Source organism: Coenobita brevimanus, chromosome 92 (genome assembly GCF_032717465.1).
Source record: "Coenobita brevimanus isolate Jiangsu-jjx chromosome 92, ASM3271746v2, whole genome shotgun sequence".
Lineage (NCBI taxonomy): Eukaryota > Metazoa > Arthropoda > Malacostraca > Decapoda > Coenobitidae > Coenobita > Coenobita brevimanus.
In genome coordinates, this window is record NC_137045.1 from 10,706,714 (window position 1) to 10,850,892 (window position 144,179).

The 144,179-nt window shown below is 41.6% G+C and overlaps 4 protein-coding genes across 6 annotated transcripts; 2 read left to right on the top strand and 2 right to left on the bottom strand.

The window, feature by feature from the left end:
• Positions 1–2,757: 2,757 nt before the first annotated feature.
• Positions 2,758–15,221, bottom strand: LOC145412233 (CBP80/20-dependent translation initiation factor-like). Its single transcript, XM_080282167.1, has 7 exons — positions 15,203–15,221; positions 13,635–13,751; positions 7,526–7,712; positions 6,714–6,865; positions 4,495–4,601; positions 3,496–3,603; positions 2,758–2,985 (listed from the first exon to the last, which is right to left on the bottom strand). The coding sequence occupies exons 2-7, from the start codon at positions 13,705–13,707 to the stop codon at positions 2,758–2,760; spliced, it is 855 nt and encodes a 284-aa protein (XP_080138293.1). The 5' UTR covers positions 13,708–13,751; positions 15,203–15,221.
• A 4,534-nt stretch (positions 15,222–19,755) lies between these two features.
• LOC145412144 (SEC14-like protein 2) lies at positions 19,756–76,036 on the top strand. Of its 2 annotated transcripts, XM_080282076.1 has the most exons (10): positions 19,756–20,071; positions 59,458–59,530; positions 61,091–61,134; positions 64,504–64,621; positions 65,651–65,860; positions 66,385–66,465; positions 67,366–67,559; positions 68,369–68,532; positions 72,589–72,740; positions 74,711–76,036. In XM_080282076.1, the coding sequence occupies exons 1-10, from the start codon at positions 19,916–19,918 to the stop codon at positions 74,806–74,808; spliced, it is 1,290 nt and encodes a 429-aa protein (XP_080138202.1). In that variant the 5' UTR covers positions 19,756–19,915; the 3' UTR covers positions 74,809–76,036. The 2 variants fall into 2 exon arrangements, with proteins under 2 accessions (XP_080138202.1, XP_080138203.1); XM_080282077.1 differs by lacking the exon at positions 66,385–66,465.
• LOC145412142 (polycomb protein EED-like) lies at positions 65,735–109,540 on the bottom strand. Of its 2 annotated transcripts, none has more exons than XM_080282075.1 (9): positions 109,416–109,540; positions 106,884–107,020; positions 101,212–101,386; positions 99,447–99,582; positions 98,606–98,769; positions 91,892–92,131; positions 83,549–83,701; positions 81,254–81,459; positions 65,735–65,857 (listed from the first exon to the last, which is right to left on the bottom strand). In XM_080282075.1, exons 1-9 carry the CDS (start codon positions 109,470–109,472, stop codon positions 65,821–65,823), a joined length of 1,305 nt encoding a protein of 434 aa, XP_080138201.1. In that variant the 5' UTR covers positions 109,473–109,540; the 3' UTR covers positions 65,735–65,820. The 2 variants fall into 2 exon arrangements, 1 of the variants encoding a protein (XP_080138201.1); XR_013899537.1 differs by having other exon boundaries at positions 65,756–65,857; positions 81,165–81,459.
• Positions 109,541–130,133: 20,593 nt separating this feature from the next.
• LOC145412209 (uncharacterized) lies at positions 130,134–130,442 on the top strand. The gene has a single exon (XM_080282136.1). It carries the CDS (start codon positions 130,156–130,158, stop codon positions 130,348–130,350), a length of 195 nt encoding a protein of 64 aa, XP_080138262.1. The 5' UTR covers positions 130,134–130,155; the 3' UTR covers positions 130,351–130,442.
• Positions 130,443–144,179: the final 13,737 nt, after the last annotated feature.

Consider the following 144,179-nt stretch of genomic DNA (forward strand, 5'->3'; position numbering starts at 1 on the left):
AGCTCACAATACTTCATGTCTGAAAATCAAATGAGGCCATCAGTTCTACATTACAATAATATGCATTTAATATTTATTTGTATGTAAAACAAATATTATTTTATAATAAACAGTAATGATCAACATAATGATGCTCTGCCAGTGGAAGACTTATAACACTGTATGAAGAGTTTCAAATAGATCAGAAAGCTGGGTTATTCTAATTACAGACTATCAAAATATCTTCTTACACCAAATGATACTCCTTTTCCAAAGCAACGGGAGGGCAAAAAAAATACAGTAAAAAGAATGTATGCAGAAAATATACAGTATTTCACTATGGACAATATAAAGCTCTATAAACAAACAAATTTTTGATGTCAAAGATCAGCTGCAATCCATAAAACTGGATAACCATATAAAAATAAGAATTGTATCTAACAGGTACAGTACAACAGAAACTTCTCAATAAAAAATCCAATACAAAGGTACATATGCCTAATTTTGACTTAAGTATAACTCAGAAGCTACTGTTTCTATCTTACTGTCATAATGCTGTTGCTAATAGTATCTCCTATGCTTAATTATCAGTTTGAAGAATCTACACAGACTACTAAGGTGAAAGGGTCAGGGAACATCCCAAAAAAGGCCAAAAAGAGAAAAGTTGTTGACGGGAAAGTGAGAGATTAATTCTGTCACAGCAGCCAAATTGCTCTTATCTTTTCATAAATGGACAGCTGTACTATACTATATTTTAAGGTTTCTGTTGAACTAATCTGTCAAGTTAAGGGACATCACCCTGTCACTAAACAAGTGACCTGTTCCACCCGATTTACTGCATGAGCATTGGCTGAGGAGAGCTTCTGGGAGTGCTGGGTGAGAAGTGCATGTAAAAATAAATAAATAAATAAAATAAATAATAATAATAATAATAAAGTTACAGTTTTCCCATGACTGTGCAAAGATAAGAAGTAAGAATTACGGTATGGAAGTCATACTTGAGTTTTCCCCACCATGGGTCAGTTCTACATCCAGGGAGTGATTAGGGTTACTGCTCATGTTACGCCACCCAGGCATGAGCAACAGGTCACTCACCTTCAGTGTCTGGGTTAATGGCCTAAATCCAGGCCCCTATGCTCCTACGGGGGCAATAAAGAACTGGATGAATGATGGATGGAAAGTCTAGTTAATTAAGGCACTCCAACTGGATGTATCTCACAGGAGTCTTCTTCCAAGGGATGGTTGATTTTTTTTTTGCTCATGTGGTGCCACTCGGGGAAAGCACCTATCACTTTCATAATGAATGCTTTAACAGAGTAGTTTAGCCTCCGGCCCCTGTACTCCAGATGGGGAAATAATGGACTGGACAAATATGCTAAAATATTCACTCATATGTCTGTCCTGGTTAGGATTAGATCCACAAGGCTGAAGCCCTCAACACAACACAGCCAAGACTCTTCAGAGACTAGTTAAAGAGAGTTGCAAGTCCTAACAACTGTGGAAAGCATATTGGTCCTACACCAGGGCAAGATGGAGCTACGTACACAAAAATGAGGTACGGTATTACAAAGCAAGTAAAATAAGAGTCAGGGGATAAAACAGGATGCAGAGATCCCCTTTCACTAGGCAAGCCTGGCATACTGGCATAGAGTATAGATGTTTCCAACCAAGTACAATATTTTGGACATTTTATCATCTAAACTACAATTAAAGCTCAATGATATTGTGAATCATCAGCTATGCACGAAAATATACAGTCGAGTCTCTTAAAGGTGAAGTTAGTGACCATAAAGAGGAATCTTTTAACATGTAAAAGAAAAAATTCACCATGAAAGAGCACTGTCATAAGTATCAGGAGCACTGCTTAGAAAATTTTTACAATGCTCATGTTGTTGGTAATGCATTTATGCAAATGAGGCAAGACACGACAAAACTTTGAGGCTTTCTGTGCTGCAGCATTTACAGGGATTTCTTAGCAACCTGTGAGCAGTGACATCATCATTTAGTTCTACAATAACAGTCTCTACTGTATAATAAACTGTGCACTACCTCTTTCTAATGCTGTACAAATGAATGAAATTACCAAGAAGAACAGAAAAATTAAGTGAAATTTATGCTTAGATACATTAAAAATACACTTTTTATAGCATACACTCACAGGATCCAGTGCATAAGATAGGTTACTGTATATATTCAGCAATCTGAATGCTTCTAGCCGCAATGGTAGTTAATTGTGTTGACAGCTTCTCTTAACAAAGCATATAGCCCATCATGTTTGTGTTTTATATAATGTCATAAAAAGAAATGTAATACCAGTAAAAATGAATTTACAGTATGGGTATTTACAATAGCTACCATTTATAATATCTTCTTGTTAACAATACTGCAAAAGAAATATCTTCTAATGTGCTTCCCATGATATACATACTACAGTAATAATAGGTCATGGTAAAAATTTGAGCCATCAACAGAGTATTGTAAGCAACTGCAGTATTCCATTTTCCCATTTTTTTTTTTTTTTATTCCAGAAAGTCATATGTCTAATTAATCTTTTTATTTTTCTTTCATCCAAGCTAAATATAAATTCCTATAAAATAAACCAATGACTAACTTGGAATATCAATTACTCTCAAAGCATTCAACATCAACACTGCCCTTGCATCCAACATCTTATCACTTATGAACACAGCCCATCACTGAGAATGGAAGCTACTGGACACATCTGGACAAAACAGATGAAGTACCTACACTTTGAGAGAGTCTAGGGAAAGTTGCCTGCTAGACATTGAGGCAAACTCCAAGCTTGGCTGCAAGTGAGGCATGCTGAATACGCACATTGACATTTGCACTTGTAAGGCAGGGCCACAGATCACCGAGGGCAGCCATAAGATTGAGGCGTGTGCCAACTTGCAGCTCCCGGCAGCACAGCACTTCAGTCACATCCAGCAACAGCTTCTGAATGGCACCTGCCTGAGTTTCATGTAATGCCACACCATTCTGTAACAACTGAAATATATATAAAATTATTTAGCGGTAGAGTAAGTCCTTGTTTTGAGTTATTTCACCTAATGTTGTTTCATCACTCAACAGCTGATGAATTAACACCTACTGTATTCTTCACTGAAAATTGCTCATAATTTACCATCAAGCTCTTCTGAACTCACTGATTTTCTCTTTGTTTTTTACCTTTCAGTCAAGAATTAGAATTATTTCAATTAAAACAGTATCTTCCCTGCACACACCCTTGACATTACTGGGTGCATGGGCCACATTCTAGTGCATGATTCAAAAATTAATAAATAAAAAATAAATAAATATGTGAAAATGGAAGATTCATTACTCAAAGCCACCACATTTGAATGCAAGAAACCTGTGCAGCATAATGAGGATGATGTCAAAATTTTACAAGTTTGTCAACAACACCAGCATAAATCCAAGCCTCCCAAGTACATACAGGCAGAGAGCTGACTGCTTGTGACAAGCCACAGTCATGTGCAACTTGCATTTGTGGCTTACCAATTTGGCAACTACCAACATCTCCTCATCCCGTTCCTTCATCTGTGCGTTCTTTATGTGAGGCTGGATGATCATATCCAGGTATGTTAGGGATGGGTCTGCCAACACCTATGAGAAAGACAAATATACCCAGTACAGTACATCTTCTACTTGAACATGTTGAAAAAAATAACAAACTACAATCAACACCAATTTATCAGCACCTCTAATGCAGATCTCTACAATTCACTGTTCTATATAAGAAAGACAAATATACCCAGTACAGTAAATTATCTACTTGAACATGTTGATAAAAGTAAGAAAATACAATCAAAATCAATATATCAATACCTCTAAAGCAGATCTCTACAATTTATTGTTCAGTATACTACTACACTGGATGACCTCATTCTAATTTACATCTGTAATGGTGATATGGATAATATTCCTAAACAGAATAGTCATGGATTTCAAACAACAGATCCACCAACATGACAAGTATGCTGCAGTTATACAAGCATAATTTGCAGCAATTAACTGAGACCAATAAATTTCCATCATATTCATTCCCATAAATTTACTATTGAATATGGCCACAAAGGGCAAACAGCTTGCTGATATTTCTTTTTACCATTGCCTGGTCATGGCAATATTGCACCACCATGAAAATCAAAAGGAAGATGTACACAAACTCTTATACCAACTGAAGTACAGACTGTCTTTATACAGCATAAATGTAATGGCAAATTAAAGAACAAACTGACAACTAAAGCAAAGCATGCCAGCTGGCTTGGTGTACCTGCTGTTACATATGCTTTCTACACTAAATATTAGTGCTTCATTAGACACAACCACTGGTTGATGTAAGATGTGAAACCATAAAAACTTTAATGGATTCAGACAGCTTCTGTCATCACACACAAAGAAAGTGGATACATCAAACAACTTAAAAATATATTCAAAGATTCATTTACATATCCATTCTTGTTCTTTGCATCTACAAACCTAAGACATACTTACATTATAGTGGAAGTCTTTCTCAGTCTTGACATAGTGGTATGCTTCACCTAGGAACTGCGCTGATGTCACAAACTTTTGTCGATCAGCCGCCAGCAGGTCATCTTTTTCTAGCAAGGGGAAGGAAGCAATGACAGAAAGCCTGAAGAAACACACAATTTGGATTAGAAAGGAAAAAACAAACGAAAATAATTAATGGTTGTGTGTATCACTGCCTACACTCCTTTACTTTGGTATGTGGGGGTGTCCATCATCCACTTACTTGATGTGGTGCTGCCTTTTTTCTTCATGTCTATCATTCTCGCTGAAGAAGAACAAGGGAGATTTAGGAAGAGAAAAGGGTGTGTAGATCAGATATTTGTCTAAAATGTTTAGTGGAGAAGTATTTACAGAAGGTAATGAAAGTGTATGCTGCCTTCACGGACTAGGAGAAAGCTTATGACAGAAGAGAAAGGCAAGGTATGTGGAAGGTATTAAGAAGGTATTAAGAGTGGAGGGGAAATTGCCGAGTGCTGTGAAGAACATGTATGAAGGAGTTAGGGCTATGGTGTGAGTGGATGGTGAGCTGAGTGAGTTCTTTGATCTAAATGTGGGACTGAAACAGGGATGTGTGATGTCTCCATGGCTGTTTGATATATACATGGATGGGGTTGTAAAGGAGGTGCAAGGTAGGGCAGTGGATGTGGAGGTGGCTCTTGTGAATGAGGGTGAGATGTGGAAGATTCCAGTGTTGCTGTTTGCTGATAATACAGTATTGTTGAGTGAAGATGAATGGGAGTTGCAAGGTTTGGTAAATGAATCTGGGACAGTGTGTGGGAAGAGGAATCTGAAAGTTAATTTAAACAAGAGTAAAGTTATGGTGTTTTAGAGGAATGAAGTCACAGAATGCACAGTGAGGTCAGATGGTGAGGATATGGAGAATGTGAGTGCATTCAAGTACTTGGGTAGTGTGATGAGTAAGGATGGAACTTTTGAGGATGAAGTGCTTGAAATGGTACAACAGTGAAGGAAGGTTGTTGGTTCACTGATAGCAGTGATGAGATATAGGGAGGTGAGTATGGAAGTTAAGAAGGCACTGCATGACAGGCTTGTGATCCCTACCCTGACGTATGGAAGCAAGGCATGGACCTTGCTAGAGGGGAACAAGTCAAGAGTGAGAGCAGTGGAAATGTGTTACTTGAAAGAAGCATGTGGAGTGACATGGAGGGACAGGTTGATGAATGAAGAAGTGAAGGAACATTGTGGGGTGGATGTGGAAGTGGCTGAGAAAATTAGGAGAAATACACTGAGGTGGCTGGACATGTGGAGAGAATGGAAAATGAAAGACCAGCTATGAGGGTGTATGTAAGTGAAGTGGAGGGAGGAAGAGGGAGGGGAAGACTAACGATGAGGTGGAGGGATGGAGTTGAGAGGTATATGAGGGAGGGGGGAGTGAGTTGGGGGGAGGGTAGTCAAATGGTGGGTGACAGAGCACCTCGGAGGCATTTTGTCTGCAGCCACCCTTTGCAGGATTAGGGCGTCGCGCTATACACAGATTGATAGACTCATTCTTTTTCTGTGTCTACATTCCTCCCTTCCTATTTCTCCCATCCTTCCTGTAACTATTTAATATACTCCTTTTCACTTCTGGTGGTACTAAAATGAGTGACAAGCCTAATGGTTTCCTATAACTCAGTAAAACATTTACAATGCCGAGTGGTAATCATATAACCAAAAAACAGGGTGACTTGGAGCCTAAAGTGGTGTCCCTGTTAACTGGGTGGAGAGAAGCATATGCAGCATCCAACTAGGAACCAAAGCTTCACATTAATCCCCACACCTCAATGTGGCAAGGTGCTGTCAGCTGCATGGGAACATCAGTTCACTGCACAGGGTGTCCCTGCTGGGGCAAATGATTGCCTGCAGTTGATTAGTCTGCCTGGTCAGACAGAATGGGGGCTGCAAAACAAAAACAACTTTGATCAGATGAGACTGGAGTTCATGGTTTATTACTACTTACTACTGAAAATATAGAAAGCAAAATATTAAAATGAAATTTGAAAGAAAACATTAGTCAAAATTTTGCAACTGTGATTAGGAGAGGATAGAGGAGGGAAGAATGATATTTTTCCCATGGATATAAGCGTGTGGCTGTACCCTGTGGTGGAACTCAATGAAATAAACATTTCTTCTGCCACAAAGGGGTTTCCTCTCACATAACTGGCTTATGGTACTCTACTCACTGTCAAATTCGGCTTGGAGTCGTGTCATGAGGAGGCGGAGGACTTTGGCTTGCCCTGCTTGATGGTGTGCTATAAGACCAAGCAATTTAGCCGCCACAGAGGTGAATTTACGTTCTGACAGTGCATTGTCACATATACTGCCCACCATCCACCTGGGGGTTAGAAACTATATGTCAATATTTCAAGAGGCAAGGAGAGAGAGGAAGACCATCAGTTTAAAAGACATTAAGGAAGGACTTGGAGGGTTACAGATAAGGAAAGTCAAGGAGGGTAAAAGGCTGGAGCTATAACTGGAGATTCAAATGCTATCAAGTATGAGTATACAAAATTAGTATTAGACACAATGTGACTGCATCATTATCATTACACTAATCCTCCTCCTCCTCCTACTTATTAAATGACAAGGTGAGTAGCATCCAGATATAGGAGCAGAAATGGGCAAAATTGGGATTTATTACCATAGTACCTGCAGAAATGTATATAACATAAACAATCACAAACATTTTGTAAATGAAATCACTGTCATGTATCATTCATAAAAGTTCCGACATATTTGCACGCATCGACCACATCTACTTTTATACACAACACACTAATTAATAGCCACTTTACAAAATCATACCATACAGTACCATCATATACCTATACATAAATGGGAACACAAACTCACGGCTCCTGCACATAAGTGATACTGATTGAGGTGGTTATTCTTTTTTACTATAAAAGAAGTGTCAAACATCACTCTGTGACATGAGAGTATGGTAAATAAATGGGAAAAAGTTTTAAGATTACTGAAAACTACTTCAACTAACTCTAAGTAATCCTGTGTGGTGACAGTGGCTCTGATCTCATTGGCAACATCCTGCACCTCAAGATCATCAGGTGAACTGATAGCCAATATGCGTGCCAACAGCTCTCGCCGATGCCGCTCCTCCTCTGTTTCTTCTCGGCCTCCCCCATCTTCTTCTCCACCACTGCCACCATGCTCCTCCCCTTTCCCTGATAATTGAAACACAGATATGAAATCTTGTACAGTAACACATATCCTTCAATAATACATGATAAACAAACATCAGACACTACGCAGATGGAACTATCTTTTAACAGCCAACACCTCTCATACTACATGAAAAGCATGAAAGTTTATCAATGACACATTACAGAAATCATGCTTTTTGAATGATAACACTGGGTATTGTAATGCTGTTTATGCAACTAGGACCCGTACTCGACAAGTACAAGAGAATATGAAATACCAGCACCTAAACTATATTTTCCATATTAACACAGTATTTGACAAATATTAAGACTGGCAACATTCTGATCTTCTTATCATTACAATTTCATGGGAGTCTACTGGACAGCATATGCAGTATATCATTATGTACCATATTAAAATGAAATGTGGCAAATTACCACAACAGTCTGCATAGTACAGTATCAGTTGTATAAAAAAAATAAATACTATCGTAACACTCTCTCCAAAGCTTACATTTGCCATATCTGACAGACAACTCTGTAAATACACTACAAATTATGTGCAACTTTTAAATGTAAATTATCACAAATGCATGTTACGTATAGGCTAACAGCACCATCATGTAATGCTTCCTTACTTTCATACTTATTTCCTGTTAATCATTCTCAAGGAGCCTGACACTTTATTTTTTACATCTATTCCATAAGTTCATCCTTTTTGTTCAAAGCACTGCCTAAACACTTGCATAACCTTATATTTCCCATTTCTGTACCACTAATTCTTACATTACAATCAGTCTCTGTGTCTCTCTCAAACATCACTACTGTACTGTACCACACTCTTAACCCAACTACTGTAGCTTTAAATTTCATAATTCACAGAGATTACCAAAATTACATGTAAATACATCACTGCATCAGTGGCAAGCAGAAATGCAGATACTCTCCACTCAGTATTTTCTTTCCTCAGAATAAAGCATCTCACCAAGGTTCTCACTTTCACATCAAGCAATACTCAGTTCATAACCCTATTAGCTTTACTCATCGTACCAAGCACTCTTGCAGTTGTTTTCACTCAATCATACATTCTCAGCATGGCCCAGAGGAAACCACTTCCCACCAGGGCCCAAGTGAGGGGGGGTGGTTGCTGATACCAAAACAGAAGAGCATGGGCTCAAAAGGGGGCCCACAAAGCTGGATGGGCACTTCCTATTAAGTACAGTACTGTACTTAATATTTTTCAATAATTTATTTATTTAAAACCAAATGCCTTACACATACTGTAGAGGGGGGCAGTCACAAACAAACTATACCTTTATATCATCCTGTCCTCCGTTGTTAGGCTGTCCTCCCTTCAATTCACTTCCGTTCTTCATACAACTCTCCATCTCATCCACGGTCTCCCTCTTTCCCCTCTCCTCTTCCTCTTCACTCACATGAACTCATCTAATCAATCTCACATGTACTCTTCAAATCAATCTCTCATTCTCCATTATCACCACATGTCCAAACCATCACAAGATGCAGTACTTCCAACACATTCTGGCACAGCCACATCAACATCACAAGACTCAGTAACTTCCTAATTGGTATGTCAATTTCTCCATCTAACTCCACATGTTCCCCTCAAGTAATCTTCATTCCCGTCATTCTAGATTTGTGCCCATCAAACACTCCAAACTTCAATTCCCTGTCAGAGTGGGGTCCAATGACTTCTTTACTTTCGTGCTCACTTTGCTGATCTTCATCACTATTCTCAATGTAACTGCAATCTTCTTTTCCTTATGTACCTGTCCTTGGATTTTTATCAATCCGTTTACAGTAGAAGTCCTGTAACCTGAATCGCAGGGGACTGAGGGTCTTTTTGACTAGTGCTTTTTTTGGACTATTGAGAGGGACCTTTGAAAACATTAGAAATATGTACATGATCATTAAATAAACACTAAAAATGATATGGGTTATTGTTTTATTCACTGGAAATGCATAGAAGTTTAACTGAATAGTTGCATGTAGGTAAATCCAAGTCCAAGAGTAGGTCCAAGCAAGATAAATCCTTAGATAAAGCCCAGAAAAATTCGAAAAAAGTCCAGAACAATTAGAAAAATTTCGCTTTGAATAATTCGGATTATTGGTGGTAGGATAGGAGGACTTTTACTGTATCCATCAGTTTGGATTATTGGTGGTAGGACTGGAGGACTTTTACTGTATCTATCTATAGCCAGACACCACAATCCCGTCAAGGGTGATTGTTCGTCTTTGAGTTAGTTGTTTTACAGGGACAGGCACTAAACCTCCCCCAACCCACTTGCTGACAAGTAGGGAACATGTACAAGGTATGGGTTGATTATATGGTTACCACCCAGCTATGTACATGGTTTCCTGGCCTACGGTAACTGCAACCTTCCTGTCGTGATGTGCCCGTCTTTGCATTTTGTTCTCTAAACTCCAGTCCTTGTTCATCACATTAACAATTTTATTTGAAGGCAATCACACTCTCCACTTCCTGACTTTTCAGCCTGACTCACTAATACTATACAGTGAAGTATAATATTGTTGTTCATTCGCCTCTCCTGAATCTCTATCACTGTTATATTCATAGATGCTTCACTGTAGCAGAGGACAGAGGTGCTTACCATCATCCATCTGTTAGTGATAATATGCATCTATATCCACTATATCTTTAATGACTCCAGCAATGTAAGAGGCAGACAAGGTCACCGAAATTTTGTAGCTGATATACTGTACATAACCTAGACTAGTATTACTGTGCCTTCTTCTTGCTTAATGAATAGCTTATCATTCATCAGGCTATGACTAGTAAAGAATATGATGTTTTTTGGGGGGGAGAGGGAGGGGGTAGTGATGTTACTGTAGGCAAAGGATCAAAGGCCTGTAACATTCCTTAGCACTAAGGCCCCATGATATTTCTTGTAGTCCCTGCTTTCCACTCCGTATACTAATCATTACCTCCACAATGCATGCTGATTTAGTCTATCATATGCTTTCTCCAGAAGAGTAAATGCTATATAAAACCTCCTGTCACATCCACTTCCAAAATTTCTTTCCCCAATATACACCATATGAAAAAATATCTGGACTAAAATGTGTCTGTCCTGTAGCGACCTAGTTCTTCAAACTCTCCAGTATCTTCAATTCTTCACACACTGATTCTTCAGTATCATATGTTCTTTACAAACTAAATCTTCAGTATCCTCTGTTCTTCACACACATACTCTCTTCAGTATTCTGCACTCAATGTTCTTCAAACACTTATACTTCACTATCCTATGCTCTTCACATATTAACTCTTGAATATCCCTGCTCTTCACAGTTTTCATTAGAACAGGGGATCTCCCTTTACCCTCTCAGTCAGTTACTTCAAAACAAATAAGCCTTTCCTGATACACTCAATAAACAATTACTTTTGACATTCTCACCTTCCTCCTAATCATATCTTCTCTCTTACATTCATGCTGTCTATACAGCTCCCATGTTCAGTCTACTGCAATACTTTCCCTGCTCTACAAGACAAAATTCCATATATAGCAGCCACCCTGGTTCCTTTCCTATCATGAGTTTTTCCATTACTAAGCCCTAAAGTTAATTTCCATCTGCTTAAGACATATTAACTTTCATATCAACAACCTATTCCCATGTCCCACCAGCATGTCACATTGGATTATGCAAAAAATTAAAAAAGGAATCAACATTACAACAAAGATTCAGAACAAAGTTAGAAATGGAACTTTAATAAGTAAGTTTCCTGTAATTTAAAGTTGACCTAAAAAAAAAAAAAAAAAAAAAAGTGACTCAGGAGTGGACACACTAATGTATCTCACTTCAACAAGCCCACAGCTAACCCAATGTATTCTTACACAATTTACTTAGAAAAAGTGTATTCAGCTGAACTAGGAAACTTTGAATGCAGAGTACCTAAGAGAAAATGCTGATTTAAACTAATGACATTCTTTAGAGCTGTTATCCCTATTCTACCCACATTAATGTAATAAACTGGCCCCAACTCAGAGCACAAAAACTAATCAAATTTAAAACATCTAATCGTGAATACCAAATATGACTTACCTAACTTTTGCTTGTGATGGACATGGTATTTACTGCTACTTAAATCACCCCAGAACTTTCTGTCTGTCCATCCAAGCTGTGACTTTTTTCTGATTTCTTCAGTGTTACCTTGGATGAGAAGCCCTGTTTCATTGGGCAGGTGAGAATTAAAGTTATAAAAACCTCTAGCTACAGATTTTGGTCTTACTGATTCACAAGTTTTGGGAGGGAACTATTAATGTTACATTACTGAACTTTCCAAGTGTGCCTTATTATACAAAGAGATTTTTATGAACAGTATTTTTCTTCAGCTATCTCTCATGGGATATTAGATTAATAACAGCTGTTAAGGAAATGCAGTGAGTTGGTGGTGAGCCAATAAAAATAAGTAGACAACACAACACTGACCCCTTCAATCAGATGACTGATGTTTATTTTATTCTTGCCGTCTCCCCTTACGGTATATCAGATGATGTATTTCACATTTTATTCTTGCTACCTCCAGACAATTTACTAAGCTATAAGATAGACTTATGAACTGGTGATGTTACATTTAGCCTCCATCAATCTCTTCAATGCCACAGGGCTCTCACACTGTCTGCTATGAAAATCATCTGGTGGCAACAAGAATAAGTAAACATGTCCTTGTGTTCAAGGGATTAAATAAACTGTCTCACTAACCCTTCCCCCTCCATTACACTCACCCATATGACTGGCCATGATATGTCACCAAAGTCCAATGACATTTCCATCATCAATGCCATGCTCTCTCCTGGGAACCTCTCAAGAACAAGAGAGAATAACCTTAACATAAATGCCTCCTGGCAAGCTTATCCTCACTTGCTCTCTCACTCTTAAATACACCTCTTCCTTCTCTTTCATAAGTATATTGCTTGACTCTCTTGTTCCACATATGTCACATGAGCTATGCCTCTACCAACACTACCCTCAATCTCACCATCACAAATTTTCTTTGACACCACATCTACGTGCATTCTCTGAATGTGTCCATAACATTTTAACATATTCCTTTAATCCACTCTGTAAATCCACATCTCATTTCTTTTACCCACTCCGTAAATCCACATCTCATTCTAGCAGCTCTTTCTTCCATTCCATAATACCATTAATTTCACTATTACCTACACATTCCATCCTCTGCATACCTGCAGCTGTTTCGAGAAAAGGCATTTCTACAACTAACCCAAACAGTTCTCTGTCATTTACTGCCCAGGTGTCACTCACGGGAGTGTTGGCAACAAAATACTTTCATGTAGGGCTCTCTTAACCTCCCAGCTAACCCTCCTATCCTTCAAAATACAAGAGCCCTCCAAGCCAACCCTCTGATCCTTCAAAATACAAGAGCCCTCCAATTATTCTTCTCCCTTGAAGTTATTTCTCTTTAACCTCACCCTCCATTTTTGCCATCTTTACACCACACAGCTCCATCATCATCATCGTCATACAGCTCCAACATATTTGAAAATATCAACTTCCTCTGCCTTAACTTCTCTGCAGTTACGAATATAATAAATATGATGTCCTCTGATTGAAGGGGTTAAAAAATGTCTTTCATTCTCACAACCGCTCTTCTTCCCACGCAAGCCTCTTCAACTGTTCCTACAAAGAAACAGCTATATTGTACCCTTTTATTACACCCCTAGCTGAACCCATGGTCAATTAAAAAAATAAAATAAAAGAAATAAAAAATAAATAGCCCATCCCATTTTTCCCCATTTGAGGACATCCTATTTCCTCCCACTTTTATACAGCATTCACTTCCAACACTGTATTATAACCAAATTTAACAGTAACATAACAAATTTAGAAAACAATGTACGGTACAGAGAAGTGCTGAAGTGGAGGAAGTGCAAGTCTAACCTAGAACAGGTCGGCGTAGGGTCTCTCCAGAATCATTTCCGCTCGCTGGCACTCCCCGTCCTCTCCCAGGCATCACGCCAGTTGCTGTAAATCTCAGTCAAACAATCGTCACAGGGTCTATTTTTGAAAGAGAAATAAATTAACAATTACTGGTACTGTTCTGTCATATTTTTTCCACATAGGAAAACTATCTATCTATCTATCTATATTGCCAGACGCCACAATCCCGTAAGTGGTGGCCATTTGACTTTGAGTTATTAGTTTTATGGGGAGGGACACTAACCCTCCACCAACGCACTTGCTGACATGCAGGATGCACGCATGGTTTGGTTATATGGTTACCACCCAGCGTTGTAAATGGTTTCTTGGCTTACAGGAAACCATTTGGCTTGTCACTCAATGTAACATTACCTGAAAACAGCTACTGTAACTCTTGTTACAGTATATCAGAAAAGTGGGGGACAATGCAGGCTAATATGGTACTGTATAAGCATATTTATGTGTACCAAACTTTCACTAATTCAGGCATCAATATCCCATCTCAAAATACATTTGTTTAAAGTTTATTATGAGATGGTGACAGGAGGTCTAAGCATTATTTCAAGTACAGTATGTAGTACTGCCATTCCAACTCTACACAAACATTTCCAGTCCTTCATAAGCTTATTTATTATTAGCACAGACATAACTGGTGCCTAGTGACCTACTCAAATATCAGATAAAATGGAAGTTCATCAGCACTTGCACCCCAAAACTGTGTAAATACCAAAAAATTTCTGCTAAGGAATGCACAGCCTGTGATTGGTTTATGAAACACAACAGACGGGGTTTACCTCTCCTCTAAAAAGTAAAGAATAGCAGTTCCATATATTCGCATCTTCAGGGGAAACAAATCAATAGCCTAGTGGACAATATTTTGTTAGATTTTAGAAAATCATACCTGAGGCTCATCCTTCACATCAGTTTCCCTGATACCCTGAAGTTTTCCCAGCATTGGAAGTCATTAAAATTAGAAATCGGGATTTACTTGAAGCACCTGCAAAATAAACAAATACCACCACCATCAGGCATCAACAAATTCTAACTTCAAATTCCACAAGGCACCTTCTGTGAAGTTCCCGGTGAATTAATAGCTGTAATTTACCACAAGAATCACGATGACTAACAAAAGACTTAGAACAAATTAACTTCACTGTTAACTACGAGATTCATTACGGTAAAGAATTCCACTGCGAATATGAGCATAATACATGTCATTTGGTAAAACCACCGCAATCAGGAACAAGATTTCCGTATCATGCGAGTGTATTAATTATGAAGTTTTTCTAAGGTTAAACACGTCATAAGGAAAGGACATACTAACTAGAATACATCTTTTATTAACATCTCTGGACCATGCCTACCGTAGTCTAACAACTGCACCACCCTGAGCCGAGATTTGGTCAAGTATTCCTTGATTACTGAAACAGGACAGCCAAATTCATGTTAATATTCTTACCTGACTTAAAGATTATGCCTGAATGTAATAGTAAAGCAGTGGGAGAAGAAAAAGGAAACGTCATATTTACGTTACAAATCGCAGGTCAGCTTCCACAACCCTGCTTCTTCTTCTACGTCTGGAGCTTTCGGCGAGTCACATGTACGGTTACTCGTTCGGCTTGGTAATTTGTTGTACCGCTATGTTTGGCGGATAACACGAACACTCCAGTTAGTACCATTTTTGAACAATATTAGCCGTATATTGTTCTCATAACAAGTTCTGCTAAGTAAACTAAGGTAAAATTGGGTAAAGTAAATGCTAATGACGGACATCCGATAATTCTTAAGTTTTATTCTATTAAAATGATAGGATTCATCATGGGCTGAAGGGTCAAGGTCACAGGACCAGGTTAAACTTTGAAATGAAAATCAACTTAATATTGCTTTAATATATAATAAACCTGGGGGAAGGTCTGGAAGTAAGAAAAGAAGTGATTTAGTCTTGGGAACATACAGCAGTACAGGAATATGTTAGCGTCTCCTCAGTTGGCCATGGTGGGTTTAGTCAAGTCAAGGACCTTCAAGCTCACAGTCTCGCTATCTTCTCCCCCAACCCCTCCTTTCCATCCATCCATCCTCAGTCCCTCCGCTCCCCCATTAAATGGGACAAAAAAAAAATGTTTACAGGGGAAAGGACAGAGGAGCCAAATGTGCCATCTTTAAGCCCAGGAGTTACATCTATGCCAACTCCCTGTGTACTCATCCTCTAAGCACTTTCTCCATTTGCCACCTTCCATAACTCCTTCGTGCTGGTAACTTATTCCGTCCTTTATATTCTTGCTACCTCCAGACGATTATATTCAGCTTTGGACAGGCTTCTCGCAGTGAAGAGGTGAAGGGTATGTTTCTCCAGTTTGAAACATCTATCCTAAACTAAATACAATTGTCTGGGGATGATTTTTTTTTTCTTTTAGAAGACGAACCTCCCCTCCTTCCTCCCACTCCAAAATTTCTGAAGAATTGTAGTCCCTATGAACTTATAAATCTTTCTACTCAAAACTCTGCTTCTCAAAAAAAAAAAAAAAAAAAAAGCTGCATGGGAGTATGCGGTATATACTCATCATCATCAGCATCATCATCAGCAACATCCTTATCATCACCATTCTCCTCCTCATCATCATCATTATCACCATAGTCATCACCATCATCATCATATAGACCTCACTTCTAAATCAATTGTCTCTCGTCCCTGGCATTGGTGACTACAAAGCTGCTGGCCCGTTAGCACCAAGGTTCAAATTGACTCAGGTGTCCATCCAACCCTGCATCCACCCTTTGTAGGTTGGTAGGTAAAATGAGTACCTAGGGTAACACCTAGGGAAGGTAACTGTGATGACCTGAATGATGCAGTGGCCTTGTATCCCAGGTTATTGGATGAATAACCCACTACAGGCTCAAAGACCTATGTTACAGAGATGAGCACCGTGGCTAAGCGCCTCATGACGTATGCTTCCACTTTTTTTTTTCCTCACCCCCTTCTTTCACCCCGTCTGGCAAACCACAATAGCCTCCCCCGAACATGTATACAAAACAGATGCAACCTTTGGAGCTCTTGATCGTTAATACCACCTCTTATAATCATCACGCCATCTCACTGTTGCTCTCCTTTTCAGCCGCAAGCCGGCTGCAACAGTGCATTCACTCGAGCTTCATTATCAATGTACCAGTCGTTTTTTTTTTTTTTTTTCCATGACTTTTCTGTTCCTATCTTTCGTTTTTTCATTTTTGTCTTTTTATTTATTTTTTTCTCTTTTGTGTTAATAACTTTCCGCAAGCCCTTTTAGTCGCCTCCAGGACACGCAGAGAACGCGTGGGTATTGTTTTTACCTGTCACAGGAAATAATTATACTGCAGTCGTGTAGTAGAGCGAGTACGTGTAATGTGGAGTAGTCTCACCGTGGACTTTTGTAAACCTGGTTGAGTGCCGCGCCTGTGGGTGCTGCCGCTGTTGTGTAAGGCCAGACGTGAGAGAGAGAGAGAGAGAGATGAACGAAAGCCATCAATAGTATACCCTGTCCCGCCACGACGTATGAACTAAAAAAAGCGCAACTCAACTGAAACCCCATAACAAGGACATGCCATCATAATCCATGGTTTAAAGCTGGAATCTAAAATTTTTATTTTAACAGGTTTCTCTCCTTCAATGTTTCACGTTAAACGTTACCCCTCCCTATCCGAATATCAGAAGCAAACAAAATGGCTACAATTTGAGAAATAAACCTGGAAATACTGCGGTTATTTGGAGTCAGGGGAGCAGCTTCACACGAACTATACTCATTTTTTTTTTCCATCGAGGCGAAGATGCACTTGACAGGTTGGTAATGATTGGCTGAATGCAACATTACTTCATAATCTCTTTACTCGTTAGCGTTATTAATTGGCAACAAATATCTGAGGGTAAAATTTGTGTTAGTAAATGTTATTCGGACGTTGCATTCAGCCAATCATCACCAACCTGACAAGTGCACCTTCGCCTCAGTAATATATATATATATATATATATATATATATATATATATATATATATATATATATATATATATATATATATATATATTGTGGCTTGGTTGTGCAAGCCATGAAATATGGTAACAGTTGACTTAACCACATAAGAGACAGCAGTCTCCTAATTTTGAAGAAATTCTCAAATGATTGTTTCACTTTCGCATTTGCTATTCTACTTAAAAATATCTCCCCTCTCCCCTCACAAGAATGAACATATTTCCCTTTGAATAAATACGCCAAAGTACAAAATGTGGTAGGTGGTGGCGACCATCATCCACTCACTTGATGTAGTGCAGCCTACCTCTTCCTTAGCCTTTATCATTCTTTTTCTGTGCCTGCCCTCCTCTCTTCCTATTTCTCCTATCTTTCCTGTCACTTCTTATTCCTTTTCTTTCCGTTACAGGTGGCTTTATATTGAGTGACAAGCCAAATGGTTTCCTGTGAGCCTAGAAACCATTTACAACGCTGGGTGGTAATCATATAACCAAACAACACGTGCTCCCTACGTGTCAAGTGGGTTGGTGGAGGGTTAGTGCCCCTCCCTGAGTCAAATGGCCACCCCGTAAGGGATTATGGCGTCTGGCAATAGATAGACAAAACTTCTCCGTTTAGGAATGTTCAGCATTCACTGATATTTATATATTCAATACAATTCAGTTACATTTTAAACAACATGGCAATTAACTGACAGCGAAATGCTATTTCACTGAGCAATGAATTAACTGTACATTACGTATAGGAACGTACTGGGGAGGGAGAAAGATAACCACGCCTCTGCACTGGTAGTATGGAGGTCCTTTGATCAATATAAAGCTCTACAGGAAGCCCCTTATGTCCCTATGCCCCACGAATAGAGTCTCCCTAGGCCACTGTTAGACATAAGGTCACTAGAACACTGATGAAGGTCCCTTTGGGTCACTATACGACACTAACGTAGGCCCCTTAGTTCGCTCTAAGACTAATGGAGGCACCTTAAGCCAAGGTTAGACTATTAAAGACACCGTAAGTCACTACGAGACGCTACCGGAGGCCTCTTACATCACTATTAGACTAATGGAGGCCTCATAGGTCATTACAGGTCACTCACTGGGGTCCCTTTAGGACTCTTCTACTGATCGAGACCCCTTAGGTCACTATAATACCAATGGAAGTCACTTAAATTACTATAAACCACTAATGGAAGCCCATAAACCACTACACGAGTTTCTGTATGTCACTAAGCGACGCGAATGGAGGTCCCCCTTGGTCACTGCAATACACTAATAGAGGTCCCTTAGGTCACTACTTAATTAATGGTAGCTCCTCAGGTCAATATAAAACTAAAGGAGGGCTACTAAGCACATATGTTTTGCTCATGGAATCAGCCTCTCCAAATCAGGGATACGAGCTTATATAGATATACGAGTAATTCAGAATGAAAAGTTGCTCCGAATGAATAATGTATTGGAACATATAATCATTATATCAACAAAACATACCACCCTGATCATAGCCAACTGGTAACAGCATTATAACAGCATATTCATACGATTTTTGATGCACATGATTCAGGTGACATTGACTTCCGGAAAAAGTATCGTACTACTACATTAGTAACGAATCCCTTTTTGCTACCAAATAAAACTTTTCTTTATAGGTTATTTGCTTTCGGACTATATTAATATATCATATTCTGTTGACATGTTACTGAAGTAATTTCTTAATGTCATTGGCTGAAGCCCAACACGTCTGGCAGTGTTGACTTTGATGTTTCCACATGTTATCAGTATTGGTAGATGGGTGGCTTTAATCAGACCACATTATGTCAGGCAATTTATCAGTAATGTGAGATAATTATATGTTATCTTAATCCTTTAAGTAAGATATGAAAGTGTAGGTATAATGCTGTAACAATAATGGCGGGAATAAATGCGTAGTGGCAATACTAGTGTCGCGGCGAGTGTGGAGGTGTCATTTATGTTTACCACCAAACCGTGTTTGTCTGTCAGTGGAAGTAGTCATACAAGCGCCCTCCTAAGATACCCCTGCAGCATCGGAACCTGTAAAGCTTCTCGCACAAGACTAACGTGAGGTATCGGACAAGAATACAATACCTGTTATTTTGTCGACGCCTGTTAAAGGGACTCTGGCTTGATAACTGTCTTGAGGAAGCCCAAGATATCAGTTCTAACCATCTTCATTGGCAAGTGGAAGATTAAGTGCCTTCCCACATTATCAGTCCGTTATCAGTGACCAGTATGAGGCTTTTCGGGTGGGAGTCGTGGAGGGGGTCATTCCGAGGAGCCTCTACCACCGAGCAGGACTCTTGTACCGCTGCTGACTCCTCCCAGGACCCCCACCAGTACCCCAGCGGCATGGAACTAACTCCAGAGAGGAAAGAAATTCTCTCACAGGTTAGTTGGTTTCAGAGTAACCCATGATGAAGCTGGCTGGGATGAAAATCACTAAATCAGTATGTGAAACGGTAGGGTTGGTACGACCTTCATTACTGTCTTTCCAGGGCTTAATCCCGTGATCGCCACATGACAGACAATAGCAGTGTTGGAATGTCTGGATCAACAGTTAGCCTAAACCAAATTTTCACATCATGTGTTATTAAGCTCGTTGCACAAGAATTGTAACTTACATAAATTAACATTTGCGTATTAAGTAGAACAGGTTATTATCTACTTCCTTAACAGGGAAAAAGGTCATAAAGGATACGCTATTGCTTTGTGTAACTTTTTTTTTTTTTTTACATTAGATTACCAGCATATCGTATTCATTACAGTATTTTTTTTTTTTTTTTTAAGTATTGTTGACTAGGTGTATTGTTGACTGCGTATTGTAAAATTTCGGTGGGGTAATATCAGTAGGTAATGATTTATAAGGTAGTTTTTGGTGTTGTCCGATAATGTATACCGGTATCGTAGTTGTCAGTGTTGGCAGTGTAGAAGCATATGGTTCCAATATCGGGATAACTACTGTACTGGCGGGCGGAGGCGCAACCTGGTGCACAGGATGGCCACTTCTGTATTGATCGCATGCAACCTACAACTCGTCCCAGTTTCCGCGCGTTTTAAAATTCATTGGCTGAAATATATGGTAGGTGGTCTGTACTAACAATAATAATGTGAAAAATTACTTATATACCCAGTATAAATAAACGCATTTCCTGATCTAAAAGTAGAGTACAGGTAGTAGAGCGTAACCTTGAACTAGCGCAACAGCAACACGCGTATAGCCTGAAATAAATTTGCCAGTTCAGTCTCACTCCCCGGACTGTACGGCTTAGCGTAAACATGATGAGAGTCTGCCAAGGTAGATGTTAATCTCAACGTAATTTAATGATGCTGGGTGTTTTGAACTGACACAGAGTCAGTCGAGGCTTAAGCGACACGGAGTCAGTCGAGGTAGGCAATGACTCAGTCGAGGTTTCAGTGACAGTCAGTTGAGAGTTATGTATTTAAATCCATGGTAATTTTGAAAGGTATTAGTTTGGGAAAAGTGCTATGACAGAGCTAAGGCAGCGAATCACTAAAATTGCCAGATTTCTGGGGACAGTGCCAAGTGGAGTAGGAGGGTTGGCTCAAGCAAGCACACACACACTGTCTGTGAACTTGGCTTCTTTATGATATGATGTAGAATATTGGGAATGTGTTTTATAGTTGACTGCTTTAGCATGAGCCGCCTTGTGATGTATGGTAGCATATCTAAGTTGTACAGACTATAGGCCTACAACTTATTTCAGATTACGGCATGAAAATACTAATTGTTGTCGACGGTCAGCGTATTTAGAATAGGCCTACGCTGATCGAGTGGCCAAAAGCTGTTCAACTGCTTGTAGATTTTCCGATTTAGTGAGTATTTCGTTGTAAGAGAATGCTAGGCCAAATATTTCCGCAGACCATTGAAGTATAAGCACAGCAGTACTTTTAACATTACAGCCATTCAAATTTCTTTCCCAGCACCTTTGAAAGTCTCCTCGCCTTAGACACTAGTGTTGGGTGAGGGATTTGGATTCCCTTACCCCCTTCTTGTTTTCAGTGGAAGTAAACGATCATGAATTACCCGGTATAGCTTTTATGACCTTCACCTAAATAAAGTCGTCTGGAGGTAACCATGTTGAAACTGTAAAGATGGACATAGGGCGCAGTTAAGTATAATGAGTTAGGGTCAGACACTGAGTAGGCCGATATACAAGTCCACTCGTAAAATAATAAGAATAAGAAAGTCTTCGGGGCCCAAAAATTCCCCGCAAAATATGTCTTTAGCACCCCCTTCCTTGGGGCTACGGATGCTATGGTGAAAACCCTCATGCAAAAGTAGGAGTATCTTGTATGATATTAAGGCAGACTGTGTTGATATTAAAGAGCTATAAATAACAAGTGAATTGTGGTTTCATATGGAATATAAATCACAGGGGAAGAGGTGTTACGAAGTCCAGTATCCAAATAATAATAATAATAATAATAATAGAGCTCACAAACTTAAGACCAAATCCGCATCATAATTCATATAGGCCTATATTTATGAGGGAAAAATATTATAGACTACACTCTTGTCCATAAAAAATAAATACATAAACCAAGTAACTTACGACAGTTCCTGCCACGTTCGGTACGGTGCGTATGCTTTAAGTAGCAGGATGATCAAGATATAGGGAATATGCACAGTTATTGTCTTTCCTGGGAGAACAGATTAAGTCATAGTTTATTCACGTCTAACATGAGGATTTTCGTCCATTTGCATCCCATCCCCGCCTCTCTCTCTCCCTCTCTCTTTCTGGCAGCTTGAAGGTCAAGGGGAGCGTGCCGTGCGTAGTATTCTTTCGCATTAGTTTCGAGAAATGTTGGCTGATCCGTCACGAGGCTGGCCAGAGGAGAGTTGGAGGTGGTATGCTGTTGATTCCCCTCACCCCCATCTCTCTCTCTCTCTCTCTCTCTCTCTCTCTCTCTCTCTCTCTCTGAGTTTAATGCTACCGGTAATAAATAAACCCCCCTCTCGCTGTCCATTGAAGGTGCTGCACACCTGAACGTACCCTTTACTGTCTGTAATTCTGTCTGTCTGTCTGTTACGCCTGTCATTTTTAAGATGCAAACAGACGAGTATAATGAGGGATTTTTTTTTTCTTTAATGAAACTAGTAGATACTGGAGGAGTTGATTGAAGGTAAATCCGACTTGAAAAGTTTCTCCAGAACTGAGTTAATCGTCTGGTGATGGCAGGCACAAAAAGTCTATATCAGTATCGCCAGACTTATGGTGACGCTAAAATAGGAGTAATAAGTAGATAAATAAATGTTATGTGCTATTTTCATCTGATGTTTTCTTTTTCTTGCGTTATTTCATGATTCTCTTCAGTTTATAAGCATTTGAGCGCCACGTAGCCTATGAGGAGAGCAATCCATAATCATCATCAGTTCGATGACATTTTTTAAAGAGTATGTTTGCTGTCTCCAGATACGAATTCATCTTAACGAGAGACTTTTTCAATGAGACCCTTTGATTTGAGATATTTTTGCCAATCTGAATAACATTGCATGGATGTAGCACACAAAAACGTACGTCATTGTAGTGACGGGATTTAGTCACAGTTTTGGCGGTTATAAGTCCGAAGTTTCCTAACACCTCTTCCTAAGCAATGTTGTTTCTTCTTACACCTTCTTATCGTCTTGTGTTGTTCAGATCGTTCTAGCATCACAATGCTCTTCATGAGTAATGTACGGATTTGTATTAACCGGTCGTCTCCGAAAATAAATCGCTAAGGAATAGGTGCTAGGGAGCCTCCTTGGCTGACGAGAAGCCTACCCGAGACTTGCGGCCGTCGTGGACGCTAGCTGGCAAAAATAAGTAAATAGCGTAAATAAAAATAAACAATACCGTAAATATATAAAAAATAATAAATACCGCTATTAAATAACTAAATAATAGAAAAAATAACTGCCGTAAATAGATAAATATATAAATAAAAATAAATAAATATCGCAAATAAGTAAATGTTTAAATATATACCGGTAAATGACGTAGAAGTTTGACTAATCGACCCATTTACCACCATGACATTGTTTTTCTTGCTACCATCAGACGATTTTACTCAGCTTTGCAAGGCCCTCTGTAGTGGTGATGATGACGGCTATATCTAACCTTTCAAGGTCGTAAAAATATTTAGCTGAATAAATTCGTTTGGAGCGAGCAAGAATGAAAAAAAAAAAAAAAACTACCTCACGTGATTGAAGTTAGAGAGAGAGAGAGAGAGAGAGAGAGAGAGAGAGAGAGTTTTGTAACACCCAGTACTGGGGTTACAGAGTGTGATGAGTACGATACTTATTTTTATAGGAGAGAGAGAGAGAGAGAGAGAGAGAGAGAGAGAGAGAGAGAGAGAGAGAGAGAGAGAGGTCAGTTTTGTAATATCGTGGTTACATAGTGCGATGAATCTGTTTTTCTTCATGGTTCCAAGGCAGACTTTGCAATATCGGTTTGTCAGCTAACATTGCAGAAAAATCCAATACCGTCATGTATAATCTGCCGACTGTGTGCTTTTGTAATAGTGCCAAGGTGAATTTTGTAATGCGGGTTAAGTTTTGTAACACGAGTTTCTGGGTCACGGTAGACGATATTGAAGTTTGAGTAATTGGCACTCACGGTCAGTAATTCCTCCCTACTCATTAACGACTGACTCAAGCGTCGAGGTTAGTCAATATTTCGGTCTTTGCCTGCTCAGCGCGGAACTGAAACTATATACAATATTTTCATTCAAGGTTTGTTTGGCTACTGACGTATACTTCCTTTTTTTTTTTTTTTTTTTTAATGCAAGGAAGAAAGAACCAAAGGCTAGAATCTCGCAAGATTGTTTCCCCAAAGAAAAAGAAAAAAGATAACAGAACTAAATTCGAGATCCGTTCACTTAAGATGCCTGGACACACTGCGTTTACAAGACTGGAGGTCATAGACAGTAGGAAATACAGAGGGAGACAGTTCCAGAGTTGACCTGCACTTCGGTTAATAACTTATTTATTTCCTTGTCTGTATAAATCTCATAATGTCATACAATAGCAGGACATTAGTAATGGATAGTGGGTGGGAACTTTTGGCTCTGATTGTACCTTTGGTTATTTTTTTACGCTAATTAGCATGAGAGAATGAGACGATTTTTTTCATTCTCTGAGATGAATAAAAGAGCAAAATTTACTCCTTAAACAACGAAATAATGAAACAGAAAGCATGATACTACTACTATTACTACTACTACTACTACTATTAATAATAATAATAATAATAATAATAATAAATGCACAACACGCAATTATCTCAGAACCTTACATAGTGCACAGCGAAACAAAAACCGAAAAAAAAGTAATGGACAAGAGTCAACTTTTCCTTCCCGGACATTTAAAGAAAAAAGGTGAAAAATTACCCGATGAAGAGGGGAAAAAACTGCCATAAAAATACATTCGCAGGTAACTTCCGTTGTTGCTTACCGTATATAAGAGCATACCTGTTTACGCTAATGCTCAAGTCTCACCTGTGTGGTAGCGGTTCATTGTTGGCATAACATAGGCTCATTTTATGCTGTCACGGTCCACGCACTTTTTGCTTCTGACTGTTGTTACAGTCCTTGGATTTCGTTTATATGGGTTTATATTTTTGCCTCTGACTGTTGGTGTATCCTTGGATTTGTTTGTTCAGGCATTTTGTGTATTTCTCCCTTCCTTCCTCTCTCTCTCTCTCTCTCTCTCTCTCTCTCTCTCTCTCACACACACACACACACACACACACACACACACACACACACATTTCCTCACTTTTTCCCTCCCTCCCCCACTCCCTTATTTCATCATTTTCTCCATCTCCTATTTCCCCATTCTCTCTTCCTAATCCCCTCCCCCTCCCTTCTCCCTTTCCTCTCCCTTTTCCCTTCCCTCTCCCTTCCATCCTTCTTTGCTTCCTTCCTTCCTTGGATATATATATTTTTTTAAACATTGAGACAAAGCCACTCATAATTTTGAACATATTGTAAATCGTTGGTTGTGGTAGGTGGTGGCGACCATCATCCACTCACTTGATGTAGTGCTGCCTACTTCCTTAGGTTTTATCATTCTTTTTCTGGGCCTGCCCTCCTCTCTTCCTATTTCTCCTATCTTTCCTGTCACTTCTTATTCCTTTTCTTTGCTTGACAGGTGGCTTTACATTGAGTGACTAGTCAAATGGTTTCCTGTAAGCCAAGAAACCATTTACAGCGCTGGGTGGTAACCATATAACCAAACCATACGTGCTCCCTACGTGTCAACAAATGGGTTGGTGGAGGGTTGGTGCCCCTCCCTGTAAAACAACTAACTCAGTGTCAAATGGCCACCCTTTACGGGATTATGGTGTCTGGCAATAGATAGATAGATAGATAGTAAATCGTTGGCTCCAGCAGTCATGAAGTTTTACTTTTTTTTTTTTTTTTTTATATATACTGCTTGAAAGGGGTGTGGTGGGAGGCTATTGACCACTTTTTCGTGGCAAAAATTTTTCAGGAAGAAGAGACATGGTGAGTTTGTACCGCCTGCTGCTTTGTCCTTCCTGCAATAAATGAATAAATAAATAAATAAATAATCATGATAATTCTCGCAACCAAGATTTGTATCCTTGTCCGTCCTACAATAATAAATAAATAAATACCGCTAAATAAATAAAGAACCATAGCTAATAATTCTCCTCGTGACCAAGAATTTTTATTTTTGCGCTGGGAACAAAGGACACATGAAAATCGCACTTCCTCTGTCCTTCCTGCATAGGCAAGTCTTGAGTCACGACAGGGTATCGACCACGCGTTTGTCTGCGTAGCGTATCTCGGTCCAGGAAGCCATTGCCAAGGTGATCATAATGTAACTGCCGGTAACAACAATAAAAATAAAATAAAATAAAATATATACCGATAGTTGGGGTGTTAAAATTCGCAAAAGGATTAAATGGCTCCTCAGTTAGTTTATTTAAATAAACCCGCTTGACTTGTTCACTACTAGAGGTCCGTCTTAAGCTTAATAAAATCGTCTGAAGATAGCAAGGATAGAATAAGAAAATCATTAGGTCGAAGGATGTGAGTGGATGTATTAAGAAGCAGAATAAAATCGTCTGGAGATTGTAAGAATGTAATTTAAATACAGATTGGGACTGAATGAGTATGTATTAATAAGTTGAATAAAATCGTCTGGAGAGAGCAAGAATAGATTAATAAAAGACATGTAACTGGATTAAGGGGATTATATATGTGTAGGCTGTGAATTAAAGACCGCGAGACATCTGTCATGATGATGATGATGATGATGATGATAATGATGATGATGATGATGATGACGACGATGATGAAGTCAGACAAACGTGGACAGGGGCGCACTGAACGGATTAATACCGTGACATCGATTACGTTTATTTATTTTTTTATTCTTGTTACCCCCAGACTTTTTTATGTATTTATTCAGTTTTTATTCTGGAGAAATTAATTTTGTACCAACGTGGTTAGAAACAGTCTTCATTAACTCTTTTCAAACCTTATTTCTTTCCCTAAACTGAATAAAATGGTCTGAAAACACAAACTCTCTCTCTCTCTCTCTCTCTCTCTCTCTCTCTCTCTCTCTCACACACACACACACACACACACACACACACACACACACACACACACACACACACACACACACACAATACGTCACCATATTCAAGAGCATAATATTGTAATGAATAAAACTTCTGAGGCACCTTAGTTACGACAGTGGGGGGAGGGAGGGAGGGGGATGAGGCACTACTGGAGAACAGTGTGAAATTAATGTTGTGGATAATGTCTTCGGTGATGCTTAGGGCTTTGAAAGGTAATGAGGTACACTATCGAAGAACCCAGAGGAATACGTGTCGGAGATTATGGCAGTGACTCATCGTTGTAAGTTTGGATGACGGACAAGTTACGCATCAGTTTTTTTTGAGACGTGAAAGGTTGATGACATGAATTACCAAAGACCTGAATATATGTTGGAGATTATAGCAGCAGTGACTAAGCCAAGGTGAAAGACAGTTTATATAGGCTATAAGTTTTTGAAAAAAAAAAAAAATCTATATGGCGAGGTGGATTATCGAAGAGCGCAAATGAATATATATGCTGGAGATTAAAGCATCAGTGACGTCAGTTTTTAAGCTTAAGTAAAGGTTCAGTGGGAAAAGGTTATAAGTTTTTATGGGTGATTTCAGTTGCATGCAGGAAGATAAAAACGCAGGAAGAACTCAGAGGAAAATATTGCCACAGCGGTTTTTAGAACCAGTGACGTTAGTTTTTAAGAGTTGTTGAAGGACATACAGGACATATTATTAGTTTTTGGTAACTTAGATTTGTAAATTGTTTGGCAGAAGATACTCTGCATGAGAACAGAGAGGAGTTTATAGCATGGATTGTAGCACTAGTGGTGTCGGTTTTTAAGCAGAGTTGAAAGACAGGTTGCACAAGAGCACGGGAAGAAACGATGGGGCATAAAACATTATTACCTGGCTGCATGTCGGTAACCCATGCCTTTTTTGTGGTGTTTCTTTCCTTATTTTTCTTGTTCCGGGTGGGTTGTGAGGCCGGTATGAGGGAGGGAGGAGATGTATGTGAGGGAGGGGGAATTTATGTGAGGGAAGGCGGGGTGTATAAGTGTGAGCAAGGACGGATTGTATACAGTACATGGGGGAGGGGATGACATGAGATAGCTTGGAAGATGGTACCAGAGTCTGTGGTCCATATTCCAGGTGGCATAGAAAGCATCGTAGCACCTCATCCTCTTTGAACCATTATACCGGTACATAGTACTCGTCATCCTCCTTAGACTTTGGATAGCAATGTTAGTGGTATCGGCTAGCTAACCTCTTCAGTACGGGGGAGCCCAAACAAATAAATTTGTGGCAGCAGTAAGTGCAGAAATGAACTAAAAAAAAAAAAAAAGGCCCTGGAATGAGACCCAGTGTGGCTGCGTCTGGAATTTTGCTGAAAAGGTACTTAGTGTACCGTACTTCTCCTGCCGACTTAGTTGCGAAACTCGTAAGTTCAGTCTTTTAGATTCCCCACTTGGTGAGCTTTTGAAATTGGACAATTTGTTCTCAGTTGAGGACGATGGGCTCTTGTTTTCTTGCCTTACCTTTGCCTGAAGCAAATTTTTGCTTTTAAGAAGGCTCTTAAACAGTTAACTATTTTCACAGATCGTTTTGTTGTCATACTTTTTCACTGTAGCTACTATTAGCATTAATCTGATGATGAAGTGCTTGATGGCAGTACGAGGGAAGACAAACATTTACAGCAGCTTAAGCCTCGGAGCGTTAATAACTACCGCACACTCGCACCTCATGTCTCTCGTCTGACCCCTGTGAGTCCCCCTCCACCCCCTCCCTACTCCTCCCCTCTTGAGGAATGCAGCGGGTTTCTTAGGTTGTGGTTAGAATGATAAGCCTAAAGTAGAAAAGAAAGTGGGGAATGTTTTATATTTTCTTTCTTTTTTTGTATTGCATTGCTTTTGTAATGCCTCCCTCTCCCCCATCCCTTCGTACCTCTCTCCCTTCCGCCTCCCTAACCCTCTTCCTATTTACTCCTTTCCCTACCTTCCTGCCCCCCTCCTTCCCCTTCCTTAGTACTCCCTCTCCCTTTGTCTTCCTCTTGCCCTCATCCTTTCTCAATCCCATCCAGTCTCCCACCTCCTCCTCCATCTACAATTCCTTTTGTTTGTCGCCTTTCCCCTCACCCCCGGTCAACCTCCCTCCCTCCATCTTACCTGCCCTTTTCGAGTCCTCCCCATGTCCCTGCCTTCTTCCCTTCCTCCTTCCTCATCTTACCTGTCCTCGAGTCCTCCGGCCCGTATCTTCCTTCCTCCCTCCTTTGCCATCTTACCTGCGTCCTTTCCCCCATCCCTACCTCTCTCCCACGCCCCATCCTCTCTACTTCTCACCCCTTCCCAGGAATGCAGCCGATCGAGTGGGTCTCTTTACCCCTGAGCCGAAGGTTATACGCTATTTTTAACCCTTTAGGGCCTGTGACGCATTTTTCGTTTCAGTTCAGCAAAGACTGGACGATTTTTTTTTTTTATATATATTGAACTTGACCTCTTCCATCACGTGTCTTGTGTTTTATTCCTAGGGTGGGATAATAAGTCTGGATGATAATGATGATTGTGATGATAATGGTGGTGGTGTTGATGATGATGATGATGATGATGATGATGATGATGATAATGATTGCCAGATGACTACCATTGATAGGTGGGTAGATTGACAGGTAGGTAGACTCTTGGTTGTTATGAGTACCGGTAGCTGGGCTGCTGCGACTTCTCATATTATGGAAGCCAGTTTAGTGATGAATTCTTGCTACCTCAACGATTTCATTCAGTATAAGAGAGACAACAGATTAGATAGGTGAGATATTAATAGTCCTCATTAACCTCATCACTACAAGTCATTCCTGAGCTGAATAAAATCGTCTTGAGATATCAACACACACACACACACACACACACACACACACACACACACACACACACACACACACACACACACACACACACACACACACACACACACACACACACACACACACACACACACACACACACACACACACACACACACACACACACACACACACACACACACACACACACACACACACACACACACACACACACACACACACACACACACACACACACACACACACACACACACACACACACACACACACACACACACACACACACACACACACACACACACACACACACACACACACACACACACACACACACACACACACACACACACACACACACACACACACACACACACACACACACACACACACACACACACACACACACACACACACACACACACACACACACACACACACACACACACACACACACACACACACACACACACACACACACACACACACACACACACACACACACACACACACACACACACACACACACACACACACACACACACACACACACACACACACACACACACACACACACACACACACACACACACACACACACACACACACACACACACACACACACACACACACACTAGGGTTTAGCGTAGGATATACAATTTATGTGGACAATTTTATTCAGCTTAATCCTTCATTCTACAGTTTTCGTATACTCTCCACAACCGGTCGGTTCCCCAAACTGAAGAAACCATCAGTACTGACTGAGTTAGACTCCATTAGTTAACCCCTTCTTAGCCGACTTCCTTCCCTGAGCTGAAGAAAATCGTCTGAAGATATCACGAAAAAAAAATCATGGGATTGGAGGGGTTAAGAAATTCCTTAATCCTTTCACGACGATGACGTCTTACTGTTTACTTCAGCCACAAGACGATTTTATATGGACGATTTTATTCAGCCTGAGAAACATAATGAGGTGAAAATAATGTAGCTTGCAATTTTGCAGATTTCAAAATTTAATTGCCTTTAATTACCCGCCATAATTGCATGTAACTGTCTGATACATTGTTTGCAAGCTGCAATCTTGAAGTGAACGAAACTAAATTACCAAATGTTAGGTGATGTTGATGACTTAATGTCTTAGGTGATGTAGATAACCAAAACGTGTAGCGGTTGAACTGTGTGGGGTAATAAAAGCTCCTTCACGTGCTGTACTCCTTCAGGCGCTGACCCTGACGGGGGGCGTAGCGGCGAAACCACAATAGTGACCAAAACACAAAGAAGATATTGGGTTTTAATGTGCAGATTAAATCGCTAAGGAACATGTGTTAACGAAATCTGCGAATTAGTGAGATTTGGTAGGCTGGGACCGTCGATTTGATCGGCATTTTATGCGAGTCACAACATTCTCAGAGGACATCAGTCTGGACCCCAGTCGTTCCGTTAAAAGTCATCGTCAGAGTTCTGAGTTTTGATATGTGCATACATACATACATATATTACATACATACATACATATGTTATACATACATACATACATACGTAGACTACATACATACATATGTAGGCTACATACATATATACATACTTACATACGTAGGCAATAGACAGACAGACATCGGTACACACTCATCGTCAACAGAATTTACCGATATGATTGTAAGTTTCGCCACATTAGCACATTTATGTTTGTTCACAACAGTTCAGGGGTGACAGTAGTCTACAGCGAACGTTATTTATCAGCACACGTATTTGTTATGTGCTGGTAGGCGTAAGTGTAGGAAAGAAAACTGAGGCGGAATGGCGAAGGTAGGACGGTAGTTAGAGAAGTTCGAAGAGGAACTGCAGTAGCCTATACCGGTACCACATTTGTTCCAAGTTGGCCTAAAACACCCCTTTCCATCGTGAATTCTCAGTTGTAACAGTGGAGTAGCATTAGAATATGATGCTAGTCACGAAGAAGTGCTATGGAAAAGACGTAGAACAGTAGTATTGCCTTATTCTGCTATCGAACTGTGTGAAATTGGCTGCAAAAGAACGAAAATCCGAACCAGCCTGAAAAAAAATTGCGAGGGTAGCTTAGTTGTGAAAATCGTGTTGGAACTGCGTAAGGTACAAACAGTTCAGGTATTTTTGAAGGGTTTCAGACATCGTGATGATCATATTTGTAGTACCATTTGTCGAAAGTTACAAGAGATGCTGGTGGTGGTGTTTGCAGTAGTGGTGAAGTTGTGCAGAGGGAGAATGTGAAGTTTGGTGTTGGTAGTGTTGTAGAAGTGGGAATCGTGGGAGATAGAAATAGTACTGGTATCCTGACTAGCTTATGTGGTGATGCTGGTGGTACTGATGTTAGCTATCAACACAAATATTGATGATAATGATGGTGATGATGGTGGTGAGGATTATATTTTTGGTACCCTACTGATGAAAGTGATGCTTTTAACGAGTAGAGCCAATCGCTTCCCATTCCTAACCTAACCTACTGTAATCTAACCTAAAAACCTAACCTAACTTAATCTAACAACGTGACTTAATATAAACTGCCCTAATTGCTCACATATCAGTCGGGTGTTTGCGGCTGACCACCCTCCTTAAATACCAGGATTAAGTAACCTAACCCAGAACACCTACGCTCTTGGTGGTTCAGTAAAGGAAAGAGAGGAACCAGAGCTTGATCATTACATGCCTTAAACATTGAGAGGCATGATGGAGGCTCTTGACCTACACTGATAATTGTTGTGATAGTGGTAGCTGTATTGGGCAGAGGGATGGTAGTACCGGGAGTGATGATAATGGTAATGCTGCTGGAAGTACAGGTAGAGAGAGATGATGGTAGTGGTAGGCTGGGTAATGGACCAGGAGGAAAGAGAGAGAGAGAGAGAGAGAGAGAGAGAGAGAGAGCTGATAGAAGAAATGATGCTAGGTTAACAGTGGTATATATAGATAGAGATATGATAGAAGAGACACTGTTGGACTATTAAAAAAAAAAATAGTGTACGCGCAGACACAGATGAAGATACACGAAAATGTGGTAGGCCAGATTACAGGCAGAGATAATGATGGTAGAAGAGACGATGGTAAGGTATATAATAGCAGGTAGCGAACTGGCTGTGGGGTGTAAGGTAGGTAGCGGTAAAGAGGAGGAGGAGGGGGAGGAGGAGGAGGAGGCAAACGTGTCGTGGGTTGGGTACGGTTGTTGCCCGTTGACCCTGCCGCACCTCCACCACCAAAACATCCCGCTGCTTCCCGCCACGCAATGCCATAACCTCCTTGGCGTAGGTAGGCGGCTTCGTTGCAACTCTTCCTCGTTTTTTTTTTCACAACAACGCATCGGTACCCTTGGGTACGCATTCTCAGTACGGTACACCATTGTAAATTTACACGGACTCACGTCGCGTCAAGCACTATACGCAATGGCATCAACTTTTATTTTTATTTTCTACTGACTCAATTTTTATGCACCGGTTGGGTACCCCTTACCCAGTTCATGTCTTGAGGTAGGACTCTTGAGGCTACTGTGAGGACTTACTGAGGCTGCTGCTGCTGCTGCTGCTGATGATGATGATCATGATGTACTGTATTTGACTAAGGCATGTATATCTTTAACCCAGTGAATCTGGTGGTGTATTGTTATTAACGAACTTGGAGGTTATATTTACCCGTGTTTGTTTGTTTGTTTCTTTTGTGTGTCTGTGCACAAGATGTCTAAAAAGGTTGTTATCGGATTTCAGTGAAAGCTAGTGGATAAGTGGGCAGTGGGTTAAGGAAGAGTTTAACAGATTTTGAGGTGGATCCAGATCTGAATGCAGGAATAAATCATAAATTCTGTTACCGTCGGCGGAGGTACACCCTCTCTGAGATTGTGTAACAGGACAGAGTAAGACCATAGAATTAATTACATCCGCAAACAACGTTGAACTGAGCATGGTTTATAAATCATAAATTATGTTGGTGTTGGTGGAGATATGCACTTTCTTAGTGCTTTCTAGTTTTTCTTGCTACCGCCAGCCGATTTTCTTAAGTTCCAGGGAAGTTCGTTCGTAAGTGACGGGGTTAGGAACAGTTTTCTTGATGGTGAAATAGCTGGTGGTTTACGCAGGCAGAACATCAACAGGGATACATAAACGCATTTACGATCAGATCTCCGTCGGAACTCAGGTTGCGATTTGCAGGAAGGACTGGGAAGTTGTCGAATCTTCCTCTGCTTCCTGTTCCAACTTCATAATTAAATTTTAGTTACGGTGCAAAAATTACTGCAGGTTATGACTGTTTTGAGCAGGGAAGGTTAAGAGTACAAAATCTTCCCTTCTCTAGTTCTTTCTGTAGAAAAATGTATAAATTACGACAGGGGAATGGTCCTAAATGTATTGAGAATTCTGCCCAGGCCTATATATGGCTAACCTTGAACACGCTTGTGGCTGGTGATATGCATCCTGTAGGCAGACTTGTACTGGGGGGGTAGGGTCGCGTTACAAGCTTCATCACACTTCCTCCTTACTTCCTACTTGAGCTATCTTTACTCCCTCTGTACTTACCCTTTATTTCCTCTTCCTTTATCGTCTGAACTGGGTTTGGGTGGATGGGTGGGTGGATGTGTGTGTGTGTGTGTGTGTGTGTGTGTGTGTGTGTGTGTGTGTGTGTGTGTGAGAGAGAGAGAGAGAGAGAGAGAGAGAGGGGGGGGAAGGGAGAGAGAATAGAAAAGGTGAAAGCTTGGGACGGGTGGAATAAGAAGAGGTTTGTCGAGACTGAGTGTAAGGATTAGGGGCTGGGGTACAGAGAGAGAGAGAGAGAGAGAGAGAGAGAGAGAGAGAGATGAAACTGGCATTTTTATTACCGTACCCTGCTTTAAAGAATACAAAGTGAGTGAAATGTTTTTCGTATGACTGTGTCTAGGGGTGTACACACACACACACACACACACACACACACACACACACACACACACACACACACACACACACACACACACACACACACACACACACACACACACACACACACACACACACACACACACACACACACACACACACACACACCGTAATTCCTTCACAGCGATTTTTAGGGTCCTCCAGATGGCATCAGACTCCAAAACACCCCTTCCTAACGATTTATTTTGCAATATACAACTTCACATTCCCTCTTATGCTAATTATATAATTTTTATTTCAACATAGATTGCATCAGTAACGTCGGAGAGGATACTGACGTGTATTGTGAAGAATAAATCGCTTAGGAAGAGGCTTTACGAAATTCCCAAAGCCATTTCTAATATGACCTAAGCTAAATACAAGTGTCTGAGGCAAATATTCTTCTTATTATTATTCTTATCTTTATTCTTTATATTATTATTATTATTATTATTATTATTATTATTATTATTATTATCCATCCATCCATCCATCATCCAGTCCTATGTCGCCGCATGAGGAGCGTAGGAACCCGGGGCTGGGCAAGTTGGCCCTGACATTTAAGATGAGAGTGACCAGCCTCACTCATCCCTGAGTGGCATTACGTGAGTAATAAACCTCAACCATCTCTTGGATATAAACCTTCACCGGCTCAATCCGACTGGATATTGTTATTATTATTATTGTTATTGATTATTATCATGACTACTACTACTGTTATTACTACTACTACTACTACTACTACTATTTTCGCATTGTTTTCCATATAAATAACAGTAGGCCAATCTTGGAAAAAAAACTTCGAGAAATACAGCTTCATGTGGGAGAAATACAACGCTGAGACAGTGTTCTGGAATTTAAATGAGACAATGGAAATAATAGGCATAAATACTGACTACTTTTAATGCTGCATAAGTGTATAGGTGTAATTAGGTTGTCTGTCTGTCTCACTTTCTCTCTCTCTCTCTCTCTCGTATATTTTTTTGTCCCCGGCGGAAATTCAGGACGACTTTTAAAGTTCACTGTTAAGGTCAGGCGTCTTCGCTTAATCCTTTCCGCTGTTAGGTTTGTGAAAAAAAAAGGAAAAAAAAAATAGGTAGGTAGGTAGCGAGAGAGAGAGAGAGAGAGAGAGAGAGAGAGAGAGAGAGAGAGAGAGAGAGAGAGAGAGAGAGAGAGAGAGAATGTTCGAAGGTAACCTAGACGCTCGGTTATGTCCAGCTTTAACCCTTTCTGCATGTGGGCTTAATAGGTGTTTTAATCTCCCTGCTGTCTGACGATTTTTTTCTTTAACTGGCGATACCCCATGACCTTGACCTCTTCAGTTCGAGAAGTATCTCCGGAGTTAAATAAAACCATATGAAATTAGGAAAAAGTGTACAGCCCAAGAGGAGGAGGAGGAGGAGGAGGAGGAGGAGGAAGAGGAAGAGGAAGAGGAAGAGGTGGAGGAGGAGGAGAAGGAACAATGCTTAAATATCCACTTGATAAAGATTTTCATAGTCATTACCCAGCCAAAATAGCTAAACGGTTCCCTAGCAAAAAATTAGGGAGTTCTTCTAAGATGAAGGAGTGTCGTGATTTATTTTTGTCTGCATTTATTTCTAGGGCAGTATATGATAAGGTGTAATCTCCCCCACCTGTCTGTCAAATGGGGAGTTATCGTATTCTCCCTGCTTATTTAACAGTCTCATGGTCGGCACAGTTCTAGTACATATTCCATTCCAGACGATTTTATTCAGCTACGAGCGAGTCATAGGAGTCTGACTCGTAAAAGAAAAAAAATTGCACTCGTGACACATAATAGGAAACTTACGTGATGAAAATGGTCCATGAAATTTCAATCCATAATGCAAGAGTGATTTAGAAGGTTAAGTTAGGAATGGATTGGTTTGGGCTAGGTTAGGATAGGTTGTTAAGAGAGTTTAGGTTAGTTTCGAAGTTAGGATAGGATAGGATAGGATAGTTTAAATTAGGATAGTTTCGGATAGGTTAGGTTAGGATATGTTAATTTGCGATAGTGTAAGTTAGTTTAGAATAGGATAAGATAGGTTAGGATAGAAGATAGGTTAGTTTTTGGTTAGTTTAGGTTAGGTTAAGATAGGATAGGTTATGTTAGGTTAGGTGAGCATAGTGACAAAGTATGGGTGCTGTTGTTGTGGTGTGTGATGGTTGCGTGTCATGGTGTGGAGGGGTTGTGTGGTGGCTGTGGCAGATTGGGGTCGGGATTTGTGGTGGATGTGGATGTGCGTGGCCGGGTTGTAAAATGGATGTGGAAAATTGTGGAGGGAATATGTGGTGTGTGTGAAAGCGCGTGTACGGGATGTGTAGTTGCTGTGGTAGTTACGTGTTCCAGAGCAGTTTGACGTCACCCCTCGCTGACAGCCTTGTCCATAGTTACGTAGTCTCTCACGCTGTTCCCGTAACCCATTCACGACGAGGATGCAATTTTTAACTATTTTTGTCATCCCCAATGGCTTTAGTTTCATCTCGGGAACTCTCTCTCGTTGCGTGGGGGCTTTGAAACGGTAATCCATCTTATCGGTTCCAAGACGCCTTTTTAAATTTTATTCTTTGAACCAGCAGACGATTTTTATTTGAGTTCAGTGTATTCTTGCTATCTCCAGACAATATTCTTCAGTTTCCGGTAGATTTCTTGTAGTGATAGAGTCGGTGAAGGCTGTATTAAGTTCCTCCCGTTCGAAAAGTTCATAATCAATACAGTCGTCAGAAAACAGCATGGATAAAATAAAGAAAATAAGTCGCTGGATTGAAGGCGTGAAGATCGCTCCTCACAACCTTCACGAGTTCTCTCTTCACCCCTCCTCTCCACTCTGTTCCACCACTAAAGCCATTTGTGTGTGTGTGTGGGGGGGGTAAAGAAGAGGGATTAATGTGGTTGCCTAGTTGATGGTAGAATGAATGATGTAGTAGGTGGTGGTGTGGAGGGGAGTGGAGGAGTGAATGAAACAATGTGGGGCTTAGTGAGAAGGAGAGACGTGAGCTGGTGATGATGATTCGTGTGGTAGGTAGGGTAGCCCGGTGTGGCAGGAAGTGGTGTAGCAGGCAGTGTTGTGGTCTGTAGTGGTGTGGTAGGTATAGATAGTTACGAATTGATGGAAGAAAGTAAAGTAGGGAGAAGGAGTTACGTGCTTTAGTGGCGATTCAGCTCATAAGTAGCCCAGCTGTGGCGTGGTGGTGGAATGGTGTGGCGGTGGTGGTGGTGTGTCTAGTTGGGTGTGACGGCTGGTGTATTGTTGTGACTGGGTCCACGCGTGTTTCCCGCTCTTACTCCTTCACACTTCCTGCTACACATACAATTTCACACTTCCGTCCATACCTCGGCGTCGGTGTGGTTTGTTTATCTCTAACTCACACTTCGAGCCACACATTCAGTCTCACACTTACCGCTGTATATCGGTGTCTGTGGTCTGCGTATCTGTGTAACTCGCACTTCCTGCAGCATTCTCACTCACCCCGCACTAACTGCTCCATTTTTTTGCACACTCACTCTCACACTTCCTGTTGTCGGCGTCCCTCTGCGTATATGCAGTCTGTGTATCTATGCAATTCACACTTCATACTAAATCAACACACTTACACTTACTTAACCAGATCCAATCATTTTCACTCTTCTAACAGGCTCATTCTCATTCTTCCCTTCATAGGCTGAGTCGCTTATTTGCTTGCTTTCTGAAATGTAGAATCCCAGCCAGTAGTTCGTTTACATCACTCTGGGTCGTAACTGTACTCTTTTAACTTTAACTTGGCGTAAAATTGTCAGGTTTCCATCTTGAATGCAACGCTGTAGTAATAGATTAAGAGGAATATATGATGGTAGTCAATAAGAAGCGCAGAAAAAATGATGCATAACAGTTTTTTTTTTTTTCTGCCACTGTTACGTGATAAAAGCATCAAACGTATGAAAAGCTGGACCAAGACAAGGCGAAAGAACCATAATGTAGATAGATCTAAGCCCATTCGATTCGCTGTTTAGTTTAACAGTATATCAAGCTCTCGTGTTCTCGGGCATTTTCACGGTCACGTATTTGAAGAAGGGAGTCCGAGTTTCTGCGACCCACACCCTTCCTTTCCAGAGTGGCTGGGACGAGAACAGTTCTTATACACGTGCTGGGACGAGCCCGGTCCAGTCCATATTATTCTGTACATGGATGCAAAAAAAAAAAAAAATCCATTGCACTATACGAAGTGGGACGAAAATTTCAACGTACATGCGAAATGGGATAAGTATAGCTTATATACGAGCTGGGACGAGAGCATCCACCGCTGGAAGGACAGATTTCCTGTCCTTTTTTTTTTTTTTTTTTTTTGTCCAAGGTTACATGTGCGCCAGAAAAAGCACAGAGAAAACGTTGCTCGGTGATCATTACATCCCTCCTTATTCTCCAGGCACACCTTTATTCTCACCAGCATCCTTAGGCGGTATTTTCGTCTGTTTAGGAAGTTTACTAACACCTCGTCCTTTGCGGTTTATGCCTTCATGCAGCGTTATTTATGTAATCTATCCTGGAAATAAAAAGATTTGAAGAGTATACGAGAGAGTAGTAAGGTGCGGTAAGCAAAATAAATCACCAAGGAAAAGGTGCTAGGGAGCCTTCTTAACCGACGAGAATACTAGCCTTATTCTCGCTTTCACACTTCTTTGCAATGACAAACCTTATATTTTGCTGCTGAATCTTTAGCGTGACGGTCACACTTATTATCACGCCCACACTTATTCTCACGCTTATTCATTCTCACGCTGACACATATTCGTCAGGTTAGATTTCATTCAGACTTGGACTTTCATACTTCAAGCGCACACTAATAACAGCAGTGATAATTACAGAGTTTCAGGTTTGTCGATAGTCGCTTCAGTAATGTTTCTCTAAGTAATATTTATAAACAAAGTAATATTTATCTAAGTAATATTTATAAACAAAGTAATATTTATCCAGGTAATTATTTTGCTGTTGACATCTTAAGGTGACGCAGCTTGGGAGAATTGTGTCATTGCCTACGTGAGAGGTGAATTAATCATGTCTCTGTTCTTGCGTCTATGGTTGCGGCATAACGTGTGTGTGTGTGTGTGTGTGTGTGTGTGTGTGTGTGTGTGTGTGTGTGAGAGAGAGAGAGAGAGAGAGAGAGAGTGAATCATGTCATTGTAGGGGTTAAACTGCAAGGCTTCAAGAACGCATGACAGTATGTGTGGCAAGAGCATATGGAACGCCAAAACATGCTGACACATCCTTAAAACCACAGAGCGCCCTAGAAACCCACGAGAGAGAGAAAGAGAGAGAGAGAGAGAGAGAGAGAGAGAGAGAGAGAGAGAGGGGATGGATTCTGTAAGCCCCTGGTTGGTGTCAAAGCCGTAAGGGGCCTGGAAAAAAAAAAAAAAAAAAAAAGACGCTCGCAAGCCCCTCCTTCTCTTCTGTGACGTCTTTTGTTTTATTGTATTCATATTATAACCTCTTTTTTTCACTCAGTGCTGACGTCTTCTATTTTTTGTTATATTATTCTTGCTTTTGTGACCTGGTTTTTATTCTACATAAATATGGCTAGACGATTTTATTAAACAGATCTTTCGTAGTGACGGGGATTTCATTGAACGAGATCTTTCGTAGTGAAGGAGTGATCATTATAATACTGTACATAGGGAAGTCATCAGGTACAAGTAAAAATTCAGATCAGGCTAGTTTGACATTTTATTAAGGAATTAGATTAGTGCGGCATTAAATAAGAACATATGAAGCAGTATATCACGAAATAAAAACCAGTTAGACTAGATTTATTTGAGCCATTCGGAGATTTTCGTCGCCTTGCAACTTGTTTCCCGTAGGTCAGTGGCAGAATAAGACACTGCTACGGCTCTACATCCTTTCCATAGCACCTCTTCATGACTAGCACGATATTGAAGTGTCAGTCTCTTGTTATAGGTAAGCACTGAAGATGGAGAGACGGCAATCTGAAGCAAAACTAAAGCGAACAGAGTATAGTTCAGTGTGACCTCTTCAGCGCCAACGTCGCCGTAAAACTCGTGCTTAAATGGAGCACAGTAGAGTGAGACGGTACCGGTTAATGAAAGGTAATGACCAGATCATGACTTTTGAGACAGCTCTTTGTCGGCTTTGACGGGAGTTAGAAACGGGATTAGATTCTGGAAGTGAGTGAAAGTCTTGAGATTTCGTCTCGGCAAACTACAGTAATGATACAAACGTTCCGAGTTGTTTAAAAGTCTTACACTTCAGGCCGATCACCCTCATTATTTTCCCATTTCCTTTCTCCAGACGATCTTGTTAACTTTGGGGAGACTGTGTGATGTGATGGAGTGACCTTCTTCCTTTTTAATTTTTGCGATCTCCGGACGATTTTACTATTTCTTGAAGAGTGTTGTGATCGTGATTTTTTCTTTTTTTCTTTTTTTTTCTTTTTGTGCGATCTCCAGACATTTTTAATAATTCGTGGAGACACTGTTGTGGCTGCGTTAGGAATAGTCTCCGGTCACTAGAGTATGTGATCGGATTGGTCAATTCTGTGTGGACTTTTTTTTTTTTTTCGCCGCCTCTTCCTTTGCAGTTTATATTACCTATTACACCTCAGTATTCTTTAGGTTATTTATATCTCTTGAATAATATATAAACAGATTTAACTTGCCGAAACGGAGGAAGGTACTTTCAGTCACGTCTCCACGGCTATTTATTACTCGTGTTACACATTACTGTAGTCTTTTTTTTTTTTTTTTTAAAGCTGTTTGTATGTTCTGAATACAGATATTGGACTGTACAAGTATCGAACCAAATATTAACATGCTCTGAAGAAACAAATGCCTACCATCACATCCTCTTCCATTGTGACTTAGTATTCCTGTTACTCATCAGTATTCTCTCTTATGTTATGTTTCTTTTAGTATTCCGGTTACACGTCAGCATTCTCTTTTGTGTTTCATTAAAATACAAACTTTGCTTCAGTAACAGAGAGAATATTAAGCAAGCAAAAGATACTAAAGGAACCTCCAAACGCTCAAGAATAAATCAGGGCCTAAGTGGTTGCATTACGCGTCACCTTATGGAGGACCAGGCTGTGATTGTGTGTGTGTGTGTGTGTGTGTGTGTGTGTGTGTGTGTGTGTGTGTGTGTGTGTGTGTGTGTGTGTGTGTGTGTGTGTGTGTGTGTGTGTGTGTGTGTTTTACCTCCTGTTGATATAATTCAGATCAGGAGAGAGACATTGGATTGGAGTGGTTGCTTAGACACCAGTTGGGATATTATATATTTAGCTGTATGCTCAGCTGTTACTACACACACACACACACACACACACACACACACACACACACACACACACACACACACACACACACACACACACACACACACACACACACACCATTCTCACTCGCAGTACACAAACTCTTCGACACGCATAATGACACAGCTCAGAAAGCCCTCACACTCACAAACACATAGCCTACAAATAAACTTACACAGCACACTCAAGCACTCAACTCACAATTCTCGTAGACAGCAGACGCAACATGCACACACAAACGCACAGAACACACAAATTCTCACACAATTACGCCCCAAACACAAATACAAAATAGTAAAAACTCGCACACGCACACTCAGACGCACACTCGCACGCAGCGCACGCGACATCAAGCCGTATCCAAGCATGTAAATAGAGGAAAACTAAGGAGTCATAGTTATTTCAGTCACATACAACTCTCTCTCTCTCTCTCTCTCTCTCTCTCTCACCAGACGATTTTATTCAGCTTAGGGAAGAACTCGTTGTGAAGGGGTTAGAGGCGAATCCCTTTAAACTTTTCAGTACTATGGCGTTATTTTTATTTTCATTTTATTTTAATTTTATTTATTTAGTTTTTGTGTTGGCTAACCACAGACAATTATATGCACCTTGAGAGAGACCCGTCCTAGTAAAGGGAGTAATGAAGTCTTTCGAATGACAGTCAGGATGAAATAACCGAGCAACTAAACTGATGATGATGATGATGATGATGATGATGATGATGATGATGATGATGATGATGATGATGATGATGATGATGATGATGATAATAATAATAATAATAATAATAAAAGTGGTGGTAGTAGTAGTAGTAATAATATAATGCCATCTTTCTGTACGATTCTTTCCCATCCACCACACGATTCCCTGTAGCTGAATCGGAAACTCCCTTACTCAAGGTTTCAAACAGTGAAGGCCTTGGCAACCATCCTCTACATCGGTTTCCATATAACATTCTGGCCACGGGAAGTCGAATTTTACTTTTTTTTTTTTTGGGGGGGGGGGAATTTCGTCCTTGATACTACCTTCGTGTTGACGATATTTACATCTTCCTGCGTCATTTCCTTCGTACAGTACATTCCAGCTTTTTTGTACATATTCTTCTACATTTTTCCCAACACCTTTCCTACATATTTACAGGTATGAAATGTGAAGATAGAAAGTTGAGCTGGAAATCTTGAATGGAAAAAAAAAGAGGAGGAAGCGAAGAAGTTAAAAAAAAAAAAAGTCCTAGGGAATATGGTAGGTCAGGGAAAGGCAAAATCAGGCGTATAAGACGTCAGAAAGTGGATTTGGAAAGCATGAGAAGGAAAAGCGGAATTACACACACACACACACACACACACACACACACACACACACACACACACACACACACACACACACACACACACACACACACACACACACACACACACACACACGTCTTTCCATAACCTTATTCTCTCTCCCTCCAGACAATTTTATTCAGCTTAGGGGAGACCTCGTAGTGAAGGGGTTAGAGGCGATTCCCTTTAATCTATTCTGTACTTTGACGTCATTTTATTTGTATTTTTTATTTATTGAATTGTTTTTTTGTTTTGGCTAACCACAGACGATTATATGCATCTCAAGAGACCCGTCCTAGTGGAGGGAGTTTTGAAGTCTTTCGAACGACAGTCTGGATGAAATAACCGAGCAACTAAACTAATGATAATAATAATAATAATAATAATAATAATAATAATAATAATAATAATAATATCTTTCTGTACGATTTTTTCCCATCCACCACGCGATTCAGTTTAGCTGAATCGAAAACTCCCTCACTCAGACAGCAAAGGCCTTGGCAACCATCCTCTGCATCGGTTTCTGTACCGTATTCTGTCCACTGGAGGGCGATTTTTACTCCAGATTTTTTTGGGAATTCGTCCTTGATATTGCCTTGGTGTTGGCGGAATTGATATCTTCCTGCATCATTTCCTAATTTCGTCCTTGATATCACCTTAATGTTGGGGGAATTTATATCTTCCTGCATCATTTCGTACATACCGTTACACTGCAGCGTTTTCGTACATATTCTTGTACATTTTTCCCAATACCTTTCCTATATAGTTACCATATATTTTCATTCATATTCCCACCCATTTTCTTACATTATCCTACCTATTCCTACCTACTGTCATACATTTTCCTTCATATACCTACCTATTTTCATGCATTTTCCTACATATTGCTACCTATTCTCATTCTTTCATACATATTTACATATTTCTTTACATTTTGTTGTATACTTTTCTACTATTCTTGCACATTTTTCTCCATATTTTCCTAAAATTGCTTGCAGCAGTAGCAATTCTCGCACAACCCTCCCATTTCCTGTTCCCTCCATGCGACTCCTCCCCCTTAAAGACAGACAGAGAGAGAGAGAGAGAGAGAGAGAGAGAGAGTTGCATGAATACGCAAACCCTTACGCCCTCTTTTTTTTTTCCATATATATATTTTTATGCAATTCAAGGACAGTTGCTTTTTACTGGATGGTCCGGCCTTGATGCAAATATCTTCAGTTTGGCGAATTTTATTTTTTTATTTTTTATGTATTTATTTTTTGCTGGCAGTCGAATTTCCATTTAGCCTCGTAGTGAAGGGGTTGATGAAGGCTGTATTTAGCCTGCTAGTTTGAAGTCACACACACACACACACACACACACACACACACACACACACACACACACACACACACACACACACACACACACACACACACACACACACACACACACACACACACAGTCGGGTAATAGCAAAAATAAGATTTAAAAGACATCAATAGATTGAATGTGTTAACGGAGGACAGACAGACAGACGGGCAGACAGGCAGGCAAACAGACATACAGGTAGATAGATAGGTAGATAGATAGATAGGTAGATAGATAGATAGATAGGTAGATAGAGATACGATATATATAGATACAGTATACATCTCTTTAGGTTAAATGAGTCACCTTGAAGCTGAGTAAAATCGTCTGATGATGGCAAAGGATAAAACAAAAATGTGTCATCGAAGTGAAAGGGTTAACACGAGAAAATACATAAGCAGATAATACTGAAGGTCGTTGTTACCAGGACGCGTTTATCGTAGAGAACTGCTTAGGAACTTTTGTAAATACAGGAGGAGGAGGAGCAGGTGGGGAAGGAGGAGAGGGAGGGAAAGGTTGGGAAGGGGGAAGAAAGGAGATGGGGTGGGGGAAGAGAGGAAATGAGGTGAGGGGGAGGAGGGAGGAGTGTGAAAGATGGGGAAGAGGAAGGAAAGGAAAGGGGGAGGGATTGGAGGGGGAGGGAGAGGAAAGAAAGGAAAGGGGTAAGGGCTGAGGGGTGGGGGAGGGGAAGGAAAGGAAAGGGGCAGGGGCTGGAGGGTGGGGAAGGGGTGCGGACGTTGCCCCCTGCCGCCCTTGGCCCCAGGTGACATTGGCTGGGGGGAGGGGGAGGAGAGGGGCAGATAAATTTAGGTAGGAATGTTTTGGAAAAGAAAGTAGGGGGATGGAAGGAAAGGGTAGGGGGAAGCAGAGAGAAGGAAAAGGGTGGGTAGAGGGAATGTGTGTGTGTGTGTGTGTGTGTGTGTGTGTGAGAGAGAGAGAGGGGGGGGGAAGTAGGAAAGAAACATATAGGTCTGGAAGTAGGAAACAAAGAATGAGGGAGAGATGGAGTTAGGAAATAACCAGAGAGAGAGAGAGAGAGAGAGAGAGAGAGAGAGAGAGAGAGAGAGAGAGTATGAGTTAGGAAATAACCAGAGAGAGAGAGAGAAGGGGGGAGGAAAAGTAAGAAGCCAGGAAAGGAAGAGAGAAAACGTTATTAGAAAGTTATGGAGAGTGGCAGAATGAATATGCAGAATATGGAGAGAGAGAGAGAGAGAGAGAGAGAGAGAGAGAGAGAGAGAGAGAGAGAGAGAGTGACCTATTACTCCTTCGAAGCTGTTAAAGAGAGGGTAACGACTGACCTAACTATTATGTGAGTGAAAGACAAGGATAGCAGAGAAGAAAAACAGAGAATTAGAATGAGGGGAAAAAAAAAAGAATGAGATGTCGTTGAACTGGATAAAAAAAATATATATATATAAAAACTGGAAGAAAAATACATGGAAAGATGATACGGGAAGAAGGAAATAAAGGTGGAGTAAGATGAGGAGGAGGTGAGAATAGAAAAGTATGAGGAAGGGGAAGTAAACGTAGAAAATAAAAGATGGAGGAAGAGGAAGAGTAGTTAGGGATGGAAATAAAAAGAAGGAAGGAGGACAGAGGAGTGAAAGATGGAGAAGGAAGATCGAAGGAGAAAGTAAGGTCAAGGAAGGAGAACTGGAGGAAGGATGAAAGAAGGAAATGACCCAAGGAAGAAGGAAGGAAGATTTAAAGAAAGAATGTCAAAGAAGGAAGGAAGAAAAAAGAAAAGGGCTTGATGATGGAGGGAGGAGGATCTGAGGAGGAAGAGGAAAAAGAGGAGGGAAGATGGGAAGTGAAGGGGAAAGAAGGAAGGAAGGATCACTGGAAAAGGAAGGCAAGAAGGAGGAAGGGTCTGAAAAGGAGTGAAAGTAGGATGAAAGACGTGCCAAAGAGGAGGAAGGCAAAAAGGAATGGAGACAAGAGGAAGAAAGTAGGAAGGAAATATGATCGGAAGAAGAAGAGAAGGAAATAAGGAAGCTAGGAAATAGGGTCAAAGGAATGACTGAATGAGGGAAGGGGGAAAATAAGGAAGAAAGAATGGATGATGGGATGAGGGAAAGGAGGAGAGAAGGAAGGAAGGAAAGAAGAGGAGGGCAGGAAGGAGACTGAGAAAAAGGAGGAGGAAATCCCAAGCCAACTCAGCGAAATCATTTCCCTGCGGTCGGTACAACGTTTCATCAGGCCGGCCAATCACTCCTACTCACTCCTGCACATTCACTCGCTCATATTATCGCCTCTTTACTCTCACTCACTCATGCACTCCCACTCACTCACTCCTTTATTCACTCCTCCTCACTAACGCAGGTGTGTGATTGAGAAGGAGGGCATGACAGGCGTGAGTGCAGCAGACCAGCTGGGGGGCTGCCGTTATGACTTCAGGCACTGTGTGTTTGTGTGTGTGCGTGTGTGTGTGTGCAATTCCGCTTTTTCTTCTCAAGCTTTCCAAATCCACTTTCTGTCTTTTTATAAGCCTGATTTTGCCCTTCTCTGACTTACCATATCCCGTAGGACTTTTTCTTTTTTCTTTTTCTTTTTTTACTCCTCCACTTCCTCTTTTTTTTTTTTTCATTGAAGGTTTCCAGCTCAACTTTCTATCTTCTTCACATTTCATCCTGCCTTCCTTCTTTCTCTCTGTACCTTCCATTTCCTTTGTTTTTACTCTGACTTTCCAACTCTCTCTCTCTCTCTCTCTCTCTCTCTCTCATATACATTCCACACTTATCATTCCTTCCTTATACCTCATTCCTTCCTCCTTTTTACTCCTGACTTTCCAAATCAACCACCGCTTTCAATACATCTCATTCCACCTTTCTTTTACCTTCCAGATTCCTCCTTCCTGTTTTTTCCACCACTTCCTCTTTTTCTTTCAAGCTTTCGAACTCCTCCCTCTCTCCCTTTCTTTTTTCTCCTGCCCAGGGGTCCTGTTTATAAATTTTCTTAAATACAAGTTACCTATATAAGCGTATTTGTTTATAATTTCCACATAACTTATGCAGCTGCCAAACACTTCACAGTCAAATTAAAATGAATAATAACGTGAAAAATACGATGGTTCATGAAAATCCTCGTCATTCACTGGTATGAATGCTCGTGAATCTTAAAGAATGATTAAGATTCTCCATGGATTACTTGCCCAAACCTGACCAGCCCCCTTCCTTCAGCCCCCTTCCTCCTTCAACCCCCCCCCCTCCTTGCAGCTTTCTCCACCCCGACCCTCATATTTCGTCTTCTATTACAGTGATGTTTTTACCATCTACCTTTGTCCACACGTCCGTCCAACTTCCACGACTTTGGTTTTTCTTCATTTCAAGTTAGTTTTACATATTTCGTGATTCGGGCTTTCTTTGCTTTCTTTCTCCCTGCCTTTTTTTTTCTTTCTTTCTTCCTTCCTCTCCTTTTATTTTACTTCACTTCTTTCTCCCATTTCATCTGATCTTCCCCCACTTTCACCTTAGGCTACCACTGTACTACTTCATCTCAGTCATTTCTAATCCTTATATGTGTCATTTGTTTCACCTCTCTACCATCTCCACCGCTTTCCCTCTTACAATCCAACCCCTTAACAACACAATGCTGCTCCACTCCGCATTGTGTTCCACTGAATTGCACTCCACCCCTCCACACTCCACACTTCATCACTCCATCCTCCATCCCGCAGCATTACACCCTGCCACCCTACTCCAATCCACTCTTCATCTTCCAAGTCCTCTGTCAATGTAAGGACATTTTCTTTTCGTGTGTGTGTGTGTGTGTGTGTGTGTGTGTGTGTGTGTGTGTGTGTGTGTGTGTGTGTGTGTGTGTGTGTGATTACAAGAACCAGGTCAGGCATCAGTCATCCAGGTGATGGAGGATGTAATCGCCCGCTGACCCGCCACAGTTCTCCCAGTCGTTGGGGAAAAAAAAAGAAAAGAAAAAAAAGAAAGCCACTACACGACGATCCGTTTGTGTGTCGGTCCAGACCTGATAGTCAAGCACAGTTCAGGGAGTCAGTATCAGTACCTACAGAGAAGCGTGGGAGAAAAACGTGCCACTGTCCATGTTCAATAAATCTAAACTTACTGTATGGTAAAAATAACATAGACAGGGAACAGCTTAAGGATCTGCATTTCGTCAACTTCACTCCTCTGTTAATCTTACATGTTCATCCTTACTGCACTTGTATGTTTATTCTCTGCTCTTATTGCATCCGGCGGTAACAAGGGGAAACCAGATTTGTCTAAGATTCTGACCGGCATGAGAATCCAACTTGAGGGCTTCCATCGGCGAGCTGGATATACAACCACTGCACCACCGGCCTCCCAATCCCCACTCAATAGCAGCACTACTACTATTATTGGTAGTAGTAGTAATGATGATAACAACAACAACAATAATAATAATAATAATAATGATATGTATAATAATAATAATGATGATGATGATGATGATGATGATAATAATAATAATAATAATAATAATAATAATAAAAATAATAATAATAATAATAATGAAAGGAAGACATCATACCTTAGCAAAAACTGATTGCCTATTAATGATCTCCACTTGCCGATATCCATTAGTCTTAAGGTTTGTGCCTTCTGTTACCCACAGCAACAGGGTTTAGGCGACAGTGGATTACATAACAGCGATTATAGAGCAAAAAAAAAAAAAAAATCATTGTTTAAACTGGAACAGAAAGTGACGACAGGTTTAAAAATAAGATGAGGGTCACTGTGTCAGTACAAAAATTATATATATACTTGCGTGTGTGTGTGTGTGTGTGTGTGTGTGTGTATAAAAATAAAAATATATATATATATATAAATATATATATATATATATATATATATAAAAGAGAGAGAGAGTTGGTTTTAACGGAAAATATTACGTGATCAGATGAAGGCTTATCATTGTAAACAGATTGGTGTTGCCATGTGTGTGTGTGTGTGTGTGTGTGTGTGTGTGTGTGTGTGTGTGTGTGTGTGTGTGTGTGTGTGTGTGTGTAACCTTCATCACGTCTTTACGTACATTTTCTCCCCTTCTTCCCATTTCATTTTCTTCCTTTTCACCTCCCCCTCAGGCCTCCTCCATCCCATCTTCCCTCCCACTGTGACCTGTACCTCTCCATTCATCAATTTTTTACTCTCTCCTCCCTCACTCCTACATTCCCTCCCTCCACCATTCCTCCCATCCTTTCTCACCCCCTCTAGTCTCACCACCTTTTCTCCCTCCCTCCCCCCTTTTCTCTTCTGCCTCATTCCTCCTTTCATTCCCTCTGCTGTTGATCCTTTTCCTCCTCCTGTTCTCCCCCATCCCCATTTCTCCCTCCCTCTCCTACCCTTTTCGCTCCTTCCTCCCTTCGAATACTCTTTCTTTCCCTCCTCCCTTTCCCCTTCTATCTCCTCACTTTCCTTCTTCCTCCCCTATTGTCTCCTCCCTCTATACTTGCTCCTTTTCCTCCTTCTCCCGGTTTTCTCTCCCCCCCCCCCTGCTCTCGCATCCCCCCCTCCCTCGACCATTGCTCTCTAACCTTTTTCCCCCCCTCCCCTCCCCCCTTCATCTTTTCACTGCGCCCTATACCTCCGCGTTACGTAAAGGTGTGTGTGCGTGCGTGTGCTTGAGTGTGTGTGTGTGTGTGTGTGTGTGTGTGTGTGTGTGTGGTTATTTCGAGTGTGCTTGCATCAGTTCTGGAATGTAATTGTGTAGGTGATGAGAGAGAGAGAGAGAGAGAGAGAGAGAGAGAGAGAGAGAGAGAGAGAGAGAGAGAGAATACCGATATGTAACTTTGTGGATCAATAATGTATCAAACACACCTACAGATAGAGATACATAAAATAAGTTAAGTATTTATGCCTGACTGAATTTGTCAAGAGATGTAAATGTACTGTATACTGATTTTTCTTTCCCCACCAATGGAAATAGCCAAAGTGATTGTTACAGTCTGTCTGTCTATCTGTCTGTCTGTCTGTCTGTGTCTGTTCATCTATGAGTGTATTTGTCTGTCTGTCTGTTTGTCCATGTCTGTCTATGATTTTTCAGTATGTTCATCTATCTGAGTGTATTCATCCCTGCACTACGGGACCTCTCCTTTCACCCCTTCACCCCGACGATGTCTTATTTAAACCTTTCAATCTGGTGCCTTTTTTTTTTTTTTTTTCGTTTTTCCATTTTTTTTTAACATCCTGGAAAGTTATATTTGGCCAAAGGGAGGCATTTTGAACTGGAAGACCTAGTTACGTCATCGAATTGAAGGGGTTGATCTCGCTACCACCGGACAATTTTCTTAAGCGATTTCTTTCAGCTGTAGCAGGGAAGGGATTTACTAAGGCTATGGGTAACTCCTCCATTTCAAAAAGCCCCTCCAGAGCCGAATAAAATCGTCTGTAGATAGCAAGAGTAAATTGGAGACGGCCTCGTAAGGATGGGGGTTAAACTGAAGAAAAAGCCTTCTGGATGAAAGGAGAATTAAATGAAATGGTCGCCATCATCCTCATGGAGTTAAGGCTTTAGCTGCTAGGATTTCTCACAACTGTAGGAAATGGTTTGGGATTAGCCTAAATATAATAATACCTCGATGTACTATGCTCTTTTCACCTTAACTTGGCCCAAACTTACTTCTTTTTGCAGCTTGTTTCACGTCGTGTAGCTCAGTGGCAGAAAAAGAGAGTACTACGGCAATACATCCTTCTTATTGCACTTCTTCGTGGTTAGCATCATAATTCTGGTGTTAATACATTGTTACAATTCGGCATTCTAGATGGAGTGACGGCAGTTTTGGGTCAAGTTGGAATGAGGAGGGTATAGCAGCAGGGAAAAAGTTAAAGTTAAAATATGAACCCTTCGGCTGACAAGTTTTCTCTCAGCTGAATACATTTTCCTGGTGATTAAAAATTGTGATGGAGATTGCAGAAATAAAATTAGACTGCGTAATCGGAGCGAAGAGGTTAATGTAGACTTTGTAACCCGTTCACTACGAGAGAGAGAGCTTCCCAGAGTTCAAAAACATCATCCGGGTAATGTGTAATAAAACGAACACTACGACTTCAGTAAAACGAACACCATTACATCAATAAAACGAACACTACGACATCGCAGTGTTCGTGGGGACTATTTCTCCGCCTTTCACTTCGAGAGAGAGAGAGAGAGAGAGAGAGAGAGAGAGAGAGAGAGAGAGAGAGATCTTCCCGGAGTTCAGTAACATCATCCGGGTTAAAATCATAGCGAAATGGCATCACCAAATTGTTACTAGAGATTCTTCTTAACCCGTTCATTACAAGAATTCTCCCCCCCCCCCCGTCCTTTGTGAGTGTTCATTACGAGCGAGGGCGAAGCCCTGGCTAGCCTTTCGTCAAATAGTGGCATTTTCATGTATGAGCGGCCCGACCCGTCCCATCCGACCGTAACGCTTTTGAGAAGCTTATATGTGGGCATCCACAAATGCGATCACTGCGTGGTTTGCACCATATAATAACCCAATTCTTTAAGATTTGTTTTTGACAGGTTTCATCACACCCCTGCGGTGCACGTGACACGCGCCAAGTGTGGCATGTCGAAAATCTTCAAAAGAGGGCCACAGGCCAGACAATTTGTCGTAAAGGCATGAAACTTTGTAGACAGATAGCCATCAGTATACTCTAGGCATCCTCGGGGTGTATGGCGACATTTCAATGCTTCCGGATGTAAAAGCCTTCGCTTGTACCCCGCCGACAAAGGCGTTTTGCAGCTGTGTGTGTGTGTGTGTGTGTGTGTGTGTGTGTGTGTGTGTGTGTGTGTGTGTGTGTGTGTGTGTGTGTGTGTATATATATATATATATATATATATATATATATATATATATATATATAAATATATATATTTTATGATCACTGAGGCAAGGATACCTTTTTATTTTATTCTGGGCCAAGATAAGGTCAACGAATGATAAGTACAGATGCAGATGATTTTATGTAGGAAAAGGCTTTAATTTAAGAGAGAGAGAGAGAGAGAGAGAGAGAGAGAGAGAGAGAGAGAGAGAGAGAGAGAGAGAGAGAAAGGGGGCATACGTCTTTGTGCTGGTGGAATTAAAGGCGATTCCTATTACCTTCGAAGCTTTGTGTGTGTGTGTGTGTGTGTGTGTGTGTGTGTGGAGAGAGTCAGGAAAGGTGTGTGTTTACGTGTTTATGTACCATGTAGAGATGTCACCTTCGTACCTTCGTGATGTCTCTTTGTGGTGTGTGTGTGTGTGTGTGTGTGTGTGTGTGTGTGTGTGTGTGTGTGTGTGTGTGTGTGTTTGCAGCTGTGAAGAGTGGGTGAAGGAGGCGAAAGATTACCCCATTCTTGGTATATGTGTGTGTGTGTGTGTGTGTGTGTGCGTTTTCTGTATGTGTATGTGCGTCATGCTTAGCCGTGTACGTTTGTATGATTTTGTGTGTCACTCTTTATGCTCTATGGGTCCATGTATGCATAAAGTTTGGTCTGTGTGTGTGTGTGTGTGTGTGTGTGTGTGTGTGTGTGAGAGTGTTTGTATAAGTGCGTTGTGTATATATGTACTGTATGTATGTTCGTATGTATGTGTGTATATGTATGTATGTATGTCGGGATGTATGCGTGTGTTATGTATACAGTATATGCAAGTGCGGGGTGTATGTATATGCTGCATGTATGTATGTATGCATTCATTTATGTATGTGTTATCTACATTCACTTCCTTTGTCAATAACCAGCAGCTTTCTTTCAGCTGCATCCTCTCTCTCTCTCTCTCTCTCTCTCTCTCTCTCTCTCTCTCTCTCTCACACACACACACACACACACACACACACACCACAGCGCACGAGTATCATTTTCTACGATCGTACCAGTAAATGTAAAAAAAAAAAAAAAAGAGTAAAGTAAAAGAAAAAGCACAGTAACCTTACGTCATCACATACTCTTTATGCTACTACAACGTCTTTCATATTTCTCTATTGAAAATTTAAAGACGATTTTATTCAGCCTAGAAGATTAGTGTGACACCTTTTAATGATTTATTCTTGCTGACTTCAGACGATTTTATTGAGGATAGGGAGGTGATTGAAGGCTGTATCTAACCCCTCCAAAGAGAGAGAGAGAGAGAGAGAGAGAGGGAATGTAGAATTAGTATATTAAAAAAAATGCGTCATGGGATTGAAGGGATTACGTCTAGGGGTAAACAAAGGCTACTTCTAAATCCCCGTTGGTTCCAATAGCCTAACCTAAACTTACTAATATCATGAGGCGAGATTACCGAGAGATAAGCCTTGATAAACCCTTTCGGAACGAGAGGCCTTGTCCAATATGAAACAAAGTCGACACTAGAGATTAATTGTAAGTGATGAAATGCGTGGGGTATCTCATCCCCCCAAAATGTGATGATGATGATGATGATGATGATGATGGTAACGAATAAAATCTCTTGGGGGAAGGTAGAATAAACCAAAACAAAGCCGTACCGTTTTTTTTTTTTTTTTCGTTCAAGTCGGCATCAACAGTGAAAGCGGTGTTTGTGTCGCTTGGTTTCGTAAAATCTCTTGAGGAGGTTCGAATACCAATAAACCAAACACAAGACCGTAGTTTTTGTCGTTCAAGCCGGCATGTAAGATTCGAAGCGGTGTTTGATTCCCTTGGTTTCCACTCGCACAAAAGGTCAGAACTTGGAAGATCCGAAAGTTACAGCGCCAGTCAGACAAACTAAACATGCAAGGCTACGGTACGTATAATTGCTGATAACACATCTTTTACCAAGCCATGGTCATGTTAAGTCCAGATCGTTGGTAACCTATTTAAGTACAGGGAAATCAAAGGTCAGAGAATTAAAATTGGCCGTTCGGTGCTGGTCATCATTGGCCTCTTACTTAAAGGATTTGCTTCTCCCAAACATGTTCGTGTGGAAATGCATGAAAATTAAAAACAAAAAAATACTGAAACACTTATCACAAAGCTATGCTATGCAAATAGCCGAAATATCCTTATGTATGATGAACCGGCTGTCTCTCATTACCTTACTGTACTGCGATGTTAACTCTTCGTAAATTGTTCTGTTTCGTGAGATATAATACGTAAGAGTATCCCCGCTGGCCGTCCCTTCTCCAACTCACTCCGAGAAGATGCGAAGACGAACTGTTTAGCAGAGCTGGATTGGTATCAGTTTGACCGACCAAAACATCACAGTTTCGTTTCTTTGATGACTTCGAATCCGACCCTGAAACCGACCCGTCAGTCTGGAGGGAGGGGGGGTAAAAAAAAGTTAAAGAGACATCATGGCACGGAGAAGTTAAAAGATGCTAAATGTAATTGGCTTTGGTGAAAATGTGTATTTAGAGATGACACGTAAAAAAAAAGTGATAGGTGAAAATAGGTGAAATGTACTGTAAAGAGGTGATAGGTGAAAATAGGTGGAAGATAAAAACAGGTGAAAAATTAAGAGGTGAAAGGCTGGAAGGGGAGAACTGTAAAAAAGAAGTGAAAGGTTAAAAAGAGATACCCTAGCGAAAAAAAAGAAAAAAACTTGCAAGACGTCATCGTAATGGAGAGGTTTTTAAAGTCACCCAGGCACTCGGGTCGATACAATCCCCCAGGGGTCGAGAAGAGGGTGAATTGTGTGTTTGATGTGACAAGACCACTTTAAATGATCACTTGACATTTGGGGCGACGTGGGCTGCTGCATGGGAGGGGAGGGGAGGGAAGGGAAGGGGAGGGTTTGACAAAAGAACTTTGAGATGGGGGAAAGATTCAGTCGGGAGAGGAGAGGAGAGGGATGAAGAAGGATGGAGAACGAGACTAAGAGGTGGATGGAAAGGTGGGAGAGAGAGAGAGAGAGAGAGAGAGAGAGAGAGAGAGAGAGAGAGAGAGAGAGAGAGAGAGAGAGAGAGAGAGAGAGAGAGAGAGAGATGAAAGTCAAACTAGAAAGGCGTAGGAAAGGAGTGAAAGTAAAGCAAACAGAAAGGCAAAGAGGTATTAGCTAAAGCTTGAGATTGGGAGATGAGGGAAAACTAAGAGGAAAAATAAAGAAAATATTATAATATATTGGAAGTATAGCGTGTGATTCAGGGAAATATAATCTGCTAACATGTATAATTATTTCGTCTTCTGGTTCTCAGGTTATCTCCTTCTAACATACCATCTCACCTGTAATGGATCGTAGTTACTGTAGTGTTCACTTGGGGAGCCGGTGGTATAATGGTTAACACATTTAGTTCGCAACTGGAAAAACTCGAGCTCATTTCCTGGGTCGATCAGATTATTAGTGATGATGATGATAAGACCGTCCAGGAGTAATCCATTTACCTACATCGGCCTTATTACTGTTGTCTACCCGTCTTAGATACCGTTAATTACATGATGATGATGATGATGACGAGTTGTAGCGACAGACATGACCTTGCTCGCCTTACCTGTTTTCAATTCAACGAGCGTGTTCCTATCATCTGTTATCTATGGACAGTCGATATCACTTTTCTTATTAGTAAGCCCACACCATGCCTTTTTCTCTTACGGTATTATCTGTCTCAGCATCAGTCTCGGTATTTCATTAACGTCTGTATTAGATTTTTAATATTTGTGCTGTATTAGTTTTTCGTTAATTAACATGCTGACTTCGTATTTCGAGATAAGTCGTGCATATCGGCAACTTCGGTCTCATCTTTCCACCAGTTTCTTTTTTCGTATTTCGTTAATTTTTGCCTTGTTTATTTCTATAGTTTTTGCCCCAGCATTTCACAGATTTTTGTCCCAGCATTTGGGAAGTCTGACTTATATAATTTAGTTAATATTTGTTTTAGTATTCAGGTAATATGTGCCTTAGTAATCTACAAATTTTCATCCTAATATTTCGTAAATCTGTGTTTCGGCATTTCGCTAATTTGTCACAGCATTTCCATAATTTGTCTCAATACTGCTTTCATTTCGGCCTCAGCATATTGGTAATTTCTGTCTCATCATTTCGGTAATTTCTTTCAGCATTTCATTAACTCCTTTGATTTTTTTTTTTTTTTTTTGTTTCTTAATTTTCCTGGAGTTCATCACTACCTGACCGAAATATGGACTGCCGTTGCTTTCCAGCAGTTAATCTCAACGTCATAGCTGTGATTTATGAGGGAAATCATTGAGCTTTAAATTAGCTTTCTTCTCAGAACTCATACATCCTACTGTAGTTCATGAGTCTTCGCCACTATTTCCTCAAGCATCTGTCGTAGTTTGATGTGTGTGTGTGTGTGTGTGTGTGTGTGTGTGTGTGTGTGTGTGGTTATCGGTATTTTTTCCCTGAAGATATGATGTGCTATTGAGTCTGCGTCTGAGAGAGAGAGAGAGAGAGAGAGAGCAGGACAGTTACAACCAGGTAGACATAGCAATGGATATCACTACTTCAACGCCCCACATCAAGTGAGTGGATGATATGTCGTCAGTAGTTTTTTTTTTTTTTTTTTTTTTAAGATCCTAATCAGTGTACAGGATAAACAACTCTACATAACAGTAAAATATTACAGAACATTTTGTTATATTTTTCATTTTAACATTAACTCTGATGTAATAGCGAAGTATTACATAACTGTTTGTGTGAAAAGTACAACACAAAGCAGTCTTATAAAAAAAAACGTAAGATTGGGACCCGTATTCTCGTCAGCTAAGGAGACCTTGACTTTGCTGATGATGCAGTAATTCTAGTGGAGTCGCTGGAGATACTACTGAGTGCCCTCGAAGAATTTCACGAGAATGTGAAGCCACTGGGATTAAAGGTCTCTTGGGCCAAGACCAAGGTCTAGGCATTTGGTGGCTTGCTGGATGAAGCAGTTCAGTCTTTCCAAGCATGTGGTGAGGATATAGAAGTCTTGGAAAGATTCACGTATCTTTGCAAAGTGATCCATAACAACGGTAGATCAGACAGTGAGATCTCTCGTCGCATTGGCCTGGTCTACGGGGTTATGGATTCACTCAGATCGGGTATATGGCGCTGTCGTTGTTTGTGTAGGACGAAAGTTCGCATCTTCAGGGCGCTTGTGCTTCCTGTCTTACTTTATGGCGGTGAGACATGGACACAACACAGTGACCTGAAGGGGCGAATTAACTCATTTGGTACCAAGTGTCTTCACAGGATTATGGAATAGTGCTGGTACAACCGGGTACATAGCGAGCGACTATTCTGTGAGACTGAATCGAGGCCTATTACCCACATAATATGTCAACGCCAGCTCCACCTATATGGTCACGTGGCCTGCATTCCTGAGGCTGATCCTGTTCACAGGATGATCTCTGAACAAGTTAACCCAGGCTGGAGGAGGCCAAGGGGAAGGCCACATGGCAGGAGCAGGTCGATCACTCCTGTCGGGAGATACTTAGAGGGGGAAGAGTCGCTGCCTGGAGGGTTGCACAGAGGAACCTGCGTGGGTGGAGTCGGCGTGTGAGTGAGGCTATGCGCCTCTCCGCGTTTGCCCCTTCTTGATTGAATGATTGATTTTCCAAAATTACCCATTAGCAGCCTCATTTTTGTTTCTCATATCATCTCATAATGTCGACATAGATGGCCTGAATAACACACAAGAATATAGTAACGGAGCAGAATCAGATATAAACCGGTAAGGAAGAGGTGTTAATAAGCTTCCTAACCGCACAGCAATATCGCCCAAGGAGTGTTTATAGATACGGGTGTTAAGTGGTGCTATTGACTTGTCTGTAAGATTAATGTTTATGTCCTTGGTAATATTAACACATGGTAACACGTAACACCACGCTCAGCTTCCCTTCAGTGAATCAGTAACACACACGAGAATATTGAGGCATCTTGTGATGAATAAATCGCTAAGAAGGATGTGTAACGGAGTCACCAAAGCTACTCAGAACTGACTTCAGGCATCCCTGATTTTTGTGTGACGTGAGCTGTTGTTTTCCTTGTTTTGACGGACAGTGTTTGTGCATATTATTGGTGACGCAAGTGGTGTTGTGATTGATGTTGCTGTTTAAATTGCCGTATTTATATGTTACGTTCCTCTCTTTGCCTGTTTGTTGCTCTGCTGGACTGTATTTGTGGTTCTTGTCGTGTATGTTGGTGTGAACGCAAGTGATGGTGTGTATTTACTGTATATGATTATGGTGGTGAGTTTCGGATGGCTATGTCGCTTAATTTTATTGGGCACTCAGTTGATAGTAACACGTTTTCTTTTCCTTTTCCTGTGTGTGTGTGTGTGTGTGTGTGTGTGTGTGTGTGTGTGTGTGTGTTGGGATTTTTTTTCTGTAGCCTACTTTTTTTTATGCGAGTGGTGTGATGATCATTAGCAAAATATTTGTTTTGTTTGATGTAATTTAATGCCATTTTGTATGAACATAGTAAAATATGTGTTATGTTTTATGTAATTTAATGCCATTTTGTATCAGTTGTGAACGGTAGAACGATGTTTAGTGACACAAATTTTTTATTCTTTTTGAAATGTTGCTATCCGGTGATGGTGATGCGATCTGGTTTTTGTTTCAGTTCCGTGAGAGGGTGGCGCCTCTTCTTCCCCCCCACCAGCAGCACGACCATGACCTCCTGCAGTGGCTTGTGGGTAAGTAGTCTCGTCTTGATCTAAACCTACACTTTGTCCATTTCCTCACTAACCCTTCTTGATTTTAACTCATTTACTGCGTCCATTCCCTCACACCTTCACCCATCTTATCTAAACCTTGTCTCTGCGAGGACGTCTCATATTGTGATATCTGTAGACGATAATTTTCTTTCAGCTGTTCGTAGTCTTGCCTTGATCTTGCTCTTTACCTCCTTTTACTTTCTTAACTCCACCTTCTCTCTCACCCTTCTTATCAACCGTATCACTACGAGGACTTCTCTCTTAGTTTACCAGTCCTGTCCAGACCGTTTGATTCAGCTTTTCAGTCTTGCCGTGACCTTCCCATTACTTCACAATTCTCTCTTACCTTTGCCTTCATTTTGTCTTATTTAGCCTCTTATCTCCTCACCTTCATGCCTTGTATCTCGTCTTTAACCTTTTCGTATTTTTCTTCTTGCCTTTCTTTAATCCTCGCCTCCATTTCTATCTCTCCTGTTATCTCATCGCCTTCGTTTCCATTTATATCGAATTTCATCTCTGCATGTTTTCCTTCCTGTCTTCGTATAACTTTAACCTTCAATCTATTCTATTTTATCTATCACATTTGTCATCTTGTTTTGAATCTCTGCATTTTCCATCTTGTCTTTGTTTTACCTCGGTCTTCATTTTTTTGTCTCGTCTGTTTTATCACCAGTATTCTCTCTTTCTCTCTCTAACCCGTGTTTTTATGTTGCACTTAACCTCACACACATTTTACCTCGTTCTTCAGTTGTTCATATCTCTCACTATGTCGTTTCCTTTATCGGCCTTCACCTCTCTGCCCGTCCTTGTATCTCACCTCATTCTTATCCTGTCTGTTACCTCATCGTTCATATCATCTTATCCCAGTCACTCCTTATTTATAGACATACTCTTCCTGTCACGTACTAGTACTTTTTTTCGCTGCTTTTCATCTCACCTAATCTCACCTTCATAATTATCTTCTCATTTTCATCATTTTTTATTCCGTCACCTCCCGTCACGTCTTCATCTTATCTCCAAATCATCTTCCTCACCTCACCTCAGCCTACCGTCACGATCATCTTAAGCTCACATTTCACTCCACTCCCCCTCCACCCCTCTCTCTCTCTCGTCTTATAATTTTCCTTGCACTTCCTTATGCCCTCCTCACCAAGTTAATACCTCCCACCAACTTTTTTTTTTTTTTTCCTCGTCTCACCTCTGTATATTGGGTGAACCTCACATATCGGGCTTCCGTGTGTGTGTGTGTGTGTGTGTGTGTGCTGCCTCCATTTCAGGTTGTTGCTGACCGTAATCTCAGTTAGTTTACTGTGTTTTTTTTTTTAAATCTCCTCTTGTCTCTACTTGTATATATTCGGCCTTGTTATCCCCCGTTCTTACAATTTGTAAACCCGTCACCATTTTCTCTCCTTCCTCGTCCTCTCACTCACGTAGGTTATTAATCATATGCTTCACTTGGTTCCAGTGATGTAGCGGTAGGTAATCTTGGTGTTAATATCTCTTTGTCGTGCTAACACTCTCCTCTCTGTCTCCCTACAGCTCGTAACTTCAATATCGACAAGGCGGAACAGATGCTGAAAAAGGTGCGTGTTTTAGTCACGTAGGTTAAGGTGCCTCCCTTGGACAGTCTGGCATAAATCAAACTGCCACCTGAAGCTGTTAATATCACGTGACCGAAGCAGCAGATAAAAGGATGGGTTTTGTGGAGGTAGTTTTCATGGGTGATAGGACTTTTCGGTATTGATTTTATATTTGAAATAAACATAGCCACGTTATAGCCTATATATTTATCATTAGACGTGTTTGATGCTAATTAATTAACTAGATAGACCCCCTTACAATGGGAATTTTCGATTTATCTGATAGGGAATAATGTCTCCGTCTGTATCTTCCCCTGATTTGCGTGCGATATGTAGGAAGGTGTTAATGAGCCTCTGAAGTGGGCGAGAATATATATATATATATATATATATATATATATATATATATATATATATATATGTGTGTGTGTGTGTGTGTGTGTGTAAAGTAAAGAAGATGCTGTACTTCGAAGAATGTGGTACTCGACTCTTGTTATTTCCGCTTCTCTGAGAGTCTGACGTAACCGCATAAGGGACCCATCTTAGTTAAAGATTTAGTGCCTATCTTCATTATTGACCTTGATCATTTGAGAACCAATCCGATTATTGATCAAGAATTTTGATGACCTAAAACTGATGGTACATGGATCTTTCACGTACCCAACCCTTGTTACCTCAATTATCACATTATAACTTTACCTGTCTTTTCCTGTCTCCTAACCACGCCTACCATATTTGCCCCTAATCTTCACCAGTATCTTAACCTCATCTGTCACTCCTTAATCTCACCAGTCACCTAACCTCACTTACTCCACCTGACAGCCTCACACATTCCTTATATCATCCATCTCATCTCTCCACCTGATTCATCCTCATCTGATTCGCCTGTCTTCTGACCGCACCCACGTAACCTGTGCCATGCCTCCCTCTCTCATCCCATAAGCTTACCCATCTTGCCCGTTTCCTAACCTTATCCAGAACCTGCCCATAACCTCACGTTCCTAACGGCCACTCAGCAATTATCCCTAACCTTTTTAGCCTTGACTAGCTCTCTCTCTGACCCCCCCCCCCACGCACACAAATCGTAAGAAGTTACTGGATTCACGAACAGACTTTTGGTAATTTCCCTCTCAACTTCCAAAAACATAAAGAGGCTGTTGATAAGTTCCTCTTGTGACCAAGATATGTTTTTACAGAAAGAACGAGAGGTGTAGGTTCCTACAAAAGCATCATAGTTACGAGAGGCAGTTGATTGCAAGTGTATTTGTGAATGCAGCCCTTGGTGCAGTGGTTAGTAGTTTTAGCTGTGTTTTATCAAACATTACTTAGAATATTAGTGTCTGAATGGTACATGTTGGAATTGGGTGGGTAGTTAAAGAAGAGAAGTCAGGAGTTACCGGGTGGTGGTAGTGGAGAATCACTACTTAATAAAATAATGTGGCTACATCATGTACAGTATACCATAGTTCGACTGAGAGCAATTATTTTTTTTTCTACAAAGTTAAAGGATATTCATACTGCACTGGAAGCAAAGTGGGGGTAACAAATTTCGTCTTAACCAATTCTGAGGTTTAAGGACCCAAGGCTAGGCAGCTGCATAACAGAAAACCAGATACAGGTGACATACCTTTAGCTTCTTCTTTTTGCCAGTTGATGCTTATATTCATCTGCAATAGTGAAGGGTTTTATGAAGCCTTTAAAGTATAGTGCCTACCCTCTACCATTTAAAAAGTTTCCCACAAGTAGAATAAGTCTTGAGATGGGGGGGAGGGGGAAGCTTGATTAATCTCTCCATAATAAAGTTGCAGGATCAAAAAGCCTCCAGCTACCTCTAGAGTTATGAAATCATTTAAAGGCTGTCAATTTTTGTTGGTTTTGGTAAACCCAGAAGGAGTAATATGAAAATGATTGTTTAAAGTATCAAATTGTATGTACAGTATTTTAGTGAGGTGTATGAGGAACACACTGAGGTGGTTTGGCCATGTGGAGAGGATGGAGGGTGAAAGACTGACGAAGAGAGTGTATGTGAGTGAGGTGGAGGTGGGAAGAGGGAGGGGGAGGCCGAGGATGAGATGGAGGGATGGGGTGGAGAGGTATATGAGAGAGGGGGGTGTGAGTTGGGAGCAGGGCAGTGAAATGGCGGGGGACAGGGCGACTTGGAGGCGATTTGTTTGTGGCCACCCCAAACGGGATTGAGGGGTCTGGGGATAGATAGATAGTACTGGTATCTTTATGTATGTACTAACTGGCAACGGAATGCAGATAAATGAAGATGACTCGGTCATAAGAAAATGGTATGGTATATGAAAACTGATCCACAATGAACATTTAAGTTTATTCAGAACAATGTACTTATGGCAAAATACTGTACTGTATATGGAAATAAGGTGTAAATTATTGTTCTGTCCCTTCATAATAAATGTAGAAGCATGTGCCAAGAGATTAATTTGAAGCAGTCTCCATTCTTTCCCCATGAACAGTCTATGCTTTGAGATTACAGTAATCCCTTTAGGACCCAGACACCCAAGTCCCAGACATTTTGGGCTTGGGTCCAATAATGGGCAAAAAACGTCAAAATGAAAAAAAAAAAAGAGGCCGATATGTGTTCATCCCTACTCTAAATTTGCTGCATGGTGACGAGCAGCTGTGTTTTGGCATGTTGTTCCGGTGACATCTGCTAGAGTGCCCCTGCATCCTCCCCCACCTACCTACCGTTGTGACAGCACGCTCATATAATGGCTGCCCACATGCTTGCTTTTGTGAATAAACTGCAATACCTCGCCACTAGACCACGTAGGAATTTACAATGTTTTGCAGTGTTAAGAAATTAGAATTCAGAGTGCAAAGGATTAAGTACAAAGTGCAATACTAGCGTGTTGCAACTGGCATGGCGCAATTAAGAACAGAATATAGTGTTAAACAATTATAATTCACAGTGCAAAGATTAAGTGCAGTGCAACACTGGATTACTCTACATGCTTCAAGTGCACCTTCACCACTGTTAGAGCCATAGAGGAGGCGGGTTAATCTTTGTGACAAACATGGACGTTCGTAAGTACCCTATACACTGCTAAATATTTTCCATACTCACTTCTAATTTCTCATTCTCTGGTTTCGTTTTATTTATTTTATGGTTTCTGTACCTTATTTGTGTGAATAGGGTCTTAAATAGGTGCTCTGAATGTCCGGTAGGGAGTTATTTAGGTGGCTTTCAAAGTTAGGTTGGGTTGGGGTCTATAAGCACCTGTCCAGGGGCATTTTTCCTAAGTCTCGGACAGCACTAAGTCCCGGACATGCCTTTGTCTCTATTACGTTGGATCTTTGAGGGATTACTGTATTCTGAAACATTCTCTCTGCTTTCTGTGTTGCCAGAGCCTTGAGTGGCGGCGAGAGTGGGGTGCAGACACAGTGCTGGAGTGGGATGTTCCTGAGGTGCTCACTAAATACTACCCGGTTGGCATGTCTGGCCATGATAAGAATGGATTACCTGGTCAGTCATATTTTTTACATTTGTTGTTTGTATTTCTCCTAGTGCTCTACATTTGCTGTTAACATCAAATTTTACAAGCTGGTACTGTAAGCTGTTCGTCCTAAAAGAATTCCCACTGGCCAAACTTGCTGGTAGTTGCTTTGAACAGTCAGCATACTGTATAAACATGATGTATTATTTTTACAGAAGTTTAGTTGTATACGCCTTACATTAGTTGTGACAAGTAGAAGGGTATTTCACTCTCATCTTAAATGTCAAGACCAACTGCCTAGCTCCGGGCTCCTACGCTCCTCATGGGGCAACACAGGATTGGATGATGGATGGATGGATAGAAGGGTATTTGTATTACAGTATTTCCATGTCTTCTCCCCATTTTATGTTCCATTTGACAGTGTCACTGAAAACTGAGAGGGGTAGTAGCACAGCATCATCTTCATGTACTCATGAAAATCTTGCCATTTGTATATAACTATTAGTGTGAGCACCCCCAGGGTATCACGCAATACTGTGATGATGTGCAAAAGTATATTCAGGTGGTTATCCACATACAGTTGTTACCAAGCCTATTTGGGTTTGTGATAATTTCTTCATACTAGTACAGTACAGTATACAGTCATTATGTTACAACATGAAAAGGGCCCCAAGGACAATTTCACCTGGTAAACCCCAAAAGAACAGAAGGCACACACTGTTTTCACATTGGCTTCTACCAGTTATCAAGGTAAGGGGAGCACCTTGCCTTTGACATATTCACTGATGGAGATTTACTGAATTGAATAAGAAATACCTGCACTAACTAGAAAACTACAAGTACAACTGTGAGCTAAAGCAGTTAATATTTATATTAAGCACTATATCATAAAAATTGGAGGTCCACTGTAATATGTGTTCATATGTACCTATCTAAAATATATTTTAGAGTCCCAGTATATGAAGCATATTCCATCCATCTTGATAATCCCCCTTCCCCCATTGTACAGCTTGGTACAGGATTGTATGATAGCTACCTAACCAGTAAATTTCCTGCAGTGTGGATCATCCCATATGGAGGGTGTGACATGCGAGGGTTGTTATCAAGTGTACGCAAGTATGACTACATCCGTTACACCATCCGTGTGCTGGAGGCATCTCGGCAGGACATGGCGCGGCAGACACAGGTGTTGGGCCATCCAGTCAATCAACAATGCTGTGTCTTCGACCTAGAGAACTTCTCCCTCAGGCACGTCACTTGGAAACCTGGTAAGCAAAGAAGTATGGTTGTAGTGAGGATTGTGACCCTGTTACCCCATTAATTTGAGAGGTGTCACCAAAACTGATTAATCCTTTGAATTCAGCAATGTCTTTTATAGTATCTTTCCATTTCCAGACAGTTTTATATAACTAAAGGCCACTTGCAATGAAGGGGTTATTGAAGGCTATATTTGACCTTTTCAGTTCTAAAAATCTCTCCTGAACTTATATATATATATATTTATAAAAAAAAAGGGCAAAAATCACCAGACAGACGAGAAAGTACAGTATGAACATCATTGTAATTAGAGGGTATATAGGGGTTATTTGTAACCCAGCCACTATGAGATGTTTCTTGTAAGCTTTTAAAACTGGTGTGCAAGTAACAAAAATAATGTGCATATAATGGACACTACTGTTCTGAAAAGTTCATTTGATACAGTTGTGACCAATTTTAAGTAACTGCAGTAATTTTCCCTCACATAATTTTGTCTGTTTATACTCCTCCTGTTAAGTACTGTTTTGGTTTGCAGCAATGGACGTCATACTGGAGTTGGTGCAGTTATATGAGGCCAATTACCCTGAATTCCTGAAGTGTGCCTATGTCATAAACGGTGAGGATGCTTTAACTGATGTATGTCTGACGTTTAGTAGGACATCAGCAGCTGAGGCACTCACTCCATAAGGGCTTTCAGCATTCATCTTTGAGGTTATCATGGCTAAGTTTTCATACATTTTACATACATATATATATATATATATATGAAGTTAGTGAAGTAATTACTGTACTGTATATGCTTTTGGCTTCCAGATAATAAGAGTTTATTATGCTCTCCAGTTATTAAAAACAAACTAACATTATATTGCTAATACTGTTATAAAAGTCAATGTATTAATTATCCAAACAGTAAAGGTAAAATATCTTTTGAAGTTGTTAATAATTTTAGTTAATACAGTATATTTTGGCATGTAAGACATTTCTACATTCATAAAAGTACATTTCTAAACAAGGTACCTGTAATGTTGTTTATGCATAAATCTATCCTTGAACTGCACAAACATGTTTAAACTGAGTATACCATGTAACCTGTATATGCATGAAGTTTGAATTTCACTGATTTGTTGATACAGTACTCCCTTATGCAGCAGAATGCCTCATCTGAAAGCACCATACACCAATACTGTATTGTAATAAGAGTGCTATACAGTAATAAGAAGTGCTGTACATATACATTTCCACAGAATTATTACTGAGAAAAGCATTCACCTAGGCTATACAGTGCACCATAAATGCCAAAGCTATTTCACATTAGTACATGTATTACAAATCCCATATATGCTGTGCAGTTGCTCGTGTAATTTGAACTTTGTCATACCCTATACAGTGTATCAAAGCCTGTATTTCACAAAGTAATTTGTGAAGGTGTAATGAATTATGTCAAACACAATATTACACAAGAGTTCTAGGGAACTGAACAGTTCTATCTTATCTGTTGCACTGCCCCTCTTTCCAGCCCCTAAAGTATTCACCTTGGCATACGCCCTGATCAAGCCCTTCCTTCATGAAGTTACCCTCAAGAAGATCCGAATATTTGGTCACAGCGGCTGGAAAGAGGCACTGCTGAAGGACATTGACCCTGACCAGCTGCCACAACACTGGGGTGGCACCAAGACTGACCCAGATGGTGACCCCAAGTGTCCATCACAGGTACACTACTTTTTTCACTTTAAATTGACCAAAAATTGCCATTTTCCCATCTTCAAAGCTGAGTTGTAACAGCAAACTAACATGAGAACATAATAGTAATCATGATGAATGGCTATGTATGGCCATAACATTGTCTGCCACTGATCTGCGAGATAAGCTGCAGGATGAAAATCTTGGCCAGGTTAAGGTAATGGAACTATAATTGACCAAGAAGTTTTGTAACAAAGCAGTTTTTTTTACTGAGTATTAATGCATCTTGTATCCTATACAGTACTTCTGTGACATTGATGCCAGACTGAGCTAAGTTTGGTATTGGTGTTGATAAAGTCTGCACTGAACTGAATTTACTCATAAGCTTTAGATGTGTTAGTGTTCTGTTAGTATAAGTTTGCTGGGTCTATACAGTACTATTATCTCTAAGGGCACATCCACACATGTGCTGGAACAAGTGCTGGCAGCATATTAACAATGCAGTAACAAACAAGCTGCAAACATGCTCGGAACAGCAACATCCAGATCATGTTAGCCGCATCACGATAAAGTCTCAGCTGCCTCGCATGGACACATTTGTCCCATCGCCTCTGCTGTCAGTAGGTTTGAAGCTGTACTCTGGCATGTTTACATACATCTGTCCAATTACTGCTCCATACACGTATCCAAACATGTTGCCAGCTGTGTTAACTCATGCTCAGGAACACATGTGGATGTGCCCTAATGTAGTACTTTTGTGTGGAAATTTACTTAGTTTACTTGGAAGGGATATAACAGTACCCTGAATAATAAGTTTTAAAATTAAAACTCATTTTTAGATCTGCCTTGGAGGTGAGGTTCCAAAGAAGTACTACTTGAGTCTGAGTAAAAGCAACCTAGCACGGCTAAGTGAAGATGAGGACAGCTTTTGCACTCTCACTCTCAGCAAGGGTGGCAAGAAGAGGCTTAAATATGATGTCAAGAAACCTGGTTCACATCTCAGGTTAGTCTGAATTTAGGGGCCACTACTGGTAACTCCATTTAATTATTTTTCTAAAGCATTCCTACAGGAGTTAGCCATTACTCCTAGACTTTCATGTGTGCAACAGGTCAACTCTGGAACTGTCTTCCTCTGTCTGTACTTCGTACTTCCTGTGACCTCCAGTCTTCCAAACGCAGTGTGTCCAGGCACCTCCAAATGAAAAGATCTTGAATTTGGCTCTCTTATATTGTTTTTTCTTGGAGGGAACAAGCTTACGGGCTTCTGGCTTTTTTGGTTCCTTCCTCCTTGGATTAAAAAAATAAATAAAAAAATAAAATAATAATAGTAATAACAATAACACTGTGGTCATGATAGCTGCAAATAATAACAGTGTAGAGGCACTGTGTTGCTTACTACCAGTTTCAAAAGTTGTCAGTGCCTTACTGTACTTCCACTTTATTATGATCTTTGAGTAACCCTGGCCTGTCTGCCTGGGCAGACCCTTCAACCAGAGACAAGCAACTGCCCATGCAGTGAACCAGTGTTAATTTGCAGAAGACAGCACCTTGCCACAGTAAGGCACGGGGAAGAGGGTAGAAGTTTGGTTCCTGGATGGATGCCACATTTGTGTCTGACTACCCAGTTTTCAGGGGCCCCATAGTAGGCTCTACATCGCCCCATTAGTTGGCTTTATGGTTGCCACCCATCATTGTAAATGGTTTCCTGGGTTTATTAGTAACTTTTTGTTGAGCAGAATATCACTGCTCACATCACGACTACAGTTTTATTGTTTGGATGCAATTACTTGTGTGGGATCCAGTCTGTTCCAGTATATGTATTAAACTGGATCACAGAAAGCATTTACCAGTTTCAAGAAGTTTCCTGATTTAAGCTGTTTAACCCGCTGCGTGCTAGTGCTGTTTTAAAACAGTCTGACAATGCTGCGGCCAGTGCCAGTGCTGTTTTAAAATGGTCTAAAATAAAAAACTTCACTGTGACCGAATTTGTCAAGATTCCCGGGTAAAAATTGCCAGTCATGTAAGGTAACTGTTCCTCTACCATCCCTCGGGCTGTCAAGGCCATACACTCACTCGCTCCCCCCCCTCACATTTGCTTTGCCTGTTTGCCTCACCCAGTTGTACATAGTGAAGGCATTTTGTAAATATTTTCATGTAAGTGTAAGTTGTAAATATTTTCTTGTAAGTGTAAGGACTATATAATGAAGTCAAGTTGTAAATGCCTTCTTGTAAGTGCCAGGACTGTACGTAATGAAGTCAGGTTGTACCTATCCTCAAGTAAGTGTAAGATAATGCATTCGCAGTGAGAAAGATATGCAAATTGTGATAGATGCTGAAGTAATAAGTGATCAGCAAAGAGTACTGAACATTGCTATACCTTCCCAGCATAAATAACCGAGTATATCTTACATAGAAAACAGCTTTCTCTCATGTATGTGGTGAGCGTGAGAGAGTGGCTATACTTATACACGAGTATGAAGGACTCAATAAAACTTATTTTTGAGCCTCGGTGAGCATTTTAATGGCGAAATTCGTTGTTTCCACATCAAAATCTATCATTTTAGGAAAAAAAAATGGCCAGCACTAGGGTGACCCAGAGGACTAAAAATAGCTGGCATGCGGCTGGTTAATACAAAGAAACTGCTTGTTGCATGAGCTACCAATTTTTATTACATGTACACTCCCAGCCCCATACCTGAAGTCTTCATGACTGATTCTTAATAAGTATTTGTATTATGATTATGTACTTCAAATACTGAAAGCAGATGATTATAAAATTTCCCAGAATATAGAGTAATTTAGGCTTCTGAATGTCCACATCATTGCTGTTTGTCTCCTCAAACCATTATCTGAGTTGTAGCTACCTCTGTACTCAGTTTATTGTTCAGAGAACTACTGCTTGTTTCCTTAAGCAACTCTCTCTTCATTTTCTTCTACACATTTTCCCCCATATGTATGCTGCCATACCAATGTACTCTTAAGTCCTCCACTAATTCAAGTGGTTCTCTATACAGTGTACCTGCATTGTACTCGTATATTGTGTTTCCTTATCTCTCTATAGCCATCAGTACACCTTATTCTTATCTACAGTATATTCTTGTTTATCTGTCTATCTATTGCCAGATGCTTTAATCCCTTAAAGGTGGCCATGAACAAATTGCTTCCATGTCACTGTGTCCCCCACCATTTCACTGCCCTGCTCCCAGCTCACTCTCCCTTCTCTCATATACCCCTCCACTCCATCCCTCCATCTCATCCTTAGCTTCCCCCTCCACCTAACTCACATACACTGTCCTCATCAGTCTGTCACTCTTCATCCTCTCCACATTTCCAAACCACCTCGGTGTGTTTCTCCTTACGCGTCCTTTCACATCCACATCCACACCACAACTCTCCTCCACTTCCTCATTTGTTAGTCTGTCTCTCCATGTGACCCCACATGCTCCTCTCAAATAACTCATTTCCACTGCTCTCACTCTTGACTTGTGTCCCTCCAAGGTCCATGCTTCACTTCCATACGTTAAAGTTGGTATCACAATATTGTCGTGCAGCAACTTTTTCACTTCCATGTTTCTTATCACTGCATTCAGAGAACCAGCAACCTTTCTTCCTTGTTGTACCCTTTCAAGCACTTCACCCTCTAAGCTTCCAACCTTACTCATCACACTACCCAAGTACGGTACTTAAACGCACTCACAGTTTCCATTTCCTCCTTACCCAGCCTCACTGTACATTCAATGACTTCATTTCTCTTGAAGACCATAACTTTACTCCTCCCTAAATTCATCTTTAAATTCCGTTTCTTACACACTTTCCCAAACTCATTCATCAAGCCTTGCAGCTTCCCTTTGTCTTCACTTAACAACAAAGTTTCATCTGCAAACAACAGTACAGGGAGTTGCCACACACACCACTCTCTCATTAGGGTTGCTCCAACATCCACCGTCCTACCTTGTATCTCATTTATAACCCCGAACTTGTACAGATTGAACAATCATGGAGATATGACACACCCTTGTTTCAACCTTCAAATAGAAATATTCACTCAATTTACTGTTCACACGTACTGCAACCTTAGCACCCACATACATACTCTTGACGGTATTCAACAGCGTCCCATTTACTCCATATATTCTTAATACTTCCACAGTCCGTGTCTGTCCACCCTGTCATGTGCATTCTCTAAATCCAAGAAGGCCAGATACAACTTCTTTCCCTTCTCTAGAAACTTTTCCACTGAGAATGAATATCTGATCTACACAACCTCTTCCCTTCCTAAAACCTCCCTGTTCTTCTCCAACTAATTCTTCCGTTATTTCCCCAACTCTGTCAATAAGTATCCTGCCATATACTTTTCCTGTTACACTAAGAAGACAAATGCCCCTATGATTAGCACACACATCTTTTCCCCCTTTTCCTTTGTGTAGGGGATTTCCAATTTCCAATTCTCTGGGACTTTACCTTCCTCCCACACCAGTCTCCACATCTTCCACATCCATTCTACTAATATCTCTCCCCCATTCTTCAGCATTTCACCACACATTCCTTCAATTCCTGAGGCTTTCCCCATTGACTTTTTTCTCTGCTTCCACAACTTCCATCCTACTGATTTCTTCCTCTCTCCTCACATCCCTCCTTCTCCCACCAATTCCCCAGCCATTTATACATGCATTACTTGTATTCTCTATGTTCAGCAAGTCCTTCAAGTGTTCTCTCCATCTGCTCACTTTTTCTCCCTTCTCCACTAGTTTAGCTTCACTTTTTCTCCCTTCTCCACTAGTTTAGCTAACACTTTTCACAAACATTACAAACTCATGTCAGTAAACAAAGATCCATATTATTGCTAGAGTCTAATACTGTATCACCTCCATACATTTGATACCCTATGATATTCTATCATTCTTCATCCATCTTCAGTCTTACACCTCTTTCTCCTTTCCACAGCTCAGGTTTGTGACATCTCTCGTGACCTTTCCATACATACACACATCAGACAGCTAAAGTGGACCATGTGCTTTTAGCAGAATTATTCAGTGTTACCACCTGACCACAATTCCAGATGGGAGTTTCGAACAGAGGACTTTGATATTGGATTTGGCATATCGCGAAAGTTGAAGAAAGGGGAGGAGGAAGTACTGGTGCCGTTGCAGAGAGTTAACTCACAGCTTGTGACTGAGGAGGGATATCTGGTGTGTACTGACCCAGGAACCTGTAAGTATGGTACAGTACCAGCCTGACATTTATATATATATATATATATATATATATATATATATATATATATATATATATACTGTATAGTGTACAGTCACGCCTCTGTATGCATAGGAGTTATGTCGAGTGAAAACTCATTGCGTAACGATTTATCGTATACCTAGGTTGATATAGTGTGGGTTCAGTAGGGATACAATGGGGGTCAAGGACCACCCAACTTGCAATCTCAAAAAAATTTATTCTTTTAGCCTTGCCCTTGGTGCCTTCAGTAGCATCACGCTGTTCACTAGGGGTAGCATCCTTGCCAGACATGATTTCACAAGTTTCAATATTCCACACAGAAAGTTGTCATTCCACTTAACATCACATAATGCTTAATTCATTGTGCACTTGCACTGTTGTCTGGTGATAGCTGTTGTGTTTCATGGCCTTGCATGTACGAACGGAATGAATAGATGATGATCACAGCGAATGTTAACACTTGGCGGCCGTCTTGGTTCAAACATCCGACTGTTGGGTTATGTGAGAGGCACCAAGTACTCACAGGATTGTTGTACACAACCACCACAGTTATCATGCAACTGAATTTTGCTATCAGTATCGCAAATCTGTGTACGTGTCTATGTTCATTGTTCTGTCAATTTAACACTTACCAAACTGACATATACTGAGGCATGATTGTACCTGCAGAATTTTGTACCGTACTGTGAGGCATGCATCTATTAGCAGCATCCAGCTTACTTAATGATCTCTCACAAGGGATGTGGCAGCTGTACAACCTTAAATTTAACTTTTCCTCTACGAGAACAGTATCCACAAGTATAATCCAAAGACTCCCCCCCCCCCCCCCAATAAAAACACTGACCAGGTAGACATTTTACTGCAGAGGTTGAGCATAAGTTGATGCACTGCAGTCTGTGGTGTTGTATGTCTGTATTATTACTTTGTAGAAAAAGGACTGCCCTTTTTATGCTAACAATAAACAATAACGGTCAATCCCTTCTTACCCCCTTTGGGATGTACGAGGCTCAAGGCAACATCACAGTAGCCCAGAACATTAATATTATAAGAAACACACCAGTCCCCTAACAGCATTTTTGTAAAGGAAAATATCCAGTAACCACTTGGATCCAAACTGTTATGCATCAGGCATGCCCATCTTTTTTCAAGCCGTTTTCCATGCCCAGTAACAGGTCTATTTAAGTGGTAGTAACTGATTTCACTATATTCTCCCCCCCTCCCCTTTCTTATATTAACACCAGCATACAAAAACTGCAGCAGCCATATATATTTAGTTGATTATCTTTACTGTGGGTGACTCTACACTGAGTGACAAGCCAAATGGTTTTCTGTACACCAGGAAACCATTTACTATGCTGGGTGGTAACCATTTAACCAAATTTTGGCACCTGGTGGTTTAGTGGGTAATTATTGCACTTCAGTCGGATTGAGCAGGTGAAGGCTTATACCCAAGGGGTAGTTGGGGTTGATTGCTCACGTAATGCCACTCAGGGATGAGTGAGGCTGGTCACTCTCATCTTAAATGTCGGGACCAACTGCCTAGCCCCGGGCTCCTATGCTTCTCATGGGGCAATGTAGGATTGGATGATAGAATAGATGATTATTTTTAAAGTTCTAATTTAGGCTTTATTGCAATCCTTTGAGAATGCTGATGCCGAAGTTGAAAACATTAAGTTGTTAAAGTCATTTTTTCTGTGCACTGTATTTACCTATACTTAGTGAAATAGATGGTAAAAAAAACTGTCTCTCCCCCCCCCCAGGGATGTGAGATGAATACCCATATTTAAGTCCACCCATTTTTATATTTTACAGTCCCTAGGCATTTTGCTTGAAAGCACCAATACTACATGTATTTCCAATCCATTCGGTCTGATCTACCTTTAATTTCTAAATTAGTACAGTAAGTTTATACTCTATGTGTTTCTTAATCAGTATTTTGTTAACAGATGTGGTTACCTTTGACAACGAGTTCAGCTATATGAGGTCCAAGAAAGTTCTTTACAGTGTGTCTGTGGAACCTCCAGGCAGTGCCAAGGAAGAGTAAGACATAAGTCAGAAGAAACTGCTGCACAAAAATCTGAGGAGATGTTCAGCTATGCAATGTTCTTCTTCTGAAATGAACTGAATAGTTTTGAGTAAACTGTACAATGCCAGCATCCCTCTGTGTATGTATTGCTCTCTATTACAGTAAAATTAAGATGTACTTACATTTTGGTGCAGATGACTTGTACATATTGTATGAAATTGTGATACTCTTCTGGGGGCATTGGAAACTATACTCATTTTATATGGATAGGCAGGTATAGTCTGAGACAAGTGTATTAACCCCTAACTGCCGGGTGTCAATCAGAACTGTCAAGAAATCGGTGGCCAGATAGCGCCAGGTGTCTGTCGGAACCGCACTTGTTTTCACGCCACAGGGTGAAGTGGCCGCCACTTTATCTCGACATCAAAAGCTAGGGAGGGACTCCCACCAGCCGAGCCAACCATACCTCAGTTGTCTCTGTGATTTTGCCAGGTGTAAGGCAATCTTTCCTTGACCCTTCTCGTTCGCATCTGTTCCCACCTCACGTGGAATTTTGTCTTATCCACCCCTGCCAAGCCTCTTTCCAAGGATACTAGGAAAGGACTCAGTGATAGTGCCATAGGGAATGCCTTGGACACCACTGTGTCTAGTTTATGTAGTAATGGAGACATTATCATGTTGAGAGCAAAGCCATAGTTGGGGTCGCGGGCAGACGCACAAACACATCCTGTTCTTGCAACAAAAATTAGTCCTCTTCCTCATGTCATTACTCATCAACGCAACGACCTACAGACCTGGGGATACTTTAATTCGCAAGAAGAATTGTTGAGTAATATGGTCTTTAATTTGTTTCTCTAACTGCTATAGTTTTTGAGATACAGTATTAAGGTTCGAAAACACACTATTTTCGGGAAAATTCCCGTAGTGAGTGAACAACGGTGTTATAAATAGCCCGGCGTGGAGGGGTTAAATACATTACTAGCAAGCACTTATTCAGATGCAAAAAATTACACTATTACTCAGTGCTTCTCAGTCACCCTGTGATACAATTTCCTCCATAACATTCCCCTGCTAGTGGCACGAAGGCTTACATCCTCCATTTGTTATTGATGCAGCTTTCCAGAGTTCAGTGTGTAAATTTTCAGGCATTTTAGGCAATACATACCTGCATACTTGCCCTGCCCATACACCTTACACCATAATTAATTTGAATTAAAAAAAAAAAAAAAAAAAAAAAAAAAAAAAATGATGCACTGTAACTGCTGATTCTTGAAAACTATCTTAATAGTTTTGTATCTACAGAATGGGGTCACAGTTTTACAGTATACTGTATATACTTTCATGTATGGAACAAAAGTAGTCCAGGATTTTTTTTTTTAATCTCCATATGTAAATATCACATTTTATTTTCTAAACAGGAAATATAATTTATGATGCTAGATGGGAATCTGTGTCATGTTTTACAGACTGTGTACATGGAGTCTCTTTTATCCGAAAATCATGGGACTTACAAAGTTTCGTTTAATCAGTTTTTTCGGATAAAACATACTGTAATAATATGTAGGATACAAGGGAACAGTAATGTACTCGCCCATCACCCATTTCTGGCGATGTCTAGCCCACCACCACCACCACCAGCACCCCAAAAGCCACTCAACCACCACCAAAACACTTAATACACTGAAGTAACTATGTATGTAACTGCACTTTTGTAAATGTAATAGAAACTGTCAACTTAAATCTTTACTCAAATAAACTTAAATAATCATCATCATCATCATCATCTGGACCTCCTTTCCCACCCAAGGGCAGGGTGAGGAAACCTTCACCGAAACAATTACGTAATTCACTGTAAGCAATTAAAAGAAAAAAAAAAAGTCTTAAACCTAATTGTTTTTTCATATTTTCTGTTTCCTTATTCAATTATTTCCACATCATCTCCCACATCATCCAATTCTTCTGAGGTGGTGGATGGGGACTGGTGCAACCAACGTTCGCTTTAATGACTAGCAGAGCAACCGTAAACTAACACTAGTGGCGTGAAACACACCCGCTGTGTTTGAATTTTCGGACAGATTTCAGATATTTGCGGTTAATCGAAATGAGAACGTTTTAGTAACTTACAGTTAATGGTATATTACTAAAAAAAAAAAAAAAAAAAAAAGTCTTAAACCTAATTGTTTTTTCATATTTTCTGTTTCCTTATTCAATTATTTCCACATCATCTCCCACATCATCCAATTCTTCTGAGGTGGTGGATGGGGACTGGCGCAACCAACGTTCGCTTTAGTGACTAGCAGAGCAACCGTAAACTAACACTAGTGGCGTGAAACACGCCCGCTGTGTTTGAATTTTCGGACAGATTTCAGATATTTGCGGTTAATCGAAATGAGAACGTTTTAGTAACTTACAGTTAATGGTATATTACGGTTAAGATAATTTCGGATAAGAGAGACTCCACTATAGTTAGTAATAGAATTTTTTAAGCAAACAAAAAACACTATAAAGCTAGTGATATACAGTACTACTGTGGTATTACCTAAACACAAATTAGTGAAACTAGTACAGTAATATCATTTGTAAGAGAATTTGGTGTAGTACAATAGCTAAAAAAAAAAATAATTTGGGGTACTGTGGACTGACCGTACTATACGAATGCTTTTCAAGAATGATGAAGAGTATGAAAATGTGTAAGTTTCTAGTGGAAAAGGAACACTGTAAGACATATGAAATTGGAATATGTTAATGGCACAAATAAAAGAAAGTGAAGTACCCAAGAATACCTAATGTATGGACAAAGAAGCCGAAAGAGTTTTTCCATGTGTGTAGCATTTGGGAGTTCCCTAGGATACATGTTAGAGATGATCATGACTTATACCAACTTGTAAAGAGTTACTGTTTACACAGTAAGTACTGTAGTATCATGGTTAATACAGGGTAATCTGCTGTAAATCTGTTGCTTTTTTGGAGAGAAACAATTTTAAAAAACTTCATAGCATACACCACAAGATGTGGACTCTACACCGGGGTGACAAGCCAAATGGTTTCCTGTACACTAGGAAACCATTTACTATGCTGGGTGGTAACCATATAACCAAATTATGGCAGCTGGTGGTTTAGTGGGTAATTACGGCACTCCAATCGGATTGAGCCAGTGAAGGTTTATATCCAAGGGGTGGTTGGGGCTTATTGCTCATGTAATGCCACTCGGATGAGTAAGGCTGGTCACTCTCATCTCAAATGTCAGGACCAACTTGCCTAGCCCCAGGCTCCTACACTCCTCATTGGGCAATGTAGGATTAGATGATGGATGGATGGTATTTTCTTGAAAGAAAGCGATTAACCAGTACAGTCTGTAGGTGACTACTTCTGCATTAATGGTTAATGCAGTTCAGTCTTTTCTACAGTTCATAAAGACTTGCAGTATAGGATTACAGTTTAACCTATTAGGCATATATTTAATGTGTAATACTTGAAAATTATCTTCCTTAATGGTTACAGTACAGTATTGTACTATGAATTCAGCAGTTAACGTACTTATGCAGTGCCTTGCAACCTCAACATATTTTCCACATTTCTCATTACCCTGATTCCCCCTCTGGTTAGTCTGAGTCATACTGGAAGTGGATTTGAAAATATCATAACACCATTTCCTGGGTGAATTATTCTGCACACTATACCACAGTATCCTCTGGCAAACTATTGATGCAAACATCAGTATTAAAGTGATAAGTTGTATATAAAATACTAGGGTTTACTATGCAGAGTACAGTATATTGCTAAGGAAAAGATGGTATGAAGCCTGTTGTGTCACACAAAATATGAGCCTATAATGTGACTCTCTTCATCCCAACTGTGATCTTTATCAACTTGTTTACTATGAATGTGCGTATGAGTGTGATGTCTCTGAAGTTTGCATTTTATGACTACCTACAATAATGTAAGAAATGTTTATAAAATGGTAGAGCAACTGGATAAACTATCTTTAGATGTAAATTTTCTTTCTATATGTTGCAGTATAATATTTAAATCATGGTCTCGATATTAAACTCACTGTCAGACTTGTTGCGTATGAGACTACGAGAGAGATTCTTCCATAAGTTCTATTTTCTTTTAGACGAGGTACAGTAAAATACATAATTTTGTATAAAAAATAATCATGCCATTGTTTGAGTCTGTACATAGTTTTTACTAACAGCTAAATTAATATGGCAGTTCATTTGGCAAGATTAGTATAAGTAGCTCTAAGTGAAAACTGGATGTTACTGTCAAAATGTGGTTTTAATTTACGACATATCTAAAGAGTGGGAATGATATAGTGGTTATAACTAAATTTGATACTGTACATAAGTCTCTACTCAGGGTCCCATTCTGTTTTGGTTCTGTGCAATCAATAAACTATGATTATGAGACTGCTGTACAATTACTCACCTACGACACCAATCATGACAATTAATGATAAAGCAGGAAATTAAGGCTACTCAGTAAAAGATAATGTTCTAAATCCCTTAAATTAGATTATATTTTTCATTTTATTCATGCTATACCCAGGCAAATTTACTTACCTTAGGAGAGTGTCCTAGTATTCAAGGTATTAATGAGGGCTGTGCTTAAACCTTGTTTGAAAAATCTCTCCTAAACCAGGTAAAATTGCCGGTGAAAGAAGAGAAGAAAACGAAAAAAGATCACTATTGGTGGGTTTAAACAACCAGTAAAAAGTGAATGGTAAGATTTGCTATTCACTAAGAATTTGTTACGGGCAAAGATTACATCAATATATATATATATATATATAATAAAAAGTGAGTTCCCCTGCATACATCTACACTGTACAGTGCAGCCTAAAGAATTCGAGCGTCTAAAGTTCAGATACATATAAAGTTCGAACACCATAATTCATGAAACTCCTGCCATTTTCATTTCCTCAAATTAGCTCTCACATTTAACACTTCCTTTCCTCCTTGTGGTAGAGATCTCTACTCTATGATTCACTATAAACAACAGCTATTCAGATTTCATGATAATTACGGCTTTAAAAAAGTGTCCTAGTTACAGTGAATACTGCATTAATGTGAAAAAAGCATGCAATATAGTAATCCAGCAGGAAGTATGTAGTGTGTGCATGTGTTATGAGACAACTGTGGTGATGGAAACATGACCATGTACAACATAAAAATATTAAAATATTCAGAGGTTATCGCTGCACTCTGAAACCAGAGTTACTTGTCTATGCACATGTTCTCAAAGACAGTCATGGTGTTGGAGACATGACAGTATATGACTTTACAAAGCACTGCGATGAGTTTCTGAAGTTCTATGACAAATGAAAATACAAGTTAATATCCCTTAACCATGCAACACCACTTGTTGGATGTCCTTAGCTGACAATTTTTACTCACATTTAACAAAAGCAGAATTGCTGGTACGCACCAGTCTCCTATAATACTCCTTCAAAATGATTTGTGTCGCAGTTAAAGCGCTGTGCAATCCATATTCAAGTAAATTACGATGGAACTCCATTGTAAACATCAACATCCGATATCTTTTTCCACTCATTTCTCACACATACACATGTACACACATGCATCAACACATACATATTGCATCACTGTTGAAGATTCTGACATTCCTAAAAAGCTGCAATTGTGTAGCTGATAAGTGTGCATTATCATAAATACATAATAAACATTAAACCAAGCATTCTGTGGGTTAGATATGCAAACACATGGAGGATGGAGTAATTGCATCATGCCAAATACTGTACATCAGTAGACTGCAAACAAAAGCCAGCTGATCACCTGCTAGCAAACACAAGGGAGCGGTGAAAGATAAGTATTGCATATTCATGTATTTCCACTTTAATAATTAACTGAATGCCAAATCATTATCCCTCACAATGTATTGTGGATGCTGAGAATACTGCTGCAAAGTGTTTAACAGAAGTGGGCACACAGAAGGTGAGAAAAGAGGCAAGAAAAATACTTCATGGTTAATAACGGGTATTATTCTGACAATTATTATTAGCTTTAGTTATGAGATAAAATGTAACTGCCATGTCATAAAAACATTGGACTTTTGGATTCATGTGGTGGGCTGGTTAGCCCATACTACAAAGTTTGAGTCAAAAGTAAACCTAAACTGCAATAACAAGACAAGAATTGCCAGATAAACGTCCCTTTTAAAGTTAAAAAATTTCAAAGATTCAAATAGTTTACGGCCACAAGCAATTCGAATTTTGAAGGCTGCACTGTACTGATAAGTTTTGACATTACTTAAAAAGGTCATAAGTATGTGGCAATGGAAAATAAAATGCAATAAAATTTTCCAGTGCACTATTCTAGGTTAGTGGAAGAACAGAATACTATCATATTTACCATTACTCTCCCAACTATCAGACTTGTAGTAGTGCATATATTCCACACATACTTCTTGGTGCTGTGAGAGAGAGAACATCAGGACTCACTGAGACTGGGCTACCCGGTCCCAGCGCCAGATGGTGGCATCATCGCACACGGTGATGAGAATGTTACCACTCCGAGAGAAGGCTGTCTGGCGGATTGGGGCAACACACTTCGGGTGGGTGAGGGTAGAGCAGCGGGCCTGGGCAGGGTCACTGATGTCCAAGTCCCACACATATGTCCGGCCCAGCTGGTTTCCTACTGCCAGTACCTGTTGAGTTAAGGGTTATGGTTTAATGAAGATTAAACTGGATTAGGTGAATGTAGGGAAGAGTAAAGTGATGGTCTTTGAGAGAGGTGAAGTCAGTGAATGTACAGCGAGGTTGGATGGTGAGGAATTGGAAAATGTGAGTACGTTTAAGTACTTGGGTAGTGTGATGAGTAAGGATGGAGGTTTGGAGGGTGAAGTGCTTGAAAGGGTACAGCAGGGAAGAAAGGTTGCTGGTTCTTTGAAAGCAGTGATAAGAAACAGGGAAGTGAGCATGGAAGTGAAAAAGTTACTACATGACAGTATTGTGATACCAACTCTAACGTATGGAAGTGAAGCTTGGACGTTGTTGAAAGGACACAAGTCAAGAGTGAGAGCAGTGGAAATGAGTTATTTAAGAGGAGCCTGTGGAGTCACATGGAGAGACAGGCTGATGAATGAGGATATAAAGGAGTGTTGTGGTGTGGATGTGATAGGAAGTGTTAAGAGGAACACACTGAGGTGGTTTGGCCATGTAGAGAGGATGGAGGGTGAGAGACTGACGAAGAGAGTGTATGTGAGTGAGGTGGAGGGGGGAAGAGGGAGGGGGAGGCCGAGGATGAGATGGAGGGATGGGGTTGAGAGGTATATGAGAGAGAGGGGTGTGAGTTGGGAGCAGGGCAGTGAAATGGCGGGGGACAAGGCGATGTGGAGGTGATTTGTTTGTGGCCACCCCAAACGGGATTGAGGCGTCTGGCAATAGATAGAGATAGATAGATATTACAGCCTGTTTTAAGTTTTCTGACGAAGATGCCCAATCCCTTTTGCAGGTGACTGGGTGGTATAGTACCACCAAGGTCAAGGTAATATTACGGCTTGTCACTATTTCTCTCTACCTAGCCTTTAGTATGCTGGTTAAGTGCTGGAGAGGGATGCCTTACACAGTGGGAATGATACAACTGAACAACTCTGGTGCCCAGTTATATATATTTTTTTGTTTTTAATGCGAGGAAAAAGGAACCAAAGGCCGCGAGCCTGCAATTATTGTTCCTTCCAAGAGAAAAGCAAAATACAAGAAAGAGCCAAATTCAAGATCCGATCATTTTGAGATGCCTGGACACACCGCGTTTGAAAGACTGGAGATCATAGGAAGCAGGAAATACAAACAGAGGGAGACAGTTCCCGAGTTGGCCTGTTGCATAAGTGAAAGACTGGGAGTAACGGTTAACTCTTGCATTAGAGAGTTGGACAGAAAAGGGATGAGAGTCCCTCATCTCACTCCCTATCCCCTGATACATGGATGATGAACTGAATGCAAAGGACAACTTCAACCTACAGTCCAATGGGTCCACATTCAGATGAATCGGAGGTCAAAACAACAACAGCAACTATGTGTCACTGTAAACTTAACACTGACCAATCAAGGCTGAGTTTTGAAGCTTGGCTGTGGCTGTTTTGTCGAACAAAAATGTGTCACAAACATCATCAAAACAGTAGGGACGGCCAGAATATGGCTCACTGATGTTATCGTGGGCATAAATCAAGAGGGTAATGGAGTCCCAGGTGCATTCCCTTTTCCTCCTCCAGTGACCCAAGATTTAATAAGCTGATTTTAACTCATATACTGGGCAGTGGCCAATACCACACATTCCTAATTTTATTTCCAATTATTATGAATAGTTTGGGTGACCTCCAGTAATGGAAATAAAAAGAAAAGAGACCTACTTGTACTAACGGACACCTAATAAAGTAATCCATACACACGTCAACTCATCATTAAATCCTTCAAAAACTATTGGCTCTAACAAACAAAACATTCAACAATATGCAACTGTAAACTACTCACAACAGTTTAATTTCTTCAAGTGGCGATGGGCACAAACAAGACAATCAATTTTCAGGCTCAGTGGTCTTCTCAAGTGCAATAGAAGGCACCTCTCACATGTCATCACATGGATGCTAATGCTGTAAGGTATCACTCATACTGAAACATGCTAAGAATAACTCATTTGAGGAGTGATTTAATGGTAGGCTACTATATTAGTGATACATGATAAAGTACAGTCCCAGCATACTGAATGTGCTACACTCTTAACACTCAGATCATACTCACCTTCTGCCAGTAATCAAGAGCAAACCGCATGAACCAGATTTCACACTCTTTGTAATCAAACTTATGTATGATGGTGACATTGGTGTCATTATGCTTGAGCTCAGCTTGGTTAAGAAGGCCAGGTTTCCAGCATACTATGGTGTTCTCACAACTCTGTTAGAAAAAATGCACATTAGACATAAACATACACATATACTGTACACATAAAAACATCATGGGTACTCTTACGCTTTGTGTGATGTTTTGTTGAATTAGGTTGTGTGTGCACGTATAGTCACTACACAGTCAGGATTAGTGCATTACTGTTCAAACTTCATGGGTCGGCAGCCATTTTGGAACATTCAAATTCCAAGTATGCCCAAAAGCAATTATCGGTAGCCCCCTAGTTGCTGAAGCCAAGGGAAGGATAGACTGGGCGAACAAACACGGCCTCCCCCCCCCCCAGCCCTCTCCACTTCACTCCTCCCTACCCAACCCGCCTAAACGTTGCCGGGTAGGTTTGTAACATACGTGGGTGGCGATGTTACATTTTGTGTCCATGTCTACATGAATTAACATTCACATGAGTAACCACTAGTGTTAATAACATACCATGAAGTAATGTGCGATAATGTGTTACCAGATAGCATATGAACGTGGAGATGCAATGTGATATAAACAAAGGCATGAGTATGAAAAAGGCTAAGCGAGTATAATTTTAATGCATTATAATAATATATTCTTATTAACATCAAGTAAATAATATTCCCATTTCAAGTGTATGAGGCTATTTCAACCACATTTACAATATCTGTTACCATCTGGCCGTGCTCCAGGTTGTCAGTCATACAAAAATATTTTCTGGCTATTTACATGCAGACACAAAATCAACTACGAATAACATTCCCTCTATATATGAGACTTTGCTTCAAAGATTTGAGTCATCCTCTGGTATGAACCATGCACACACTCACACATACACATAAGCATGCACACATGTGTTGCATAGTTGCACACATACAGACACACAGACCTGCAACACAATGTCAATGCATGGCCATTCAATCTAAAGATAAGGACAATCCTGTTATTTCCCGAATCAGTTACCACTTCCTCCATCACTGTATCCTTCATCCTAATCACAGTAATAATTATATCAGCATGTGTAAGTGTAATTACAGCACTGTGGGATTACGTTACTTTACAGAAAACGGTTAAACGGCTAGTCCCCTGAGGAATAATTTTGTTTGGCCGCTGCAGTAGTGCCTAGAGCAAAATAAGTCTTCTATGTCTCGCATATAAGTCTTAGATTAGCGTGTGGTAAATGCCAAGCTGTTTTCTGCAAGGATAGGCAGCATGAATGGGTTGTAACCCCTATACAATCAGCTAGCAATACTCAACTTTATGGCCTTGTGACACTATCACTGGATATTGCTGAGTGTGTTTCACCTACCAATTTAAACCACAGAGAATACATGCCTTTACCATATGGTATCACATTGTCCACCTGACTTGCAATAGGTGTATAAAATGTGTGCTCAAAGCATTAGATGTTTCATTCAAGTTCTGAGATTTGTTGTTTCGCACTACAGTGAAGTGGCAACAAAGGGTGCTGATGATGTGGAGTGGAATGTCAGATGGTAACAGATATTGTAAAAATGGGTGAAATAGGTTCATACACTTGAAATGTGAATATTATTTATTTGATATAAATATGAATGTATTATTAAAATGCAATAAAATTATACTCACTCCACTTTTTTCATTCTTCTGCCTTTATTTACATCACTTTGCTTCTCCACATTCATATGCTAGCTAGTAACACATTACTGCACATTACTCCATGGTATGTTATTAATGCTAATGGTAACACACGTAAAAAAGCATGAAGACATGGACACAACATAACATTGCCAGCCATGATTATTACAAACATACCTGGCAACATTTAGACGGGTTGGGTAGAGAAGGGTGGAGTGGGCGGGGTGGGGCTGGGGGAAGGGAGGGGAGGCCTTGTTCGTTCGCCCTGTCTATTCTTCCCTTGGCTTCAGCTACAAAGGGGGCTACCAGTTATTGCTTTTGGATGTACAGAACAGTAGATGCTCGATGTAATGAACACTGATTTGGCAGAAGCCCGAGATAACAAAATCGTTTCTTCCAGCATTTTTTTTTTTTTGCCTAATTTAAAGGAAAATTTCTGTTAAAAATGAGTATAATTCCATTAATGAAATTCTGTTTCAACAACCATCAAATCACCAGAAAGTCCCATAAATCGAGTGTGTCATCAGGCCCATACCAGAAACACTCCCCTGACCAGCGGTGTGTAGTGTTGCCACACATTCTAGCCAAGCTGCCTGGGTAGCAGCAGGAACTCCGCAATGTCGCTCGACCCATGCAGTCTCAACATGATCCCCCAACTGTAAACAACTGCTCTGCACGTGCGTGAATTTGCCTTGGTATTGCGGCCTCCCCCCCCCCCCCCCAGAGAACCAAAGCTTTTATGAACCATGCCTAAAGTTCAGGAAAAGAAGGAAAGGGTGAGGCTTTCTCTTGCCCACAAACTGGAAATAATTAAGATGGAGCACCATCCCTGAAGCTCCCCAGCCCCTCTGTCACCCATGTACCTCCTCCAATGTTGATGAAGGGTGACTCTGACAGTGGCTAAACCATCACCAGGCCTGACACAGGTTCTGGGGTCCCAATATGGCTACCTGTGTCAGGCATATTTCTGCAACAAGTGCAGAAGCCCTACTTTTGGAGGTAAGCCTTACTGAAAATTACTATCCCTATTTACTATACTATATGGTTCACTACTATTCTCACCTTATTCTTTATGTGTGCATTTTTTATTACTAAGTCATTACTGTATTTATCACTGTTAACATGTACACAATACTGTAATGCATTTATGTGGTGGTATTAATTGTGGGTTCTAACTGAGAGTTAGCATAGACTGCTAGGTTTGGGTGCAGGTTGTCAATAACTCAGTTTCACTGTTGCCTTCAAGGATTTGGCAGAAAGTACCTCAAAATACCGGAAAAGTTTCCTTCCCACCGAGCCTTGGTTATGGAACTCGATTTTGCACAAAATTTGAGAAAAAACGGAATAAGGGTTGGTTGAATTAGTTCATTAAACCTGGCATCTACTGTAGTTTCCAGAATACTGAAGCTAAAAAAGGAACCATAAAACTGCAAATAATAACAAGAAAGAATTACTGATGCACTCGTGGTACAAGATAATACTGAAGTTAACAGTCTCAATAATATTCTCAAAATCACATACTGTACATTCATAGATTTCAGTATATTGATTTGTCTTATAAAATTAACAGTTCCTTATATATACTTCTTTCATATGTCAAATTTTCTTAGAATATTCGTCCTTCTTGCGAATGCCTTCCCAAATGGCAGTCTTCACTGTGACTACTTTGGTACTGGTATTGTCCCTTGGTGAGTTTTGGAGTCAACCACAGAATTCATCCCCTTAGATTTTCCAGCTTTATCATTATATTAACTGCCTGTATAAGGTCTCATGTTTTTTCTACTCGCTGGGCCAATTTCCATTGCGGGCGAATCCACTGACATCACTTTTACTGTTACTTTCTTTTTTTTTTTTTAGCCTGTATCTGCCTATGGGTAACTCTACACTGAGTGACATTCCAAATGGTTTCTTGTACACCAGGAAACCATTTGCTACGCTGGGTGGTAACCATATAACCATAACTATGACGCCTAGTCGTTAGTGGGTAATTAAGATCCTCCAATCAGATTGAGCTGGTGTAGGTTTATATCCAAGGGATGGTTGGGGTTTATTGCTCACGTAATACCACTGAGGAATGAGTGAGGAAGGTCACTCTGGTCTTAAATGTCAGGACCAACTTGCCTAGCCCCGGGTTCCTATGCTCCTCATGGGGCGACATAGGATTGGAAGATGGATGGATTTATTTACTTACAGATAGACAGATATATATATATATATATATATATATATATATATATATATATATATATATACAGTACATATACTGTGTGTAGCAACGTTGGGTCTGGTTAGTACTTGGATGGGTGACTGCCTGGGAACACCAGATGCTGTTGGCATCCCTACGTGTCAAGTGGGGTTGGTGGAGGATTAGTGCCCCTCCCTGTAAAACAATTAACTCTAAGCCACTGGCCACCCCATTTGGGATACATGGCGTCTGGCAATGAATGAATGAATGAATAAATATATATATATATATATCTATAGCTATGTATCTATCTATCTACCTATATATATATGTATACACTCAAACCTCGATTTAAGGGACCTCCATTTAAGGAACTCCATATTCTACCTGACAAACGGACAGGATCATTCAAAAACTCCGCTGCTTGAAACATTAATATGTTTCTTTATACAGTACCTGTAAAATAATATTCAATATCATATAAACAGGTAAGATAAGTGAAACAATCATTGCAGTTCATAATAAGATTGTCTTTATATGTGGTAAAACAATGGACATTTTCAAGTAAGGGACAAGTTGATTCCCCATTTAGTCCCTTAAATTGTGGTTTGAGTGTATATACTGTATAAACAAGTGCTCATGGGCCCTTCGGGCCCCTCGCACTTGCTCCTGCAGAGGGCTCACATTTATGTGCTGTTCTAGTGTAATGCTGTCACTTGGATTTTTTGCACCTAACAACTGATCGTGTTATTTGCAGCTTCGGGAATGGAACCCAAGTTGTCCGAACGCAAGTCCAAAATACTTTAGTTGTACCTGTGGGCAAAAAATTCTACAGAGATCCTATGCCGGGCACCAGGAGCGGCTTTTTTTGGTCAAAATGTGATCGCTCATTAAATATTGTAAAAGGTTTTCAATCGTGATGGGACCAAGCATTTTCACATCAGCGAATTTTATGCGATTTCTGTGCCAATCCTGGTGCGATTTGAATGTGCAGTTTCGGCTGCCCAAAATATACACACACACACACAGCTAGTGCTATTCTATATTAGATATATATATATAACCTACATCTATCTGTCTATCTATCTATCTATCTATAAACAATCTCAATTAAAAAAAAAAAAAGTTTATTGCAGGTTCAACATTCTTAGGTCTACTTTCAATGGAATATTTAAATAAAAGCATCAGACTTTCACAACATGTATGGTGTAATCCAAGCTGTTGCTTTTTTTTTTTTTTTTTTGAAGGATGCCAAAACAAACGAGAAATTACAATATAGTCAAATCTTGAATGGGTTAATTGGTCAACTAAATTATCACAATAATGAAAACCTGCAATAACCAAAGAAAATTATAAATGGGAATTACTGTAACATAACTGGGTTAAGGCCCTGACATTTTCATATACCTGAATATTAACCTCTAAACAGCCTGGAGAGATTGGATCAGCTATGTTTACGTAAATCCAACTACCGGTAGTCCTGATTGTGAAACAGATGACCCTTTTTTCTAATTTTTTCACAACTAGTGAATCAGTTTTGACCATCAATTTTTGTCCAACTGAATAAGAAATTATTATCATCATCATTTGGCCATGTGGAGAGGATGGACGGTGAAAGACTGACGAAGAGAATGTATGTGAGTGAGGTGGAGGAGGAAAGAGGGAGGGGGAGGCCGAGGATGAGATGGAGGGAGGGGGAGGCCGAGGATGAGATGGAGGGATGGGGTGGAGAGGTATATGAGAGAGGGGGGTGTGAGTTGGGAGCAGGGGAGTGAAATGGCGGGGGACAGGGCGACTTGGAGGTGATTTGTTTGTGGCCACCCCAAACGGGATTGAGGCGTCTGGCAATAGATAGATAGATAGATTCCTAACCATCAATTTCTGTACTTGCATCACTCTTCTCTCTCAGGGAATATATATATATATATATATATATACATACAGTAATCCCTCCACTATCCGATGTAACAGAGCCAATGGCATGTCCGGAAAGTGGGCCCCTGGTTCCTGGACTGGTACTTAAGGACCCTAACCCAGCCTAACTTTGAAAGCCACCTATATAACTCCCTGCCGGACATGCATAGCACCCATTTACACCAATCTAAGACCCTATTCACACCAATAATGGACAAAAAGCATGAATTAAATGAAAAGGAACCAAAGAATGAGGAATTAGATGTGACTGTACCACAGCCAGGGTACTTACAGCATGTCTGTGGCTGCCTTCTTTATAGGCTTTGGCAGCGGTGAAAATGCTTTTGAAGGAAGTACAGTAATCTAGTGTTGTGCTGTACTTACTGTAATTCTTTGCACTGACAGTTATAATTGTTTAACACTGCACATTGTTAATTGCACCACGCCAGTTTCAACTGCCAGTTTGCACTCCACAGTTAATCCTTTGCACTCTAAATTCTAATTTCTTAACACTAAACAACACTGTAAATTCCCGTGTGGTCTAGTGGCGAGGTATTGCAGTTTATTCACTGTTTATTCACAAAAAATGAGCACATGTGGCTTCCATTGTGATAAGCATCTACTCGCGATCAAAGTTAGGCAATAACTGTTGGTGGTGACGGGGAAACAGAGTTGTCAGATCGCAACGGCCACATTACCAAACTCCTCAATTTTCATTGCCAAATTTAACATTTCATTACCTAATTCATAAAGTCACTCTCCTTATAATTAACAGCATGTTGATTATTTTCATGCTATCTAGGCCAGCAGATTAATCAGAGACAGCAGACAATCCACCATCTCCATCCTGTGTATCCTCATACATGTGAAAAATCCGTTTGGTAATGCATTATTCTGATTCATTACCAAACGAATTTTTCATTACCAAATTGGTCCACATTTGGTAATGAAAATTACTAAATGGCAACCCTGACAGGGGTGGGGGGGAGGGGGAGGAAGGAAGGGGTGAAAGGGCCTTGGTGTAAACAGCTGTTCAGTGCCGCGCCGCAATTTCAAATTATGGGTGGGTGGGTGGGGGGGAATCGGATTTTGGGGGGGATTTTTTTTTGGCCATTTTTAGGTTCCGAAGGTCCAGGCCCACAATGTCCGGTAAGTGGGGTGTCTGGAAAGTGGGCATCCGGATAGTACAGGGATTACTGTATATAATATATATATATATATATATATAACAAATGCATTTGCTTACATTTCTACCATCTCCTATGATACAAAAATATGTTTACACATGGCTACAATTATTCAAAAGAGAGGAATTTGTTTCTACTAGCATATATCTGATTCACTGACTGTCATTTTGTTTTCATTTTTGAAGGCTCCATACACTAGCAAGCATCAGCCTTGGTCACCTAATGGCAGCTCTCCATGCTGCTCGATCTCTTGCAGCCTCCCTAATTAGTCCCTTACCCCTGAGGTCACACTCACTGACTCGTCCCAGATTTTTTTCGGTCTACCTCTTGCTACCCTACCCCAAACATCAACACTTTTCACTTGCTGCACCCAATTATCATCCTCCATCCTCTCCACATGCCCAAACCATCTCAATCTACCCCTCCTCATAACAACACCAATTCATTTCAGTCCCATCCTACCTCTCAACTCTTCCATTGTAAACGTAGCTCCCCCAGGCCATGTACTTTGGGCCACACTGCACATCCACCTAATCACTGCCATTTCATTATGTCTAAGCCTGCATATATCCTCTTCCTTTACTGCCCAGGTCTCACTACCATACAGCATTACACTCCTAATCCATGCTGCATACAAAGATCCCTTAGCATGGAGGAAGAACCCTCTCAATGTCAGGAGAGGCACAGTTCCCTGAACTTCTTCCAACCACTCTTCACTCTAGCCACAGAGCTAGCTCCAGCCCCACCTACAGCACATAACATGTCTCCCAAATAACAAAACTCTTCACAAAACTGAAGAGACTCACCAGCATGTTCAATCCTTTCACACCTGGCAATCTCTACATGCTCTCCCCGACATACTGGACATGTGAAATACAGCGTCATGTCACAGTCTCCCTCTAATACCACTACATCTCTTATGCATCCACTTACCACAAACACTGTACAAGATGGAATTACTTCCCACGCCCTTGTAGTAAATCGTACATGGCCACTCCCCCTCTTCATTGACGGTACCGGGGAAGTGGCCATGTGCGATTTGCCACAAGAGCATGGGAAGTACAGTAACTCCATTGTGTACAGTGTCCAGTCATATGTACTTTCATTTCCAACAGTCCATATGGTTCCATTTCTTGCTCTGCATCATCAAAGATGGAATCCGTAACATACAGATGAAATACTGTAAGGTACCGTACATCATTAGTTTACATCTACTCATACACACAGTGCCTGCTTTACAAGAAAACAAAACAAAGAAATATAAAAATATACAGTATATACTGTGTGTATATATATATATTTATATATAAAGCTTACCTTAGACAAGATGAATCTACCAAGCCATCTGACACAATCAACATAGTTGCGGTGAATATCACGGGTGGAAAAATCTGGAAAATTCTGCTGGACGGTTGGGAAAGGGCGTACTGATCGACTGGCATTAAAAGTGTAAGACTGATTGATAGTAGACAGCATAGTGTCTGTGGTCAACTTCCATATCTTCAGAGAGTGATCCATTCCACAGGACACAATGCACCGACCCTCCACATCAATGTCCTGTAGATGTAGAGGTACTGGAGAGGGATGCCTTTATGTGGCAGAACTGACATAACAGGGCAGACAAGTTATTTATATATAACTCTCAATTTTCTTCCTATCCTCTGAAAGGAGAATGGTAGACGGCAGGAAATGAGCAGCACATGCCTGCCATCCATCAGGTTCACATTCAGATGAGGAACCAGAACGACAACAAAAAGAGAAAAAAGGGGATGAAAGATGCTGTGTCACTGACCTGCATTTTCTCAAAGCTGATTTTGTTTACCGTATTGCAATTATAAAAAAAATAATAAATCAGCAGATTAAAATTCCAAAAATTAGAATGAAAAATTATATACAGTATAGGAAACCTTCTATAATTCAAATTAATTGGGGGGAACCATATGTCGAATTATCCAAAAATCCGAATTACTGGAGCTCATGCTTGTATCTATCCCCAAATCACACCCACGCTCACTAAAACATGGCCTTTTCAGAAAAAACTGAACAGTACAGTATATTATTACTTTATACTCAGAGTGCACAATACAATAAATAAAATACTGTACAGTATTGTCAAACCTTGATAATGAAGTCTTGCAACACAGTAGTAGAGTACAATACACTTAACTGCATTGAAGGTACTGTACAGTTCTTAAAAATTACATTTATTACTACACTTATCACTACAAAAACTGTTCACATCCACTTTGCCCAGAGTCGGGCAAAATCAAAAAAAAAAAAAAAAAAAAAACTTATCACTGGAACCCTTTTCGGACAAGTCTCGCTTAATTCGAATTTCTATCTGAATTAAAATTATTTGTCTGGTGGTCAAAAAAGATCCGAATTAACCCATTTCTGAATTATTCGGATTCAATCAGAGAGGATTTACTGTACTAGAATGGAAAGGAGGAATACAATACAGTAATGCACTTATCAAGACAGTGTCTAATAAGAATTAATACCATGCAGAAACTAATTCAGTTACAGCAAAATTTTACAACAGTACACTACAATAGCTGCCAGCTAAGCCATATTCCCAAAGGCAGTCTCTCCTCCAATTCTGGTTGCACCATTTGATCTTCTACATACGTAACCTACTGGGATATGGTTTGTAATCTACTTCTGACAATGTCGGATCTCTTATCCATCCACTCAAGACAAGCAAAATGAGGTACACTATATACTGCATAAGAAAATACTAACAGAGTATAAGTACAGTAAACTCTCAATTATCTGTTGTCACAATATCCGGCGCAGCTATCATGGCTCTATTAAAGCAATATCCAGCAGTTTGAAACATTTGATGCTGAAACAGGACGTAACCAGCGATTCTATGCAATATCTGGTGTTGAGGGGTGTCGACCGGCTCGTAAGTGGTAGCCAACCAGTGCCAGGGGAATTCCTGAAACTCGGGAGCCAGTGAAAACTCCTGCTACGTGCCAGCCAATCAGAATCCACCTCACTTGGCATGCTGAGAATACCCGCGTGCTCTCATTCTCGCTTGCGGATGTCCCTCAATGTAGAAGTATCTGTGCGCTCCACTCTTCTGACCACGCGGTCGCAAAACCCTGGTCCTGTTACCAACTCTGTGGTGTCCTATGTTTGAGGTAGTGTACTGCACAGTACTGTACTGCAAAGCTAATGGCCTGTCAGTGATCATATCCTAGTGCGCTACTGATACTGTAAAATTATTGTGTATTGTACTGCTTACAAGTGTGAGTGCCAACCCCCAATGCTACTTCTCCTAGCCCCCAGAGCAGTTTCTCCTACCCCCCCTCCCCATGCTGTTTCTCCTGATGTGCGTCTCCTGTGGCCAGAATGTATTTGTAACAACAGTACAGTAGTTATGTGTCATGACTGAATTTGTGGCTTTTGTGGTGGTGCCCTGACTGCTGAAGGTCTTGCTGGCCTTGAGTTCTGTCCTGGTCCTTGTCTTGATGGCACCTCCACCACCTGCTAAGAGGCGTCATATCAATTTCTCCATGGAGAAGATAAAGATGATCAAGAAGATGGAGCAAGGCTGGACCATCACAAGGCTAATGGAGCACTACAACATGCCACAGACCATGTTGCAGGACTTGCAGGAGAACAAACACTACATCATGATGTTCTTCCAGGGTCAACATGGTGAGACTGTGTGACGGCACAAATGGAAGATGATGGCCAATCCATGGTTTTGTGAACTTTTGACCAGGCCTGCCTGAAGTGGTTTCAACAACAGCGTGCCAGTGGCATGATTGTGCGTCCTGTCAAGCTGAAGGCTGCTGTCACCAACATCGCTGAGCAACTGAGGACCACAGATTTCAAGGCATCTGAAGGCTGGCTGACTCGTTTCAAACTTTGACATGGGCTGTCCAACAAGATGACCTATAGTGAATTGCTTGATGCAGACACTGAAGGAATGGATGAGTTTGCATCTATCTCAATCACATTTAAAATGCTGATCAAACTGGTCTGGTCTATTCCATCAGCGTCGACTTGTACCCTTGCTGACGAGAAGTCGATACCTGGTTGTAAGGTGAGCAAACAGTGCGTCTATGTTTTGTGTTGTGCCAATGCAACAGTCTCCCATCATCTGAAACCTATTGTAGTGGGGTATGCTAAACAGCCATGCCGTCTCCAGGGGTTGATGGATGTCTCCAAGTGATTTATTTCCACTCAATGAAGGCTTGGTTTACAGCCAAGAACTTCAAGAACTGGTTCTACAATCATGCTGTGAGAGATAATTTGTTATCAGACAGAGAGTCTTGGCCTTGCCTGTGACCAAGTGAAGGCTATGCTGCTCCTCAACAACGATCCTACTCATCCTTCTGAGACAGAGTTGGGTGGAAATGGAGGTCGTATTAGGGTTATGTTCTTGTCCTCTAATTCAACCTCAATCTTACAACCCATGGACAATTATTATCGTGGGAACGATGCAGCTGTACTGGAAGATTAATGGAAGATGTGATGGTTGTAATTGAGAACAAGGAGGAAGCAGCCCAAGGTGTGGACAGAAGAGGGGAGAGGACCTTGGCCAACCTCAAGCGGTATTCCCTCAAGTCTGCAATCTGCAACTGAGTGCAAGCTTGGAGGGAACTCTGCATTCATGCTTGAGCATGGTTGGAACATGCTCCTCCAGGGTGAAGAGGCCACTGCTGACTTTGCCGCCTTGGAAGCTCAGGACTGTCCAGCGTACGGATGCAGCAGGACAACAGGTAACTGAGAACATGATCCACGACTGGATGGAAGTGGACAAGGGAGATCTCGGATACCAGACTCTGTCCAACAGGGAAATTGTGGCGTCTGTGACTGCAGAGGGCACAAAGCCTGAAGTGGAGGAGGACAATGATGACAATGAAGTGGAAGAAATCCCCGAGTCTCCTGCAGGTTCGTGATGCAGAGGACGTCCTTCTTGACTACTGCGAGCATCATAATCAGCAGCCCATCTTTGCCGATACCATGGCCACTTACCTGCGACAGGGCTGTAAGAATGTGATAAGGTTTCAGTCAAGATGGATCCCCAGGCAGTCCACCATCACGTCCTTTTTCTGTCCCGTGACACCTGCCACTCCATCACCACAGCCCTCAACCACCTCACATCATCCTCTGTCGCCCCAGCCATCGACCTCATCGTACTGGCCTCTGTCAGCACGGCCCTCTACTTCCTCACATTTTCATTGTTTACCCTGGCCAGGCACCACCATGGCCACTTCTTCATCTCAGCCATGTACCTCAGCCACAGCACCACCACCCTAGGTCTACCCCCAGGCAGAGGCCTCAATGGATGTCCTCTTGACTCCCACTGGCACTAAACTGGCTGAGATTGAGTATTAGGTGGTGGAGCGGGAGTAATCTTAGATGGAGACATTCGCCACTAGATCACTTGAGGATTATGTGTACTGTACTGCACAGTGTACAACTCTACTCTCCATTAATGTTAACAGTTGAAGAGCACTCTACATAAAATAGCAGACTATGAACAGTACTGTATTACTGTACAGTACTGTTTTTATGTGCTTATTCTTTAACTCATGGGAAAGTTTTTAGGATAGAGGGTCAAGATGGATAGAATCACATTATCCAGCTCAAAGCTGAATGTTGCACTGGATATGCAATATCCGACATTTCACTTTACCCGGAGTAGGTCTAGGCTGATTGACAACAGATAATTAACAGTTAACTATGTAGGGAACATATACAGTGCATACTGCTACAAAATGAGGAAGTAAACATGTCAAGTTCACCCAGCCGACTGACTGTGAGTGCCATACGGGTGGATACTCGCATAGAATGCTGCACATAGTAAGTAAACTTGCTCAGATGTATATGTACAAAGATTACATTAAAGTGCAAGTACTAAGTACATCCTCTTGGGGAAATAATAAGCTTTCTATTTATATATATGAAATAATAAAAAACTTTCCACTTATATATCATCATCACCCGGATCTCCTTTCCCAACCTACGGCAGTGTGAGTAGCAGCAATGTCCAGACAGTCCAAGTTTGCCTAATCCAATGGGCCATGCTTCCATTCACTCATCATTCAATCCCCCGGAATCCGGGCTCTATCTGATACACCAAAAACTTTCACCACGTTCTATAGCTTCACATAAATGTATCTGATGGAGTCAATCCGGATGCTGTCATGTTAAAAAAGGGGTGCCATATCCCTGATCATGTACTTCTTCTCACAACATTCATCCAGCCAGCTCGATCTCATAGGTCCCCTAGCCTCACCAGCTTCCACACCTCCCTTCCTCACACACCCATCCACCATATCTCTCCACCTTCTCCTTGGCCTACCTCACCTCCTCCCTCCTTCAAATTTGCTCAGATATACCTTTTTCACCACTCTATTGCTGTCCATTCTCCCCACATGACCATACCATCTCAGTAGCTATACTGTACTCTCTACGATTCCGGTGTCCACAGTCTTCCTCACTCCGCATCTTTCACGAATCACATTATTTTGTATCCTGTCCACTCTCTGTACTCCACATACATTCCTCAGCAGTACCATCTCCAATGCTCTCACTCCTGACTTTTCATTTTCATGCCACACCATAGTCTCACACCCATATGTTAAAGTTGGCACTAACACTCCTTGATGTAAGCCTCGTGCAGCTGCAACATTCAAGCCTCTGTTTCTTATCAAGGCCTTCATTGCACCAGCTACTTTCCTTCCTTGTGTCACTCTATTTTCCACTTCTTTCGCACATTTTCCTCTTTTGTATCACAGTACCCAGGTATCTGAACTCTCTCACCAATTCCAGTCTCTCTCCAATCACTGTAACATCAAACTGGGAGTCACCTTCTTTCTCGACTACCATCACTTTACTCTTTTCTACATTTACTCTCAAGGCACAATGCTCACAGACATCAGCAAAATTCTGCACTAGTCTACCAAGTTCTTGTCTGGCATTGGCAAGCAGTACTGCACCATCAGCATACAACAAATTTGAGATATTCCATCCATCACCATTCATTACCAACAGCATCCCTCTCTCCATTACTTGTGTTTTTACTTCTTTCATCACCCCATCCAAGTATATATTGAACAACCACAAGGGCATCACGCACCCTTGTCACATGCCCGCGTTGATCGTGAACCATTCACTCAGACGCCCATTCACCCTTACACATGCCTCACTACCATCATAAAACTCTTGAAGGCATCTAGCAGCTTACCACCTACACCGTACATGCAGAAAAACTTCCACAATCCTTCTCTGTCTACTTTGTCGTATGCTTTTTCAAGATCCAGAAATGCCATAAACATCTTATAGTCCTTCTCACAAGCCTTCTCCACTATCAGCCTCATTGCAAATATTTGATCTACACATCCTCTGCCACTCCTAAAGACACCTTGTTCATCACTCACTAGGACTTCTGATATCTCTCTTACTTTCTCTACAGTTCTTCCACATACATTCCCTACCACATTCAATAAACTTCTGCCACGATAATTCTTGCACTCACTACGCTCACCTTCATTTTTGTCTATCTATCTATCTATTGCCAGACGCCATAATCCCGTACGGGGTGGCCATTTGACTCTGAGTCATTTGTTTTACAGGGAGGGGCACTAACCCTCCACCAACCCACCTGACACGTAGGGAGCACGTATGGTTTGGTTATATGGTTACCACCCAGTGTTGTAAATGGTTTCTTGGCTTGCAGGAAACCATTTGGCTTGTCACTCAATGTAATGCCACCTGTAACGGAAAGAAAAGCATTAAGTAGTGACAGGAAATATGGGAGAAATAGGAAGAGATGTACAAGGGTATAATCACAGCCTTTTTCCACTCTGCTGGCACAGTTTCACTCACTCATGCCTTCTTACATATCTCCAACAGGCACTTCATTCTGCTTTCTCCACTACACTTAATCATCTCTGCATACACCTCATCAACCCCAGATATTTATATATATATAAAATTAATAATAAACATTCTGTTTATATACTGTACAGTATATATACAGATGGAAAAATATAAAATTATACTCACAGCACTAAGCACCTCATCCCTGTGAGCCTCAACCCCTCCAAATGTAGCCACCAGAATGTCTGTGCGAATGTTCCACATGCGCAACGCGTGGTCCTTGCTCACTGAGAGCAGTAGGTTCGGATCCCGAGGATGAAACTTCAGTTCATTGATAGCATTGCCATGACCTGCAGGGAAGCCAGTGGCAAAATCATATTTCCAAACTGTAACATACTTGTGATTACTGGTATAATAATTATTCTAATATTAAAAACCTCATACATAAATCATTGTAACAAAATTTTCTCACTCCCACAGGGTGTAGGGAGATCCAAAGTGATGTTCTTAATCTAGGAAAATGAATAGGAAAAACAAGCCACCAAGTACTGTTTCCCTCCCTACCCCTTGTTCCACACGAGGTATGACTTTGAGAGCAACATAATTGCCGAGTGCTCAAGCTGCCACCTCCCTGCACCCAATACAATGAGTGAGGGATTTTCTAACCTTCTGCATGTACCATATTCCATTTATGACAAGCAAGGAGCATTTAGGTACTATGCCAGTATTAAATTCCTTAAATTTTAACAGAAACAACAATAATTAAGAAAAAAAAAATGAAGCAAAATTTTAAACTAATGATATGCTGAGGTAAGATCCAGACAAGGAAACAGGTGGGAAAACTATCAACTGCTTGCCCAACACAATGAATGAATAACTGCCATAGGTATACAGTATATACCAGGGGAAGAGGACAAACAGTCAAATGATTCTGGAAAAATCAGCTCCACATAGTTACTCAATTATGAAAATAACTGAAAAAATGCAGTCTTAGAGCAAACAAAAGCAGAGGATTGGGTTGACTGACCGATGAAGTGCTTGACACACTGCATGGTGGCCAGAGAAAAGATGCGTATGACCCCACGTGACCCAGCAGCTGCCAAAATGGGTCGTCCAGTTTCTGTGTCATAACTCCATGCCACGGTGTAGAAGTTCTCCTCAGGCTAAACACAAAAGGTTACAGGTTTTAGTCACTAACATGTAATAAAACAATAAGATATCACACACAAAATATTTTGCATAATTTCCTTCTTACAGGCATCTGATACTGTATTTGTAATGGAATTCTCATCATGCTGATCTCCATTCCCAACTAAAGACTTGGTGAGGTAGGAAACAGCAACAGTGAAATACAAAATGAGACCAACCAATAGCACACCCAATAAAACTGAAGAGACACTCAATCACTCACACCTGCAGAATAGTGGCCTTGGCCTTGGCTTCTCAGTCCTGACATTTATGGCATGGATGACCAGCCACACATAACATAAATGCCTGAGAGACCAATTTTCAACTTATAAGTTATTTTATCACTTTTTGCAGAAAAAAAAAAAAAACTACTACTTTCTAATAATATATGAGACAGGCATCTTAAATGAATAAATAAATCAGTAATAAATCAATGTACTGTACAGATATTTCCCCAGAACACCAGCCAGATGTACAATGAATAATATAGCATGTGCCTGGTATAGTAGTAGTAGTAATTGTTCCCTAGGCAGTCTGGCCGAACAGACCCAAGTCCATTAGGAAGGCCACGGCCGAGACCGGGCTTTCCCACAGAGCTCTCAAAGAGTGTATGTTGTGTTGTTGGCGTAGGTGATTGTGTGCAATGCAGTCTTCCATAATGTGCTTAACAGTATGGGGTGCTGTGTTGCAGCCTGGACAGGCATCAGCAACGGAGTCATCCAGCCTCTTCTGGTAGCTTAAGAGGGCTGGATGGTGCCCACATCTCAGCTTGGCCAGGTGGACCCTGTCCTCACGAGGAAGATAGGATTCAGAAGGGTGGATGTCAGGAGGCTGTGGATGCAGCTGTGTGTTGTCTTTAAGTGACTGAATGGAGCAGCGAGTGATATGAGTGTGGATATGCTTCTGGAAGCTGGTCTGAGGTGGGCGAGGGGGGAGATGACAGTACAGGTATTTGTGTATGGTATCGTGTGCTGGGTGTTGTTTTGATGTTCCATGGTGTGGGTGGATGTGCTGCCATGTACTGTAGTGGATGTTGTGGGTTTGTGGAAGCTGTAGCAAGAAAATGGGTGCCTGGTATAGTAATTTCTAATGCACAATTCATTTATATCATCTGCACAAAAATTTTACAACCAACAAAAACTCCTATCACCAGAAATACAGTAGGTATACACTACAGAGAAATACTTTAAGCTGGTCTGTTGTCCTAGTTAACACAAAAAAAATGCTTTTAAAAAAAAAAAAAAAAAAAAAAAAAAAAAGGATTACTTTCAACTCTGGATTACAAAAATCATTGCTACCTATAGGCTATATGGCTAAGTACCCCTAATATAAAAAGCAAGATACAAAAGGTATAATCTATTAACCAAGTACGGGGATCCTGATGAGGAGGCATAGTGTCATTTTTATATGTGTCTGTAAATCCATCAATCTCAAAAGTACTTAACCTAATCAAATGCTTATCATAAGAACACAGTCAGAGAATGGATTTTATCATTCTTTCTTGTTACGGTACCTCTACTAAAATCGGGGGAGAGAGAGAGAGAGAGATCATTACGCAAAAGCAAACGCTCTCCACAATACAGGGAAAGAAAAGTATGTCTTACATCTGGGTCACTATAGCACTGGAGCAATTTGATGGAACCATCATCCTCCATACACTGGTAAACAGACACTCGATTGTTGCCTGCCGTGGCAAATACCAATGGCTGACCCTCACGCAGGTGCTGGTTGAACTGTACGCCAAATATGGGCTGTCCATGGTCTTCCTTCAAGTAACATCTGCAATGGTACCCACAACACAGATCATAATCGGTTTCTCACCTGAAAAAATTGGGCCACTCCAGCATCTCTAATACTAAGTCTGGCTTGCATGAATTCTTGCAAAACTGCAAATCTCATATGATGCACAATGAAGGTCTGCACAAACCAAGCTGCAAGCTGCAGATGAAGTACAATTTATGTTGGTTATAAAACAATGACTCAGGGGAGGTAAACTAACTTACAAAGAATCTGCTTGGCAGGGGCTGATGACCCTATTTGTGAGGTATCAACAAGTCTCCATGTTTACTTGTCAAACTGATCCTCCAATCATCTATATGTGGATATCAAATGAGCTGAAAAGAGTTAGGGATCTTTGCCAGGCAAAAATGAATGCACTTTAGCTCCTTACCGTAGCTGAATAACACATATTGTATGAAATGGTACATAATGGCTAAGAAATCATCCTCATTGTTCTAAACCTGTGGGGGAAAAAACCACAACCACATGCACAAACTATCTATCTATCTATTGCCAGACGCCTCAATCCCGTTTGGGGTGGCCACAAACAAATTGCCTCCAAGTCACCCTGTTCCCCGCCATTTCACTGCCCTGCTCCCAACTCACACCCCCCTCTCTCATATACCTCTCCACCCCATCCCTCCATCTCATCCTCGGCCTCCCCCTCCCTCTTCCCCCCTCCACCTCACTCACATACACTCTCTTCGTCAGTCTTTCACCCTCCATCCTCTCCACATGGCCAAACCACCTCAGTGTGTTCCTCATAACGCTTCCTATCACATCCACATCCACACCACAATGCTCCTTTATACTCGTATCCTCATTCATCAGCCTGTCTCTCCATGTGACTCCACAGGCTCCTCTTAAATACAGTAATCACTCCAATATCCGGATCAATAGAGCCATCGGTAGGTTCGGATATTGGTTTTGTCCGGATATTGGGCCCCAGCTTATGGACTTGTACTTACGGACCCTAACACAGAGAAACACCTATACAACTCCCTCCGGACATGCATAGCACCTATTTAACACCCAAATCACACCAATAAGGCACATAAATGACTGAAATAAATGCAATAGACACATAAAATGTGGGTTTAGAAGTATGTTCATACATTAATAAACATTCTGGTACTTATGGACTCTAACCGAACCTAACCTAACCGAACCTAACCGAACCTAACCGAACTCTGAAAAACACATTCCTACTGCACATGCATGAGGTAAGTTTAGTATGGAAAGAAGTACAGTATGACACTTTCTGGTAAGTATAGTATGGGAAAAAATACAATATGAAACATTCTGGTAAATATAGTATGGAAAATAGTACAACATGAAACATTTTGGCTACTTACAGCAAGTCCCTGGCCACCTCGATGAATAACCGCCTCCTCTCGGACTCTGACAGTAAGAACGATTTCCTGAAGCACTTGCACTACACTCTTCCTGAAGTCTTGCACTGAACTTAGTCACTAACACACAGAAGTCCGTTCTTTTCACAGTGTTCACTTTAGTCCAAATAATGTTCCATTAAATTTAAGTGTTGCACATTAACTTTTCCCAAGTTTTTTTAAGTTTCCAAAGCCAAAACAAAGAAGGTTAGTTACGTTAAATTTCTTTTCTACTTAGTCTTTTCTCCCAACTTGAAAACCTTAACACAACACACCGTTTTTTTCACTGCACAACACTCAAAATTCCCGTGTGGTCTAGTGGAGAAGTTCTTGCTGTTTATTCACTGTCAGAGCCCGAGAGTATCACTGGCAGGCGTCCAAGGGGTGCATCGGTGGGTAGTGGTGATGGCGTACCGACTACAGAAGACTCTGAAGACAGCCGCAAACTCACGTCGAGCGGTGACTCCACTGTAGCTGATGTGCTGGGCTGTGGCTCGGAGCATGAGGACCTGTCTTGGGGAGGCAATGGAGTGGAACCAGGGCTTGGCACAGCGGGGTCACGGGCCTGAAAAACTGTCAATCGTTGACTGACGCAAGGGACCGACGATTCTGGCGATTGATGATGCGCTGCCGGAAAGCACGCACTTCCTCCACGAGTCCCAAGGGCCCCATCTCCCTGTCGCAGTCCGGGTGTTCCAGGTAGTCTAGGACGAACTCTAGATGTTCCCGGAGTGCGCTCAGCTTGGGGATGGCTGGAGTAGTGTCCTGCTGGGCGGAGTCTGCATCATCATCGCCTTCGTCGTCGGAATCTTCAAGTTCAGGACTGACACCAGCAACCGAAGACGCGATCTCGATATCAGACAACGTCTGATACCCAGGATCGCCCTCATCGTCGTCCAACCACTCACGAACATCGTCCACATCAACATCGTCGCCGTGCGTACGTAGCCGTGCATGGAAGTCATCCACGTCAAACCCTAGGAAATCGTACTCCACATCTGTTCCGAGAAGCAGACGAGACCAACCATTTTCAAGAGTTTTCACAGGGACTTCCTTCCATGCACTAGCCCAGTTGTACAGCGCAGACTTGATGTTGTAGCGGCGAAGGTTTTCCAAAGTCCGCTTGCCTCGAGTGTCACGTCCTTCCCTGCGCTCGTCCTCGTCCTCGAGAACCACCATCACCTCGTCCAGGAACTTCCGACGGTACAGGCGCTTGTTGCCACGATCACTCCTTGGTCCATTGGTTGAATGAGAGCAGTCGTATTAGGTGGCAGAAACATGCACCTAATACGACCATTCTCAGCAACCAAGTCCTTGTCGCACGGGTGGGCAGGTGCATTGTCGAGGAGAAGGAGAGCCTTTACCTGGTCGCGAGGAATTCCCAGTGTCTTCGTCTGGTAATGTATGACCTCCTTGATGAAGTGATGGTGAAACCAGTCTTTGAAAATCACAGCTGTGAACCATGCTTTCAAAGAATGGTACCATACGACAGGAAGGACATCCATCACCCCACGAAGGCACCGAGGCTGCTTTGCACGGCCAACAATAACGGGCTTAAGCCGGTGCATGCCGTTAGCATTGGCACAACACAAAGCAGATATTCGTTCCTTAGAAAGCTTGCGGCCAGGTACACGCTTCCGTCTCATCGGCGAGAGTGTTCGTTGGCACCGAGCGATAGAATAGGCCAGTTTCGTCAGCGTTATAGACTTGACCGAGAGTGAGGCCCTCCCTGTCGATCAAGCCTTTCACCTTGTGCCGAAACTCGTCCACTCCATCCTCGTTAGCGTCCAATGCTTCGCCATGTGCTTTACGGTTAGTAAGGCCATGTCGCAACTTGAACGCGAAGAGCCAACCCTCGGATGCCTTGAAGTCTAGGGCGTCGTGAAGCCTTGCAAACTTCTCAGCAGCAGCCTTCAGCTCCGTTCCACGTACCATCACACCAGCTGCACATTGCTGTCGATACCAAATCAACGTGGAGCGGTCGATCTCTGCATACTTGGGAGTAAACATAACCTTCCTCTCCACGTTGCGTTTGCTTCTCAACGAGAAGTCAGCCGTGTACTGCATGAGCTTGTCTCGGGAACGCTTGATATCAAACAAAGTCGACCGGGCCAGGTTGAACTCGCGGAGAATGCGAGAGGAAGACCAACCCGCATCAACCTTCTCCAATATCTCCCGTTTCTTCTCCAGAGTCAACACCACTCTCTTCCTTTTCTCAGGAGGCGGGGCCATCATCACACACACTAAGAGTAGGGCAGAGAGCAGCAGGAGGCCTTGCAGCAAGTACGGCACCACCACAAAAGCGAGCACGTGGGCAGCCATGACGAAGAGCGTAGGTCTTGTCGCTGTGAGAGACAGGCGGGAAGTGGGGAGGATGCAGCGGCGCTCTATCGGATGTCGGAGGAATGATGAACCAAAACAATGCTCTCACGCGGCGCGCGCGGCAAGTTCAAATTACGGACGGCAAAAAATCGATTTTTTTCCCAATTTTTTTGGATTTTCGGACCATTTTGGGAATGTTTGATCCCAGGACGATAAGGTTCGGTTAGTGGGGATGTTCGGTTATTGGGCGTCCGGATATTAGAGGGATTACTATAACTCATTTCCACTGCTCTCACTCTTGACTTGTGTCCTTCCAACAACGTCCAAGCTTCACTTCCGTACGTTAGAGTTGATATCACAATACTGTCATGTAGTAACTTTTTCACTTCCCTGTTTCTTATCACTGCTTTCAAAGAACCAGCAACCTTTCTTCCCTGCTGTACCCTTTCAAGCACTTCACCCTCCAAACCTCCATCCTTACTCATCACACTACCCAAGTACTTAAACGTTCTCACACTGAACCGTATAATATCCTTGAACTGGGCACTATGGTCTTCCCTGCATCATAAAATGCTATTACAGTCACATGGTGGGTAAATTTAAATGTGAAATACTTTAAAAATAATAATAATACTGTAATAACAATAATAATAATAATAGTGACAATATTTCACAATGAGTGGTCCATGCCAGAATACTTGTGCTTGAGGCTGCAGATAAATGCAGCTCCAGTTACAATGATGCTGAGTGCTGACACTTGTATTTATTTGCTGACACATCAGTAGCACTTTTTTCTGAAATATCATGCAGCCAAAAGGATATTGTATTTAAAAAAAAAAAAAAAAAAAAAAAAAAAAAAAAAAAAAAAAATTGTGTGGTCTGGGCATGGAACAAGATTCAGGGTTAGAAATTTCCAGATGAACTTTTGTAAGAATGGATGGCTGTAAAAATGCTCAATACATATACACAACCAACTAAGATGGCAATGATGAGAATGTAGAGTGAAACTGTTATACAGTACAAACAAGTACACTACTTAATTAGTAGCATAGTACTGCACTCTTGTAATAATAGATAAAATGCTCAATAAGGCATACAAGCACCATACACTGCAGTGAACTGCTAGTACAGGTAAAATGATTAGGTATACAGGAGGCCCCCACTTTACAAATGGGTTATGCTCCTGAAAGACAATTTGCTAAGCGATATTTCATTGTGCGAACCCATTATCACGAGTTAAATGAAGTTTGGTTTCAGGACCCCAACTTTTCCCCCATCCATCTGTATTAATCCTTTTTGTTCAATCTCAATCAATATTTGTGTACTATATGACTCTCTATCGCTTAATCCACAACACATCTCAAGAGCCAGGCTCTTTCTGGCAGACTTGGTGACTTGTTTGCCTGGGCTTGCAGCAGGGCATCTGGATGGCATGATGACAAAGTAAATGTTGAACATTTGGCAGCGAGGTACTGTACTGTTTTGGATGGTAGGACGGGAGTGAATGATGTGCATTTTCTCCATTAGTGATGCTATGGTAGAATATGCTGATTGATAGCATCCTTGTTTAAAATTGCCCATGGAAAAAAATTTGTTAAAGAGAATATTGGCGTTTGTTAGGCGAGCGAAGGGTAAAAAACACAATCCCATTTAAAGCAAATTTATGTTGTGTGATCGTTCATAAAGTGGGGGCCACCTGTATCATAGAGGTACTGTACTTAATTCCCAGTGCTGCATTTGAATACTACTACTGGATCACTATATCTCTGAAGCCAATAACTTACATGAACTTATATCCCATTTTAAGCGGTTGTTGGATCTTCTTGCGTTTTCGTTTGCTGCGACCTTTCCTGCGTGGTGTTGGTGTCCCACTACGTGAATTGTCGGCGTTTGAGCCACTCCCTACACTAGAGGTATCATCCTGAGAATACAAAGTGTAAGAATATGTGAGACTAAACACCAGATAACCCAACATAACTTTTACTAGTATCTATTAAGAAAATTCATTCAAGAAATATATGCAAATTTTGGCAGTTTATTGTCACTCATATCACAGGTAAGAAGTGTTCTCTAGCTTTCTTTTACACCTAAAAAAAATAAATAAATAAATAACATTCTCTCTCTCTTTTTTATTTTTTACTTTGGTTATCCTCAAATACTTACTGGCACCCATCCAAAAGCTGCACAAGAAAAAGGAAATGAAACATGAACTTTCACACTATATCCTAACTTACGAATTACACAGTACAGTACAGTACAGTACTGTATATCATTTATTCACTCAAATCAATATCAGAATTTAAGACATTATACCGGTACTGTAATTAACCAGATCAGATGAGCTTTAATGTGCAATAGTCTGCTCATAAAATAAACAAGTAGTCTACTGTTCAAATTTATGTCATCACAAAAAAACACACTAATACGAGTCAAATGCTTGGAAGAATCAGTGATAGCTGCATGTATAATTGCTCACTTAGCTTAGTCATCATCTCAAACCTGACTTTCCCCCTAAGAAATGGGGTCTGGCAAGGTCAGGAAATACATTACATAATAAATAAATGACGAGAATGCACAAGAGCAAGTGTTATGAACCAGCATGCCCAGAGAAACGGGCTACACATTCATACATCATCTAGGTCACAAATTTCACCTCCACCTCAAAAGCAATAACTCTTCAGTATACTGTATATTAAATTTCAGCCCAAAAACTAGCAAAAATAACATTGTTTCTTGAAACCTTCAGACCCAGTAAGAGGGGAGCTACTCCAAATTTTTCCACTGCAAATGTTTTGTGTGGTATTTAGTAAATATGGAGGGGAGAGGACGATTCAAGAGCCCTACCTGCTTCTGCTACTGCACATTCATTAACATTACGTTATGGCAGGTCACAATAGGTTAGGTTATGGTGAGATATGGAAGCGAGACCTACTGGCAACCAGTAAAGGAAGAAGAGACTCATTGGCTCAAATGTACAGAAATGACAATGATTAGATGGATCTGTAGCGTGTCCTTGAATTTGAGGCCTGGGGGGACTAGGATTGCAAATGAAGAGTTGAGTGGAAGGATGGGACTGGAATGTATTGATGTTGTGATGAGGAGTAAGTTGAGATGGTTTGGGCATGATGAGAGGATGGAAAATGACAACTGGGTGTGGAAGGTGAGAAGTGTGAATGTCAGGGGTAGGGATGCAAGAGGCAGACTGAAAAAGACTTGGGATGAGGTCATACAGTGAGACCTCAGGGATAAAGGACTGAATAAGAAGGCTGCCAGAGACTGAGCACAGAGGACAGCCACCATTAGATGACCAATTCCAATGTGTGCAAACACACTGGCGCCTACGACATATAATATGATAATGGATCCAGCGAAAGGTATAATCCCCTTCCTTATTTATCGGTACTAAGTACTAATGAAGCATCTGCAATGGAAAAGTCACAGAAAAGACCCCCCTCTACTTTAGCCTGATAATGTAAAATGACTCAAAAGATTCTGGAAAATTTGGGGGCCAAAACTTTACATTTACCAATTATTCACGTATATCATTTTGTCTTTTCCTCAAAAGCTTGAACTGTCCTAACAACCTCGCTCAGATTTTAAGCTGTCAATTTTCCCTGATTTCTAAACTAGTTTTCATAGTGCTCAACCCTATACTTCTCCCTGAACTTTGAAACCCATTCAACCTTTAAAGGCTATCATGATCACCTGGGAAAAAAAAAAGGCTGTGTCAATGAGTGTTCTGCCAAAGAAAAGCAGTTTGAAATAACTTCAATCACATTAAAATGCACAGGAAAAAAGGAAGAAAAAATGAGGCAGTGCAACAAAAATTTTACAAGGACAAAAATAGTCATACGAGAAGGATTCGTTACATTTTCACTAAAAGTACTGAAATAGAAAAGTGTGCAATCCTACAATTTTCTACTTTTATCTACAATGCTGCCCCATGTACAGATAGTTTAAATAGAACAAGTTGTATCTGAAAACAACAAAAATAACTAAATCATACATGAGATATTCAAAGAAATCTACATTGGTGTTGACAGGGAACCACCACTTCCAAACATTGCCCATGAAAACAAAATTACTTGCTTACTGTGTATCCTATTAATAAATCATATATGCTATAATTTGCTTATTGAACTGATGCTAAACATATGTTAACTGCTAATCGTTTGTGCTCGTACTTCACAGGTTCTGAGATCACACTGAACTGCTGCTAAAGAGTCAAAGGTTTGAATGCTCCCCAACACTTTAACACAATCATAACGCCTATCTGGCAGCCTAACTTCTACGTTTCTTTGTTCATCAGTACTCACTAAGTCCTCCCCTGAGTCGTCAGCTAACGAGTTCGTGTCACCATTGGGAAGAGTCATTATAATTCCTTGGTTTACGGTTCAGGAAAGCGGCGAAATTTTCATAATGCACTTATGGCGACCTTCCCGCGCTTTTTATCGTCCAGCATTAAATCAGGTGAATATTCTGTTTTCTAAACGAAAGCACCATTATCCATCTTCCGATCCTTTCATTTTTCCGTATATCGTCCATCCATCCATCATCAAATCTTTTTCACCCCCCTTCAGGGGTGGTATTCTCAAACATACACTTTATATTTACGACTGAATTTGTGTAACTTGAGCTAACAGGTAATTATTTACCAAACGGGCGCGACGATTCCAACTATATTGTACCAACCTCACGAACACAGAGTAAGTAATTTTGGTATATATGACACAGAGATAGTTGTCTGTTGAGTTCTGACTGCAAGAAGTAATTAGAAAAAAAAGCAAAATATACCTATCTGAGGGTATTTAAGGAAGCGACAGTATCGCCCGCGGAAATGTATACAGACGATCTCTCCGATTGGCTGCGTTGTTTACCGACAACCGCTCCGACTGAACGCGTCAATGTATCATACTCAAAACACTAATTACTGTGTCAAAGCTATGGGAACCTTAATGAATTAGTCAAACATAACCTAACCTCATACAACCTAGCCTAACTTGCGTTAGACAGCCACCTTTCAAAGTTTAAAAAGTGCGTTAGAACATTAGATATGGCCAGCTACCGTATAGACGTCGGCGGAATATTCTAATCCACATGAATCGAATTGAAATATTTATTGTTGTACAGAGTGCTAATACAACAAAATAAGGTGGTGGGTCGTGCCACACACCTTCTTCAGCAAATACAGTCACATACAGTCAGTAATTGGACACTCGTGGGTGTGGCCACATATTTGTGTGTGTGTGTAGCAACGACCCCCCCCCCCCAAAAAAAAAAAAAAAGTTACAATCTGTTATGAAATACAGAGGCATTCGTATGACGTATTACATATAGGAGTAAATGGTAGCATTAGAACTAAAATGCAATATAGTGCCCCCGGAAGAGCCCAGACACCCCCACAAGGAGCCCATAGAGGAGCAACGACAGCTCGCCGGGACCGGAGCGACAACGGCATAAGTCCTCTCGGGCCGAGCGCCCCTATGACCCGGAACTCGGCCGCCGCCACCATAGCAGGAATACTAGACCACCTTCCGGGCGAGCCTTCCCCAACCAGCTTCGGGGTGGAGCTGTTTCTCCAGCTCCTGCCAGCATCCCTGAGATGGCATGTAGCCGCTCACTCCTCACTAAGGAGACGGCCTGTAGCCGCTCTGAAGGTGTCCTTCTCGAGACGGCCTGTAACCGCTCAACCCTCCTGAAGGAGACGGCCTGTAGCCGCTCTGAGGGCAATAAGGAGAAGGCCTGTAGCTGCTCCTGCCTTAGTCAGGAGACGGCCTGTAGCCACTCCGAAGGTGACTTCCCAGAGACGGCCTGTAGCTGCTCACCCCTCGATAAGGAGACGGCCTGTAACCGCTCTGAGGGTAATAAGGAGACAGCCTGTAGCCGCTCCCGCCTTCGTCAGGAGATGGCCTGTAGCCGCTCCAAAGGTGCTCTTCTCGAGACTGCCCATAGCTGCTCAACCCTCCTGAAGGAGATGGCCTGTAGCCGCTCTGAGGGGAACCAGGAGGCGGCCTGTAGCCACTCCCACCTTTGTCAGGAGACAGCCTGTAGCTGCTCCAAAGGTGCCTTTGGGTCTGCTGGTAGCTGCTCACTCCCCCAGGCCACGGCCAGTAGCCGGGCCTTGGTGACGGCTGGTAGCCATGCCCCCAGAAGGCCATGGCCAGTAGCCGGGCCCTACGGCGGAGACGGCCTGTAGCTGCTCCTTCATCTGAAGTTGACGCCTATTCTCCGACCCATGACCCACAGGGAGTCTCGGGCCTAAAGGAGTACTGGAGAGAACCCTTGATCTCCCCCTACAACCGGATCTGGAGGAGACCCACCTGACAGACCCCGACACTGACTGGTGCAGCAGCCCATTCCTGATGGTGCTGCCAAGCCCTGGGGACCGCAGCCCTCGGGAACCCAAGACCTCACCCAGGACTCCCAGGCGGGAACTCCCCCACACCTCGACACCAGAGATCTTCATCCTCCGTCAGGAGCCTGAATGAAAAGTTCAGGCAGTTATTCGGCCCCAGCCCTGAGGGCCGCACTCCCTCCATCAGCCCTGAGAGTGCAGGACCCTTCGCCACCCACAGTCCTGGACGAGAACGGACGCCCCTGCACGTGATCCCGTGGCCTCTGGATATAGAGGCCCCCTGCAGAACCCAGCCCCGTCAGTAGCAGAGCTGTGACACCTTCACCGCCCTTGTACCTGACCACCACGACGCCCGGACCCGAAAGGAGTGACAGACTAGTACAGAGTCTGTGACCTAGTAATATAGAGGCAGAACAGTGAACTAACCCTCTAATGGAAATCGGTGATGATACCAAAGTGGTGGAGTAACAGTGACAGTATAACCACAAATACGGCCACCCATTGAGAGTCGGGTCTATCACAGTGAATACGCTACCACCAGAAAATACCTCCTGATACTAAAACCATATCCAGACCCCAGTGCCAAAGAAACACTTACCAGCAAGGAACAATATTAGCAACTCCACAAACATAGAAAACCCGGACTTCCCATAATTAATAATACTCTGTCTCAAGTGCTATTCACTGTGATCCAAGCAGTATCCTGCGCGATACTGATAACCCATATCTAGACGTAAGAGTTGTAGTGGTCCAGTGTACCTGTATCAGTGACATCTACTCGTTCTCCTGTTCAACTTAGTAATACACGTGTAAGGTTGTTGCCTTGAGTTTTTGTGTCCTACCTCTCTCCTATTTGTCTAAACTCCGGTCTAGAAAGAGAGCCCCGCTACACACTAGGCGTTTACGAGACGGGAAGCCGGACCTAAAACACCTAGCATTACAACAGTAGTGTAAAGGAATAGTGAAACAAATCAGTACCAGACGTGGCCGAAAGTGATGACAACATCGCCCCATCAGCAGGTCGGTGAGTGATGGCTACAACACCCTCCACCACCATCACACCTACTACACTATCCCTACACTGAACTCTATTTGTTTCAGATCTTCCCTTCCTTTGGCCGTGCATGTATTTTGTACATATTCTCCAGATACACAGGAGCGTTTTGCTTACATTGGCTTGAAACAACATTTCATGTATAGCTTTCAGAGCTAAGTTTCTAAATGGTAATCCAGGAAGAACAAGTAACCTGTGAAAGACTCATTTCAATAGAAAATATGGAAAGGCCGCGCCAGTTTGGTAAGGAATTAATGATTATTATTTGTTATGCTGGAGGTTTTTACACCAACTTCTCGTTCTAAAGACACCAGCGACTGAGCGGGGTCCTCTTTCTAGACTGGAAATAGAACACTTACAAAGGAACAGTGCATAAAAACTCGGCAAGACACCTTAACACATATATTGCCTTGATCCAACTTCCTTACAGTATACATACAATGGTACACTGAATGTGGATCGGGTATAGTGACAGTTTAGTTAGTACTGGCAGATCACATAGGCACTGTGCTTACACCTAAGTTATTACACAAGAGACTATCGCATAGGTATGGTGACACTGGTCATATACTTGGTCCCGTGGACTTTGCGTGGTACACTGGTCTCTTTGCACTTGGGTATCGCCGCACACTAGTATATTACTCTGATTCCGGGGTGCTTAGGTACTAACACAGCACTCTGAGTGGACTAGGGTAGAGACACTTTAAGGGTGGTGTTCCTGTCTCACTGTTTCTATAACACATACAGTCACTGTCACTATTGAGTCTCTAGCACGACACTGTGGTCTTGTTGCATCATCACTGGACTGTCGGAGTCTGTGCTCATTTGAGGTGGCGCCCGGGGGTAGGAGGGAGCCCTACTGGTGAGCCCTCCTGCAGAAGGCACGAGACAGCTCTCTGGGGCGTCACGGCCCGGGAGCATTTCTGGTCTGGGTTGCAGGGAGGCCCTTTCTTGTCAGGGCCTCGACCTGGTAAGGGGCCCTCGGGGCTGGAGCCAAACAGTGTCAGGAGTTGGGCCTGCCGCTTCTTGCTCCAGGCGGAGGGCCGACGGTCATTGGGGCCAGAGCAGTCCCGCCCTGGAGTCAGAGGGCTGGCCCTGGGAGGCCTGGGACTGCGGTTGCCTCTAAGTTGGGGAGCCGTCAGGGCTGACTGCAGCACTTTGCCCGCTGGGCATCCGTCAGGACCCGGCGTCATCCAGGGGCAGGCTGGAGGGCGTGAACCTCACCTTCAGCAACAGGTCCTCGCCACCACTCCTGGAACGGCAGCACCTCCGGGGAACCACACCTGGAGGGAGAGACAGAAGCGCGTCCCACGCAGCTGCAGGGTGGAGAGTGGGCCGCACAAGGGACCTTCTCCTCCAGGAGAACCTTTGGGACTGTGGGCGAAGGGTGTACAGTGGCTGTCCCTTCCCTGACATGTACAGTGGCCGTCGTCGCGGTTCCACAGTCCCTTGGGCTAGCAGCAGAAGGACATACAGTGGCCGTTCCTTCCCCGGTGCGTGTAGTGGCCATTGCCGCGGGACTGCTCCCAAAGGAGAAAGAGGCAGATGAGGGACGTACAGTGCCCGTTCCCTCCCCGGTGAGTACAGTGGCCGTCGCCGCGGGTCTGCCTGCCCAACGGGAAGTAGCTGAGGGACGTACAGTGGCCGTTCCCTCCCCAGTACGTCCTGTGGCCGTTACCACGGTGCTACTCCCGTAGGAGGAGGAGAAGGAGGAGGTGGATGAGGGATGTACAGTGGCCGTTCCCTCCCCGATGCGTACAGTGGTCGTCGTCGCGGTTCCACTCCTCTTGCCTTTGCCTGTCGGTGTGTGTACAGTGGCCGTCACACCGAGGCGGGCTCCAGATGTGGCTGCAGCAGAAGGTCGTACAGTGGCTGTCCCTTCCCCGGTACGTACAGTGGCCGTTATCGCGGGGCTGCAGAGGGAAACAGCAGAAGGGCGTACAGTGGCCGTCCCTTCTCCGGTACATACAGTGGCCGTTACCGCGGTGCTGCCTGGGACTGTATCTGGAGCAGTCCCACCCCGATCCTGACGAGGGCTGGTCCGGCCGAGAAGTAGTCTTGCATTCCTGCGACGTCCTGGTTAGTCCGGTTGAGGGGAAGAGGGACACAAGGTCGGGACGCACCTGAGCCCGTCTCTCTCTGGGCCAGCGTCTCGTTTACCTGGCTCACTGTGGTGTCCTCCTGGGGTGAGGGTGGGGCAGCGGCTTCGTAGCGGGGTGGGGGGGTCCGGCGGCGGGAGCGCGCATTCTATTATTATTATTATTATCATGGAGGACAAGGAAAATAACTCACTCTAAGTTTCTGCAAAATTTGGGAGGGTGTGAAGGTGGGAGAGGTAAAAAAAAAAAAATGCATTATTTTCTAAAATGTGGGCAGTAACGAAGTTTCGTTTTGGAATGAAGTGTTGACAGGATTATTTACTTTTTATAATTTAGCGTATAGTTTTTTTTATGTTTTTCAAAGTTACTCAACACTATACATATTTTAGTTGCATATTTACATCACAGCCCCACAGCCTACGTCTTCCACATCAAATACACCACTCAAGTCAATATATTATAAGAGAACACTTGTGTGTACCAATGAAGGACTTGTATAAAACAAATAAATAACTAAAAGTAATGAAGTTGAGAGAGAGTGATCGAGAGGGAGAGAGTGGTGTCGTGTTGGTGGGTGTTGTGGCCATCACCCACCGACCCCATACGACCTATTGATAAGGCGGTGTCGTGTCATCATCGTAGGCTGTGACAGATACTACTTCTCACTCCTGAATGTAATATATCTTATAAATTCAGCTACATTTTACAGCACATAGCCTACTGTAGCTGATATTTGCTAAAGGGCGTGGGGCTACACCCACGAATGTATAACCGACTGTATAAAGTTGTCATTGCTGAAGGAGGTGTGTGGCAAGACCCACCACCTTCTTTTGTTATATAAGTATTCTGTATATCTTTACAATAATAAATATTCAGTCAAAATACGAGGTTGCATTACTGTGCTTCATACTGTGCAGATTGATTTCACGGAATATGAAGTGTTTCATTTTAATCACCGTGTGTCACGATAGTAAAGTGTACTATACTTTTATGAGTGTCTCCTGTCTGATATACATAAAGATTTGCTTTTTGATCGCATTTGCAAGGATGTGATGATAGCCGAACACTCCCTGATTATCAACGTTCTTAACGCAGGATACGGTTTTTGCGCAGTTTTTACCTAAAGCACATTTTGTTTTAACGCTGTGAGGTAGGTTACAATCATTGTCGTGTCTGGGAGTCGAAGCAAAGTTAGGCTTCAACGCCCCTCCAGTTACACTTACACCTCCATTTATGGTTTTTAAATTGTATGCATTTTACTTTAGTGCACTGACGTCGTGTTTAGTCGGCGGATCGACGTAAACTTAGTAAACGCTATCGCGGGTGTTCAAGCGGCCTTCTTAACATGAGCTTATCTGATTTATTCTCCTTTTTTTTTTTCTAAAATAAAATATTAATTACCTGTGCTGTATCTAGTACTAAAACTGCTTTCCCTAAGAAAGTGAGTTTGTAAAAAAACAGCTTGGATCGTTGCGTCAGACATCATATTACTAACTAGCAGCGGTGCTCAGCGTTGCCGGGCCAAAAAAAGGCGAAATCCTATTTGTTCTAGTTCAGACTCTCTACTACAGAAACACCATGTACCTCTTATGCTTCTGAGGAGGGACTGTAAGAGGTTCAGGAATTTTCTATTTCATCTTTTGCAGATTAACGCACAGAATTTTTGCGCACATATTTACTATTACCGGTGACTTCAAATGACCTGCCATCGGTGACCTCAAATGACCTCGAAAGTCAATCTCACATAGTCTATGTCGTGGCTGGAAGTCACGTGAGTCTCCATGCCAAAAACTGGGCTGCAGGGGTGCCCGGCGTTGCCCGTGCCAAAAAGCCGAACACTCTGCTAGTGACCTCAAATGACCCATATCTGAATTTTGACCCCCTAAAACCATCCTTGGGTCACCTTGGTTCAGAATATATATAGGTCTGGGGGTCTTTGGTCTTTGGTTTGGGCGTGATTGAAGGACAAACAAACAACGTGGCTCTTTTATATATATAGATAAACATTTCAGTCAATCAGTCAGTACATGGAACCCTATTTACACTGCTCGGGACGGCCCTGCAAGGGTGGTTGCTTGCCGACGGTTGATGGATCTGCTCGGCTAGACAAACTGGGGTTGCTCAACAACAATAACACCTACACAAAGGCATGTTGCAAGACCAACCACCTTCGTCTGTTGTATATGTATGTAGGCTGCAGCCGACCAGGGGTAAGCAAAAGAAAAATGCATTTCTCGAACAAGGAGATTGTCTATATATCTACAGCCAGACGCCATAATCCAGTAAGGGGTGGTCAAAGCAAATAGCCTTCATGTCGCCCTGTCCCCTGCCATTATGCTGCCCTCCACCCACTCACACCCTTCTCTCTCATATACCTCTCCTGTCTGTTTACTTGTCCCTCGTACGACCAATTCTGGATTACGGAGTGCAGTGCTGGTCTCCTCATCTAATTCAAGATATTTACACACTAGATAGAGTGCAGGGCAGGGCAACAAAACTAATAACAAACTTATCACAGTTGTCATTTGAAGAGGGATGCAAAAGGACTGCAAACTTTGTATGACAGGAAGAAAAGAAAGGATATGACAGAATCTTGCCAACTACTCCTTGGGTATTAGGACATCTACCCCAATTCTTCTAGAGGAGCACCAGCTGGTTAAAAGGATATGCATCTAACTTGTCTAAACCAGCACGCTGGAGGACAACATTGAATGGAAGCTGGTTTCAATGTGAGTAAAAAATGACTGGAATGGACTCCCAGTGAAGGTGATAACAACACCCACAATAGCCATTTTCATGTCCAGATATGAAGAGTATAGTGAACAAATAAATATTTGACCTAAGTCTAGGAGGTGTGACACTACGAGAAGAATTACTGTCTTATATCCCACTAAATATTACTGGATAAGTATTACTATGTAAGCGCTCCATATGAAGTTGACGTTGAAGCTGACAGAACAATAACCAGTGGTAAGTTTGTGGTGCATTATGACTTGGTAGACGATCTGAGCCCAAAACTGTGTGGATATGTATAACAATGTAAGCTTGATGCTTACAACAGTTAAGAAGAAGAAGATGATGATGATGAACGAAGATAATGTTGATGAAAACAGTATCTGGATGTGCTGGAACTGAAATAATCCTGGAGGTGGACTTGTATAATGAATGTGAAAATGATAATACATGTGATGTACGGTACGTGTTGTTCTGGATTCAGATTCACACTTGTATACTAATTGTATACTAGTATCCATAGCTAGAAAACTTTGGCTGACGTGTGAAACTTTAGATCGTCCCGAAACGTACTATTTCAACTTTCCTTAGAAAAATGATACACATCCAGCGTGGTAGTGCGACAGAAACGTTCCTGTGTCTTTTAGTGACAAGTTTCTGAAGGTAGCCTTTGACGTCTACTATCCAGGCACTGAAATTCCTTTAGGATTACACGATATTAAGGACCAGACTCTTAGTCTTTAACACTACAAAGATAGTAGCGTGATCGAATTCAGTTGCAATCAAGGCTTGTTTGGGGAGTAGATTTAAGCCACAAAACCCAGCTGAACCACAAAAACCTGGTGGGTTACAAAAGCTAGGTCGTCAGGCGGAATCTTGGTCAGTTTGGGGGCAAATTCAAGTCAACATTTTGTTATTGTTGTTGTTGCTGTTGTTGTCCTTCTTCGTCACCATCCGATCCCATCTAGATCTAACGAGATAGCATCCCCCGCTTCATCTTTATCCCTAACTTCCTCTAGCGATTTAGGGTGACTGTTGAAGTTCTTCCATTCTCGACACAGCCTATTCGTGTCTAGCATGCATATTCTTGTATCAGTCAGTTGTTACAGTTCAGCGGTCAAGATGAAGCCGCTGCAGTTTAAGCTTAGATCTTGTTTTAGAGGAAGATCGAGACATATAACTAAATAATTGACCGTCTGCCTCATTGACCCTCGTGTTGTCGGTAAGTGCTAAGTTTAACCCTTTATATGATGCAGCTTCATGAAGAGTGAGAAAGTACGAAGATCGGTGAGGTGAGCAGCTGGCAAGGATCCGGGTAGAGCTGTTTTTATCTGACGGAAATGGTCCACTCCCACAGCTTGAATACTAACTCGTGGATGCATATAATTTGATGAACCATAATTATGAGGTAGAAATGAGTCTCCTTGGTTACTAGTCAAATCAACCCACCAGCTTGATTCCATTTGGCCACCAGCTTAGGTTGTCGTCTGGGGGAATCATCCTGACGTGATCATCAATGACGGTAAAAAAAAGAAAAAAAAAAAACTTGCAGACGAATATATTTCCACACACTTTGGGTAGACACTGCCACCATCTTCAATGGTCATGACAGAAGGGAGAATTGACATGATGTATAGTAGGCAATAGGGGCACATTTTATGCACACACACACACACACACACACACACACACACACACACAGGATACATACCCATCAGGCAAACGTCCACATACAGAGTTCAGGCAGAGCCTCCCTCCACACACACACACACACACACACATCAGGAGAGAGAGAGAGAGAGAGAGAGAGAGAGAGAGAGAGAGAGAGAGAGAGAGAGAGAGAGAGAGAGAGAGAGAGAGAGGTATAAATAAGTAGAATTGTCTAGTTCATTCAACACCCGTCTGCCGTACACATTCCTTCTTTATCTCTCCAGATCTATCGCAAGAGTTAAGCGGATTTCTCGGTACTTAATATAAACTTCTGGTCAACGCCAGAAATCTTCCTTAGCCTGTCTCCCCCCTACGATCTCATGTTCAGAAGTCATATGGCCAAGCATCTCCAAATGAAACGGATCTAGATTTTGGTTGAATTCTCTCTATGAGCTATTTCTTGCAGACAGTAAGCGAGGTTATAGGAGGATTTTAGCCTCTCTCTCTCTCTCTTCAGTTCTTCGGTATCTGTTCATCTCTTATCTTCTTCATTAATTTCTTGCGCTCACCATTCGTCCATCCACCAATAGGTCTATTAAACAATCACCCATCCATCCAATTTTCATTAGTCAAGCAATGTATTAAAGCACTTATTTACTCAGAAATTTCCTTCATGCTCTTTTAAAACTAAACACATAGCCCCTTTGTCTCTGTCTGTCTGTCTGTCTGTCTGTCTCTCCTCCTCCTCATCAACTTCTTTCATTCCTTTATCAATAATCAAGCTTTTTCATTTATTCCTAAGATGCACTTCCCTTCATCCCAGTTAACGTATATTTTTTTGGCCTAACCATATTATGCCTAGATCAGTTTTCCATTCCTTTTATTTTTTGAGCTCTGCAATTAACTGTATTGTTACCCATCCCACCTTCTGTCAGCCAGCCCATCCAACTGTTCACCCAGTCATACATCTGTCACGCTCGCCAATAATTTCCCCATCAACATTTCTATGAATATTAGTGGAGTAATCGACCCAAACAAAACTCGAAGTCGGCGTCATTTTTTTTTTTTTTTTCTTTGCTCTCTGGCCGCTATTTGAGTGAGAAATTATATATATATAAATATATATATATATATATATATATATATATATATATATATATATAGATATAGATATATCAATTCTGCCCAGTTACTGTCCCCAACATTTCGTTTCATGAGAGAGGTTAGAGGAAATTAAGGAGAAAATTGAGAGGGAGCGCGAGAAATTAAGGCAAGAGAAAATGGGAGTATCTGGCAACTGGCCTGGGCAATATTGGATTTCCGTTTCGTCTAATTGTTATTATTTGATAACTGATACGGTGCTCTATTGTTAAAAGTGGATTGGGAGGTAGTTAAGAGAGAGAGAGAGAGAGAGAGAGAGAGAGAGAGAGAAATATCAGAAAGAATGCAGAGGAACAGAGAGAGAGAGAGAGAGAGAGAGAGAGAGAGAGAGAGAGAGAGAGAGACGGGGAAGCATCAGAAAGAATGCAGAGGAAAACTAAGAAAGCGAGAGAGAGAGAGAGAGAGAGAGAGAGAGAGAGAAATATAAGAAAGAATGCAGAGGAAAACGAGAGAGAGAGAGAGAGAGAGAGAGAGAGAGAGAGAGAGAGAGAGGAGGGGAGGCAGGCAGTAAATAAATTAACACCTAATAGTCTTTCAGAAAGCCACTTATTTGCCATTATTAAATAGAGGCGTGACCATTTGTTGCTCCCGACCCTCCCATTCTTGATGTTGTCTTTGTTTTGTTGCTGCTGTTGTTGATTTCGTAGTAGTAGTAGTAGTAGTAGTAGTAGTAGTAGCAGTAAAAGCAGTAGTAGCTTCTGTTGTGGTGGTGGTGGTGGTGGTGATGATGTTGGTGTTGGTAGTAGCAGTAGCAGTAGAAGATGCAGAAGTAGTACATTATTATTATTATTATTATTATTATTATTACTATTATTATCATTATTGTTAGTAGTAGTAGTAGTAGTAGTAGTTGTTGTTGTTGCTGTATGGTGCTGAAGTGTTGTCATTGTTGTTACTGTTGTTGTATTTGTTGTTGTTGTGGTAGCAGTCGTAGTTTTAGTAGTAGTAGTAGTAGTATTAGAAGTAGTACCGTAGTAGTAGTAGTTGTTCACCAGACATGATTTTTGCCATGGTAACTATAATTCTGATCTAACAGGTTCCAACTATTTTTGGTAGATGATGAGTAAACATAAGAGTGAGGTTTGGAGTGGGGATGAGTGGTGATACTTGGCAGGCATGGGGTAGTTCCTGTACAATCCAGCTGGGTGAACTATGACATTAGGCGTACGGGAACAGATAACCTAAAAAAGAAGGAAGAAAAAAAGAATAAAAAAATATATACTGATTTGTGTAAAAACTTGCACCACTTGGATATCGTCTACCGCGTTACCTTAATGTCTGCCCTGAATCCGGACTTTTTTTAAAGGCTACTTCAAAACAATGGAGATTCCGGAACATATCTCTCTTAGCCATTTATTCTACATGGCACACTTCAGAATCCTTGTGTGTTAGCTCCGGCGTCATTTGGTTATATACAGTTACCACCCAACATAGTAAATGGTATTCTGGGTACAGGAAACCTCTTGACTTGTCACTCGGTTTGGAGTTACCCGAAGGGCAGCACTACAAGTTAGTGAACGATAGGGTGAGCAATAAAGGAGAGAGAGAGAGAGAGAGAGAGAGAGAGAGAGAGAGAGAGATTTGTTTACCTTGACAGTTTGCTGAGATTTTTATAAGTCTTTGTCCAAGTGCGCGGTTACTCCATCTTACCTGCGGCTGAGGACTGGATGGCACGGGATGCACATGGTGGCGGTGAGGTGGACGGCTGGGAGAGTCATCGTTTAGCATATAATTACCTTGAATGACATACTTTCTTAGTCCTTATGCCTGCAGTCCACCGGGTTCACATTCAGCTGAGTCTGGGGTTGCAACTATTATTACTACTACTACCACTACTACTACTACTGCTACTACTACTGCTACTACTACTACTACTACTACTAATACTACTATTACTATTGCTACAGCTACTACTACTACTTAGCCTTGGGCAACTTAACTCATTATAGCTTACCATAACCCATGTCAACTTAACCTAGATTAACCAAACCTAATCCAGTGTAATGTAACTTTACCTAGTCAGTCCTAACTTACTGTAACCCAGCCTAGAGCAACATAACCAAATTCAGAGTGAGGGATATTGACTCAGTATTTTGGTATCACACACACACACACACACACACACACACACACACACACAACATATATACATAGATACCAACAAACAGACATGCAAGGAAACACAGTAACTTACTGTATGAATGTGGGGGAACTCCCCTTCTCTCTCTCTCTCTCTCTCTCTCTCTCGGTTCCCCTTTGGCTTCACCCACGCCCCGACCATGAGGATGAGAACCTGGGTAAAAAAAAAAAAAAATCGCCTAGGACATCCCCCTCCCCAGCCAGATCCTACCCCTCCCCTACCAAATCCTCCCACTCCTCCACCAGTCCTCCCCCCACCCCCACCAGATCCTTCCCTCTCCCCCACCAGATCCTTCCCTCTCCCTCACCAGATCCCCCCCCCCACTCCTTTACATAAGTCGATTGGGGAGGGGGGAGACATTAGCTGTTTGAGCAGGGAGGGGGTAGACGTGGGAATGATATGGAACTCGGTGTACTGCAGGATGCAGTTGACTTGTTCCTACAGTCCACCATCACACTCTCAAGGGATAGGGGAAAAAAAATGGGAGAAATGGAGTTCTCCCGAGCTAAGCCCTGTATTGGACTATATAGCCCCGCTAGGGTTACAGGAGCGAGCTACCACTCCCAGCACGGCAGCCCGGGCGAGGCTCGAACTCGCAATCCCCCGATTACGATCAAGGGATAGGGAAGAGGATTACTGGATGAGGAGGGTATTTTTTGGGTGGGGATGATGATTACTGGATAGGGATAGGGATTACTGAGCAGGGTTACTGGGTAGGGGTGCGGATTATTCCACCCCCTCCACACCATTCCTACACCTCACCCGCCCAAAGCCTCCCTCTCTACCCCCCACACTCCCTTTCATATTTCCCTCTCCCCTCTCTCTCTCTCTCTCTCTCTCTCTCCCACGTTTCCCTCTACATGTTCCCTCCACCCTTCCCGTTCCCCTCCATTCCCTCTACTAAGATCCTGCTGTCTCTCTCCCCTATTCCTCCAGGATCCTATATTCCCCTCCCTCTCCCCGGATGCTCCTCCACCTCTTTCCTGCCTCCTCCACCTCTCCCTCCACCTTCCTCCATCTCTCACTCTCATCCTTTAACTCATCTTCCATCTTCTTTCTACTCTTCATTCCTTCTTCTTCTTCTTCTTCCATTTTCTTCATTCATTTATTTCCCCTCCACTTACTCAAATCTTCGCTTTCAATCTTTTTTCCTTCCTCGTACGAAACATTAAGGAACAAACGTGAAGTCTATGGCATTGCTGGTTATCTCGAATTCCCACAATTATCACTTGGATGGCAGGGTTCGCTCAAGGAAGGTCGCAGTTCACATTTTTGGCGCTTTTTTTTTTTTTTTTTTAAGTCGCGTGTATTCACTGTATGTTTTTTCTGTGTGTGTGTGTGTGTGTGTGTGTGTGTGTGTGTGTGTGTGTGTGTGTGTGTGTTTCATCACTATCATGTATATAATAATAAAAGAAAGAATGTAAGCAACTGGGTGATCTGGCCAGCAAACATTCACCTCGAAATGAAGAGATAAGAGATCTGAGTCAACGATGAGATAATAGACTGATAATTATAGTTCTTCTCCAGTCACCTATCAGTCACCTCTTTGGCCTCAATTCTCGTTGGTTGAGGAAGCTCCCTAATATCTTTTCCTAATCGATTTATTTTGTTTTTTACACCTTACTATCCTCTTCTCTGTCATATAAATCATATAAATACCACCACACTCAACATAAACAACAAAAATTGATAATAACCATCCATATAAAAAAAAATCAAATTGCTAAAAGAAGGAGTTAGGGAGCTTCCTTAGCCGAGGTATAAGTCTTTGCATTCTCGTCGGTTTAGAAGGCTTCCTATCACTTCTTCCTCAGTGATTTATTTTTGGATAGTTCAGGTTAATATCCCTTTGTACTTTATTCATGCAGAGTATGGCGATATTAGAAAGATTCGTATAACGCAGGACATTGAGGCGTAATAAGCAAAAAAAAAAGAAAAAAAAAATCGCTTGGGATGAGGTGTTAGGGAGCTTCCTGAACCGACCAGAATATAGGCCAATGTAACTCTCGCCTCAAGTCATCTTTGCCAACCTAACCTTGATCCTCTGACCTCCCCTATCCTCTACGTCTACAGGTGAGAGATGGGCGCGATGCAGCAGACATGTAGAGCAGCACGTAATGTTCCTTGTAGCGTTGTAGCTGAGTGGCGGAACACGGAATAGTAAAGTCAGGCAAAGACGCAAAAAAAGGTGACCAGGGAGATGGTGGAGACGCTGAGGTGGGTATTACGCGGACTGCCTATTTTGTTGTGGGGTAGCGTGTGAATTAGATAGATAGATGGATGGATAGATAGATATATTGATGGATCGATAGACAGATAGATAGGTAGGCAGGTAGAGAGAGAAAGGGGGTGGCTTAACACACACACACACACACACACACACACACACACACACACACACACACACACACACACAAAGGCGATAATGATGCGAAAGGTCGGAAAAAGGTCGAGAGAAAAGGGAGGGGGAAGGGGAAGAGGAGGAGGAGTGGGGGAAGGGAAGGGAAGGAGAGAACTGGGAGGAAGATTGGGAAGGGGTAGGTAAGACAGGGTCAACAGGGACAAGGGAAGGGGAAGGGGAAGGGAGATAAATGGAAGGGAGTAGGAGGCGGGGGGAAGAAAGAAAGAGGAGGAGGAGGGAGAAAAAGAGAGGAGGAGGAGGAGGAGGAGGAGGAGGAGGAGGAAAGAAAAGTCTGAAGGAGACGAGAGAAAAGAAAATAAATGAGAAGAGGTGGGGGAAGGAGTGAAGAGGAAAGGAAAGAAGTGGGAGAAGAAGACAAGGGGTAGGGATGAAGGAGACGGGGAGTGGGAGGGGGAAGAGATAGGGAGGGAAGGAGAGGAGAGGACAGGAGAGGAGAAAGGGAAGGAAGGAGGGGGATGGGGATGAGAGGGAGCGTAAGGAAAGGAATCATATGGAGAAGAAGGAAGCACAGGACCCCCAAGGTAACTAAATGAACAAAAAGTAAAACTGCATATTAGGCAAACTAGTCACTTCCTCTTCCCTTCACCTTGACAGAGAGAAGAGAGGGAGGGGGGAGGGGAAGTGGGGAAGGGGGAGGGCTGGGAAGGGGGAGGAGGGGTAGGAAGGGGAGTGCAGGGGAGAGGGAGAGATGGTGAGGGGAGGGGGAGGAAGGGGAATGCAGGGGAAAGGGAGAGGTGGTGCGAGGAGGGGGAAGGGGGAATAGGAAGGGCGATGAATGAAGCGAAGGAGAAATAGAAGATGATAGGGGAGGAGTGAGAAACGAAATCGGGAAGGGGGAAGTGTAGGAGGAAGAGGGAGGAGGGGGTAAGGAAGGTGAAGGGGATTGGGGAAAGTTGAGTGGGAAGAGGGAGGAGGGGGAAAGGGTAGAAAGAGATGGAGGAGGGAAAGGGCAAGAGGGGTGGAAGGATGGCGGGAGTTTGAGAAGTGGGGAATTAAATAAATGATGTAAAGGAACGGGAGTGGAGGAAATTTAGGCTTCACGCCTTTGATTCCTTCTTCACTGCATAAAAGAAAAAAAAATAGAACAAGGCGTAAAAAAATGACAAAGATGAGAAAGAGAAGGATTAGTAGTGGAAAACTGGGACAAAATAAATGAGAAAAAAAAAATAGATGAATGACACCAAATGAGAATTACTGTAACAGAAAGAAGCTTGAAAGAGGAGGAGGAGGAGGAGAAGAAGGAGGAGGGAGGGGAGAGGGAAAGGAGGAGGAAGGGAGGAGGAGGAAGCAGAGGAACAAAACGAGCAAAAAAAAAAAAAAGTAGTGGGAAGGGGAAGTGCAATGGGTGGAGCATGAAGGAAAGAAGAAATATGTCTGCAACATTAAACTTGAAACACGAGTATGTTACTTATAACACAGCATCAGATAGAAAAAAATTGAGAAACAGAACAAGAAAGGCTAGGTATTACGAAAAATTCTTTAGTCTGAGAGATCCCCTTGTCCAGTAATTGTCTGTTCAGCAGCTGGAATTAGAGTATTACAATAACAGTATCGTCAGTGAATGGTTGAACAATGTTTGTTTACACCTTCAGTCCGAATGGTCATCGTGTGGAAGAGGTTAAATAGGAAATGAAAAAGTCTGTCTGTCATATGGAAGAAGGACCTGAACAAAACTGGACTAGGAAGAATAATAATGAAATGAAACAAAAAAGATGGATGATTTGCAGGGGGAAAAAACCGGGCGAGGAAAGGGGTAGCGACAGAGCACAAGGACATGAGGTTGCCATGTGTTGCCCACGAATTCCAACACAAAATACACCATAACAGTCTTGACAAACCTCCAACCACTACCTGCCGTCAAAAATGCAATAATTATCTCTCAGTCATTTCATTGGGAGCGATAAATTGGAAATAGCCTGCCCGGAACAGGGGCAATATACAAAAATCTTGTGTGCTCAGCTACGTCTGTTGTAAGAAGGAGATTTAAATGCCCGGGACGAAGGTGGTAGGGCTCAGTAGACTTGTGACTTAAGGAGAGGTGTTACGTCGGTTATAAGGCTCCTCCAGTGAGAGCCTTGCCATCCTACGTAGCTTCGGTGTTTGAATATATTCGCCTGGTAATCGGAGTGCACGTCAGTTTAATCCAAGACAGTCGGGGTGAACCCTTAGCTACTACACAGTATGATGCTCAGGATATTTAGACTGGTAAGTTGTCGCCAGCTACGCTTGACAGCTATATTAGGTAACTTATACGTTATGCAGTATTTACATGTTTTATTACAGCGTGGCATCTCTCTCTGGCATGCGTGTTGTCTGTCACTGGTCTTTCCTCGGGCATGATTCAACGTTTGACAGATTAGATGATAACCCTAACAACCGTAGGCCTTTGGACGTGATGAGGTACCGGTATGCAAATGTGATTATCTATCATGAGAGGCGTTATCTCAAAACACCACACCTACCTCCGTTTACACACACACACACACACACACACACACCATGTATGACAAGATCTATTTGAGATGGATAAATTTCCGCCAGCATAAGGAACATACAAGAGAATATCATCATCATCGTCATCATCTCAACCCTAGTGTCAGCAATGCCGGTCTACATGGTATGGAAAGGATTCAGACGCGGGGAAGGAGAGACAACACAATGTAGGAAAACTTTCTACTCACACCATCCAGTGAAATGCGTCATACATCATTTCACGCATCACTGAAACTCTTGCAACACTTGGCTCCATCTGACATGATGATTACACACACACACACACACACATACACACACACACACACACACAGTTCAGGTATAATATGCAAAATAAATCAGTTATCTCGGAATTCGTAAATATTTAAACTTATAGTTTAAGGCAATTTTTTTTGTCTATTGCTAAAGAAAATCGTCTGGTGGTTGATAGACTTAATGGCAAAAGTACAGTAACAGTGAAATAACTAAGTCGGTGTGTGCAGGGTAATAGTTAAGTGAATATGTGCAGTGAAATAGTTAAGTAGATATGTGTAGTGAGATGGTAAAGTGGATATGTGCAATGAAATAGTTAAATGGATATATGCAGTGAAATAGTTAAGTGGCTATGTGCAGTGAAATAGTTAGGTGGCTATGTGCAGTGAAATAGTTTAGTGGATATGCAGTACACTTTTTTTTTACTCCAACTTCACCTAAAATTGCCATTCTCCATCTTGATCACCGAATTGTTGTAAGAATTTAACCCTAGAATATGTTGCTAGTCATGATGAAGTGCTAGGAAAAGGATGCCAAGGTACAGCATTGTCTTATTCTGTCAAGGAGCTACGTGAAATAGGCTGCTAAAGGACGAAAATATGGCCTAATTTCAGAATACAGCTACTGTCGTTATTTTGTACCGTAATATGATCATGAGTCTGTGTCAAAAATAATGTAAATTAAAAAAGTGTAATGTCAGCACGAAGGGTAATTCATTGCCCGGCGGTAGTGAGGATAATTTTGAAATGGGCTGATGCTATTGAAGTTGTTAAAAGAGAATTTATTAACGTGAAAATAATGATGATAGGTGACGAATGACGAGCGGATGTTTGTGATTACTCGTGTTATCAACCTCATCCTTGCTCTTTCGTTCCATTTCCTGTCCCTTTCGTTCCTTTTCCCTTTTCCTTTCCTCCTCTTCCTCTCTCTGTTCCCTTCACCCTCTTTCCCCCTCCGTCTCCTCCCCTCTTCTTCCTCCTTCCCCCCTTCCCTTTCCTCCGCTTTGCTCCTCCCCTCACCTTGCACTCTCGCTGTCTTTTCTTTTGCTTCTCCCTTTCCCCCTCTCCCTTTCACTTTCTCCCTCTCCCCCTCTCCCTTTCACTCTCTCCATCTCCCCCTCCTCCATTCACTTTCTCCCCCATCCTCACCTCTCCATCCCCCCTCTGCTTCTCCCCCTCTGCCTCTCCCATCCTCTTCCTCCCCATTTCCTCACCGTTTCTCCTTGCTCCACTTCCTCTCTCCCCTCTCTCCCCTTCCGCCTCTCCTCGTTCCCAACCCACCGGCTTGCTCTGACACCCAAGCTTGCAGTCCTTGAGGCAGGAGAGAGTGAGAAAGGAGGGAGGTGCTGGAGAAAGGAGGGCAGGAGGGAGGAGGAAAGGGGAGGAAGGAGGGAAGGAGGAGTGGTATGAGAACGAAGGGAAGGAAAATAGGGAAAGGAAAAAGCATTAAAGGAGAAATATATGAAGAGTAGGGGCAGAGAGGGGGTTTTAACAATAATAATAATAATACAGTAATAATAATGATAGTAATAGTAGTAGTTGTAGTAGTAGTGGTGGTGGTAGTAGTAGTACTAGTAGTAGTAGTAGTAGTAAAAATAATAATAATAATAATAATAATAATAATAATAAATGATAGTAAAAATAATAATTATTGCTGTTATTACTAATTTATGTATTTCTTTAATTTTGTTAATAGCCAGGGCTGGAAAAAACCTTGTTTGTATAGAGATCTGGAAACAAATTTTTACTAGAATTTTTAATTGAAAAAAGATTAAAATAAAAGGATGACAAAATTAGTAAATTTACCCAGCTGCTATTCCTCACTGGTTGATAATTATTATGACTTTGAAAAGGTGCCAACCAGTAGTAATGTAAGAAACATTAAATAACCTCGAGCAGTGATGTCACCAGGATATATCGGCGTCACTGTGTGAATTCGTCCCTCTCCAACACCAGTGACGTTATAGTAATGAGAAACTAGGCTAAGTATAAAAAACAACTTCATGAGCGTCATACAATAACACAGTATTTACTCCCCCCAAAAGGGGGGGGGGAGATTAAAGTCACCTGTAAATTTACCCAGTTGATATTCCCCACTGCATGCCCGGTTTGGGGACAGGTCCAATATAACTTATACAAGTCATGTCTCAAGGAGCAAGAACAAGTCCTTAACTATTCCTATGTGTTGTGACTATTTGTATTTTGGATGCTGTCAACAAATTTTCATACTACATACAGTGACAGAAAATATACAGTATAATGTAAGATATCTTATTAATTTTTAAGATTAAAAAAAATGAAAGTAAATGTTCATTATAATGAGTTATTTATTTTCCATGTTATAATCGATTAAAATTACTTAATTAAAATAGTTTGCTTTGTGTTACTAGCTACAATTTCAGCTGTGTGCTGCACAGGTGGTGTGGGCTGCAGTGTCGGTGTTTGATGCTGGGTGGTGTGGCCAGGTAACGACTATCCAACATCCCTTTCCTTGTCCGACTGACCTTAACCTAACCTAATTTTATTTAATATAATCTAATTAATCCGTGTGTGTTGTGCAGGTGGTGTGGGCCGCAGTGGGTGGTGTGGGAGGGCAGAGACTTAGCCAGCAACCTTTTTCTTATGTGACTGACCTAACCTAACCTAATCTAACCCACCTGTGTGTTTTGTACAGGTGGTGTGGGCTGCAGTGTGGGTGATGGTGCTGATGGGTGGTGTGGGAGGGCAGAGACTAGCCAGCAACCCACTCCTCATCTTCGGTCACGTGCTTCAGGGCCTCGATCCCGCAGGCCCACCCAAGCTGCTGAGCGACGAGGACGAGGAGGAGGACGAGGACGAGTCAGAGGACTACCTTGACGACGAGGACACTAGCCCCTTCAGCTTCTTCGGCTAGACCTCAAGGATCAGTCTGGAATAGGCTAAAGAAAAAGATGGAAACGTAATACATAGCTGAGACGTGGCACAGATGAAACAAGGACTACATCGTCATATTTGACTATCTACCAGTCTGTCTGTCTGTCCCTCTCTATCTCCATCTATCTGTGTCTGTCTGCCTGTCTCTCTCTTTATCTCTATCTGTCTGTCTGACAGTCTCTCTGTCTATCTATGTATCTATCTGTGTGTTTCTGTCCCTATTCTATTTGTGACATAGACATCAGACAATCATCTTGAATAGAAAGACACAGATGAATAAGCGATTACATAGCTCCGACGCGGCACAGCTGAGAAAGACTGAAGACATTTTCTGTCTATCCACTCTGTCTGTCTCCGTATATCTATTTATGGGATGGAGTAAAGCAAGAGAATAAGGACAGTATCCCCTACTTTACTATACCCAACATTATTACCATGTCCACGATAAAAAGACAGGAGAACTGATGACTAGAAGAGGACGAAGGGTAGGATGGAAAGATGGATGGAGGGAAAGGGAAAACGGAGGGAATTAGGGAGAAAGGGAGGGAGGAAAGACGAAGGCAGAAAGGGTGAGAAGGAAGGAAGGAGTGCAGATAATCTTCTATCAATACGAACGAAGAAACAGGTGGGAGTGTGACGATGAAATGAAGCTGACATGTAACGAAGACGAAATGTGACAGAGACAAAACGTGACAAAGGCTGAGATGTGACAAACCGAACATGACCACAAATAGACATAACAAAGGCAAAATGTGACAGATGAAACTTAAAGGCTGAAAAATAATACAGCCAATGACAAAGAAGGGGAAAAAAATTGACATCAAATTTCTCATATCTAATAAGTAAAAAAGAAAAAAAAAAACAAGTAATAAACTAGTATTTATATTTTCCAGATTCTTTGTTTGTTACACGGTCGAATGATTATTTTGTATATATATATAATTGTTTAAAAAGTAGCGTAGATGTGTGAGATCCGTACAGTTCTAAATAAATAATTATGTAAACTAAAGTAATCGTTTGTTTGTATCTACCTTCTCTCTCTCTCTCTCTCTCTCTCTCTCTTTCTCTCGTCTTCCTTCACTGTCAGTTCCTCCCTGTTTATCCCTCTGCATCTCTAACTCCCTCACCTCCTTTTATCTCTCCTTCTCGTTTCCTTTTCCTCTCCACCTTCCCTCTCCCTCCTTCCTTGGTTTCCTTCCCCCCTGTTCTCACCTTGCACCCTTACCCCCCTCGCTTTCTCTTCCTCTTTCCTCCTTCCTTCCTTTTCTCCCTCCTTCCTTCATATCACCACCATCTTGCCCTTCCTTCCTCTTTACCTCATTCCTTGCCTCCTTAGCCCCAACACCCTCAAAATGTGCGTGTGTGTGTGTGTGTGTGTGTGTGTGTGTGTGTGTGTGTGTGTCTACCTACCCACACCCTTTCTTCCTCGAATCCCCCTCTCTCCGTCCCTCCCTCACCCCCTAGCATCGAAGAAGGGAAGAGGGGAGGGGAGAGAAGAGGGAGGAAAGGGGGGAGGGAGAGGCATAGCGCGTGACACAGGTATTTGCATCTCCATCAGAAAATTGTATACAAATGACTGAATAATGACAGGCAGGATGACGTCTTTGGGAGAGAGGAAGAGAGAGAGAGAGAGGGGGGGGGTTGGCTGAGTGGGAAAGAGAGACAAGGGGAGAGATAGGTGAGGGAAAAAGAGGAGGAAGGAGGAGAGGGAGGGATGGAAAGAAGGTAGGAAAAAAAGGATAGTGAGATACGTAGAAATGAGGATGAAGCACCAAAGAAAGTACCATTACCACCGTAGCCAACACCGTCATTATGATTCACCCTAACCCACCTTCCCACAACTTCAAAGGAATGAATAGAGTCCAAAGACATATGTTCGGTTCTTTGCAACTCTCGTATCCATGTCGTGGGTGCAACATACTTCTACAGTGGTGGTGCTTGGAGTCTGTGGTCTGAAATTTAGCACATCTTTCCACCATTCCTATAAAATTCCCTCAGGTGTTTGTTTTGCTCTTTTTTTTTCTTTCTTTTCATTTTGTGTTCCAGGGTAAACATTAAGACAACATCATTTTCCTGAGACGGTCATCTGCGTGTTTCTATTTAATTTTCATTGTCTTCCTTATAAATCCTCTCTTCCTCTCCTCCCGCTCTTCCTCCCCCTCTTTTGTCTAACTCACGTTCTCTACCTCTTTCTTTCGCTCACTTCCTCCTGTCTCCCTCCCCCATCCCTTTCTCTTGTAACTCCGTCTTCTCCCCCTCACTCCGCTTTTAACATCTTGCTCAACGTACCGGCAAATCTTCACCCTCTCTCTCTCTCTCTCTCTCTCTCTCTCTCTTCAATATGTGTTTGCCTGTTCATCCCTACTTCTCTCTCCATCTTTTTCTTTGTAATTTTTTGTATCTTCCTCCCATCGCCTGTCTCTGTCTGTCTGTCTCTATCCTTCCTCACATACTCTCTCCCCCCTCCCCCCCCTCTCTTTTTCACACACACACGGATAAGGTGAGGTATGTGTCCTTCCCTCCGTTGTGATTATCCTTCTTTCCTTCACCTTCCCTCCTCCCTTACTCCCCCCTTTTCCTTTCTCCCTCCTTCCAACATTCTCTTCCCACCCTCTACCCCTTGATTCGGAAAAGCAGTGTGAATGAAGAAAAAACAGAGGTGCAGAAAAAAACAAGAAGGAAAGGGGGAGAAAGGAGGGAAGTTATTACTTTGTCTACTGCTGCTGCTACTGCTACTGACAATACTATTATTACTACTACCACTACCACTGCTACTAATGGTGGAAGGAAAAGGTGTAGCAGGAGAGAAGATAGAAAAACTAAAAGGGAAGGCTGGGAAAATTTAGAGCAAGTGACGGGAACAAGTAAAACAGAGAGAGAGAGAGAGAGAGAGAGAGAGAGAGAGAGAGAGAGAGAGAGACAGAGAGAGAGAGGGGGGATACTGCACGAGCAGATGCATGATTTTTGCCAAAGTTTGTTTACCCCTTATTGGCTGTTACAGGAGCCCGAGAATTAATGAGCATAAAGAGTCTTGAATTTCTTTAAATTCATAACTAAGAGTGATTAATATAGGTGTACATTCCATGTCAGTGTTTTTTCTCATTTGTTGTAATACTGGCGATAGGATTACCAGCTGTACGGCCTCTTAAGTTGCCTCACTTACAATATGTGGAACCATTCTGTGTTCCGAGCCTTAAGAATGGCTAGCAAGTGGCTAAAGCGGTAACGGCTACGTTTTGTGCAAAAACCTAAAAACATGCTCTGAATTAAGCTTTCCATTAGTTTGTACGTACATAGGCACCAAACTGTGGATACGCCAAGCGACTTTATTAATTTGAGCTAAATACCAACAGATAAGCTGTAAAAATGAAATATAGACATAAAATGATGAATTAATTTGCGGTGAAGGCGAGTTGGCATCATTGGGTATCGGCAGCCACATACATTACCTCTGGAATAATAATTTTTGGCTATTATTATTTAACTCGATATATATATATATATATATATATATATATATATATATATATATATATATATATATATATATATATATATATATAATGCCAAATAATTACCCATAAGCCCTTGCTAATATATTATTAAGAGTGCTCATGTATTAGACAAACTGTTACACATGGCTGGACAGTAAAAACCGCAATGTTTTGCTCAATCTAATTTTCGTCAGGGTGGAAAAGAATAGGGAAAGATCTTTAAAATTTTCCGATATTTCTTCACCTTAAAACGCTTATTACTCCTTGCACCTGCTTCCCTAATTTGTGTTTGTTCATGTTTTCGTCCTCCGATCTGCTGTTATGCATATTTGGTGAAATTTAAGCTATTGCGAATTCATTGACTGCAACTATATCGCTATGGTGGCAAGATGGTCGGCACGTTGACGCTGCTGTAAAGTGTGCTGTCTTATGTGTTGTGTGTTGCGCTTCTCATCTTTATTAACGGAACTGAATGTCTCCCAAGCACTCCTCAGTATACCTTGCTTGCCATACGGTAAATGTATAGTTTTGGAGCAGTTGTCTATTTCGTAAATAGCGAGAGCTTTTTATGCATTCACACCATCCTGGGCCTAACCTGTCCCTTTAAATTCATTCATACGCCTGGAACTCCGCATGTGAATGACAGATTTTCACAGGTACCTTTAACTTCCCCCATTCCAGCGTCTTGAATTTACGACGCCTGTATAGTAACTACATACCTGGTACTTTTATAATTATGTTAATAGCTGCAGTATGACTCATTTTCCATTTGTTTTGGTACTGCACCGATCCGCTCACCCATTCAAGGGACTTGCTAGCCTTATCAGTATTATTTTTTTCTTGTAATGGTTTTTGCTATTACAAGACAACTTTATTTCGTGTAGGAGGGATCTTTTGAGCTGGAAGGATGAACCTTCATTAGCTCCTTTAATACGAAAAGTTGCTAATCTTTAAGGAGGCCTAGGATCATAAAAAAATAAAAAAAACTGCCTTTCAGCTGATTCAGTTTCTTTGCAAAGATGTACAGAAGTGCCTTTTCGCATATGAAGTGGATACATCAATAAGGAAAATATGATTACGTAAGGGATAGTAGGTTAGGTTAGGTTAAGTTTGGTCAGGTTTGCATAAAATACCCGGTAGGTTAGGTTAGGTGAGGTTAGAATAAGTTTGGTTAGATTGGCATAAAATAGGTTAGTTAGGGTAGGTTAGGATAAATAAGGTTGGATTGTCACGAAAATTTAGGTTAGGTTTGGATAAATAAGCATTAGTAAGGGTAGTTTCGTTCAGCAATTGCCTTTTAAGGTGGCGTCCGTCTGTCTTCGCCCACCACAAGACGGCGTCCGTCTGTCTTCGCCCACCACAAGACGGCGTCCGTCTGTCTTCGGCGGGGTTAGGGATTGTAAACAAACACCGCTTTTTAAAGCACATTTCGTAACTTAGAAAAAAAAAAATGAAACCTGGAAACGCAATAAGAAAATACCCAGAGAATCCAATGAGTCTGACAAAAAAAAAAATAAAAATAAAAAATAAAATAAAATAAAATAAATAAATAAATAAATAAAATGGCCCTGCCTTCGTGAGGATTTTAGTTTCTCCTGATTATGATCGTCAGGAAGTAAAATAAGTTAAATAGTGGCGCGTTGGTTCTAATCTTACGAAAGATGCTTAACCCCTTGCAGTGCAGTTGAAGGCCAGGTGTAGTCAGATAGTATGACTATTTTTATAGTAATACAGGAGTCTCATTCCTACCTCGTAACTAATTTAAGGCTCACCGAATTTCACGAGTCCGACACAATATTCAAATTGTGGAAGTGACCTAGTTTCAAGTTGAGACGTATTAGATCGTCGTAGTGAAGGAGTTAATTACATATCTACTCCATTAATGTTATATATACTCTTACTTCATCCTTGCCAAGTGCACAATATCCACTCCATTTTTCCCAGGTATATCTTCATTTATTTTATTCTTGCCACCATTAAACGCTTTTACTCTGGAAAATGTGAGTACGTTTAAGTACTTGGGTAGTGTGATGAGTAAGGATGGAGGTTTGGAGGGTGAAGTGCTTGAAAGGGTACAGCAGGGAAGAAAGGTTGCTGGTTCTTTGAAAGCAGTGATAAGAAACAGGGAAGTGAGCATGGAAGTGAAAAAGTTACTACATGACAGTATTGTGATACCAACTCTAACGTACGGAAGTGAAGCTTGGACGTTGTTGGAAGGACACAGGTCAAGAGTGAGAGCCGTGGAAATGAGTTATTTAAGAGGAGCCTGTGGAGTCACATGGACAGACAGGCAGACGAATGAGGATATAAAGGAGCGTTGTGGTGTTGATGTGGATGTGATAGGAAGCGTTATGAGGAACACACTGAGGTGGTTTGGCCATGTGGAAAGGATGGAGGGTGAAAGACTGACGAAGAGAGTGTATGTGAGTGAGGTGGAGGGGGAAAGAGGGAGGGGGAGGCCGAGGATGAGATGGAGAGATGGGGTGGAGAGGTATATGAGAGAGGGGGGTGTGAGTTGGGAGCAGGGGAGTGAAATGGCGGGGGACAGGGCGACTTGGAGGCGATTTGTTTGTGGCCACCCCAAACGGGATTGAGGCGTCTGGCAATAGATAGATAGATAGATAGACTCTGGATAGAACTGACATCAAGTACAGTACTGAAGGGATGAATGAAAGCTGTGTTTTAATCGTTCATTTCGAAAAATGCCTCAAAAGCTAGATAAAAGTATTGGAAATTACCTGTCTGTCTACAGCCAGGCACCACAGTATCGTAAGGGGTGGTCATTTGGCTTTTGAGTTAGTTGTTTTACTGGGAAGGGCACTAACTTCCGCCAGCCCACTTGCTGACACTTAGGGAACACGTATAGGTTGGTCATACGGTTACGACCTGGCGTTGTAAATGGTTTCCTTGCTTACAGGAAACCATTTGGCTTGTCACTCAGTGTAAAGCCACCTGAAATGGAAAGAAGAGTAATAAAAAGTACAGGAAAGATGGGAGAAATAGCAAGAGAGAGGGCAGGCACAGAAAAAGTGATAACGGTGAAGTAGGTAGCACTACATCAAGTGAGTGGATGATGGTCACCACCACATAATGATGATGATGATGATGATGATGATGATGATACTACTACTACTACTACTATAAAAGGTCATCGGATTGAACGCGTTAATGCAGTGGTGCCAAACTTACGGTAGTCTTTAATTACATGTTGTCAAATTTGTTAGTGTTTATGTGAGTGTGTCAGTTCTATTTCCGTCACTGTTATTAAATTTTATTATTACTGTAGTATTGATAAGCTTGGTATTTATCCAGGTGTATATATGCATTTATCTAAATGTATTCATGTTTATAATCCCATATTCCATTGTGCGCTGTTTATTCGTAAATTCCATTGTTGCCAGTCTTGTTATGATTTAATGCAAATCTGTTATCATTTACTCTGGCGATTCCAGGTCTGCTGTCGTTTATTCAGGTTGCCAATTTTTTTTTCTTATTCCAGTGTTGCCAGACCTATTTTCGTTTATTTCTGAGTTGCCAATGTTTTTTCCATTTATTCCATGGATGTTGAAATTACAGTAGTTTATTCCAGCGTTGCCAGGCTTACTATTTATTCCAGACGTATTAAATCTGTTACTGTTTATTTCACTATCAACCCCATTACCGTTTATTCCATTTCAGTAAAAATTATTGTTTATTACAGTTTTACCAAGTCATTATTTTATTTTACTTCGGTGTCGCCAAGCTTTTCTAGTTTATTCCAGAGGCATAATCAGTCACCATCATCATCATCATCATCATCATCATCATCATCATCATCATCATCATCACCATTACCATCATCATCGTCATTATCATCATCAGCAACAGCTTTATTACTGTATTATAATCATGAGCACCATCATCATTATTCCCAGAAATGTAAGTGGGAAGCATACAATTCAGTAACATGAAAAAGTAAATACAAAGAGTAGGAGAATTACCATGCCACACCTACGTTCATTTACAGTCATACACATACACGGAAATTAATAACATAGGTGGGACTAACACAGAGAGAGAGAGAGAGAGAGAGAGAGAGAGAGAGAGAGAGAGAGAGAGAGAGAGAGAGAGAGAGAGAGAGAGAGAGAGAGAGAGAGAGAGAGAGAGAGAGAGAGAGAGAGAGAGAGAGAGAGAGAGAGAGAGAGAGAGAGAGAGAGAGAGAGGCACATTGATAATCATAGACACAGGCACAGACACACAGCGATGATCAGACAGACAGACAAATACAGCCACATCCGTGATCTCTCTTTCTCTCTTTCACACACACACACACACACACACACACACACACACACACACACACACACACACACACAGGCAGGCAAAGAGAGAGTGGAGTGCATTAGTCGCGTCTTCCGCTGGCTGCACCCTGTCGCACCCACGCTGGGGGGAAAGAGTTGGCAGGGGGGGATGAAGGTAGGGGAGGAGGGGAGGCAGGGAGAGAGGGAAGAGGAGAGAGCTGGAGGGAGAGAGAGAAAGAGGGAGAGAGGGAGGAGGAGAGAACTGGAGGGAGAGAGAGAGAGAAAGAGGGCGAGAGGGGGAGAGAGAGACAGAGGAAGAAAGACAAGGAGAATTGAAAATTGGGGGGGGTTCAGGGAGAGAAAGAGGGAGAAGGGGAGAGGCAGATAGGCAAGACAAGGAGGGAGGGACAATTAGAGAGAGAGAGAGAGAGAGAGAGAGAGAGAGAGAGAGCTGGAGGGATACAGGGAGAGACAAGAGGGAGGAAGAGATCGAGGAAGAGGGGTAAGAAGAAAGGATTACACTGGGGTAAAGAGGGAGAGACTGGGAGAGAGAGGAACAGAGACAAGAAGAAGGGATAAGGGAGGGAGGGAAAGAGGGAGGAAAAGGGATTGTGTGAGGTGGAAAGGAGAGAGAGAGAGAGAGAGATGGAAAAGAGAGAGAGAGAGAGAGAGAGAGAGAGAGAGAGAGAGAGAGAGAGAGAGAGAGAGAGAGAGAGAGAGAGAGAGAGAGAGAGAGATGTTGAAGAAAGGTCGCGGGGAGGGAAGGGTGGGGGGCGGGGACGGAGAGGTGAAGCGACAAGGTGGGAGGGAAAATGGAGAGAGAGAGAGAGATAGATAGAGAGAGAGAGAGAGAGAGAGAGAGAGAGAGAGAGAGAGAGAGAGAGAGAGAGAGAAATGTTAATGGTTCTATACAATATGTAATTTTGTTTTCATCTGAGTCAACTTTATCGTTCACACTATTTGAATATTAAGTCCTGGTTGCTTGATATTAGATGAGCCTTAGTTAAGAAGCAGGAATGAGTCTCCTTGGTTACTAGACAAACCTAACCTTTAGTCTGAGTACACGTGGACATTAACCAAGCTAAAAAGGGGCCAGAAATCTTTGCCAGCTCCGAGAAAACGAGCCAGAACTCCACAAAATGAAATGACAGACACCTACCACAAAGCCATCCATTAAACGTACAAAGCTTCACTCTTATTAAGTCTTGGTTGACCCACAAGTAATGTCTTATGACTTCTATCGATTAGCTATTTTTCTCAAATTAGAATACACCCCAAGCACCAAATTTTTGCCATAATTTATTGCCTCTCATTCTGTCAGTCTCTCTATCTGTCTTTCTGTCTGTCGTCCTGTCTGTCTTTCTATATGCCTAACTTAACCTTTAGCACCAAACTTTCACTTCATCTATAGGCCTAACTGTGAACCCGATTTGATAGGCCTCTATTTAATGTCCGCAGTTGTTGGTGTGTCTGTTTCGTTTCGTACGTCTGTTTGTTATTGTTATCTGTGTGTGTGTGTGTGTGTGTGTGTGTGTGTGTGTGTGTGTGTGTGTGTCTAACTTAACCTTTAGCACCATACTTTCGCGCCATTTATAGGCCTAGCAGTGAATTACATTGGTAGGCCTCTCTCTCTCTCTCTCTCTCTCTCTCTCTCTCTCTCTCTCTCTCTCTGTCGTGTGTAAGTGAAAGAGTGAAAGATGGAATAACAAACAGATAGATGGAAAGAGAGGTAGGTAGATAGATAAGGATGGTGAAGTGGTTAAGTAACAGATTATTAGTGAAAGGTTTGGGGTAGTAATCATGCACTCTTGGAATGATTTGTGCTTCCGCGCGCGCGCGCGCGCGCGCGCACACACACACACACACACACACACACACACACACACACACACACACACACACACACACACACACACACACACACACACACACACACACACACACACACACACACACACACACACACACATTCAGTCATCAGCATCAGAACAAAAATTAGTAGTGTATATGACAGTAGGAAATATAATGGAAGAGAAAGCAAAACCCAAACACAGGAAAAAAAAAAAACGAAAAAAGAAAAAGAAAAATGGAACCAACAATTCTACTCTTGTTATTCTTTCACTCCAAAATATAGGATGGATTTTTAAAACAGTGTACCGTATGTCGTATTTCAATAACCGTATATTATTTTCTGGTGTGTCATTCATTAGGGTAAAATAATATGGCATCAACATATATTTTTTAAAACTAATGCAGCTGACACACCGAAACATATGGTGAAACATCGCTTACGTTCAGTTTCATGGAACCTGTGAGTAACTATACATATTTTTTTAACCGACGCGTGGAGTTGAACTTTATTTTTCGTAGCTGACTGCATTTGTAACCTTTACCTAATTAACAACAAACATCGCATATGTGGTATATGTACACTACAGTTTGTCAGTCAGAATTCCCAAGTTATCACCACATACCATCTGGGTGTAACATTAAGATGTAAGTAATGGTTGAGATGAGCCTCCAATGAAGAGTTTCGAAGCATTGAAAATAAGTAGAAGACGGCACAAGGCTCATTAAGACAATAACTTGTTAAATACCAGAAATATTCATAGAAAGTTCGACTCACAAGAGTCGATACTGCGAAGAGGGATGGGAGGAGGGAGGAAGGAAGGGAGGGAGGGATTAGTGGAGGGAGGAGAGGAGAGAAGAGAGGAGAGGAGAGAAGGGGAAGGATACCAAACTGAAACTGCTTCGATTGTTGTGTTCACACACTTCACAGCTTATAAGTTTCCGCAACTTTAACTAGTAGCGTGCTGAATGTTATATAAATCATGGAGCATAATATCAGAATTTTGTTGTATCACGCATTGTTATATTACGTTGATAGAAATTACGGAATCTGTTTGGATAGCTAATGATACACGAATTCCTAAACGAAGCCCTGACTTGGAAAACAAGGTGCTTTAGGATTACAAAGAACGAATGATTTTGTAGTGGCATGGATCTTCCCCTTTCTTTCACTGTTAGGATCCAACAGTAAAAATATGCCCGAAATTCAAGGTACATAATAGTCCCTCCCACTTCTGAAAAAAAAAAAAAAAGACATTGTTATTACGATCCAGCACATGATCTATACAACACTGTGGAGGGCTCAGTGTGTTTATGTGCATGTGCGTGTGCGTGCGTGTACGGGTTCCTGTCTTTACTTGGTTAGGCTACCTGGATTACCTGGTAGGATTTTCGTCTACGGTAGGTGAGTGTTCAAAAAAGTATTTTTGTCGTGATACCGTACACCCGGGACAGTGAGAGGCTTGCCTGTTGTACTGCCTTCACGTTGTACGCTGTCTTGACGAAGCTACTTATCTATATTGTGTGCAAACGAAGACGGATTTTTGAGACGTTAAAAGTCTCTCTCTCTCTCTCTCTCGATATATATATATATATATATATATATATATATATATATATATATATATATATAGACAGATCTTTGTATCGCATTTGACTTATCCTGCTGATCTCTGTTTTAGCGAGCACCGAAAGTCTGCGGAATGGAATGTTAGTCAGTATTAGTCAGGGTTAGTCAGTGTTGCTCCCAATGTATTTTGACTACTCGTGACTTGATATTGACTTCTTCATATCGTAAACACGAACAGCGTGTCGGCTTCCTAGATGAAATACAGCCTTCTGTGGTAAAGTAAACTTCATTGGACATTAGTCTTGAGTCGCAGGGATGGCAGAGTTTCTGGCCACAGTCATTTCCTGTTCTGGCCAAACGTTCCCCATTTAATACTGTTGTCCGAATTGGCTATAATTGAATTTAACTTGTAATTCTCGCCAAAACCTCCCATTCATTAGTAGTATTGTTAGAGAATATTATATGAAATCTGTCACTGTGGTTCATAAGTCGAATATTTGGTTAAATGGAACAGCGTTGTTGGTGGTTCAGCATCGAGTTGGTGAGGAGGTTCAGTACGGTGACTTGTCGTTAAGAAAAGTTCAACGGATTATTCTTTCACCGTCCTGGGTTCATCACGAATTCAATGATGTGATTTCGTAATAATGGCAGAATGTGGTTCGGGTATGCGTGCTCATCGGGTCTTCACGTATTTTTGTAAACAATAAAGTATTTTACTGTTCTCAGTGTTCGTTGGTTTCTCAGACATCAGAACACAGAGGAAGGGTTTTGTGTGTGTGTGTGTGTGTGTGTGTGTGTGTGTGTGTGTGTGTGTGTGATTTAATTATTTTTGTGCATGGGCGAGTGCTCATTCCCCCCCCCCTTAACTCTCTCTCTCTCTCCGGCCTCTACATAAAATTCTCTCTATTTCTCCTCCCTTCTCTCTCTTCTCTCCCTCCCCCCCTCCTCCTTCCCTGCCCCCTACATAAAAGTCTTCATCGCCAGCTTATCTCCCTCACGATACCCCGTAAACTTCTCCCTCTCTCCCTCTTCCGCTCCCTCCTCCTCCTTCCCTTTCCCTCCGCCCCTCCTTTTTTTTATATGAAAGAAGAAAGAACCAAAGGCTGGAAGTCTGCAAAAAAAACTGTCCTTTCCGGAGAAGACTGAACGAAAGTGAGCCGAAATCAAGATCCGTTCATTTCTCCCGTTTCTTCCACCCTATCCTTCCTCCTCTTTCTCTTCTCATCCCATCTGTTTTTCCTGTTCCTTCACTTTCACTTTACAGTCCTTCTTTCCATCATTTCCCAGCTTGTGCGTTTTCACTCTCTTCTCCAAACACCCCAACTATCTTCACCCCCTGCCCATTCTTGTACACATAATTTGATTTTTCTTTTCCTCTTATCCTTTTCACTTCTCCTGTCTCCTCACCCTCTTGTTCTCTTCTGTCTTCTCACCCTTTTCTTACTTCTTGTTTCCCCTCCCCCCGTGTTTTTTCTTTGTATTTGTATCCTCCTCCCAATTGTTTTTCCGTTTCTTTCATCCTCCCTTTATTCCTGCCTGCCTTTTTTTTTTCTTTATCCCTGTCGTCCTCTGCTTCTACCCTTTCCCTTATCATTCATTATCACCCGGATAAACAGTATAATGATCTGTGAGAAGCCAGATACATTGACTTACTGGTTCTTTAAACTATGAACGTTTATAAGAGTAGAAAATATGGTTATAATGGTGTGATGATGATGATGATGATGATTGTGATGATGATGATGATGATGATGATGATGATGATGATGATTCCTTCCTCCTCCATTGTCCCCATTCCTCTCTCGTTTTCTCTCCTCTCCATTCTTACTCGTTTTTATTCTCCCATTTCTCCCTTTCTACTCATTGTCACTTTTTTCCTATTTATTGTTCCGTTTTCTTCCCCCTCCTCCCCTTCCCCCTTTCAGACTTCTCTTCCTCTCCCACTTCCTCATTTCCTTCATTTCCCCCTCTCTCCCTCTTTACTCCCATTTCTTTTTCCCCATCTTGCTCTTCCTCAGTCCCTATTTCACTCCCCCCCCATTCTATTCCAGATTTCATCTTTTAACTTCCCTGTTCACTTTCCTTTTCATATCCTTTTGATCTCTCCTTATACTTTCTTTCCCCGCTCCTCATTTTTCCTCTCTCCCATGCACTTTTATTTTCCTCTAACTTTTATTTCACCTCCTTTCACTTCTTTCTTTCTCTCCATTTTCTATCTTCCATTCTCCGTCCTTCCTCTTCCTTATCACGTTTCCCCTCCCCCTTCCCCTTCATTTCCCCTCCCCCTTCCCCTTCATTTCCCCTCCCCCTTCCTCTTCATTTCCCCTCCCCATTCCTCTCTTGTTTCCCCTTACTACCCTTTCAATCTCCCACTTCCTTTTTCCCTTGCTTCCCCTCCCCTACCATCACCATCCTCCTTTTCCTCTCTCTCCACCAGCATCTTCCCTCCCCTCCCCCCTCCCCCTACACCCCCCGCCTGGCGACATGGCGGCAGTGTCGGGCTAAGGAGTTTAAAACAATTCTCAAGCGGCGCTCGAGCCGGGAAATAAGCCATTAAACCCACAACATAGCGCTTCATAAACACGGGCAAATATGGCGACCACCCCGACGGCAACAC

Coding starts and splice junctions, on each gene's coding strand:
- LOC145412144 (XM_080282076.1), top strand. CDS start 19,916: ATGAGGCTTTTCGGGTGGGAGTCGTGGAGGGGGTCATTCCGAGGAGCC. Junction 65,861..66,384: donor GCACGTCACTTGGAAACCTG/GTAAGCAAAGAA, acceptor TTTGGTTTGCAG/CAATGGACGTCATACTGGAG. Junction 72,741..74,710: donor GTGTACTGACCCAGGAACCT/GTAAGTATGGTA, acceptor TTTTGTTAACAG/ATGTGGTTACCTTTGACAAC.
- LOC145412142 (XM_080282075.1), bottom strand. CDS start 109,472: ATGACTCTTCCCAATGGTGACACGAACTCGTTAGCTGACGACTCAGGG. Junction 107,021..109,415: donor ACGACTCAGGGGAGGACTTA/GTGAGTACTGAT, acceptor TTGTATTCTCAG/GATGATACCTCTAGTGTAGG. Junction 92,132..98,605: donor GGGATGAGGTGCTTAGTGCT/GTGAGTATAATT, acceptor CTACATCTACAG/GACATTGATGTGGAGGGTCG.
- LOC145412233 (XM_080282167.1), bottom strand. CDS start 13,707: ATGCCTGGGAGAGGACGGGGAGTGCCAGCGAGCGGAAATGATTCTGGA. Junction 7,713..13,634: donor CCTACGCCGACCTGTTCTAG/GTTAGACTTGCA, acceptor TTCAATTATCAG/GGAAAGGGGAGGAGCATGGT. Junction 4,602..6,713: donor ACTCCAAGCCGAATTTGACA/GTGAGTAGAGTA, acceptor TCCCCTTGCTAG/AAAAAGATGACCTGCTGGCG.
- LOC145412209 (XM_080282136.1), top strand. CDS start 130,156: ATGGTGCTGATGGGTGGTGTGGGAGGGCAGAGACTAGCCAGCAACCCA.